We start from the raw sequence: 124,154 nt of genomic DNA on the forward strand, positions 1-124,154 counted from the left end.
ATTTTGTTTGTTTTTATACTTTCCTTCTCCAGGTTTTGCCATTGTCATGGTCAACAGACATGCTATGTGATGGATACGGCAAGAAAAATGGAAGAGTATGATTGCCAAGAACTTATCTGAAGCATTGGAGTTACATAATCTTGTCAACTCCTGTCATATATTTCTGCATAGTGCATTCTTTGATGATCCATGTAGTCAATCAGCCAGTACCAGGCAGCAATATCATGTTTTAAACCTTTTTGTTTTTTATCCGACTTTGAGCTAATAATCTACTAGATAAACTAAACCAATTGAACAGATCGCTGTATTGTAATCATAATGGTAAATCAAACTTAATGTTGATCAAAGATGATTGGTTGTATTCCAGGCACTTGCATATTGGTATGGCCTACATTGTGTATGGCATGTGGAGGAAAATATGATATTACAGTTCAGTGGTGTATCTCGCCTGCACCCCTAGATTTTCTGAAAAGCCATGCAAAGTCAGTCTATTTTGGGCTCATTCAGCTGCATAGCCCTGGGTGCACTCTGAGCCCCTGGGTAGTCGCTTTCTGGATGCACCCCTGCAGTTAAATGCTTGAACAAATAGTTTATGCCAATTATCTTTGATGAAACTATCATATGAAATATAGCAAAATATCACTAAAATCTGATTTTAGAAAGGATCAGATTTGAAAACTTCTTCAGCTTGGTTAGGTTTAAACTATATCAGATTATGAAAAATATTTTTTTTTATAATAATGAATACAATATTTAATATTTACATTTGTCCACAAGACCACAAGTTTATGTATTTGTAAGTGACGAATAGAGTGGTGATGTGCATGACCTATCATATGATCTATGTGCTGTGTATGTTTGACGGGCAACCACAGACTAGTACTACCACAGAGTACGTACCACCAGTCAAAGTCCCCATGTATTGCATGCGGTGAGTTCTCGCATATTCATGAGGGCCGATTGTTCGATCGTGCCGTGTCTAACAATCACGCCAGCGCTATGTGTCTTCGCGTATATGCGAAGCGTTGCATGCTTTCGCGATAGACCATGAAAATACGCGGTAATTGCGTAGCAGTCTTGCATGTCGCATTTCATGGAACAATCGGCCCTCATTATCAGGTGATGTGGAGACTTTGACTGGTGGTACGCTGTAGTACTACAGACTTTACAGGCATCACCGGTTAATGAGGTCCGATCTTTCCATCTGCTAAAACTGCAACGTACATACCACATATTTTGACAGCATTTTGTGTAAATGTAAAGACATGCAACATTGCATAATGTATGTGAAGGTACGCAATGCTGGCGTGATTGTTGGCCACATATGATAGAACGATTGGTCCTCATGAATATGGGAGAATTAACAGCATACAAAGCACAGGGACTTTGGCTGTTTGCGAATAGTGTATGCAATAAACCAACCGGAACAGTATAACAATAGAAATGGCAGCATCGTTGGAGGACAGGTCTAAGATAGCTTACGATGACAGAGAGACAGGTCTCTAGATCAACTCCACAACCATCCATACCTATCACCTGTTTTATTGTATTATGATGCGAATTGCCCCCTGTTACCTTTATGGAGGACAGAATTTTATTTAATTGAGGATGACTCTGTCATGAGTGACATCACATTGAATACCCTCAATAGTCTGTTGCAGTCTGTACGGGAAATACTTCTTAACATTTGAAAGAAGTGTCCCCCATCGGAAAGACAAAGATATGCTGTCATGAGCACCACCATGTTGGGCTAACTGATGCTATTTTCTATTTTTAGCCACGAGAGGTACAGATGTGTACTGTAACAAAACTAGCTCATATTGATATTAATGCTAACATGTTCAACTGAAATCTAAAATGTAAACAAGTAAAACTTGACAGGAGTAGCCAGTGGTGTGTCCTAGTGTGGGGCCGGTTTCTGGATATACCAATGATAGCCCAATTAATAAGGTCAGATTGATGTTATAGCTATATTGTATGTAATGTTGATAATAGTGTGGTGGTACCTGCGAAGGGAGGCATTCCCCTCCAAAAAGAAAACAACCCAAAACAAATAAGCTTTAGCTTAACACCTTAACCCCCTTGGTTGCACACCCAAGTCACAACCAGAAATAGGAAATCTGTGGTTTTGAACAAAAATTTATTCCCCACCCTTCAAAAAAAAAGAAGAAGAAATACTGGTGCCGCTACTGGTTGATAAGAATCAAAAAAGAGTATTAAGAAATTAGAACAATTTAAATTGATATTGAATAATGAAGAAAATTCTTCAATACATTCAGCTGCTATTTGCAGTATGTTACATGTTTTTGTGTAGGATTATGTTCCAGTGGTTCCAGTTACTGATATTCTAAAGTTCTACCCGGTCACGAGAGCACAGGATCAGAATGTACTGTCGTCATCAGGGAGAACTTGATGTACAATGTACATATTGACCCTTCAAACGTATAAAGTACATTTAGTGTAATTTACCAGTTTTATAACACTTCTGAAAGTGTTGGAGTAGGCCTTTAGATGTAGTGCTGCATTATTTTAAAGCTATATGCCTATTTTATCACTTCACTAACTTGCCTAATACAGTTGTATACATGTACATACATTTACTCAAAGTGAATGTGACTTTTTATTATTATTTTATCTCCATAGATATTCTGTTATCTTACTTTTTTGTTACTTCACTGTAAAATGTATACCATATAATACTTGATTTAGATTCAACAAATAATTGGTGTAGTACAATGGCATTAAAAATATACATTGCGATAATGAATTGAAATGAATGTTAACAGTGTATTGTTGATGTTTATCTCTGCTTCAGTTTAGAGTTAACAGTACAATGTAGTTGTTGAAAACAGCACAATGTCAGTCTTGAACGAAAGTCAACTGATAACCAATCGTATCTGCTAAGGCAATGGTTTCTACAAACTCTGTTGGAAGATGTGTTGCCGATCTGCAGTTATTCCGAAATATACAAAATACGAAATAAGAATGTCGAAAATCGGTCAGCATGGCATTTTGGTTTCCACGGTCCTTTGCAATACTACCGTACTATCCGTTATGTTTCTTCCATGGAATCGCAATCGCATTAGAGTATACAGAAACAAGATTTCTTATTTCGTTTAAAACTGAACATGCATCGCAGCATGGTTCCCATCGTTCCCAATGAAGTGATTTTCATGATGGTCAATCCTGGGCACAATCATGACAAGCTTTTAGGGCCTTTATACTTATATGGTACTACACCCTAGTAGTCCGGTTGCCAAACGCAATTTTGCCTCAGAAGCTTGTTTTGGTGTCCATAGTTTTGTTTTTGACCCCTGCGGAGGTGACCTTTGACCTTTCTGCTTATAACTCAAGGGAGTGTCACAGATAGGTAAAAGTATACTTTTTCTGGATCACCATGACAAGAGGAATAATTTGGAGAACTTTTCAACAGGATTGGAGCAATTTGAATTTTGACCCCTGTATGAAGTTTGACCTGCCATATCTCTAAATGCCCAATGCTGACAGAGGTCCAGTAAACTTTATTTTTGAAGTTGGTGGTCTTGAGAAGCAATATCCATCAAAAACAAAACTATGGACAAAACAACATCATACCCACTCGCAGCCACCCCGTAGTGTGTGTGTGTCCTTCCTACACTGTTGAATTTATTACTCCATGGCCGAGGATGGAGCGTTTGGTATTTAACCAATGAAGTGAGCGATTTTCCCACGCAACAAAAAAACGCTCTACCTCATTGGCCAATCTCTATCGCTTAGTGATTAAACATAAATTCTTCTTTCGGTGTTATGATTGCAGACCAAGATCTGCTCCTGTTTTTAATCTCTTGATTTTTGGTTTCTGAACAAAACAAACTAAAACTTGAAACGAGGGACAAATATTTTGCAGCCTACCTCTTCCATAGTTTGTCAGACATGACTCCTTTGACATAGTCTCTGATGATTAAACTTTATATAAAGATTTCTCCAATGAACTTCCTCGCATTCTATTTCCCAAATTAATTGTACCCTCATTGACAGCCGGTTTTTCACAAAACGGCAGATAGTTTTTCACAGAACCATTCTGCACACACGACAGGTTGAAATTGGAGCTTTGATCATTTTATCCATCTTTTATAGACGAATTATTCTTAAAATATCGCAGAAAATCAGTTTATGTATTTTGAAAATTTGCCAAGAGGCATGTTAGCTGTTTGTCAGTATTAATTCAAGTAAATAAATTTGTCCAATTTCACATCACTAAAAAATATGGATGGATTATCAAAAACCCTTGTTTTGCCTCGATAGGTACACCGTGTCCAGAAAAAAAAATGGGTAAATTAATTTGGACATAAGTTGAGAATATAAGCATCAGAATCAAAACATTTATAAAGTAGCATCATTGCTCATCTTAATCTATCTTATACGCTAGTGGTTACAAAGAAATGAGCGATTCCTACATAACGCCAGTGGGGTAGATTTCTTTTTGACATTGGCGGGGATGGGGTTGGAAACAAATTCTTGAGGCATAGTGATCCAGCACCTTTTGTTTTGGTGACAAAATATTTTTTAGTACAAATGGGTGCAAGCTGCAAAGTGCACCAAAGGTTTTGCCATATTGAAGCTAAAGTAGTGGTCAGAAAACCACATACAGCCATCAACATTAGAGGGATGATTGTATGGACACCCGCCTATAATAGGCAACACCCGAAACTAATGTTGTTTTCCAGCACTTGGATGCCCAATAATATTAGGAACATTTTAAACAAATGTTGTTTTTCCAGCACATTGATGCCCAATAATAGGCAACACCCGAAACTAATGTTGTTTTTCCAGCATCTCGATGCCCAATAATGAGGAACATCTTAAACAAATGTATTTTCCAGCACATTGATGCCCAATGATAAGCAGTGCAGCACCCGAAACTAATGTTGTTTTTCCAGCACTTGGATACCAACAATGAGCAACACCAGATACAAAATTGTTTTTCCAGCACCTGAATGCCCAATAATAAGCAACACCCAAAAGTAATGATGTCTTTCCAGCACCTGGATTCCCAATAATAAGCACTCCCGAAAATAATGTTGTTTTTCCAGCACCTGGATAAGGAACATCTTGGACAAAATGTTGTTTTTCCAGCACTTTGATGCCCAATAATAAGCAACACCCGAAAGTAATGTTGTATTTCCAGCACTAGATGCCCAATGATAAGCAACACTCGAAAGTAATAAGCCTTTTTGAAATATGGCGGGCAGAAAAGGAGAGGGCGTACTTTGAAGTGAGTAATAATTTGTATGCTTTTCAGCTGACAAAAGATTACTCACTTCAAAGTACCCCCTTTCCTTTAGTGCCCTCCATATTTCAAAGACTTACGATGTTTTTCCAATAATATTAAAGGAACATCTTTAACAAATGTTGTTTCTCTAGCACTTTGATGGGCAGTGATAAGCAACACCCGAAACTAATGTTGTTTTTCCACCACCTGGATGTTTCATAATAAGCACTCCCGAAAATAATGTTGTTTTCCAGCACCTGGATTCCAATAATAAGCAACTCCCGAAAATAATGGTAATTATTATGCTTAGTTCTCTGTGTTCATAGGACGTAATTTTTTTAAATTTGCCCCTGGATACCCAAATAAGGAACATCTTAAAGCAACACCCGAAAGTAATGTTGTTTTTCCAGCACATTGATGCCCAATAATAAGCAACACCCGAAATTAATATTATTTTTCCAGCACCTGGATGCCCAATAATAAGCAACAGCCGAAAGTAATACAGTGGAAACTCGTTAATACAAGCTCTGATAATACAAAAAACCAAGCTTGATTTTCAGGTCCCTGGCACTGAATCCATATGTAATATGTGATGGATAAGACAAAATCCTGATAAGACAAACTAACTTTTGTGGCCCCACAAATTTCGTATTAAAGAGTTTCCACTGTGTTGTTTTCCAGCACCTGGATGCCCAATAATAAGCAACACCCGAAACTAATGTTGTTTTTCCAGTACATGGATGCCCAATAATAGGAACATCTTAAACAAATGCTATTTTTGCAGCACTTTGATGTGCAATGATAAGCATCACCCGAAACTAATGTTGTTTTTCCAGCACCTGGATGTCCAATAATAAGCAACACCCGAAAGTAATATTGTATTTCCAGCACCTGGATGCCCAATAATAAGCAACACCCGAAAGTAATGTTATTTTTCCAGCACCTGGATGCCCAATAATAAGCAACACCCGAACGTAATGTTGTTTTCCAGCACCTGGATGCCCAATAATAATCAACACCCGAAAGTAATGTTATTTTTCCAGAACCTTTATGCCCAATAATAAGCAACGCCCGAAAGTAATGTTATTTTTCCAGCACCTGGATGCCCAATAATAAGCAACACCCGAACGTAATGTTGTTTTCCAGCACCTGGATGCCCAATAATAATCAACACCCGAAAGTAATGTTATTTTTCCAGAACCTTTATGCCCAATAATAAGCAACACCCGAAAGTAATGTTGTTTTCCAGCACCTGGATACCCAATAATAAGCAACACCCGAACGTAATGTTGTTTTCCTGCACCTGGATGCCCAATAATAATCAACACCCGAAAGTAATGTCATTTTTCCAGAACCTTTATGCCCAATAATAAGCAATACCCGAAAGTAATGTTGTATTTCCAGCACCTGGATAAGGAACATCTTAGACAAATGTTGTTTTCCAGCACTTTGATGCCCGATAATAAGCAACACTCGAAAGTAATAAGCCTTTTTGAAATATGGCGGGTACAAAAGGAGAGTGCTTACTTTGAAGTGAGTAATCTTTTGTATGCTTTTCAGCTGACAAAACTCACTTCAAAGTACCCCCTTTCCTTATGTGCCCGCCATATTTCAAAAAGGTGATAAGCAACAGCCGAAACTAATATTGTTTTTCCATCACCTGGATGTCCAATAATAAGCAACTCCCGAAAGTAATGATAATTATTATACTTAGTTCTCTGGGTTAATTTTATCTTTCCCCAGAGTAGGCCAGTGCGTTTATTTGCACTGGCCTAATCTGGGGAAAGATTAATATTTGTTCTCCCGAAAGTATAATGTTTTACTAGCGCCTGGATACCCAAATAAGGAACATCTAAAAGCAACACCCGATTGCAATGTTGTTTTTCCATCACCTGGATGCCCGATAATAAGCAACACCCGAAAGTAATATTGTTTTTCCAGCACCTGGATGCCCAATAATAAGAAACACCCGAAAGTAACTGATGGAAGTCCTCCGACGAGATGGACGAAATATTAGTAAGTAATAACTTACTGGTTTTGGCAAGCAAAATTACTAATTTGACCCGAAAGTAATGTTGTTTTTCCAGCACCTGAATGCCCGAGAATAAGCAACACCCGAAAGTAATGTTATTTTTCCAGAACTTGTATACCGAAAATTGTTTTTCCAGCACTGGGATGCCCAATAATTAGCAACACCCGAAAGTAATGTTGTTTTTCCAGCACCTGGGTACCCAATAATAAGCAACGCCCAAAAGAAATGTTGTTTTTTCAGCATCTGGATGCCCAATAATAAGCAACACCCGAAAGTAATGTTGTATTTCAAGCACTTGGATACCAACAATGAGCAACACCAGACACAAAATTGTGTTTTCCAGTACTTGGATGCCCAATAATAAGCACAAAACCCGAAAGTAATGTTGCTTTTTCCTGCACCTGGATGCCCAATAATAAGCAACACCCGAAAGTAAAGTTGTATTTCCAGCACCTGGATAAGGAATATCGTAAACAAATGAGGTTTTCCCAGTACTTTGATGCCCAATAATAAGCAACACCTGAATTAATGTTGTTTTCCAGCACCTGGATACCGACAATGAGCAACACCAGATACAAAATTATTTTTCCAACACCTGGATGCCCAATAATAAGCAACACCCGCAGTAATGTTGATTTTTCAGCACCTGGATGCCCAATAATAAGCAACACCCGCAGTAATGTTGATTTTTCAGCACCTGGATGCCCAATAATAAGCAACACCCGAAAGTAATGTTGTTTTTTCCATCACCTGGATGCCCAATAATAAGCAACACCCGCAGTAATGTTGATTTTCCAGCACCTGGGTGACCAATAATAAACAACACCCGAAACTAATGTTGCTTTTTCAGCAGCTGGATGCCCAATAATAGTAGGGGGGGTAGGAGCAACAAATTATTCATGACAATGCGTGAGATTTTACTCATTTACCAGCTTTTTGCGTGAGATTATACTACCTTGGCGTGAGAAAGTGACCCAATGCGTGAGACTCACGGCCAATGCGTGAGAGTTGACAGCCCTGATAATAAGCAACACGTAAAAGTAATGTTGTTTTACAGCACTTGGATACCAACAATGAGCAAAACCAGATACACAATTATTTTTCCAGCACCTGGATGCCCAATAATAAGCAACACCCTAAAGGAATGTTGATTTTCCAGCACCTGGGTCAGGTGCCCAATAATAAGCAACACCCGAAAGTCACTTTTCCAGCACCTGGATAGTAAGCGACACTCGATAACCTTGTATTTCCAGCACCTGGATGCCCAATAAGTGATACACCCGAAACTAATTTTGTTTTTCCAGCGCTTGGATGCACAATAATAAGCAACACCCGAAAGTAATGTTGTTTTACCAACACATTGATGCCCAATGATAAGCAACACCCGAAACTAATGTTGTGTTTCTAACACCTGGATGCCCAAATAATAAGAAACATCTTAAAGAAATGTTGTTTTTCCAGTACTTTGATGCCCAATAATAAGCAACACTCGAAACTAATGTTGTGTTTCCAGTACCTAGATGCCCAACAATAGGCAACACTCAAAAGTGATGTTGTTTTTCCAGCACCTGGTTGCCCAATATTATTTTTGTTGTTGTTTCATGGATTTCATATTTATTATTGGGCATCCAGGTGCTAGAAAATCAACATTACTTTCGGGTGTTGCTTATTATTGGGCATCCAGGTGCTGAAAAATCAACATTACTTTCGGGTGTTCCTTATTATTGGGCATCCAGGTGCTAGAAAAACAACATTAGTTTCGGGTGTTGCTTATTATTGGGCATTCAGGTGCTGAAAAACAACATTTTTGTTTAAGATTTAGCTTATTATTGGACATCCAAGTGCTCGAAAAACAACATTAATTTCGGGTGCATCATTTATTATTGATCACCCAGGTGTTGGAAAAACAACACTAGTAACAGGTGTCGCTTATTATTGGGTATACTGGGCTGGAAAAACAACATTGGTGGTTCTGCCTCATATACTGGGGAACCTAAACAGGTGGTTTTGTTACATTTTGATGTGCAGCATGGATTTCAAAACACTTGTCTCTTGAGTATTCCTTCACTTAGAAGATTCGATCAGGTTTTAAATTGAGGCTAATTGAGCACTTGTATGCCGAATAATGAGCAACACTCGAAAGTAATGTTGTTTTTCCAGCACCTGGATGCCGAATAATGAGCAACACTCGAAAGTAATGTTGTTTTTCCAGTACCTGGATGCCCAATAATAAGCAACACCCGAAAGTAATGTAGTTTTTCCAGCACCTGACGGCCCAATTCGTATTATTGGGCATCCAGGTGCTGGAAAAAGCAATATTTTTGATTAAGATTTTACCTATTATCATTATTGGGCATTCAGCTGCTGGAAAGACAGCATTTTTTTAACTGTGGCAATATGAGTCAAATTTTAATATTTGGTCAATTGCATTTTCAGGTTGTTTTTTCAATAAAGATTAATATTTGTTCTCCCGAAAATAATGTTTTACTAGCGCCTGGATACCCAATAATAAGCAACTTCCGAAAGTAATATTGTTTTTTTTTAGCACCTGGGTACCCAATAATAAGCAACACCCGAAAGTAATGTTGTTTTTCCATCACCTGGATGTCCAATAAAAAGCACTTCCGTAAGTAATATTGTTTTTCCAGCACCGGGATGCCCAATAATAAGCAACTCCCGAAAGTAATGTTGTTTTTCCATCACCTGGATGCCCAATAATAAGCAACTCCCGAAAGTAATGTTGTTTTTCCAGCACCTAGGTACCAAATAATAAGCAACACCCGAAAGTAATGTTGTTTTTTCAGCACCTGGATGTCCAATAATAAGCACTTCCGAAAGTAATGTTGTTTTTCCAGCACCTGGATGCCCAATAATAAGGAACTCCCGAAAGTAATGATAATTATTATGCTTAGTTCTCTGGGTTAATTTTGATCTTTCCCCAGAGTAGGCCAGTGCGTTTATGGGCACTGGCCTAATCTGGGGAAAGATTAATATTTGTTCTGCCGAAAGTAATGTTTTACTAGCGCCTGGATACCCAAATAAGGAACATCTTAAAGCAACACCCGAAAGTAATGTTGGTTTTCCAGCACCTGGATGCCCAATAATAAGCAACACCCGAAAGTAATGTTGTTTTTCCAGCACCTGGATGCCCAATAATAAGCAACACCCGAAAGTAATGTTGTTTTTCCAGCACCTGGATGCCCAATAATAAGCAATACCCGAAAGTAATGTTGTTTTTCCAGCACCTGGATGCCCAATAATAAGCAACACCCGAAAGTAATGTTGTTTTTCCAGCACCTGGATGCCCAATATTAAGCAACTCCCGAAAGTGATGCTCTTTTTCCAGCACCTGGATGCCCAATAATAAGCAACACCCGAAAGTAATGTTATTTTTCCAGCACTTATATACCGAAAATAGTTTTTCCAGCACCTGGATGCCCATAGACTACTTTGTAGGCCACTTGCCCATTGTGCATACTCTGGATATTGTATTTAAGCTTAAAACTCTGATTTAATTAATGTGTGCACAATTGATAGATTTTCACAACTGATCTTTTCAGTCACCGTACTCCCTCTGTTTGTTAGCTTCCCAAGTGGACTACTACTTCGGATTGCGGTCTAAATGCTTAACACGGCTGTCTATGAATGAGATTGTCGGATTTCTGGCCTGCTAAAATTGGCCATAATGTAATGCATCTGGCTTGTGATTGGTCGCCGGTCCTGGATGCCCAATAATAAGCAACACCCGATGTTGTTTTTCCATCAGGTGCTGGAAAAACAACATTTTCTTTCGTGTGTTACTTATTATTGGGCATCCAGGTGCTGGAAATGCAACATTTGTTTCAGAGTTTTTCTGCTTCTGGTGGTTACTGCATAATCTCCTCAATCGTGGGATGTATAATGCAGGCAGATGTTCTTTATTATTGGGCATCCAGGTGCTAGAAACTCAACATTACTTTCGGGTGTTGCTTATTATTGGGCATCCAGGTGCTGGAAAAACAACATTTTTGTTTAAGATTTAGCTTATTATTGGACATCCAAGTGCTCGAAAAAATTACATTAGTTTCAGGTGCATCCAGGTGCTAAAAAACCAATAGTCACAGGTGTTGCTTATTATTTGTCATGCTGGTGCTGGAAAGGCAACATTTGTTGGAAATGTTGCCAATTATTGGGCACTACCAGGGTGATACTTATTATTTGGCATCAATGTGCTGGAAAACAACATTCTTGTTTAAGGTTTTGCTTGTTATTGGGCATCCAAGTGCTGGGAAAACAACATTAATTTCGGGTACATCACTTATTATTGAGCACCCAGGTGTTGGAAAAACAACACTAGTAACAGGTGTCGCTTATTATTGGGCATACAGGGGCTGGAAAAACAACATTGGTGGTTCTGCGTCATATACTGGGGAACCTAAAAAGGTGGTTTTGTTACATTTTGATGTGCAGCATGGATTTCAAAACACTGTCTCTTGAGTATTTCTTCACTTAGAAGATTCGATCAGGTTTTAAATTGAGGCTAATTGAGCACTTGTATGCCGAATAATGAGCAACACCCGAAAGTAATGTTGTTTAATAAGCAACACCCGAAAGTGACGTTGTTTTTCCAGCACCTGGATGCCCAATGCTTATTATTATTGGGCATCCAGGTGCTGGAAAAAGCAATATTTTTGATTAAGATTTTACCTATTATTGGGCATTCAGGTGCTGGAAAGGCAGCATTTGTTTAACTGTGGCAATATGAGTCAAATTTTAATATTTGGCCAATTACATTTTCAGGTTGTGTTAAAAAACAACTTGTACAAAAATCTCTCAAAGCACTGAAAAGAGCTGTAGCACGGTGAAGCATGTATTATAATTTTTTTTTGGGGGGGGGGGGTCTCCATTACTGAATGCATATGTACCAAACTGAAGTTCTTCAAGAGGTATGAAATGTGGTCTTGCACATACCTACTCTGTCAATATCATCGAGGGCTTCTCCTGACTCGGCCGCCAATTGCAGTAAATATTATTAACAGCAACATTGCTTTTCCCTATATATTACATGTACCATAAATTTGTTTTAATCAGCATGGACTGTGGAAAGTAAGAATAAATAAACAAATGACACAAAAAAGTCAACTCAGTAATCATTATTATTATTTTAACCAAATTAGCTGCTTATTACATGTGCACACTTGTTAATAAATGTACCTTTTTTAATACTACATTAGAGCACCATTACAAAATTATCATGAGTATTTGAGTACAGTATACAATATAAGAATATAATACAAAATTGATACAGTTAATGATGCAGTACTTAGTATATCTCCTAAACCAATTACAGAATTAAGGGGGTACTACACCCCTGGCCAATTTTGTGCCTATTTTTGCATTTTTCTCAAAAATTATAGCGCATTGGTGACAAGTACGATATGTACATTATAGGGGCAAGGACTACAACTACTGCACTGAAAATTCAGCAACTCAAGGCAAGTAATTTATGATTTTTAACTTTTGATCTCAACACAAGATTAGACATACCTCAAATTTTCGGTCGTAACTTCGACCTTCATCGGGAGACTGGCAACCCAAGTTTGGGATCAATGACCTTTTGGACACTCAAGGCAAGTAGTTATTGATTTATTGATCAACTATTGGTTTTCCCTCATTTTTGACTGTAACTCCACAACTGTTGTCTGTGCTGAAATAAAATTTCCAGTGCAGTAATTGTAGTCCTTGCCCCTATAATATACATATCTTATTTGTCACCAATGCGCTATAATTTTTGAGAAAAATGCAAAAATAGGCACAAAATTGGGCAGGGGTGTAGTACCCCTTAAGTGTAAAAATGTTCTGCAAAAGCACCCATTGGTGGTGAAGCTGGGAGGGGGCATGTCCCCCTAAAGATCTTTCAAGAAGAAAAAAATAAAACAAAAATTCTCCATCTACCAGGAACAAATTGACCATAAGTGCCATGTGCATCTTCTTTTTTAGCCCAATAAAATTTTATTTAATCATCTTTATGAACCCCAAGATCAACTGAGATCCATACCGATCTCTGGTCTCAGGCAAGGGTAAACACAATTACTAACAGCAAATGCATATAAACAATGAGGAAATACATCATGGCGGATAGAAAAAGTTATCTGACTTCTTGGACATTCCACTTTGGCTCATGTCTCGAGTTGAAGATTGAATATGATGACATGAGAACAGACTTAGTAATTTGGTCTTTCAAAACCTTAAGTTTTTTGGGGTGTTAAGTTGTTTTGACAAATGAGTCTGCCTATTTTTGTTGTCGGTGTTGATCAAGCCTCTAGAGCCGAGTTTGATGGCAATTAACTAGCAATCATACCCGGTGTCGTTAATGTCGGACACCAGGGAAGTGTACCGATCATGTTTCATACACTCTTAGATAGCGCAAACCAATCAGAGCAATCGTTAGAAAAATCCAAACCATGCATTGATTGTGTATATTGTGCACTCCGCGTACTACACGCAGTGCTTGCACACACATTCGCGTCCCGTAGGCTTGATTCATTTTTGGGCGGGTTGATGCTTTAATACTTGGTTCTTTTTTCCAATATTTTTAGTGATAATTTTGTTTAGAAAACTGCAAAAATCATGTGTTTTTTCTTCTCGTGTATGAAATAAGTTAATGAATTCGTATTACTTGTTACTTGAGAAATTAGACAAAATAATGCACTTGCGCTGATGTTAATGCGTCCAATGCACTCCCCCCTTTGGGGCTTGTGCATTAGACGTATCAACATAAGCGCACATGCATTATTATTTTGTCTAATTTATCTCCCAACAAGTAATACGCGTTCATTAACCTATAATTGATAGAATTGGCTTTACCTTTGTTCAGCTCAAACAGCACCGACAGTCAGGTAAATTTTTTATGCGCTAGATAAACACCAAAATTCACCTTCATTTGGTGCTAGAATAGTCTGGAATTGAAAACATTTTGCATGCAATTGTCACAGTAAACACTGGCCAAAGAAATATACTCATCCCCCCTATATTTCCAGCTCTGCCGCCATTGAAACTATCACACTGTATATGGAATCATCACATATATGTCACTAAGATTTTGGCATGTTTATATAAACAGGCATAGATATTCTAACAACTAATACATTATAAATGAAGAAATTAAGTTAAAATAATAAGAGCTATTCATATTGTGTAAGTAATGTAAAAGAAAACTACCAGTCAAACAAGTCTGGATTGTTTCTTCAGTTTTTAATACTGAAGTAACAAATAATACTAAAATAATATACATGTACAATGGAAACTTGTTAAAACAACATGCTTTTCAAGCCCCAAGCATCTATTTTATACATAATACACCTGATAACTTTAAAATCATGTTAACACAAACTAAAATCTGAGGCTCCAACAATTGTGTTGTACTGTACTATAATATATCTTAATACCTCATTGCCCATTATTCAAAATACCACAATCTGATAGAGTCCACATGCGGGCACATTATTTGCAATAATGTGTCATGATTACATCTGAAATGCATGACACATCAAAGTATTCAAACCCCTGGATAATGGACTGTTCACATCCCACTGAATACTTTGCGTAATAGTAATTGTAAAATCTTCTGAGCACAATGCAATCAACTATGCTTTCATTTCATTTCAAAGTTGCCAGTTGATTCACCTTTTAAAAAATTACAGCAAATAGTTATTAGTATTTTTTTGCCAGGAAATCACTCAAGAAAGTTCATTTTACAAAACTTTTGACAGGTCACCATAGATATGCCCAACTTGATGTACTTAACTTACATATTTGGGCAAAAAACGTTTCTTTTCTAAAAAATAAACTCGCAAACAAAGAAATTTGTGCAACTTCCAAATTTATGTGTGCTAACTGAAGAGTTTAGTAAATGTACACCAATAGTAGCATTTCAAAAGAGAATTTGTAAATTGATAGACGCAAAGATTCTTTTAACATATTTGAGTGAATCAAACTTGATTCTGATAAACTTTTGTTTTCACAGCAAAGATTGGGTGAGAATCAACTGTTTGAGTTTGATTGTGCACTATATCAATATGGCAAACCTCCAATCCAATGCGATTTTATATTCTTGCTGGTTTAGTTGCAGCAAGTTTTGAAACCAACTAAATTCTTTAAACCAATACACAAGCACTGGTATGAAGTAGCGTCAAATGGAGTATGTTCACATCTGCACATGACAGAGTGCACCAACTCATCACCATGACTTAGTCCGACGAATAGGACCTGTTTTTTTCTCAGTTACCAACTACATGTATAGTACTCATCACTGCTCATGCAGGTTCTAATTGCTCAAGAAAGATTGATCGCGAAAGTCCACTAACCGCCCCACCCAAACCGGCGCGGTCACTGGACTTTCGCAATTCGTCTTTCTTGCGCCATATGAGATAGTGGTCATTCATAGTCTCAGCTGAACATAGTCTGGTAAATAAGAATTTAAAGAAAAAAAATGTCCTTCTCGTCGGACTACCATGTCTATTATATAGAGCAGTGTCTTAGCTAGCCACCCATCTGCCCATGATTTTAGACCAGGAGTTTGCTCCAGGGACGGGCAAAAATAATGCCTTTGACAGATGCTACATAGTAATTGTTAAGAAAGGCTGTGGACCTTTTTAGTAGACCAGATTTGCGAAACAAGGCCATAGCAACACATATTTGAATTCTTAGAACCCCCAATGGACTGTAGAAGTCTGGTAAATGGTTTAAAAGTCAAATTAGGAGAGGCAATTTTATTCAAATTACCGGCAAACCTCAATCTCTAGCTAAGACACTGCTAGGTCGTCAGTGTGACATCATTTTTCAATATAATTACCTTTGAGTATAAATGAAATCACATGATGACCTAGAGATGAGTATACAGATTTACATTGTACACACATGACAATGCAACCCTATTGATTCATCATCTTTTACCACAAGACGCTGACACACTGATAGCCTCTATATATTGACCCTCACTTTACACTAGTTCAATGCCATGTTCACCATGAAAACATCACATTATCTTTTTTTTTTTTTTCAATTTGCAGCTTTTTGAACTGCATCAATTTTCATTCAAAATCCTTTCTATCTGGAACAATCTGAATTCTACATGTATGTAACATGTATACATTGTACAACAATGTGTAGAATTTCATATTTTTAACATGTTTTAAAGAGAGATTGGATAACTACTCATCATCAAATTCTGTCCAGCACTTGCTTGGCTCCAATTCATTTGTTCATTCAATTTCATCAAAAAGTAGAATTCAACATTGTTAGTCATGGAATTTAGAAGCTAAACTACTATACTAAAAGTTTCAAAATGATCTAAAATTATATTTTCTACAAATATTAATTTCCCAAATATTTAATTACCTAAATGTAAGACAACCACATAATTTGACTTTATGAACTCAAGACTCTGCAATGTTTGTGTGTAACTAGATGCAAAGTTTGTTTCGCTTATACATGTAATAGGCGGAAATTATTCGGCTTTTGTTACTGCCTGTGTTAATTAAGTACTAACTCACGCTCCTGCAAATCCACTAACCCGTGCGCCAGTCACGCATTATGCAATGCACAACTAGAGTAAGCACTGCGCCCAATTGAGTGCATGCCATTCTATATCAGAGCTGCCAACATTTGAATCTTGAAAAAAGGGAGATTTCCTGTTGCAATCAGGGAGATTTGTCAAAATGTGTACATCTTAATGGGTGAAACCATTTCCTTTTCAGGGAGATGACCAAAATTAAGGGTTCTGAAGGGTTAAAAGTAGGGAGTCTCCTGCAAAAAGAGGGAGAGTTGGCAGCTCTGCTATATCAATACATGGTGTAAAGTCTTATTTTTTTCCACCTTATATAAGCTGAACAAACTTATAGAACCTCTGGATGCATGTTTGCAGATCTGTGAAATGCTAATTATGTGCTACTTATGCAAACCTTTGTAAAGTTCATGCAAGTTTGGGCCTTAACTGAAAATTGCCAGAACACAATTTTGGTGCCCATGTTTGACAATCCAATCGGGGGATTTTCCATACAATTATGCATGGCGCTATTATACAAAGTTGGGGATTTTCCATACAATTATGCATGGCGCTATTATACAAAGTTGGGGATTTTCCATACAATTATGCATGGTGCTATTACAGAGTTGGGGATTGTCCATACAATTATACAATTATGCATACATCGCTATTACAGAGTCTTGAGTTCTCCTTGATCAATTCTGCGGATATATCACATTGCATCCAATTGTTAAGAGATGCAATAATAATATCAAATGTACATAAGATGCTACCACTACAATAATACAGCAAGAATGTATAAAATGTATGTACATGTACAAAGATCATCATAAAAAGAAGAGAAGATACCAGAATAAATCCACTTCAGGGAAAAAATGCAAATTAAAAAAAATGAAGGAGTTTTTAAAATAACCAAAATAAAATGTATGTCATAATCATGTAGGGGGAAAAACTAACATTTGGAACTTTCAAGTCCTGTGTTTTTAGGCAGTGCTATAAATAAGGCGGGCCTTCTGGTCAAATGCCTGCAAAAATCTCCACAGGCCAGCTAAAACACTACCTTACGGGCTTGTAAAAATTCTGACACCCGAGTCAGTAAGACATGATATTCTTAAAAATATTGAGCTGGCAAATACCGACTTCATTAACCTAAGAGATGGGCATTACTGTGCGGTACAATTTTCACTTGTACCATAACCACTCGGCTATGTAAACCACCCTCCCCCAGATGAGCAAATTTCACTCCAAAAATGTGCGAGCTAAGCATTGATATGGTTTTAAAAAGAACTTACCCAAAATTACTACTATGCACTTATACCCGAGAGCATCCGTGTTTCCAGAATGTTTCGAAAAAATTGGAGGTAGGCTTATTGCCGAAGGTTGGCTCATACCTGTGTGATTAGAGTACTTTCAAGAAACCACAAGGCATAAACACAAATGCAATATTAATATAGCACATATTCTGCACCCATGCTAAGAGTGGAGGTCTCCTGAAAAGCATTACTTACAATGTATTAAGGGAGGGCGAGTTAGCGCAGCAGTAATTCCCTCGCTTTGTAATTCCCTCGCTTTGCACCACTGAGGTCCCGGGTTCAAGCCCGGCGCGCCCAAGGACTCATGTGCACTTGGTTTATCCCGATTCCATGCTCGCTCTCGCAGGTTTTCTCCGGGATCTCCGGTTTCCTCCTGTATTGCAAAAATCGGTGATTAGTTAATTGGTTATCAAAAACTTCATTCACCCAATGGAATTAGGGGAGCTGCACAGATAATTGGTGGATGTTACAATCTAAATGCGGATAGGTGTGCGCCGTTCGGCAGCAACCTAGTTGATGCAATCTGATTGTGATGATTCACCATTGCAGCGAAATTACAGCGCTTTGAGTCCTCTAAGATCTGGAGAAAGGCGCTTTATAAATCCAAAATTTATTTTAAAATTTATTTATTTATTAAGCGTGAAATAACTGCAGTGCATAATTTCATGTACAGGTAAATATAATTGGGAGTGACATTTCACAACTGAACTTTACAAAATTGATGACTTCTCTTACTTCACCTTTCCACTACAAGTACAACAGTTCAGTTTTTAGAGTCAATATAAACATGGTACAAAAATGTTTTCAATTATTTACATTTAGCAAGCTTATCCTTAATTAGCTTGCTAGCATTCTTATCAAGATATTCTCTGACAAGAATAGTGTGTAAAACAGTTATATCATCTGCTGAAGTCATTGCCTTTAACTCTTTACTGTTGACTTCATCACTGGAGATTTTAGCGCCCTCACCCCCTGTCAACACCCTCTCGGCTACTTCTTTATTGGTCAGCCTGAGCAATGCGTCAATAAGTTTCTTCTCCACCTGTCGTTCTAGACTCTTCCTCTTTTTCTTCAGGTTCTCTTTCTTCCGTCTTTTCTGTCGTCTTTCCTCGGCAGCTTCTACCGATTCTGTTGTGAATCTTCTGCAAATGTTCTGTAAAGTGTCGGTAACCTTGCTCGTGAAAGAATCAACGTTAGTTTTCAAATTTTCAATCTTCTCTACCATTTCATCCAGGAAGTCAATTTCTCCAGCAACTGGTCCATCCTCGTCATCAAACAGCAAGCTCCTACGTGTCACCATATCAGATTTTGTTGTTTCAATGCGCAGTGACATTTTCTCAAGTTCTTTGGCTGTTTTCTCGCACCTTCTCACATCGTCACTCTTGCAATTGACTGGGACGGAAGAGTACCTTATGACATTCTGAGCTATTCCAGAATTTCTATTTGCTACTAGATTGTGCACTCTTGTATCAAGCGTAGTCACAATATTGTAAATTTCCCAGCGCCACTTCTGCTGTTGTGACAGGTATTTCTGGAATTCCTCTTTAGTGCTTAATCTGGCAAAATCATCTTTATACACAACTTTAGCAACGTCATTGTTAAATCGCAATCTGTCTGTATATGCATTTTCAATCAGGTACTCTTTGGGACAATCTGATTCCATGGGTGCGGAGGTTCGAACAGATTTAGTTTTAGCTTTTTTGGTGGGCCGTGCTGGTACTGTTGCAGGTGATTCAACTTTGAATTCTGTGATAGTTTCTTCCAACGGTTTTGGCAGTGTCCTTTTTCTCTTACTTCGACGAATGTTTTCTGCAAGCTTGCCCGCCAAAGACCTGTTAGGGTTGGGTAAGGTATCAGGTGTAGGTGTGGAACTAGAATTGGGCGAGGATTCAGGTGTGGCACTAGTAGCGGGCTCTGGCTCAGTTTCATGTGCAGCACTAGTAGCGGGCTCTGTTTCATGTGCAGCACTAGAAGTGGGCTCGGTTTCATGACCAGTACCAGGCTCAGTTTTAAGATCAGCGCTAGTAGCGGGCTCAGTTTCATGACCAGCGATAGTAGCGGGCTCAGTTTCATGAGCAGCACTAGTAGCAAGCACAGTTTCATGAGCAGCACTAGAAGCGGGCTCAGTTTCATGACCAGCACTAGTAGCGGGCTCAGTTTCATGACCAGCGCTAGTAGCAGGCTCAGTTTCATGACCAGCGCTAGTAGCGGGCTCAGTTTCATGACCAGGAGTTAATGAGGGCATGGTTTCAGGTGCAGCAGTTGAAGAGGGCACTATTTCAGGTGGAGCACTGCTGATAGTGGGCATAGTTTCTGGTGGAGCACTAGTGGGCAAATGTTCAGGTACAGAACTAGAAGCTGGCAATGTTTCAGCACTGGGCACAGGAATGGGGCCAGGAACAGAAACAGGTAAAGCATTAGGATCAGGAAAACGTGCAGCGTGTGGCAATCCATTAGGGTTTGGATAATCATTAGGGTTATGTAAAACATTCTGAGTGGTTACTGCTGGATTTGGTCGAACATCTTGGATGGGAAACACATTAGGGCTACGATACGTGCTCTGAGAGGGGAGAGATTAGGGTTGGGTTGGTTGGGATACAATCTAGGGTTGGGTGGTATAGAATATGGACTAGAGTTGGGTGGCATGGAAGGGTTGATTGGCATTATGGTTGGGTTGTTCGGCATCATGGTTGGGTTGAATGTATTAGGGTTTGGCAAAGAGCTAGCTGCAGGGTTAGAATAAATGTTAAGATTAGGGTTGGGGTTTAGGTTAGGATGTGGGTAAGACATGGTATTGGCGGCAAGGTGATGAGATTGTGGCTGATGCTGCTGTGAACTTGGGCCTGGTACGTAATTCATGGCTTGGTTGCTTAAATGGGATATTAATACCACTGGTTCAGTCACAGTTGATGTAGATTGTCAGCAATCTATAATGGAGGTGAAAGGAAAAAAAAAATGCTGTCAAAATATGGATGTGGCATTACACTGCATAAAATAGGCCTTCTCTTATGAAATACATACATCCCCTATTGAAGACATGTCCTTAATCTCACACACACACAGGGAGAGTGAATTTCAAATGGTGTTACCTGATTGGGTGACTCAATTTTAAATCTACACCCTCTGTGCCCAGTTGGCTATGTGAGCTTCATTATTAGGCAGGTTGAAATTTGAACCTACATGTAGTTTTAAGCAGGATTATCTTATCTGCCCACAAAGGCACAGGTCTCTTTTATTATATGCAACAGCAAACCTGTTGAAAAAGGTAATGATGAAATAACCCCGAAAATAACTTGATCATGGGAAAAAATCTCGACCTTCCCTAGCGACGACTGTGTATTCTTTCAGTCCGACATCCTGGCTTTTTCTAGTATCGAGCCCAAACTGCACATGGCTCACAGTTTGTTATGAATGATAGAAACCGGTTGATAAGGCGGCTACATAGCGACATTGTTCACTCCAACTTGGGGAGTGTTAAGAAATACTTTGGTGGTGGGGGGGGGGGGTGGAAAATATGTAGGGGATAATTATAACCTGATTATCTGAAGATGCTAGGATCACGAAATACTCCTTTCATTTTAAAATATATCAATAATTAATTTTAAAATAATTAATGTATTCATTTATCAAATTACTAATTTAATTGATTAATTTTATAATGTGTGATTTGCTCCACAGCAACGCCCTCAATTATTTTTTTTAATTCTTGCACCTTTGTAATGGCCATTGGTGTACATAAATGCCCTGTGAAAGACTAAGCCTGAAGTGCTTTAATTACAGTAAAATTTAACATAAAACCGGGTATCTCCGGTTTTATTCTGAGCTCACTGATCAAGTGCTGGATCAACACATCGTGTGCGTGTGTTACGGTGTGTATCATTGAATCACTGCATCAGTGACGTACCGTATAATCTGTATGCATATGGTCATTTTCACGGTAAAGGGTGTAACTTTGGATTTTTAACATTTTAATCCGTAGTGTTCTAATAAAGCCACAGAATTCCATAATTTTTGGCCACATAAGTCATCTAGTTAGCAGCTACCTTGGGTAGCATAATCAGCTTTGGGAGTTACTGCGTTCAGTTTTAGCAGGCTTAAATGTACTTAATATTGCCATTTTGAAAAACTATAAAAAACAGTAACATTTTTGTAAAACCCTGTGTTTTCTTCAGTTAGTTCATGGATAATTTTTCTTATCCTGAAAGTACAGTCATATGTTCAGTAAACACTGCCACATTAGATTTAATTGTGAACGGCCCTGTATTTTTGAGAACCGGACTTCGATATTTGTCGTTTCGAGGCTTCATTTTCCGTTAACAATTGTTAACAAACTTTGTGGGTGTAGCTTTGGTTCATAATTCTTGGTTATTTCTTCACTTCTTCTTGATTTATAACAGTTGTTATCTTAACTTGAAATGGGTAACAAAAATTAGCCGATTTGCAAGCTTTTAAAATTTTTATAAAATCTTGACTTCAAATAGCCGTTTTTCCGTTAACTTTTTGAAGCCTCCGAAACAAACTGTTCAGCAAGCTTGTGCAAATATAAATAAAAGAGCTCATCCAATCTATTTATCAAAATGTAGCAAAGTAGATCCTCAAGTCACATGTTTTTAAATCGTGGAGATATATATCACCGTTTGAAAATGGGACCCAATACAAACTTTCCGTTAACAATTGAAGCCTCCGAAACAAATGAAGCCTCCGAAACAACAGTAAACTTAATTATCATCTATGCATATCTAAATTGGTGTGTTTCATACTGATATCTGCATTGTAATTATTACTTGATATGTGCAGAATGTCATAAATTTTAAAAAAAATTGACATTATGGTTAATGTTTGAAAAATATACTGATACCTTAAAAAGCCTGTTTCGGAGGCTTCACATGCAAAAACACCATACTTAACAAATGGGTGAAAAAATTAATGTGTGATAAATCTACAATATCTGCCGCATAGAATCATTGATTCAATACACACAAGAAAATAACAGCTTAGATGATCCCAACACTGTTGTTTTCAAAAAACTACTTCTGCAATGTTTAACAATTGTTAACATGAAGCCTCCGAAACAAAAAAAAATGACTTGCTGTGATAATTTAATTTTTGTCACAACTGAAATTCAATACTTAGAAGCAAAGCATGAAAATTGGTAATTGTGATATTTTTACCTATTTTTTATGTCAACTTGTAGTACTTAGCTAAATATTTTACTTTTATGATCACCTGTGTTGTTAACTGAAGCCTCCGAAACACAAATCGCTTGAATTGCCAATTCTAAAAAATAACTCCAATTTCTGTGAAACTTGGATGGGAGGTTCCTTTCATCAAGTAGTATTTGTACATGAAGTTAGACATTCAAATTATTTTAGGAACCCAATTAAAACTTAAAAAATATGTTTAAGGTTTGGAAATTTCCATTGTAAATGACACTTGATGTTAAAAATTTTCAAAACTGCAATTACAAACATAGCAAAACATGGTATAAAATTTAACTTATATCTGTTGACTTACTTTGGAATGGAATTTCACATGTATTCCAGCTTTCATGTCAAAATTTTCTGAGGTTATGTAAAATACATTTTTCTTAGATTTTAACCAAAATGTTATGCAAATGTCAATTTTTTATTAGAAATCAAAAGGTTTAAGCCTTGAAACATTATTTTACTTGAATTTAAGTTGCTTCTATGCATGATTTCAGTAAACAGAAACATATTTAAGTGGTTTGAAATTTTGACCCTAAAAATCAAAAGTTACACCCTTTACCGTGAAAATGACCATATATGTCTTACGTCTTGATTGTTTATCTCATCAGCTGTGTGTAGCCAATAATCATGATAATAGTAGGCCTACAATCAACAAGATCATACACGCAATGTAAGCGATGTCCGTCTGTGTGCGCTATTTGTCTTACCCCTTCTTTGCCAATATTCATGATAATATTACGAACGGCGAGCTGCTACACACATTGCAGGCGCTGGAATGATATAGCAATTTTCTTTGTTTTACCTCATTTGTTTGGCTCAAAATTAAAAGGGGACAATGCAATCAGTAGCTACATTGTATCAATGAAAACTAACATCTAAATAGGAATCCGTTCTAAAGCGATCTTTAAGTAAATCACACATTATTGCTTTAAATTTTATAATTTAATTAATTATTAAATAAGTTGAAGCTTCAACGTTGAAATCAGGTTGAAATTAGGTTGATAACAGGCTGTTGATATCGGGTTGAAATGAAACGCCAGGTTGAAATATCAACATTGATTCAACGTTGACAAGAGGTTAAGGCTAATGAAAGTTGATTCTTAATTTCCCGTCACCTGCCCGTATCACCTTTTCAATTGGCCAAAACTTTCATTATTTCATAAAAAAAGTCAATTATCTGAAAATTGAAATGGAAATAATCAAAATTGAAACTCCCAAAATGTCTGACTGCCCTGCTGATCATAATCAGCAGTTTTTCTTAGTGTAGTAAATAAGGCCTACAAAAAACTGTTTGATTGGCGTAACATAAAAATAAATTGGGGTAGATCAGTCGGCAATTTTTTTATTTATTTGTTTTTACACACATTTTAAGCTGTAAATTGCATATGATAGAGGCTTTTGAACATTTTTGTCTCTTTTTTTAAAAATTTAATTAAAAAAAAAAATTTTATAAGAAAAAAAAGTCTAGGGTCGGGCCTATTTTTAAGGTTGGTCGGGTTACACCAATCAAACTCTTTTTATTTAGGCCTAATGGAAATTGAAGGATTACCTCATCATGTTTCTAGAGAGTACAAAAATTGCAATTTCTTTTCATTTTAAAAACAATTTTACTACACCCCTGTGGTAAATTTGTGACTATTTTTGCATTTTTCTCAAAAATTAATAACACATTGGTAACAAAAGTTATGTATATTATAATTTATAATGGGCAAGGAATCCAATTACTACACTGAAATTTCAGTGAATCAATACAAGCGGTTCAGTAAATATGAGAGGAAATGAGGTACATCCTAGCGGTACCTCATTTTCTATCACAAGTATCGAACCGCTTGTCTTGGGTCACTGAAATTCCAGTGTAGTAATTGAATTCCTGCCCCTATAATATACATAACTTTTGTTACCAGGGTGTTATTAGTTTTTGAGAAAAATGCAAAATATTCACAAATTTATTGAGGGGTGTAGTACCCCCTTAAGGGATCTGGAATTAGCGTTTTAAACGTTTCGACAGTATTTTTTGTGGGACATGAGAGCACATCAAGACATATCGAATTGCATTTGGAATACACAGAATGTCTTTCTGATATCAAATAATTTTCATTTTTTGAAATTCACGATAGGCCTATAATACAAATTTTATGACAAATTATTAAAATTTGATATTTTCACATTTTTGATATATAACAGTCCTCAAGTAAATTTTATAAATCTAATGATATATTCTTAAAGTGTATCAATTGAAAATTTTGACCTTTCATATTGAAGATATGGACAGTAAGGTCAAAAATTCATTCATAAAACCATGCCGGGTTAATTGCAACGATTCTGATCGGCCGAATAAGACCACATGTTTGTGACGTGTTGGGTTCATGAATATTTAATGAGCAGCGCGCTCCTGTCTGACACCAAAAGTCCGATGCTATGCACTTTGCATGCTTAGTGGTGCCTGGCGTGCTAACTGGCTCCTTTTTTTCTAACTTCGTTACAGCGTGAATGGGGTAGTTAGCTCGTGGGATGGGCTTACTCAAACAACAAACTTTCGACACGAATATTGTCCCGTCTGCCTCGTGTTTTTTCAAACCCCATTGCATCATTAAGCTTGTAGGTTTTCCATGTCTTATACTGGACCCATTTGTTCTTTTTGTCCGCCATGAATCCATGATGAGTAGTATAAACTGATATTTCTATCGGCAAACCTCGGTACAATTTTATCATAGCGCTACACTCACCGCTGACAGATCGCACATGTGTAGGTCATGTGCAGCCTTGTTCAGCTTCTAAATAATTATACAGTTCAGTTGAATGCATAAACATTACCTCATTTACTACGGTGGGCAATGGCATGTCACGGCTTTGTTGTGACATGAACAGCACGTTATCATATTCCGGTAGCGTGACCTCACAAGAAAGGTCAGCTAATTTACATATTAAATTGTCGAAAACGGCCAATCAGCGAGTAGAAAAGATATTGTTTGGGTCGTCACTTTTGTAAAGGCCAGGACATCGATTTATTTTATGCAAATCACTTTCGGGAACCGCTGCAACTTTGGAAACTCCTTCAGGTGACAAGGTGCGCTATAAATGGCACTCGGTAAAGTGATTTAAGGTGGGCTCTATGCGCGCGATCGCACTCGCGTGCCTTAAAATGCATTGACTGCGGTAAACAGGAAACTAATAATCAAGTGCTAAGGGCCTAATGACCTAAGCATTAATACCTGTTTTGAGATGTTCTTTCATCAACAATATAGGTAAATTTACTAATAGCCATATAAATGAAAGATTTAACAATAACAGTCTCGTAACTAAGGGGGCAGGGAGGCAATGTGGCCTGGGTGCCACCCTTTAATAGGGGCCGCCAAATTGACCAATTCAGCATCGATTCTGTGCCCCTCAGTCCAAGCGATGAAAGTCAAAAATCTTCGCACACATTTCAGCACCACATCAATTGATACAACATTTTATTTTTTTTAAGACCAATATTCAACTTCTAGTAACCAAAATTAATTAGTGGTAGCCTGGTAGGCCTTATTTGTCTTAAAATTTTGCGCACTCTGCGCGCAATTGTGTCAAGAATTGGGGGGGGGCAGTTGTAGTAACTACAAATTTCGAACGTTTGAGGACTTGTTCTCAAGTTGTAAAAGGTGCCATAGGGTGTCTTCAGTGTTAATTATTTTCATTATAAATGTCGCAAAATATTAATATTGACAATAATTAACGACATGTTTCACCTCTCCATATATTGTCATTGCTCACCTGTGTTTTCATATCATATTTTGTGGTGAAAAATGATTACAAATGAAATGTGTAATTTGCAATCATTTTTGGAGCAACGATTTCTTCGTACCGACGGCTAAGCATGTAAGTGTGTATGTTAATGCACATTAAGCACATACAAACACATACACAGCACCTGTTGGAACTCCCGGTCGGAGCCGGGAGTTTCAATTATTGGAAGGGGGGGCATTATGTATCCTTAGCCCTGGGCGCCATAACTGGTCAACCCCTAGCTACGCCACTGCCTGCATCTAAGATATTCTTGGGTGGATAATCCTCTATAATCCAATGGCTGCCATATTAATAATAGGACGCAATAGGCATTGATAGGACGCAATGCTGTCTTCATGTTTAAACCGCTTGTGATCATAGACTGTAAAATGGTCTATCATATGCATGATGTAGTCCTGCCAGCAAGACTTCATTCTTTATCTTAAACATAATGACATCAACGGACCTACGAGTTACAGTTACTGGAACTAATTAATGCATGATCATGATGATGTTGTGATCAACATGCAAATTGAACACATTAAAAAAACGTCAAATAGAAAATGACAGCCATCATAATAAGCACACTTACCACTGACAGTACTATATCGGTGTTTAAATAAATTCAACTATCGCAAAAAGAGGCCCTATCCTCTTAATTTTTCAAGCAAAACTGGAAGATCACGTAAGCAGCACTGTCTGAGACACCTGTCGAGTCGACTCGCGTCCCTACCTACTTTGACCTTCATGACCTTACTTCCGGGGTATTGCTAGTCTCTTACAAAGCCAATTAGTGAGTACTCTGGGCAAGGATCACTACACGCATGAGCTGAATCTGTAACTTCTGAGGGGGCTCCATTTTCTTCGGAAGCGGGGCAGAGGGAGCTGGGGTACATGGAAGGTCCAATGTAAAATAACTTTCGAAACTATTTTCGATTGAAAATCCAAGTTTTTTTGCCGATTACCAAGTTTTTCAATCAAAAAATTCAATCAAAAATCAAGTTTTTCACCGAAAAACTTGTTTTTTTCAAACAAAATTCAAGTTTTTCACTTTCAAAAACGAAGTTTTTCCCGGGAGTTTTTCAGCGGCGACAATCCTAGACTGCTTTGCATTCCCTTTTAACCCATACCATTTCATGCATAAAACACAACACATCCCCAGCATATACCATAGAAAGCCCCAGTGACTGCCCTCCCCAGAGGACAGGGTTCGGGTGGATTTTCTATGGTCAGAGGGATATTTAGAGCCAGAGGCCGCGGGATGATAAATTTAAAGGGTCTACTACATAAGCTACAGTAGGCCTAGACTACGACAATCCAAGTTTTTCGAACCCGTTTGGAAAACCAAGTTTTTCGATTTGAAAAGTTTTTCGGTGATAAACTTCAATCGAAAATCCAAGTTTTTCAAATCCGTTTGAAAAAACAGTTTTGTGAAAAACCAAGTCTTTTGGTGATAAACCAAGATTTTCAATAATTGATTGATTTTCAATTTTTGATGCCTATTCTATAAACCAAGTATTTTGCTGTCGAAAATCCAAATTTTTCGTTCAAATACAAGTTTTTCAATTGAAAATCTTGGTTTATCGTCGAAGTTAGTTTTTCAACTGATGTGCATGGTTTATAAATACAAATTCGAAAAACTTGTATTTTCGATCGAAAAACAAGTTTTTCATTGAAAAACTTTTTTGATTGAAAATCCAAGTTTTTCGATTGAAAATCTTGTTTTTTTGGTGAAAAACTTGGATTTTCAATTGAGAAACTTGAATTCCTTTATAAAAGGCGATGTCTGTCATTTTCATTTTGGATCCTTGGTTCTCAACTCTCAAGTGCTAAGATAAGGGGGCTCAGGGCGGGTAGGTCAGGGGGTGTCATGGTTGGTCAAGAGGTGAAGTGGGGGGGTGGTGCGGGGTTGCGACCGTACCTCCCCATATTTGTAAAAGTATACAAAAAGTCACAAAATTTAAGAATCAGGGATTTTACGTTTTTTGGTCAAAAAAGGTGCCGTCCAAATTTGTGGGAAAAGTCCACTTTTCACAAAATCGCCCCCATTGGAAAAAAAGTCGTAGTTTTACAGTTATAAGAAAACCCATAAAACGTATTGATCAAATTCCCTTATAAAGAGAATTGTTTGTCATTTTGATTTTGGATCCTTGGTTCTCAAGTGCCACAAATCCACGATAGGCATAAGCATGGAAGAAAGAGATCTTATCTCTTTCTTCCATGGCATAAGGGAGGGTCAAAGGGTGTCATGGTCGATGGTACATGGTCGGCGCAGTGTTGGGGAGTGTGTCAACTGTCAAGGGAAAGACGGATGTCAAGGGGTGTCATGGTGGGTTGTGGGATGTGAGAAATGGGGTACAGCTAAAATAGTTATAAGAAAAATCATAAGTCAAGCCATTTCTCCCATGATTAAGCAATAAAATATACGCCACTTTATACGTGAAAATAAAAGAATCATGGTGAGTCATTTTAGGGGTCATATCATGGTGGGTCAGATTAGGCCTAACCTTGATGATCCATGGTCTGTTTGGTGTCAAATGAATGAGACAAAAATAGGAATACAATAAAACAAACCTGGGGGTCGTACACCGGAAATTTTGGGTTTTCTGTCCATAAACTTTGGAAGATACATTTTTATGACAGACAAATAATTCCCGGAAATAATTGCGCAACAGGATTGGGATATGTTTCGACTTTTGACCCCTGTTTGATCTTATTGACCCTTACCTAGTAGGGGTTGTGCAATAATTATGAGCCCTAGTAGGAGGGTAAAATGGGGGGGCAAGAAATTTTGGCGAGCCAAAGGGGACAAGCAATTTGTGGCAAGCTGCAGGGGCCACGCCATTTGGAAATTTTACCCTCTCCCCCGGGTTCGGACTCATAATTATTGCACAGCCCCTACAATTATCAGGACTTTGAAGAGGGCAGTCCAAGGAAATTTTGTTAAGTATCCTTCAAGCAAGACTTTCAAACATTTGTCACAACGATCTGAATATTAGTAGCTATTAGTAGGCCTACGTCGAAACGCTCGTAAAGTCGGCCCCTGGTCAATTTTGTTTTCTTCCGTCTTAATAGAAAATATATATATCATAAGCTTTACAATGATATACGGTATCATTTGACTTCAAACAATATCCAGAAGCGGAGTTATGGCTTTATAAACTTTGCTCCTTCAGTAAATAAAGGGTATTATTTTGGTGCTAAATTACTTCTCTTTTTCCACATCGCTGGTATCAAATTGTCATAATTGGCAGTCACTTCAAATCATCCCCAAGTCAACGAGGTTCAGGAATGTCCTCTCATAACCCACCACTTGAACTGAGGATTTGGCAAAAGCAAACAAAGACTAGAGCTAGTATTTACTATATACATAAGTATAAGCTATTATATTATCCTCTTCAACAATAGGATTAAAGATTGGCGTTTGACTCACACTAAAATGAAACATGTAGGACAAACATTATAGGTAAATATGAACCTTTATGCTTATTTTGCACTGTAACTCGAAATACAATTTGCCTACTTTCGGGGCGTTTTTTTTCTTCATAAGAGTAGTTGGTCACACGAGACCGGCGCGGTATACGGGAATTGAATGATGACCCCCATAGGATTCTAACAAACCAACCTTTTTAGCTTCCTTTTATGGTCCGGCCCCGATTATATTCAAGTCTAAAGGTCAGTGGTCAAATTTCAGTTGCTCAAATCTGGTTAACATGCACACCAAATTATTCCTTTCATTGCTAGGATTCAGAAAAAGTATAATTTGACCTACCTGCGACATACCGTTCTTGAGTTATAAGCAAAGGTCAAATCTTGGGGTTGGTCAATTTTTTGGCCACACAGGGCCAAAAATTAAAAATGCTCCGATTTCAACACAAATGGCCTTAACGTGAATTGCTCATTATGTAAAAGCAAGTCAAATAAGGAATAAAATGCTTCGTTCATGATGCAGTCATGTCTACAGTAGAATTCAATTCGACCTTTGCAGGACTTAACCCCCATTAAAAGCTATTAAACCAAGATAACACTCATTGAAAGCAGCTCAACTGATTAAATCATATCTTCTCTGGTTTAATACACACATCATATGTTTCTGCTTTTACACGTACAATGGAGCAATGGCTGGGATTATAGTTTCAGTTGGGTGAACGATTATAAAGCGAGCGCTAGAGAACAATTCTGTGTGGGCTTTTGTTTACGAAATGAGACAAAACTCTGCTTATTGTTAACCAGCGTTCTTGAAAATGAGAAACATGGTGGTTTGCAGACTTAACACGGTTTGGAAATAATTTCTTCATATTTTTTGGTGTTATCTGTCGTTTACATATCATTCCTAAAACACCAAAGTACGAATATTTCCAAACATCTAAATTAGCTAAAAATTTAGGACATGTTACAAATATTGTCTAGAATTTTAGAAGAGTACTTTTAATATTGGCCGGTTATTTTTCACACAGCGACGTTAACTAGGCAATGTACTATTACCTATAACATTAACTAAAACACCAAAGTACGAATATTTCCAAACATCTAAATTAGCTAAAAATTTAGGACATGTTACAAAACTATATTTTCTAGAACTTTAGAAGAGTACTTTTAATATTGGCCGGTTATTTTTCACACAGCGACGTTAACTAGGCATATCCCCATTCTTTTAACGTAGGCTATTTGTAGAGGTCACGCGTCAATGGGAAAGAGCACTGTGTATTATGTATAGGAAAACGGACAGTAACTGCAGTATGTATTGACAAAATTGGCCAATAAAGGTCAATCCCCATTATACAGCCTATTGACCACAACCTATGTTGTGATGTTTCCTGGGTAAAGAAACATCCTACATGGTTCAGGCCTACAACTACTCCTTTTTGACTTAGTTGGGCCTATATGACAAGCAAAAGTTGAGACCAATTTCGTTGAAATCGGAGCGTTTTTAATTTTTGGCCCCTGTGTGGTAAAAAAAACTGCCCCCAAGATTTGACCTTTTTGCTTTATACTCTGGTCGGTAGGTCAAACTGTACTTTTTCTGAACTTGAGAGATTTGAGCAACTTTGAAATTTGACCACTATGTGAATATGGCCATAGTGCCGGGATTATTTGTTAATAAATGTGTTATAGGACCATAAAAGGAAGCTAAAAAATGGTTTGGTAGAGTCCGGGGGGGGGGGGGGGGGGTCATCATTAAATCAGGGAAGTAATTCCCGTAGTACAAAACTTGCCCTATGTTGTTGACAGCAATTATTGCATAGTCTCCAGCGCAATCTCTGTTGCACGAATTGAATAAGGTCATTTGAGGTCGCGTGCCTGAGGATCGCGGCACACAGGGACTTTCCACGTAAGTGTAGGTAATGAAAGTTGAGGCGGAAAGGAATAAGAAATTTCTCTTTCATGCTTGACAATCAGTCTACATGACTTAGTTGGAGTTGCAATCATGGCTGATAAGACAGCTCCTTCGACCGCGCTCCGACTTGAATGGGTATATGGCTACAGAGGACATCAGTGCCGGAACAATTTGTACTACACGGCAACCAAAGAAGTGGTCTATTTCGTTGCAGGGGTGGGAGTGGTGTACAACGTGAAGAATCATGCACAGAAGTTTTTCCTGGGACATGATGATGATATTGTCAGGTAAGTTTTCGTACAAAGTGAACTATGGTTAATATTTGTCTTGTATGTAACATTGTTGATGGAACTAGGTACTTTTTTAATATACAATTTGGAAAAATTCATTGGAATTTTTCAACTGTCTAGATGTATTTATTTATTCGTGTTTTATACCGTATGTTTTTATGTCATGTTCATGATGATGTTGTTATAGTCTTAAGGGGGTACTACACCCCTGCCCAATTTTGTGCCTATTTTTGCATTTTTCTCAAAAATTATAGCGCATTGGTAACAAGTAAGATATGTATATTATAGGGGCAAGGACTACAACTACTGCACTGGAAATTTTATTTCAGCACAGACAACAGTTGTGGAGTTACAGTCAAAAATGAGGAAAACCAATATTTGATCAATAAATCAATAACTACTTGCCTTGAGTTGCTGAATTTCCAGTGCAGTAGTTGCAGTCCTTGCCCCTATATTATACATATCTTACTTATCACCAATGCACTATAATTTTTGAGAAAAATGCAAAAATAGGCCCAAAATTGGCCAGGGGTGTAGTACCCCCTTAACAATAACAACAAGCTGAATTGGTATTGCTAGTATAATCAATGTCATTGTCACTAATCTGGTTCTGTTGCAGTTGGTATTACTCGAGAACTCTAGCTTCGAATTTGCACACAATAGTTACGGTACGCATTTGATGCTAGAGTGCGTTGGTATTGTTTTTTCGGTCGGACAGTGGTTCAATTTTTTCCACCGGAGCCTGGGGTTATTTTGTTAATTTTGAGCATTGGATGAAAGTTATTTCGATGAGTCAACTATCTTTTGAGCAAGATTTGCCTATTTTGGACAGTCTAAAATTTTGCTGAAGTGTAAATTACTGTAATTTTACTTTTTAGCAACATTTTTGCTGCAATTGCCTGTCGTGATCGGCTGTGTTTACTTCTGAACTTCCATTGCTTTATACGGTGTCATGCTTCAGCGAATCCGACTAGATTTTGAATGCAATGGTCTCTAGCCTAGAATGTGAAGCTATCGGTGAGCAAATTCTTGTCTAGACTTCTCGAGCAATATTGGTAATCCTGCAAGCTAGACAATGAATCCTACATACATGAATCGAATCCATATGGGTTCCTATACGCTGGCGAAGTTATGTAATTAATCGGATTAACTACCATAGCACTACAAGCAGGTTGCACTCATCACCTGTCTTCAATCATATAATAGATTGAATACAATACCGCTCTTTTCAAAGAGACTAATCTTACAGGTGCAAGTGATTAGCATTTCTTTGACATCTATGGTTCAATGCGTACCGCATGAACGTAGTAGTGCATGGCGATATAATCAAAAATTGTTTGTACCTATTGCTATGGTAGTTAATCCGATTATTACGTAACTTCGCCAGCGTATAGTGCCGTACTATTTACGCTGACTTTCGTATTCGGCGAGGAGGATAATTTCGACCTCCTCATTTGTTTATAAACAGAGAGGTAGACAAAAGGCCTGTCAAAACTGTTCCGCTTGTCCAAATACTCAAGTATCAAAAGGATGGTCCACAACAGAGTGATTCACACAACATGAATAGGGGATTAAAAAACTGTGAAGTAGGACCATGTACATGTACACCCATCGAATGTGTGTCATCAGCCCTCGGACACACACACACACAGGCATAGAGTTCTGCAGTAGCATGTTTTGTTGACATTTTTATACTGTTTACATCCGGGGTTTACATCATTTGACAGAACTATGACAACTCAAATACAAAGGATATCAGTTGGCAATCTTAATGTTATGCAATCAAGTTTACAACACTGTCAGTCTTACAATGAGCAGAAAGTCACTGAGTCATGCCATTCAAGTACCAATATTGATTACCTCAGTGGCCTGCTGCAAATGACCAGTTATAACCTGTGTGATTTTCATGTTATTTTGTAATAACAAAACCTTGTTTTCCTTGATTATGGTATGAAATTGAGCGTTTAGGAAAATCACTAACCGTTTAAACGTAAATTTTTTATTTTTTTTTTCAAAGTTTTCGGCGACTTTACAGAACAACTGGACCTACTGTATTATCTGTAATAAACGCGCCGGAGGCGTTACATTTTTCCTTTATTGGAAATGAATCGAAAAAAGTGAAAAAAACAACTTTAAAATCGGGTTAAATTTCCCGATGGTGCTCCTGTAGAAAGGAGGTATTTACAAGTACCTAATAATGGGATTAATGGCGGCGCCCATAGAGCAGCGTCGTAATTGATATTTTCGTGGTAAATACAACAAATTTACACAGGTAAATGCATCATCAAGCAATAATTAGGGAATGAAATGGATGGAAGTTTGAGTCGTAGTATGTTTTGTCCATGCAATTGAATTTAGCGATCATCAATGACATGACGGATGCAAGTTTTAAGCTTACTCAGTCAAAGTCAAACAATATGGCATGGTTGGAATTTGGAAATGTTTGCATTGAAAAATTGGAGGGGTCGTTTATGAGAGGGGGAGTGTTTATTACAGACAATACGGTAGGTCCAGTGGTTCTCCAAAGTCGCCGAAAACTTTAAAAAAAATATTAAAAAAAATAAAAAATTTTACATATGTTTACACGGTTAACCAACCGGATTGTGGTCCGTTTAAACGGTTAGACAAATAACCGTTAATTTACACCCCTAATACATACATTTAAATCAACGTAGCCCAAGATTTGAAAGTTGCAGTAAATTCTATTGATTTTGTATTCAGTATAATGGAAGGAAATCTGTGTAATGATATCTGAGTGTTTTTGCATTGTAAAAATTTGTATGTAAGTGCAACTTCCAAATCTGGACCTCACTACATGTACATTAAATTGACCGGTGTTTTATTTTTTTCTCGGCTACTGTATCAAATGAGGTGTCAAAATGCGCAGAAATAAATTCTGCTTCTAACACATTTTACAGATTTGTAATACAATAGCCCCCTTTTGAATAATGACCATTAGTTACTTTTTTTTTTTTTGTTTATTACAAACTGCTGTGCTGCCTTGCCTTTTCAGTGAAAATCCAAGGCAATTATCAACTTGCCCTTAAAAAGTTGCCGTGCCCCTTCAGATCCTTAATTCGAGGGCTGCACGTACATCTTGGATATGTCAAACTACATTTTCTGAATCCTTATGAATAAAGGAATGCATATTGGTATACTTTTGGACATAATTAAAGCAAGTTTGTAGCTTGACCCACAGACCCTCTATTTCTAGGGTCTGTGCTTGACCCCTGTACAAAGTTAAATGACCTTTAGCAGAGTTATTGCCTGGATATGCACTTCTAGCATAATTCAGAGTCTATGCTTCTAGGGTCTGTGCTTTTTGGTATGGCCTAATGGTACCTATACTCAACAAGTGTAAAGACCAGGATCTGTATAGTGGTGAAGAGTAACTTTGGGGACATTTATTTTCATGCACACAGGATGACAGGATAAGCCTCAGGGAATGGACTAACATGAAATATTATAATGTGCTTTTATTCTACTTGTCTGAAAATTTCAAGTGAGTGACTTTACTTCAGAGATGAGAACAAGTATTTTGTGGAAAAGTTGAACATCCAATTTCTCCTTCGCTAAGTGAGCAATTTTATGGTCTCATTGAAAGGCCTCCTATAGTTTGAACTGCTCAGCATCACGATCCTGAATTATGGAATGAAGAAAAATAAAGTCCCTGGAACACGATTCCATCCAAATAGGAAAATATACCTGGAACATGATTCCCAATTAACTTTTGCCAGGGATGTACAGTTTTGTACACATACATGTTGTACAATGTAATTTACATGGGCATACAAACGGCCTACAACAAATCATAAATTATGGACAATAGTAGTGTTGGCTGATCCAACCCAAGATCGGATCTGCCGATCTCCGATCTGAAAATTAGCAGATCGGGCCGATCCGATCCCGATACAGATTCCTTAAATGTTATTCTACAACCAGTACAAGTTCATTCAAGTCGGGCCCCAGTAATGTTAACGGTCAAAGCTTAATTCCCCAAACCTGTAGCTATGTAATATGATGACCGTTTTTAGAGGTTTTTCATGTCAATATCAACCCAAATAAAATACCATTTTACACCCCAAGTCCCAGCGTTACTCACTCAGTGCCTCCGATTGTCGGAAGTTTAATCATTAATCCATTTCTCTTGATTGTTTTATTCTTCTTTCTTCTCCGCGAATCAACTTTGCTAACCAAGTTAGGCGAATCACTGCGCGAATTGATTCGATGACCCTGCAGCTAAATCAGCTCCATCGATATTATAATAATTTATGCATATGACGTATTGGGAATACCGCGAATTCCCATCCTGATTGGTTGTGCAGAGTTGTTTACAAAAAGAATTCACGTGTTCGGAGATTAAGAGATGAAATCGTCCGTGTGAGGAGGAATAGCGAGAATGTGCGCAATTCTAAAAATAACATGCCCTCAAATTCACCTTGGGAAACCCGACATTGAAGGGCGCAGGGACTTCACGTGTCGAGTGTTAAAGTGTTTACAAATTTTTCCCAGGGACGCACTGTACAGTCGGGAGTGTTGTGAGTGGATAATATTATAAAATACAGTATGAAACGACATGATTCTTGCGGTGGTAACAACGTTCTTTGGAAATATATTGGCATTAAATAGTAGTAATGTTACATAAGAAAGTAATGGTAAGCTTAAAGAATTGTTGTGTACTTTTATTACTGTCAAGTTCAGAGATCGGTAAGCTAGATCAGCAGCTGATAGCTCATCTGCCGATTCAGATTCAAGGCCGATGCAGTCCATATCGGCACCGATCTCCGATTCACAGATCGGTATCGGCCAACATTAGACAATAGTATTTTTAAAGTACATGTACATGTATGAATATGTACATGGATGTATTTGCACATTATGACACAGTTGAATTTCATGACACAATTGAATTTCCCCTTTAAAATAAAATGAATGATTGTTCAAGACACACATGCAAGGCCTTTGATCTTCATGATACACTCATGGACTAAATGATTGAAATTTTTCATGCATTTCTAAAAACATTGAACGGTGGGAAATGCATCCATATAGAAATCTATGGATAAATGGTGGGAATACATGTGGCACATTTTTTTCTTTCCAAGGAAATGCCTACAATGTATCATGTAAATCATTTAAATGTTACATGTACGTTCGGTCGGTTGGCATGACGTCACTCCTCCTGATAGATCGCTCCATCGCATTGGTTGTTTTTGCCTGGATTTGGCTGTTCCATCTCGCGCCCTCTGACATGAAGGGGAAGCTTCATGTTTTAAATGGGGAAAATCACAAAACATGCCATAAAATGAATACCTCTTGGTGAAACAATTCCAAAAACTTTATTTCTGATCAGGGATAAAATGAATACAGGGTGGTGAAACAATTCCAAAAACTTTATTTCTGATCAGGGAAAACAACTTTCAATAATTACAAAAGAAAAGGCAAATTGGTATTTATGTGGAGAAAATTGACTGCAACTGAAAGGCCATGTACAAACCAATAGGGATTTCGCGAGGGTGTCCCCTTAAACAGATGTGAGGAATTGGTCAAGTGTAATAGATGGGACAACCCCAATGAAGAGAATGTAAAATGTAGAACAATCAGATCAGAGCATCCAGCCTCCAGGCTGCTGCAAAAAAGTAGTATGCTATAAAAAGTTCTTCAATTCTAACCCCAGACAGTGCCTTTTTACTAAGTTACTTGACCGATTGCTTGTCTACAGCTCCTCTAAGTAGAGTGATTTATAGCTCCCCTCTTGATGACTCACTAACTCTCACTATGCCCGATGATAACGCAATATCTTATTTATGATCTTTAGAAGCAAGTATGAGTGAGTGACCATCTTCACAGCATCAGATGTATCTCAAGTATAAACGATTCAATTCAGGTCTGGAGCTCTTTTTGTTCTCCTGTTCACTCATTAACTTTTTTCGTAAATTCAGAGATTTTTTACACACACCAAAAAATTAAGAGGTAAGGGTAAATTTTTTTATTTTTTGATATGCTTTTGAGTCTAGGAATCATACGAAGTTTTTACTGACTTGTTCCTTATTAAATTCTGCATAAAATAAGTGTAACCTGAAGCTTCTATGCTCTTCCAGTGAATGATATCATGGTTTAAAGTTCCAATTTATGTCTGATACAGCAATTTTGTGTGTAACTTTTGTCACATTTATCTTCATGTTGAATATTTCCTTTGCACAAACTATGCAATATATCATGGAAAAAGCTGCTGAATTCTGCAAAATTGGCCAACAATGCTGTTTTTCCGAGCAACAATACAAAATAGAGCCATTTAACTGCCAAAATCATAAAATACAGACAACACTAGAAATGTCTCAGTTCAAGATTGCCAATGTTTATTTTCACCCCTAAATATTTTTACAAACTTTTGTGATGTCCACTAAACAGTGGTCAAACCTTGAATCTTGAACCTTGTCATATATATGAGTGTTTTTGTTTTTCAACTTTTCCCGTTTTCTTTGAGAAAATAAGCATTATATTGTGACGTCACCTCTGTGTTTTGACTTGAGTGTGAAATTTAAGTTAACTTATTACACACTTTTTAAAATACAGAAATTCTAGAGTGTGTCAGTATGTCACCCATAAAATTATGAAGTTCATTGCATTCAGACTCAGTTTTGATGTGGATGACACACCCTACCCAAGAATGTCCGTAAAATAATATAGAAGTTGACTAAATGACAATAGAATACCTGAGTGGAAGAAGGGCCCAACTCCATCAAAACTGTTTTTGAGATATTAAGAACAAACTTAATAGTTGGAAAAGTTTTATAGACAGAATGTTTTCATCTTCAGGGGACCTTTAATACATGAACATAAAACAGTACATTCAAAACATACATTCGAAATTATATATGATATTTCCATGGCAACGGTACAGGTCTTAATACGAGCTGGAGTTGGGCCCTTCTTCCACTAATATATATGGCAAGTGCCAGTTCCGTAAGCAGATGTGTTATAGATAGCTACAGAAATTTGATAATGATCCTTTAATTGCACAAATAGAAGCATGTAATATGTTAGCAAGAAAGTTTATTGTAGTGAAAAGCAGATTTCATAGATGAACAAAATTCCTCTTTAACCCAATATTTGTGAAAGAAGGGCCCTACTCCATGGAGTTGGGCCTTTCTTCCATGAGAAGTTGAGAATTCAATGATTAAGTGTACGTGGAAGACTATTTAGAGAGTGGATTTTGGCTCATAGATTTCACACACAAGGAAGAACAGTATGCTGGCAATAAAATGCTGGGTCTAACTCATTTTTGTAAAAAAAAATGTAGTTGGGCCCTTCTTCCACTCGGGTATTCAACACACCTGGCATCTATTCACCCATTGCATCGTTCCGCCATATGCGAGGAGAGCCGCTATCTGCATGAATGGGAATTGAACCAGTCATGTAACATTGTGTAAAGTTACGTAATTACCGTAACCACTCGGGTATAAGCCCACCCCCCTAGATGGCAGATTTCACTTCAAAAATGGGGATGGGCTTATAACCGGGGAAGGGCTAGTGCTGGAATTTTAAAATAAGAACAATTATCCCTCATCTGTATATGCCCAATGTACCAGTAATTTCTATCTTTTATGTCAATTTCTTAAAATTGTAAGTGTGGAATGTTAGTTATCAACTGATATGTTTTTAATTTGTTCTTAAATATGAGAGCAAAGCATTGACTTGGCCAAAATTGAGTACTGGGCTTATACCTGAGTGCACCCTTATTCCCAGAATGTTTTGAAAAATAGGGGTTGGGCTTATAGCCGAAGGTGGGCTTATACCCGGGTGGTTACGGTACATACATTGTATTACTTCCTTTTATGTTTATTGCCAGTTCGAGGCTCTCCCTGCATATGGCGGAACCGTGCAATATAGGTGAATAGGCCACTTACAGAACACAGGTAATTTCCATGTTTAAGGTAGATAAAAGAATCCTATCATTTAATGACATACCACCTTCCTGAAAACATGATGTATGTTTGGAAGTGGAATTGGAGCAAGTATAATTTTGACCCCTATATGATCCTATTGGGGCATTTGGGGAGACCTTTGAGCATCATGGGGTCAAAATACTGTTAGCTATAAAGCAGGCAGACAACAGATTGAAATTCAGCATTCCAAAATTTACTAAAATAATCTGAGTTGTGGTACTGGTAGCCAATTTTTCTTCAAAAAATACATCTTGAATTTGAGTAAAATAGAAGTACAATAAACATATTGTCCATTTCCTATTGTTGGCTTCTTTCACATATTTCAATGATTGCATCAAACAGTTGATTTCTTTTCATGGTTTTCTCCAGCAGATTGTATGTTGAAATACTATACCTGAATGCAGTTGTTGAAAGTAGGTTACAATGTATGTGGTGCATAGGTACATGGTATAACATTACATTGTGTAGACTTTAAAGTATAGTGTCAAAAATGGCAATTTAACCTAAATCACATCAAATTCAAAGTGAATGTACATTTTAATCCTACACATTATAAGACCAATTGTGATCAATTTATTATACATGTATATTCTTCCAATCTGTATAGTCTTTTTATGTGTGGGGGGGGGGGGGCATTCGCCAAGCATTCAAAGTGAGGACAAGATATAGTTTCCCACATTCAAAGTGAGGACATTTTGGCATAGCGAGGACAAAATCACAGTTTTCACTTTGTGAATAGGTGCACTGGATGACACTCTTTCTGTAGGGTATAGGGGAGGTATGGGCGATTTCCTCTCTTTGTATGTGCTATTCAGAGATGTCCTCGCTGTGAAAAAATGTCCTCACTTTGAATATGTGAAACTCACTCTAGTCCTTGCTTTGAATGCCGGGACAGACACACTTTTATACTTATAAACATGCTTATACACACGTCTTCTCTTTGAATGCCCGCGCAAGTAGGGGGTGGGGAGGGGTGTGTGTGACATATCTGATGTTTGGGTACACACCCGTGTAAAGTTACCATAGAAATCTAAGAATTTGTACATGTACCAAGTTGGGATTTGTTGATTTTTTTCTTGACCGGTACAAAACTAGCTTATGTGTCGATTTTTTCTTGTGTGTCTAGGCACAGAAGAAAGATCTTGCAGGGGGGTATAGAGCTCATTTTTGAAGGTATTGAAAAAGGCACACAAGCAACAACCAGTGGCAACAACAAAAAAGACACAAGTATACCTTCATGAATATGGGTGTCTGTCTGTCCTTATTCTTGGAACTGACAGGTCGCAGGGCCCTCAAACTTGGTGGGTAGGTTCCCCTTGGTCTGAGCCAGTGCAAGTTTGCATTTGTTAGTTGATTACTACCCTGGGGACCCCATCCGGGACCCTATTCCGGGGTATTCTCTCTTACTCCCCACAGGTTGTCATGTCAAATCACCATAGGTTGTCGCATGTTCATGAAATTTGGTGGAAATGATCAGCGATGCAAGACAAAAAATGTCAAGGTCATTTTGGGGTCATCCGAGGTCATCCGAGGTCAAATTACTAAAAAAAGTCGTATAGGCATGAAACTTGGTGGGTACAATCAACATTTGGAGTCAAATTTTTGGAAGGTCATTTCAAAGGTCATCCAAGGTCACCCAGGGGTCATCTGAGGTCAAATTACTAAATAATATAGTATGGCCATGAAACTTGGTGGGTAGCCCTACAGTCAACATTTAAAGCCAAATTTTTGGAAGGTCATTTCAGGGTCACAAGGAGTCATCTGAGGTCAAATTAGTAAAACTGTCGGATGGGCATGAAACTTGGTGAGTACAGTCAGTCAGTCACCATTTAGAACCAAATTTTGAGAAGGTCATTTAGGGGTTACCAGAGGTCATCTGGGGTCAAATTAGTAAAAACTGTTTCCAGCTTTGAATATTTCCAACAGGTATGAGGCATATTTTAATGTAAAATTGTAGTGTACAATGTTGGCATTAGTCCAAGAGAAATCCAACTAAGCATGCTAAGTGAAATGCCTTCTGCAACATAGCAGATCACATTCCAGAACCCCAATCCATCCCACTGACATCTAGACCAATTGAAAATTAAAGGAATATATAATATCTGAATCTGATGATATTGTGTGCTGATAAATTTCTATGAGAATGCTTCGAATTTACTAACCACAAAATAAAATCAATTCAATAGCAAAACAAAATAAGCAACAAAAAAAAGCACCCTCCCCCCAAAAAACAGAACAAAAAGCAAACAAAAATGTTTCCACCAAAAGCAAAAGATATTTCTTCTAGAATTAAACTTGTGGATATTTTTGGCTGGTGTACATGTATACAGGAGGGAGCAACACCACCAGCCAGTCGGCGGCCACTCCTTTAAAAAAAATACACAAAGGTCCACTTTTTTTGTTATTTTTTTCAATAAAAAGGTCCAGAAGTGATAGGAAAAAGGTCCACTTTTAGGTGATAAGGGGTTCAAAATAAAAGTAAAAAAATGCAATATCTATGGGGTTTAGATCCACTTTTTACAAAAAGTCTGTGAAGGGCACTTTTCATTTGATGAAAAGTCCACTTTTTGGAAGTCTTGCACCTTCATAAAATATATGGTTCTCCATTATTACATATATTCAAATTGACACCTTTGGTTGTTTTGATTAAAGTACTGTACTACAGACATGGTTCCTTTGAATTGGAAGGAAAGTAGAAAATGTTGCAGCACTGATAGAATTTCTCAGTGGGCAGCCGTACAACAGGTCGCATGTCATGATGTATGTATGTATTAATAACTTGACTCAGTGAAAAGTACTTCTGTCTGAAGAATAGACCAAGACTGATTGAAAGTTTCCTACCTGTGACGTACATACGACTGACAAACAAAGATGACAAGGAGCTGGCTAGATAGGGAGGGGGCTGTGAGACATTGATGTAGGATGTGGCCAGTATGGGCAATAGGAGGTGTACTAGACAATGCTGTCACTCAGGCAGTCAATTTGCCCATAGGGCTAACAAAGTGGTTGAATATCTGTGGTACGTACAACCTACCCACTCTTTGTTTCAGTTTTTAATCTTAACTTGAATGTTGGAATGTGTCTGTATAAATGCACCCTACTTTCATCCCTAAAATATGGTATTCCCATTAGAGTGGTGGGGGGAGGGGAGGGTACACGATACAAATTATGACCACTAGGCGGTTACCCGTATTTGGCGGTTTTCGGCTGTCGCGATTACCTGGCTGATGGTGACTGTACTCGCCAAGTTTTATGCCCACAGGACAGTTTTTACTAATTTGACCTCAGATGACCACTTGTGACCTCAAAATGACCTTGAGGAACGTGCGACCCCTAGTCTCCGAGGAAATAGGCGGAAAACAGTTTTTACTAATTTGACCTCAGATGACCCCTGGGTGACCTTGACCCACTAATCAATACAAATTTGTTCTGTCAAGATGCACCTACCCACCAAGTTTCATGCCCATATGACAGTTTTTACTAATTTGACCCCTAGATGACCTCTGGTGACCTTGACCCACTAACCAATACAAACTTGTTCTGTCCCGGGTCAAGACGCACCCACCCGTCAAGTTTGAGGAACGTGCGACCCCCAGTCTCCGAGGAAATAGGCGGAAAACAGTTTTTACCAATTTGACCTCAGATGACCCCTGGGTGACCTTGACCCACTAATCAATACAAACTTGTTCTGTCTTAGGTCAAGATGTACCTACCCACCAAGTTTCATGCCCATATGACAGTTTTTACTAATTTGACCCCTGGATGACCTTGGGTGACCTTGACCCACTAACCAATATAAACTCGTTCTTCCTCATACCAAGCTGCACCCACCCACAAAGTTTGAGGAACGTGCGACCCCTAGTCTCCGAGAAAAGACAGACAAACAGATGTACAAACAAACAGACAGATTCTGGTGAATCTTACTATATACTGAGAATGTGCTGCAAATGTGATGCGTCCTCCGACCCCCCCCCCCCTCCCCAGGGCATAATTTAGTGACAAAGTTTTATTTGTATAGCAATAATTAGGTATAGCAATGGCATATGTTTGTGTGATTGCATAGCAATTTGGCTAGATTGTGTAGCAAAATGCGATGCGATACCGGTTATATTATGCCCTGCCCCTCCCTAAATGTTAATGCTTCCACCACCACTGGTATTTAATAGAAGCAACCCTGTGCATTTAATGGCTGAAAAGGCTTTATGAGTGAATATTGAACAGCCTCTAAAAATGTATTGAACCAATATTATTAGTAATACTGCTCCAATTTTCGAAATGACAAATTGGTCAATACAAAGAAAATAGATTTAATACAAGCGAAAGAGAATAGATATTTAAAACACATTTTCTTCTTTTCATCAATCTGTTGAAGCAGTATTTTTTTCTCTCTACTTTATCACAACTTTTTTAGGGCGCCCGCTACGGCGGCGCCCCTATATTGGCTTGACTTTGCTAAATGCTTCAAATTTCAGCCTTTCTAGATTTAATCTGCATCTGTTATGTTTAAAAAGTATGTGCTTAGAATAAATAATACAACTAACTTGGTTTTGATTTTGATTTTATTACTGTTTACTAATATGCATTGAATGCAAGTAAAGTACTTCTATATACAGCGGAAATTAACGCTTGAAATACGAAATTAATAATTTTGCAGTTAGTCTTGTAAAATAGTTTTCAAGAGATGGCGCTATTACAAAACGAGAGTACGATCCAGGTGAAGAGCTGCATGATTTACTAGAATAAACAGAGACGGCATAACCGCGCACTCGTATGACACGTATTTTGTCCAATAAAAGAGAGAGAGAGAAGACTGGTTTCCTCAGTAAATAGCATGGTGTCCGACTTCTTGATCCAAAAAGCTGCTATGTCGATCAAAGAACTAGGAATTACATCGATAAACATGGTTTCTTATTTAGAAAAACAAAACAGGGATGGTCTCATATCCCTGGAAAATCTAGTGCGGTAGTTACAATTGACAAAATTTGCAAAAATCCTTAAAATCCTGTGCGTATGCTTCCCTTTTTTTTTTTACAAAATTAATGGGTTAATAAAAACACTCAATACACCATGATCTTTGTATCGCTTAAACAAGTTCAAATGTTCTTAAAACCTGATATCCGCGGTGACTTTCCGTTAAATCAATAACCAGGCATGCAATATTGTCAGGTATTACCACCGACCACTATATCATATGTCCTCTTGAAAAACAATCCTTAAGAATAAAATATGCAAACCTATATTCAGAATAATAAAATAATTCTGCTCCAACAACTCCCCCCTCCCAACATGATTTCCTAACAATAGTAACCAAAATGGTAACCAGATCTTTATTCCTTTTTATTTGAAACCAATCCTCTTACATCTCATGCAGTACTCTGAAATGGTAACCAGATCTTTATTCCTTTTTATTTGAAACCAATCCTCTTACATCCCATGCAGTACGATTTTACACCTCTCTCACCGTAATAGATATGCTTTACATTTCCTAATCTTTCTTTGCGTACTATGCTAATGTTCCATTATTGTTTTATAGAAGAAAATTATCCCCGAACGGTTCCGCACATCACATCAAAGCTCCCATTGGGCGCCCTATTCCTTTTTTAAAGGATTTTTTTTATTTTCAGATCTTTTGTTTCTATTGTCAATAGTTTTTTTGTTTCAGCTCTTTGGGATATACCAAGTCATGCTAAATAGAATTAGGCCATTGGAACAATTTCAATTTGGTTTGCAATAAAAAAGAAAAGAAAAATGATAGCAAAAGTTATTTTCAGAACCACAAGGTCAACATCATAATTATGCAGTGACTAGATAAGATAATGTTTCCTTAACTAAGCCTTAATTACTGGATAAAGTGACTCTTCTTGTGGATAGGAGAATATCCACCAAGAAATTGCAATCAAATGCCAAAATACCAGCAGGTGGTTTCTGAATTAGCTCACTTACAAAATTCCTGGAACTTGCTCCAATGATTCTAGGACACATAATAATGTAGGAAGATAAAAGTGCATTTTTGTTAAGTGCAGTGAAATACGATTTGCACTTGAGAGTGACAAAAGTTGCAAAACTATGGATTAAATGTAACAAATGCTAAGAGGGAAATGTGGTTTGAACTTTGAACTTGGCAGTTGTACATAATTAGCCAATAAGGAGGGAAATACAGCACAGATCCTGGAAAAGAAATTGTTTCCAGGATCTCTGTGTGAAGCCGGGTTTGTAGCAACCCTAAGAGTAACAGCCTATAGGGATAGATCTCCATATGAGTATAGATAGTGGAAATAAGCATGTAAGTTGGCTGGCCATATTAAAGCAGTAATTGACGCTACCTCCATTCACGCAGCAGGATATAAGCGCTATTGTTTTACCTGACCATATTCAGGTCATAGGAAATTCCATAACCTCTTTCAGAAAAGTTCATTTTTTCCCTGTTTTTGGTTATGTGTGCAATTCTCAGTTTTAGAAACACTCAGTGAGCTACTTTTTGGTTGTGACGTCAACTGGTCTAATAGTCAATTTCCTTAAATTAAATTATAAATGCCCTAAAATTTGTGATATTTGTCAAGATTCTCATACCCTAGACATAATCCTGGGATCTGAAAGGTTATCAAAATTGTTTCCATTATTTTTGACATTTTGAATATTTAACATGCGCACTACTATGAGCTCTTACGGATTCTGATAACATACATCGTCAGCCTGCTACGCTAATTGCCTACATCATTTTTTGTTATTTTGAGAACAAAATGTGGTTCAGGCATGCATTTAAACATTTATTCACCAATCTTTGCACAAGAACAAATGATAATGATACAAATGAAAGGAAATAATCCTAAATAATTAGGGTGATTATATTTGCTTGAATCACATTTTGTTCTTTATTCTCAAAAATGACTTGGGCAATTTGCGTAGCAGGCTACCGACAGATAACATGCAGATACCATTTCATTTCATTTCATTTCACTCACTCATTTAAACTTCCCTCACAAACAAACTCACTATTGCTATTTAATTATGTTCAGAATTTCTGGCAAACTAACGCTAATGTATCGATCGTCATTTAAAACATTTTGCAGGCACAACTAAAGTTTAAACCAACCATGAACAGATCCAGAGTCATCCAAGTCTGATATAGCCGATTTAAATACTGGTAGCTGAAAGCAGTAGTTTTGTTATTGATTTCACACAAGTGATATTAAATGGCCCATACCTTCCTACTTCCTTGCATATTTCTGACAAATTTGACTTTCTTCCAACTCTTTCAGTGCTCAATCAATCTAATCTGGCTAGAAAGAAGAAAGCGATATTGGCATTAAATTCCTATGTATTGTGGGGCCGTTTTGGCAAGTTTTGGTGTAGCTGAAATCTGACCTGTTGGGATTATTTTTTGTGCTTACAAAATATTGATTCAAATGTGCTACTGAAATTTAAAAAACAAAATAAATATTGAGAATAAAATTTAAAAAAAAATTTATTTAGTAAAACATTTAAAAAATATTGTTAAGCACAAAAACAATTTTCCTGATAGGGCAGAGTTCAGCTGTATCACAAGTTGCCTTAAATAGTCCCACAATAAATTGGGATTTTGTAATGCTGATATCGCTTATCGCGTAGGACTTGTGGTCTTGGTCTTTATTCCAAACAGCTCTTCTAAACCCTTCTAGGAACTTCAGGGAAAGCTTTTTAAAACTATTTAACTCATTTCTAAAGACAAGCATCGCATCACTCTGTACTTGCCCGATATGGTTTTACCTCCCTGCTTGTGAGTAGCGTTTGCAACCATCAATATGTATACACCGCAAGCCATGCAAGTCATCAGCAATCAATTAAGATCCCAGACATCAAGGAAATCTTCAATCGTATTAACAATTGACAATCTAAATCTTGCATTAACACTCTATTTGCCTACGCTACAACTTCAATTTTAAACATATGGCAATTACAAGATATCAGAGTAGAGGCACTGTCATAGCACTGTCAATTTTGCAAATGATTATGTGAGTGTAATATATGCTTTGGGGGGACATTGCCAAATTATGAGGTTTTTTGTTCTTTCATGCTGGTGGATTTCCAGGTCATTGGACTTGATCATTAGAAAAGATACTGACTAGGTCGTGGAATAATGTCTCATCAAAGATTTTTAATTCTTTTTTAATGACGATTTTTACAGATTTGTTAAAAAAAAATCAATGTTTTTCACTTAAAATTAATATTTTATAGAAAGACTAGTCTTAAATTAATTATCTAATAAGTATCCAGCAGTCAAAATTGACAAATGTCCCTAATGGAAGAAGCATTTAATAATATTTGAGGGGACTTTTAAAAACAGAAGGTTAAAAAAATAAAGAATACGACCGACCGACCCAACTTTCCAATTTTTCCCACTTGAGGGCAACACAACAATATTTTTTTTGCCTTGTGTATATTCATTTAAAAAACATGTTTGCAGGAAGGTTGAAATAATTATTTAAAAAACAAAACAATAACCACCAAAGGGACAACAACAAACAAACAAAAATGCTCATTGTGAAATATGAAAACAAGTCATCATAATAATGAAGTTGAAAAGCAATTTTCTTAGTTTGCAAAGTTAGTAAAGGACAGCAAAGGACATTTATAATGAACTTTTGAAAGTGTGTTCCCAGTGGTCATACAAAATGTTTAGGATTAATGTTTCTTTCTAAGATACTTTTTGTACATTCCATCTATATTGATATGCATAAGTGACTGGGGACAAATTACACAGAAAATGCAACCATCAAATTCATCTCAACCCTGAATGACCTATTCACATAACGTGCAGAACATTTCAAAGTGATTCTGTCAAAGAACATTAATTATCATTTCATAAAATGTGCAAAAATACCTGTGAAAGGTGTAATGCTGTAAAAAATATATTCTGGAAATATTTCCACAGTATGGTAGACAGGTATGTGGGTATGTCCCGGGTGGGTGGGTGGGGATAGTGTAAGGGGCATAGTACCAGGTCAAATTTGTTCAATTCAGAATGCATCCTAAAGCAGAGCTATTTTCTAACCCTAACCCCAACTCTATTTGATTCTCTCATCTGAACTCTAACCCTGCCTCATCTTTGAATTTGGCAATTAAAGCATACCCATTTCTACCATGCATTTTAATTTTATTTGCACATTTTTGTATAATTCATGTGTATATTTTTATAGCCTAATACTAGATGGTAATATTAGTTTATTTAATATTTCATATTGATAAACAAATTTCTTGATTGTCCCAAATTTGCATGTACATGCAGACCACTACTCTAACTGGTGACAAAGCTTAACGTTTGCAGTGCATTTAAAAAGGAAATATATAAGTGCAGTACTTTGGTAGATATTATGCTGAAAGGCAGGTAGGTCAGACAGTAGAATCAGCCTATATAAGGCAATATTTCGAGATAACATCACACAGCTTTATGGGCAGATTTAGGTTTGCGGCAAAAGGAAGTAAAAAAATTATTCATTTTAGATGACAATCTGCAAAGTTAAGTCAGTAATTGTTTGCAAATGAAAATGGCAAAGGTTAAGAGACACAAGACTGAGGACATAGGCTTGAGATGATTTGCTATCCCGAGGCCTACAATTTTTGTTTAATACTTTATTATTATTCAGTCTATAATGCAAAGAAATTACAGAAATATCTGATATAATTCTAACATTATTGACAATTCCTCAAACTAATACACACCCAGTCCATCTCACCCCATGTACACCCCACATACACCTACCCTGACAGATTGCCTTGCACACACAACCCAGTGGACAAAATTGGTTGCAATTTGGTTGTATTGACGTCAAAACAACAAAGTCATTGGTTGACCAATGAAAGTTTGAAAAATGTTATAGTGACATCAATAACATCATACTAATGCGTCCATGCCGATGTCAACAATGTTGTGGTAATGTTGTTATAACGTTAAAATGATGTTGAACGTTTCGGATTTTGAAAATTATGAGAATCAAAATGGGAATTCACATCAAAACAAATTTCCAACCCTGCCCCAGATGGAGGTACTTCAACCATGCTTTCAATCCAGCACCCAGCATTTTCAAGGGGCTTTTCCTTTCGATACAATCTAGCCTTATTCCCAGTGGCTGTTCCACATTTGAGTTTTAAGTAAGGATTTCCATGGTGTTAAAAATGTGTCTGATTTGTTCATTTATGACAGTTTTTACTAAGTGTGAACATGTCTCTCAATTTGACTTGTCATTGCCAATAGAGCTTTATCTATATCCTTTACTCTGTCGTACACTTACAATTTGAGTTAATACTGTTGTGTGTGTAGAAATTCAGCGAATTCTTAGTACATGGGATTATTGACTTGCTCATGTGTAATGATTTCACCGAATTGTTTGATGTTTTATGAATTAAACTTTTGACTTCAGACTTTGTAACTTTACCCATGGCCAGTATGTTACCCCTGGCCAGTGGGTGTCACTGACTAGCCTTTATTTGTGACTTGTGCAACAGAACTTAACTGATATCAGTGAGTAACTGATACAACAGTATACCTGCATAATTTTGGGCTAAAATATTTTCCTGGTATTCTTTTACATGTTGACCCAGTTTAGAGTGGAGTTGTTTAAAAAGACCAATTTCCTTTTTCATGACCTTAGTATTTGACATTCATTGTGCAAACATGAAAGAAGCAGTGACAATTGAATTTGCTTGGGTTGCATAAAAAGACACAAAACATGAAAAAACCCAGGCACTCTTGGATCTGTGAACAGGTATAAAAGTTTGTATGGAGTGTAAAATAACAAACCCACGTGTACGCCAGGGAATGCAGCATGACTCAATGGGTAATGCCTGTCTAAGGAACAAAAGGTTTGAATGGGATTAGGGACACCTAGTACTATTTTACAAGTTTGCGTAGTATGGTGTATTATTGGGAAAAAATAATATTGCACAATTTTACCACTGTCAAGGTTCTGTATTACAGGTGGGTAATGGGGTGTAAGTCAAGGCTGGTAATTGTTGTTTGGTGTTGGAACAGAAAAGAGCAAGAATTGGTTTAGGTGGGAACATGGATTAAACCCGATGGTGGCTGAGTGGTTAAGGCGTTATGCTGTTGGCCAGGAGAATATGATCAGCGAGCTCCATTCTCTTTCTTTCCCAAAATGTCGGGAGTCCTGCAATTATGTTCACTTACTTTGCAGAATATAATTGTAGAATTTCTTTTCACCCCCATACACTGCAAACCATGTACAGGTATATGTGTGCGAAGTCTTGTGGTTCGGAAATCACATAAAGCTGTTGGTCCTGTATACAGGAAGAGTCATCCATGCGCACACTACTGAACCAAACAGCAGAAAACATCAATGCACAAAGCATCTGCACATGATGTGATTGCATCATCATGCAAACAGTCATATGGGCACAGAAAGGTCGGCCAAGTAAGACCCCCGTGGCAAGGTATGGCCGTGGGTGTGTCTGGCACCCGAGGACTCCCTTGTTCAAAACCGCACTCTCTTCTTCTTTCTTTCTTCCTTCCGTCTCTCCTTCATGCTTGCCAAAATAGGCCTGGGGCATCAGGGTTAAGTGTCAGCTATTTGAAAAGAGAAGGGGGTACCATCCCCGGTTCTGATAACTGCAATTAATCCTAGGTTCTAGGATCGTGAATTGGTCAACTCTGCACGTAAAGCCTGTGCGATATTGAGATACAGCACATTTATAGGAAGGAGAAGAGAAAAAAAGGAAATTGAGGAAGAAATTGAAGGAAAAGCGAGGTAGAGCGAGTGGCGCAGTGGTAGTTCCCTCGCCTTGTACCACTGAGGTCCCGGGTTCAAGCCCCGGCTGTGCCCAAGGACTGTATGTGCATTTGGTTTATCCTGATTCCATGCTCGCTCTCGCAGGTTATCCAGTTTCTTCCTGCTTTAAAAAATCGGTGATTAGTTGTTCGGTTTTCAAAAACTTCCTTCACCCAATGGAATTTGGGGAGCTGCACAGATAATTGGTGGATGTTACAATCTAAGTGCAGATAGGTCTGCGCCAGGTTCGGCTGCAACTGGCCTGATTGTGATGTCAATTCACCATGGCAGCGAAATTACAGCGCTTTGAATCCTTCAAGATCTAGCTGGAAAAAGGCTCTATAGACCTAAATCCAATATTTATTTATTTAAAAGGAAAATACCGAAATGTAGAAGAAAGGTCTAGTATTATATATTCACTGGAATACATAAATATCTCAAAAAATGTTATTACCCCCCTTTAAATAATGGCCTTTATTAAAAAACGGGCTATTGTATTACAAATCTGTAAAATGCATTGGAAGCATAATTCATTTCTGCACATTTGTGTGGGGCTTATATACAGTTATGAAATCATGAATTGATGATACACTGTTAAATGTAAGTCACTGCTGCATCTTAATAAGGGGGTAATATTGAGGTGGGAGAAGGTTGTAGTTCATTTGACAACGCAGTAAAAGACATTTTAAAAGTAATTCTAATAACTAAGTATATGTAGTAGTACATGTAGGTATGATCTGCATAATTCTTGTTAAATTTTGGACCCCCCCTAATATTTCCGGGAAGTAGACCTAAAATGGCGAGCTATCCCTGTACTGGTAGGTACTCCTTGGATCCCAACTCTTTAAATGTGCAGAGCTACCTGAAATGCATGAGAGGGTGGAACTAACATTACTCATATCAATGATATGTGCAAATTTATTTATCATTAAAAAAGAAAATCAAATCCTATAATCTATCTGTAATCCAAAGTTCAAGTTCACTGAATATGTTTGGCCACCTTCATTGGTACGCACTGATCTTCATTGTCATCAATATCTACATGGTGATCTATTTGACACTTAACAAAATTTTTACAATTACACATGAAGTTGTGAAATTAAACTTGTTTTTGTAAATACCTTTTATTTTGTATTGTATGTTGGTAAAGAAGTCCACTGTTATGAACGTGAGCATCAGTGGGACCCACCTTCATAAGATTGAGTCATCAATAGTTTCTTTTCATGTTCATAGAACCAGTGCCAATATATGCTTGGTTACACATTATTGGGAATTCTCACGTCCCTACCAGGTTCCAGCATGGTGTATTTGTGCACATGTCTTCTTCAGAACTATAAATGCACTGGAATTTTAACAGTGCCAGCAAGGGAAAGACTTTCAAATGATTGAGTGATTGGAATGATCATTTGATTCATCACAAATGTATTTTTGATTAGATCATAGACCCTGGAAATAGAATTTCCAGGGTCTATGATTAGATGCAATGGTAATAAACTCCCAAGATTTCTAAAAGTTTGCGGACCAAAATCTATGTGAATAGGTAATTCAGTATCTAAATGCATAATTTTTCACATATTGGAAGTATGTGTATGTATTGGGGGGAGGGGGGTATTAAGTGCACATTTTTGATGATCAATTTAAATAGATCCATTTATGTATTTAGACAGAGTGTCTGTATTTAGAGGGTTATATAAATATCCCTACCTAGGGGATGGGATGGCCAATGGAGTTACCAATAGAATTAAATCAAATGGGAGCAAACCGCCGCAACATAAGCAGATGTAATACCTCTGGGTCCCCCTCACCCATATTAACCCAGGGTTCAATCAAATGAATTTTACTATTACTGAAGCTTACTCTTATTAAGCCTTCAGGAATCAGTGTGCACCCTATGGAACTTGACGTGACAACATTTTGTCCAAAATGAAACTAAAGTTGGTTGCATAAAAGGGAAAAATCCACAGACTGTACACACCATTCGCAACCAGTCAAAGTCCTTGTGTTTTGTATGCTGTGAATTCTCGCATATTCATGAGGGCTGATTGTTCGATTGTGCGACACCAGCGTTGTATACGAGCTTTGCGTGTCTTGGCGTTTGCGCAAAAGAATGTAAAAATATGCAGTACGTGCGTAGCAGTTTCGCCTGTCACATTTCATGAAACAATCTGCCCTCATTATCGGGTGATGCTGAGACTTTGACTGTTTGGTGTTTGTTATCTCTTTCGTCCGTGGAAAAATCATACTGGTACAATCGACTAGGAACACCAAAGTTTGTATTTCACATATTAAGTGGGGTTCCCCAGGTTTATCGCTCATCTTTTCCTGGACAAAGTACAGCATGAGCGATATGCGACTCCATCTACATTGTATCGTAAGGGATGCCAATTTTCAGGCAATTGCCTGATTTTATGCTTTTTGTTAGTCCCAATTTTCATACTTTTATTTATTTTCAGCTAGTTTTGAGGCCTTATTCATGTAGCATAAAATTATGCATTTTTTCAGGGTTTTCCTGCAAAGTCACTTCAGGCCACAAGGAAGACAAAGTGTGCCAATTTTTTCCAGGATTACAGATTGAAGATTACCATCACCCACTCTCTAAATTGTTGCGTTTTCCACACGGAATAGTGTTAATCATGTTAATATTATGTTAGATCTTTGTTCATGACATAAAAACTCAAGTATGTAATGCATCAACCTGTAGGCCTACAGATCACACTGATAATTTATTTATCAATAGGCAACACCCTGCACATTGAATTCAGCAATAATGTATTGATGATAATGACTCAACTCTGCAAATTAATGCCATCTGTTTCTAACAATAAACCTAAATATTTTGAATTTGTTGTTGAATGCCTAAAATTACACAATATTTTGTACCAAAACATAGTTTGTAACGTTAAAAAGTGAGCTGTTGTAAACTGCTTACCCCTAATTTCAATGTTTTAGGGGCCTGACAAATATAGTTTGTCTGAATTTAGGGGCCTGACAAACATAGTTTGTCTGAATTTAACAGGCTATAATGACAAAGAAAGAAAAAATTCAAGTAAATTTTGAACTATTTTAATTCTGAAAGTTTTGGTGAGGGTTCATTTTGCAAATTCGATTTTCATCTTCAATTTAGTCCGCTATCCAGTATGACTTTAGATTTGGTATCCTTTTCATTTATTCAGTTTCAAGGTGTAGTGACGCACGTTCATAATATCTATGTTGCATTACAAAGTACTGTAAACTTATGATTCATTATCATCTCAATATCAAATAAAATATCGGAATATATATTATGTGTAACATCAGCTGCATACACACCCACAGTAATTAAAACCCAATACAAAGAGTCACCCCAATAAAGAAATCAATGAAAAGTATGTAATGATATCATTGTTACGCTAAATTATCAACTTTACATGAAGCATGTCAGTACTTCCCACGTGCACATGGGACTGAGAGGTAAACTTGAATGAAATACTATCAAACACCCACCGGTCCTAGCCAGCCCACGTGCATGTGATGGTTGTAGTACATAGTAAGGAAGGTGCCCTGATCAACTTTCATAGCAAGATGGTGAATCATACACATTTCTCTTGTTCTCCATGGTATTGTGTGTTTTGTACAGGGAATTGGCACCTATTGATTTTTTTTTCAAGCCCCCACCCCCATTTCTCCATATTTGTTTTGCATATAAAATGTAGGCCTACTTAAGTCCTGTATACTCACATTGTGGTGAGTAAAGACGGGACAATGTCAATAGTGAGGCATATAGAATGGTATCCCTTTAAACTGTACCTGTTCATGTAGACCGTTTAGGCCCCTAACAGTCAATTTTGAGTTTCCCGTCACATAATTTCTGAAAACAAGTGAGGTAACTTTTTCATTATTCATTATTTGTCTGCCTTTCATTATATGACCAAGACACATGTAAAATGTGTTGTTATTTGCCGCTCACTCACTTAAAGATGGATGTTTAGCCCAAATGAGATTCAAAAGTACAAAGAGTCTGCAAGGTTGACAGCAAAATGTATGTTTTGATTTTGATTTTTCCACAAAACATAAAGGGATATTCATAATTTTTTTTGCAAATATAACCAGTTTTCATTGATATTTTTTGGAAAATCACAATAATGAATAAACAACAACAACAACAAAACCACATTTTTATAGCGCCTTACGCATACACCTCAAGGCGCTGAACAAAAGTAAGACAAAACCAATACATTACTAAAAACCCCTTAATACCTTTAAATCATACAGATTACACAAAAAATATATATGAAATACATACTGGCATTAATTAAAAGTACACAAGATAATATGAATTCAAGTGAGGGTCTGAAAATGAAGTGAAGGCGGGTGACAGGAAACTCAAAATCGAGTATCCTTGGCCTTACATCACTAAACTGAAATGTTTTCTATTTTGCAAACCGGATCTACTTAGTGTATCCATATTGCTGTATTGCGTTTTGAAGTTAAGTAGGTTTATTTATGTATGGAACAAATTAGCAATACTTCTGCCATTTAAATTTAAAAATAGATACATAGTGCTGGAAAGGGGATGGTTCAACTATTCCACATATGGTCAGTTATTATGGTCAAGTATTATAGCTGTAATTTGAAATAATTGTTTTCTGATGACAATTGCATCATCTAGATGCAGAATAAAAGTGAAGATTACCAGTGTACATGGCCATTAAAAATTAAAATTAGTATTATTACTGCAGATTTTAGACTTTTGACGCCAGAAGCACTTCGGTATAAATTTGTTGGGAGTTGCAAATTGTACAAATAATACAGGATGTACGTGAAATGTCAGTAATCCAGTAAACTTTTAAGACGGTCACTCTTGTGAAAATTTGTAAAGTAAAAAAATGCATGTTAAATTTTTGAGTGATTTATTTTACTCAAAGCAAATCAAACCTTAAGCTTATAGTACAGAGTGTCCCACTGTCCGGGTTAGAAAAAGTTGGAAATTTGGGAACATCATTCCTGGGCGATCTTTGGGGATATTCCTTCAAATTATCAAAATCCACATTTTTCCAGTCCATATAATTTAGTTATAATATTGATAGGACTCTATATGGTTTTAACTATACTATGTAAGAGTCAATACGGACATAGTAAAGAATTAATTATATCTGCGAATCCTCTCCTGGTTATTAATAGAACTGACCATTTTAACCATAAAAACAAGCGACTCTATCCTCATATTAATGAAGGCATATTTTATGTTCCACGAATTGAAATTGATGAGGCCACAAGATGTTTTATCAGTGCTCAGGCTTAAAACCGAATACATATTCTTTATTCATTATGAAAAAACAAAACAGTTGGGATTTGATTTTATGCCTTATTCCAGCTAAAAGCTGAATCACATTGTGGATTTAGCACTGAGAAATTAATGCCTTTGAGAGTATCACTTGCTAGGAGAGAGGAGATATTAAAAATGAATCCATTACTTAGTTATTTAGTATTTGCATAATTTAATGCTCCATCCAGATATAAATTTGGCTTAAATGCCAAATATGATGCTATTTGACGCAGTAAAGTAGACACCTTACTTTGAAAGTCTTGCATCCAAAATGCCACCTGAGAATTGCATGCAAATAATGAAATCGGGTTGGTTTAGAAAGCAATATGTGTAGTATGTGTTCAGTAAAATAAGAGATGCAGTTTTAATCATGATTATTGGACAGAAATGTTTTTTTAGCAAGGAATTCTAATATTTTGTATAAAATCTATCAAGTTAGTACAATCTTTAGAATAGAAAAAGCTGATGTGAGACACCAGTTATCCCGGTTTGATACAGGTCGCTGAACTGACTAATTGAATGGTAATAGGTAAACTATAGTACTGCACAAAATAATTATACTACATGTACACATTCTGCATCATGTGCAAGTATATGCCAAAATGATATAAATTTAGTTGAAATTTAGAAATCAAATATATTGTGTCATAAATGTCACTTGCCCATGCACTCTGAATTACCTTTGATAGAACAGGTGTCTTCGTGTTTCTTTGTTGTTTATTGTTGTTTATTGAGTCAGAGGAATCTTTATATTTTTGTATGACTTTCAGTCAAGCAGGTGAACTTTAAGTCAAAACTGGCAAACAAACAAAGTAATTACTTGGTCCACTGCAACCTTTTATGGAACCAAAGAAAGATACATATACATAGATCAGTTGTAGTTCTTAGAAATGTAAAAAATGTAAAATATCTATGTTCAATAGTTGGGTTGTCACACATTCACCGATGTTGTTTGTTTCTATTCTATTTGACAGTTTGGCATTACATCCAGAGAAGACACTAGTAGCAACAGGTCAGGTTGGCAAAGATCCCTACATATGTATCTGGGACTCCTTTAATGTACAGACAGTATCTATACTCAAAGATGGACATTCACATGGTATTGGTGTGCTGGCATTCAATAAGGATGGCACCGTAAGTTACATAACCTTGTTATTCTAAAATTGAAGAAAATAGCAGACATGTTAATTTTTGTCATTGATTACCATTTTAAAGCAACATGTATCTAACGAGAGAAAAGCTGGTGATTTAGGGATCGGATAGCGATGTTTGCACAGTATTTTTATAGGACCTGAGAGCACATTAGACACACTAAATTTTAGGTCTTTTGGGAAAAAATGTATATCTTCAATATGAAAGGTCAACATATTCAAATGATGGTAGGCTTTTCCTCCCAGCTACATACACTGAAAGTACATATCATTAGACTTATATAGTTAACTTTGAGGACTGTTAAATTTTAAAAATATCAATTTTAATAATTTGCCATAAAATGTAGGCCCAATATTATATCGCAAATTAAAAAAAAATCATAAATTATTTGATATCATTATCAAAAGGACATTCCTCGTATTCACAATGCAATTTGGTGTATCTGACGTGTTCACAGGTCCCTCAAAAATACTGTGCAAACATTGCTATTAGGGCCCTTAAGGAATAGGTTTTTGTTTACCTTTAACTTAATGAACAAATAAAAAAGAAGCCTGTAATCAGAAATTAGTTTCCCCCTGGACTTTCTAACTTGCAGTCTAGGTATGGCACCCCTTCCCCTGTCAGTGCACCTTTTGCTGATATTATCTGGTACAAAAATGTCATATGCAATTATGCATATATGTCAAATCACATTAAACCTATGAGCATTGTAAAATAATGGCTGGCATTTGCTCACAATGCTTATAATTATGTAATTGTGAATTACAATATTGTTTTGGAAAATGTCCATTTTGACTGACATAAATAATAAGTGCCCAATAGAGAAATGACTATTGTTATTGAGTTGGATAATTTTCATAGCACATAATAATCATCATGGTTTCCAAAATTGATTGGCTCTTTTTTCCCCCCATTAATTGCTTTTGTTTTTCAGCGTTTGGTGTCTGTTGGCTTGGATCCTCAGAATATCATCAATGTTTGGGATTGGAAGAGAGGTAAAATTCTGTCCACTGTCACAGGACATACACAAAGGGTAAGCAATTCAAAGAAGGTGTACAAAACTGTGTTATGGCCTACTAGCACTTGATTTGAAATTTTGTCTGTAATCAATAATATTTATTAATAAAAATATTATAATTTGAATTACCATAGATACACATTACAAAAATAATGTTCATACAAGTGAATCAGTAAATGGTAATTCAGGAAAGGAAAATAGACTAGAAAGTCCTTTCCTTCCGTGTTACAAGAACAAACATTTGAAAACACATTTAATAACAGCAAGGTAAAAAAAATGTGGACATGCAGATGCTAAATTGCATGTTATAAAATGAGGCACAATGAAAGTATGTTTCACTCCATTAAGGTGGAATCCCCCCGGTTTGGGTGATCTGGAATCAAAAGCTTGTATAGGTAAACTTAGTGAATGAAACTTCCCATAACTAGGTGGCATGTATACCTTGAATGTATACCTTCAAATCCAATACTTAGATTGTTGGTCATATCACCCGTTGCCATAGGTAACGGCTGCCATATGGTTTGGTGAATTTCAAAGGTAGAGGCCTTTGGTACATGATATCTCAAAAAGTATTTTAGCAATAGAAATGAAATTTTGGGAATGTGTTCTTCATAGGCAGGACTCGAATCTGAACTAGAATTATGATAATCATGTGATGTCTTGGGGTCTACCGGGAGGTCAAAGGTCAAATTCAAAATTTAATAATTATTGTTGTATGCTATTTTGATGTTGCCATAGCAACAACATAGTTCCCAAGCTTGGAATTAAAAACTTCTAGTCTAATTTATAGCCCTGCATATCAGCAACACTCAGTTCAAATTTGAAGTCCATACCTCAAATACTTTTTGAGATATTGTGTTCCGTGTGGACATGCGTTTGCGAAAAAAAGTTTTCAAGATATCAGCAATTTAGTGAATTTTAGTCTAGAAACACTGTTTTTAGGATTTTTAACACTGTTTTACTTTAATTTTGATTTGGAAAAGACACACTTGAATTATCACAAATAATAATGAAGATTTGAGGTCAAAATCTTGATTATTTTTTGAGATATGAATTTTTAAATGGAAAAACGTTAAATATCGCAGCTTGAGAAAACAATAAAATACATAAGAATTAATTTAAAAAAAATTGCCTCACGAAGTTACATTTTTGAATATAACTTTTGAATGGAAGCTCCGATTGTTGCCAAACAAAAAGCAAAAGAAAGGTATTTCTTTCCTTAATTCCAATTTGTAAAGTTAATTTTTTTTACCACAACCGGGGGGATTCCACCTTAAGGTGGTTATGGAGGCATTATAAAAGTACTCTAAGCATGTTTTAAACAGATTAATTGAGTAGAGCAAAGTACACTGATCAATATGCTTTTTGTTTGGAGTCAATCGGACATACGGTTGTCAAAATATATCAATTTATATTTTCTTTGTATCTTATTGTTTTGATCAATAATCAATAAAGTTAATGAGCTAAAATGACTGGATAAGCTCATTAACATATAATTTTTGCCAATATTTTGCTAAAAATCCATGCATAATTGTTCAGGGTACTTTAATTTTGCATACTTTTGCCTGAAACTTGGTCAAAGTGTTTCTAATATGTTCTAATGTATTATATAGTGAAGCCACCCCCTAATTTGCATATTTGCATAATTAATTAGCATTTATGCAAATTAGCTCATTAATTATGCAAATATGCAAATTAGAGGGGGGCTTCACTATATAATACATTAGGACATATTAGAAACACTTTGACCAAGTTTCAGGGCAAAATTATGTAAAATAAAAGTACCCTGAACATTTATGCATTGATTTTTAGCAGAATATTGGCTAAAATTACATATTCATGAGCCTTTGCAGTCATTTTACCTCATTAACTACATTGATTATTGACAAAAACAATAGGATACAAAGAAAATATAAATTGATGTATTATGGAAACCGTATGTCCGATTTGCTCCAAACAAAAGGCATATTGATTAGTGTACTTTACCCTACTCAATTACTCTGTTTAAAACATGCTCAAAGCATTTTCTAATTTCTAGAAAATGCATCCAATACCACCTTAAAGGGCCGTATTGACCACCCCAACTACACACACCAGGGAGGTGTTCATAATTGGATAATATACGATCTAGTATAAGGAATTTGACAACTTGTAAACAGGTTTGAATCTTAGAAATAGAAAAGAGGTCAATAGGGTCAAATTTTATGGGTACTATTGGTGACAGATATGGTGCTTGGCTGGCCTGGTCACCAATTACGGCTCTTTAAGTCTGATTAATAATAACCTACTATTGTGTTAAGGCGAGTGGGATGAAATAGCCATATTTTCCAGTTTTAGACATTTAAATTCTTAATATAAATACCTTTCCATCACATTTTTATCTTTTCATAGGTCAGGCCATTCTTGAGTTATTACCAATAATATATATCATATGAATACAAAAAAGAGAACCTTGGGATCACCTTAATTAGAATCCATACCATTCCTCTCATGTGTCAGCTTTATTTGTTTTAATATTTGATTGCAAAGACTGCTAGGTCTTACTCCCCTCCGACCCACCTTAAAGATGCATGTATATTATTTGCAATTGTTTTAGTACAGATTCAGTCTCTCTTCCTCATCTCATAATATGTAACCAAAGAATTTTTTAAAGGCATAGTTGCTCTAACTCTATGGGCATAGTAAACAATTGAAAGTGATTTGTTGTGAGATAAGAAAATCACATCACAGCTTGTACAATTACTAGTATTTATATCCCCTAGAATAATATTTGCAATGTCACAAACAGAAAGTATATACATATATATTATTTACAGATATTTACAGATATCCATATAAGATTATTGACTTTTGAAAGTTGCAATTTCCTTATATTATTTGGACTTTTGTGGATTCTAAACATAATTTTGTTTGAAAATTTGCTTTACAGTTATTACCTGATATTTATATTCACTTAGAAAATGTTACAAACAGAAAGTATTATATTTACAGATGAAATGTTATTTGACTTTATAGCAATTTCTCTCTATTTTTGGACTGAATGGATACATAACATATGCATTTGTTTTAAAATTTGCTTTACATTTATGACCCCATGACTGCAAAAAGAGTATGATAGGTGCCTCATGAAAACTACACTCTTTTTGCAGTGTGAAGTATTGACTTGCAGGTTGCCTGCAAGGAATCCTTTCAAAATGTTCTTTTGCATGTTGTTTTAAGAAGGGAAGTAGTAAGAATGGGATATGTAGGCTACATGTCAATGTTGCAAATGGCAGCTCTTGCAATTGAACAATGATATGTATTTGAATTCTCTATTCTCAAAACTATACCCAATACCCAAGTGACATCTCTATAGATCAAGGAGAAAAGGATGTGTATAATGTTAGGGATTCAAGTGTTGAAATACAGGTGAACCTGTTTTGTCGTTAATGGAATAGGGAAAGCACAAAATGAAGTGACAAAGTATTTTGTGGTGAAAAGCCAGATAATTATTCACCATTGTCGTAATCTTACACCTACTTGACTTTACATTAGATGAGGTTCTGACAGCGATTCTATCTGTCTGTCTAGCTTATTAAAAACCAAGTATTGTTGGTACAAGAATCTCTAGAGGCCTTGTAACGGCAAGGAAAATAGACCTCGCCTTGAGGTTATGTGGATCGTGTCTAGGAATGCTTTAATAATATTCGACCGATACCTGTGAATTCTTTTTTTTTTTACTTGGTGGTTCATGGTTAAAGTTAAGTATAGCTTGGTTGGTAGATGATGTTAATTCCCTGGGTTATTTGGCATTGGTCCACTTCATGTGTTGAGAATATTGGTTTTTCAGGGCACACAACACTTAAAATTATCCCATGTGGGAATATCACTAAATAATTAAATTCTAATCTACCAAAGAATCAAGTCTTTCAGGAAGAGCTTTGGATGAAATACATGTACATGTAGGTCAGCTTATGGTAGTGTTAATGTACATTGCAAGAATAACTTGGTTGATGTGAAAAGCATTTTTTTTTGCTGAACCATGAAATGGTATCAGCCTATATGAGTGTATCTTACTTACTTCGTTACTTTCAGACTGACTAACCATGTGGTCTAAAATGGGCATATCTCGAAATGCCAATACGGTATGACCCCGCAAGTGGTGTCAAATGAAAGAGAAAAAAATAAAGAATATAATAAAAATATTTTCCCACCTGGGGGTGGCACTCATAATAAGCCCTGGGTCAATATTCTTATGGGTTCTTTTTATATCTCAAAATGCCAAGAAGGTATGTACCCCGAGTGGTGTCAAATGAAAGAGAACAACAAAGTAAAGAATATAATAAAAATAATTTCCCCACCTGGGGTCACACTCATCATAAGACCAGGGTCAATATTCCTATTTTGGGTCCTTTTCATATCTCGAAATGCCAAGGCGTGACCCCCTGAGTGGTGTCAAATGATAGACAAAAAAGTAAAGAATATAATTAAAATAATTTCCCAAATGGGGGTGACACTCCTCAAAAGACCTGGGGCAATAATTGTGGGTTCTTTTCATATATCTTGAACTGCCAAGAAAGTATGACCCCCTGAGTGGTGTCAAATCAAAGAGAAAAAAAGTACAGAATAATGAATATAATAAAAATAATTTCCCCACTGGGGGTGACACTTCCTTATAAGACTTAGGTCAATATTCCTATTTTGGGTCCTTTTCACATACCTTCCAAGAAGGTATGAACGCCCAGGTGACAAATGGTATACCACAATATACTGCCAAAGCCCCATGGATCAGCTTTGGTGCGGTAACCGCTCTAGTTTCAAAATATTTATGCCTTGATATGAGAGTAGAACCAAAAATGTCCAAAAACTTGTGCAGAAAAAAAAAGGTTTATGAAGAAGTGTTGATCTATTTGGTTTAAATGTGTATTATGATAATGATTTGTTTGGAGTTTGGTAGTTTGCAGCAATTAACCTATAATTCTGGCTTTAATCTATTAGGAAACTGAGAAGGACACATGTTTTGGAAACCGGGAAAGAAAACAGATATTCACCCTTTTCAGGGTTATCCCTTAATATGACCTATACTACATTCAACCTGATTAGTGCCCTTCCCCTAATAAGCACTCCTATAGAATATTTCAGATGACACTTGTCTATGGGCTTCTCTTTTCAATGTTTCTTTGCAACTAGATTTTATCAAATGCCTGAATAAAATTACTTCCTAAACCTTCCTGTTTAGGATTATGATGATTTTGACTTCAGATTTTTTGAATTTTTATGCATGCAAACTTTAAACTTTCATTTCATTTCTTGATTTAATAAGTGCCCCTGAAAATGACTGACTTAAACGCCCAGGTTTGTAGAAAATGTGATACCCTATGATGCACATTAGCAATCTCCCTCCCACCTCAAAGGGAAAGAAATTCTATCAACCCCCATCCCCCATGACATGCATTTACAATCTCTTACCTAAAAATGAAGAAAATCATAGTCTTACAACTGTTTATTTAAATGTGGCATCCAGATTTCTGTAAAAAAATAAACCTGTATATATTTTGTTTTTCTGTAGATTTTTGATTGTCAGTTCAACCCCTTCAAAGAAAACTGCCTTGTGAGCTGCGGTGTAAAACACATCAAATTTTGGGGATTATGCGGCAATTCCATGACTGCCAAGAAGGGGATTTTTGGCAAGGCAGGGGAAATACAGACTATATTGTGCCTTTCTTTTGCACCAAATGATGTGACATACTCTGGAACACTAAGTGGTGATGTTTATGTATGGAGTGGGAACAACTTGCAAAGAGTCATACAAAATGCACATGGGGTAAGTAATCATTGAACAGATTAATTTGAAACAAAAACACTTAGAAAGAAGTGTGAAAGTAAGACATTTTGTTGCTCTTCCTGTGAATCCACAATAATGAATTCCAATTAAGAGGCAGAGGTGATGTACAAGTGGATGAAGAGTGCTTGGCCCTATTTATCTAATTTGCCGATCACTCAATTGAGACGTGGTCAAACCAAGGAATGTTGTCCACATATCTATCTACTACCCAAATGTAGGTGTCCATGCTGTCAATATTGATATAAAATTGGATCGATTGAGCCCACATATTGGTCTCGCAATGAGTTTTAATAATATTGGACTCTACTTCGTCTAGTCCAAAATTTTAAAACTCATAGCGAGACAAATAAATATTGGGCGTAAAGCATCCAATTTTATCATTGTTATGTTTTGGATACAATATTTTCTCACACTTGGATTTATCAAAGCATAATGATGGATAGAAGAGGTTTCTGCTGTGAATGTGTCTTGACAACTATTTAGTAAGACGCAGTGATTTAAGTAGTAGCTTTTACAATAACTTTGGGCCCTACTGCAATTATGACAAGAATGTTATTAAATAGCAATCAACGAGGGTTACAGGAAAACATTGAAGTTAAATTTGATATGTAATTGCAGCACTTGATGGGTGCATTAGAGAATGATAATGTTTGAAGCATCAGAAAAGGGAAAAGCAATGAACAAGAAAAATACTTATCCCGAAGAGAGAAAACATTATTTTGTTATTAAGCACTTAAAAATAGGAATTAATGAGAAAGGAATATATGTATACTGTACAAGTGCTGGTATCAGATTTCTGCATTGAGATGGAGAAGAGGAAAATAATATGTGGACTGCCATGAAAATTTGAAGTGTGTCAGTTGAATTCAATATTTTTTGTTTCACTAAAGTTGTCAGTTTTTTGGCTATTTTTGCTTCAGAATCACAGTTATGATCATGATCATCTTTGAATGAAATAAAAAAGTAAATAATTAAGGAGTTCCTTTAACAGTTGTTCATATACCTATTTTTTTTGTAAACAGCTAAAATTCTCTGAAAGGAAAAGAGAGAAATGGCACATGATATGGTACCACTTAGTCAAGGTTATTATATTTTTTTAAAAACAATGTTACCTTTCAGGCTGGTATCTTTACCATGGACATGTCAGATGAAGGTTATTCTACCGGAAGTAGAGATGGATGCGTGCGTCTTTGGGATACCACATTTGCTCCAGTCGTCAGAATAAACTTAGCAGACAGCGATGTAGGTTACAGAGGTATGTTATTATGGACTAAAATGTGTGGATTTAGTTAATTCTGGGATATATGTACATGTGAACCTTAGAGATCAGCTGTGTTAGAAACAAATGGCATAGCGTGATTGGTTTGATTGTTTTGAGTCGTGTGTAGTTTACTCTACAGTCCTACGATTGTGGGATGCACTTGTTGCTTTCAAATGTACATGTTGTGTCCGAGAATCAAATACATGAACAGTTAGTGTGAAAATGGGTCAAGAAAGGATAATTTCATGACATTACTCAAATCCTCAATATCTGTCTTCTACAAAGCTGGTTTGATATGACCTACATACCGTATTTCCCATTTACCGTATAGTCGCCCCTCAAATAAATGCCCCAAGCACTTTTTTCAACCAAGATGTTTCAAAAATGCCGATATTTCCATGCTATCTTGTGTAGTCAGCTTACCAAGTTGTACACATGTCAATAAATCAGGCGGAAACCGGGAAGTGAACCAGAAGTCAGTGTTTCTAGTTCATATTAGTCAATTCAGCATGAGTTTTAAGCTTACCTAATGATTTTAATGGGAATTATGGATCTAAAATGACCACTAATAAAATAAATGCTTCCAAGGAAATATGGTAATTCTGTCTGTGTAGAGTTTGCTAGCAAACTATTGGCCAGATATAGGAGTTTTGCTCCTTAATTTATTTTGGGGGGGGGGGGGAAGTATACAGAAGGTGTTTATAATCATGGTGAATTCAGGTTTACATTCTAACCATATGTTTATTGATTCTCAGGTCTTTCAATACGAAGTGCTCACCGACGAGGCGACCGTGTCCTCGTTGGTACACAGGACAGTGAAATCATAGAGGTGTTTATCAGGGAACCAGATAAACCAAGAATCCTAGTACAAGGCCATGCAGAAGGAGAGCTGTGGGCTCTTACTGTACACCCCAAGAAACCTATCTTTGCCACAGGGAGTGATGATCAAACAGTCAGGTATGAAAGCTGTTCATTGGAGTCATGCACCATATTTGTTCCATTAAAGGAAACAGCCCGACGATTTTTTAAAAGGACATTGTACAGCGTGTCCCAAAAGTAACTTAACATTGTGAATTGGCCATATCTCAAATATTTCCTACTTCATACCAAAATGGAGAACATATTCATATAGATTGATCTTTTAGAATTATTCTGATACCAAAAACAGCATTATTGATGACCCTTTGACCTTACTGTGCGATTGTACATATGTGTGTATCAAACCCACAAAAGCAAGCTCATGTGTTCTTTGTTCAAGAACATGAATGATGTACTTCCCTGAACAATAGAGTTGGTTCACTCACGCGCACGCTACATTTATGTATGAACATTCATGGATTACATGGCTTAGCGTAAGCGTGACTGCTGTTTTAGATTATAATTAGGATAATATTGACAATATTAAACTTTACTTTAAAACAGTTGAAGTGAAGATGAATTTCCTATAGATCAACGGATTCAGGTCGTATGGTTCTCTGCCGAGACAAAGTCGGACAAACTCACTGAAGCAATGTTTAAGGAACAGTTTAATGTAAATTATGCACTACCCAGCCGAAATACAATCCAGCAACTAGTGCTGAAATTCCTATCAACGATCTGTTCATGATCTACTTCGGGCAGGACGTGGAAGAACAGAAAGATCGGCTACAAACATTGATGTCATACGAAGGCGGTGGCGAAAAGCCCAAGGCGATCAGTACGTCGACTTTCAATGGAGAACAACGTACCGCGTACAACTGTTCATCGAATCCTCAGAAAAGATCTTAAGTAGTTTCTATAAAAAAAACCAGAAAAAACAGAAAGTGAAGATTACGCATTGAAAACAACCAAACAAACAATCAAACAAACACAGCCAAATTAAACAAAACAGCTTTTAAAATGATAACACGTTATATCGTGTTCACGTCTCAAATGACGAGACTTATTTTGCGTTTATAAAAGTGGGTTTGACGGTACGATAGATATCCATTAATTTCATGCCAAAGGGTTATGACCACATAGGCATGTTTGGTATCATAACATTTCTAAAAGAATTATCTATATACTGTGCAATTTCTGTAACAACACTATTAACCTAACGCAAGTTATGGCAAATTCACAATGTTAAGGGACTTTTGGGACACCCGGTAGTACTTGCCTTTCTAGTTACATTGACAATATTGTTAGAATCGAACACTTTTGCTAATTAGTGTAATTAATTAATTAAAGTCATCAGTGGAAGTCACCATGTTTTGATACATGGGCTGTAGTGACGTTACATTGCACATATTGGGCGAGCGCTTAGGTTGTGTGATAAGCGATATTGGCAACACGGAAATCAGTGCGAAATGGAACAAGAAAATTGAAAACAACGTACATGTGCAGCCATGACTGTTTCAAAATAACCCGCCAAATTCATGCAGGTAACTCTGAGGTCATACATTGAATTGGTTTGAATGAGGAATATTACGGGAACCAGCTCCGTTTGTTAGAAGTCGCACATGAGTGAAGTGGATAACCACCATAGGAAAAACTAGCATTGCCCACTCTGCTGTATCGATAGATAGTTCCATCTTTGATACATGTGTGGTTGAATCCTGCACATAATGATGGAGGATCATTATGTAGGATCATGTGTAGTAAAGTCGCTTATAGGAGCATGGGCGGTAAATTGAACGAATATGGTAATTACTGATGACCATGGTTGATGTCACAGACTTTGTTCCTAGGACAAAGTTTTGTTGAAAACATATTTGGAAAGTCCCAACTGCAAAAATGGAGAACTATAAATTGGGAGATTCTCAGTTTGAAATTAATAAACTGGGAAATTCCCTGTTTCAATTTTTAAAAAGGAGAAAAATTATACCACACCAGAAAAGGGCTCTATTTTGATGCAAGGGTTGCCAATAATAATACATGTACCACCAAAATGTTTTTGAAACAAAGGGTTGATTCCCTAAAAAAGTGCAATCTATATAGCCCAGTGAAGAGCAGTAATTTCATACATTGTATGTTGGATTAGCTTGTAAGAAGCAATGTTTGTTCAAGATCATCGTCTATACTACCAATCATTGAGATGAAACCGTGCATGTCGCAATAATAGTTCAGCTGACACTAAGTTGTCATTGTTGGTATCAGACAGGGTCTATGGGTTAATTCATAATAATACAATATCACCTGAAGAGGAAAATTCATGTACAACCTGTTGCTTTAGGTAGTAAGGCATGCAGCATTGTGAACTTACATTGTCAGAAAATGGTAGATTATTACTCAAAGTAGAAATGTGTTTTTTCCCTCATTTTTTCAATGACAACCCGTAAAAAGAAGCACTTGGATTGAAAAATCTAACAAATGCAGAAACCCAAGGTACTAAAATCATAATCAAGATATGAAGATGAGAGTGATGATTGGAGTATGTCACATGATCAAACCAGGCCAAATGGGACAATTAAAAAAACTCTTGAGTTATCATCAACTTGTATAGCCAATGTACTATTTCTGAAATCTGTACATGCATAGCATACTTGATTTTCTTATATATTTTGATGTTAATTTGTTTAAACCTCTGCGGTTGGATCATATCGAGCCACATATATCAATGATAACCTCTATAAAGCGTACCAAAGAATAGAACATCGTTTGGCATTGCAGTGTTTGATACACAGCAAAAGTGTATAAAAACAAATAATTTTAGCCATATTTATTCAATAAAATGCAATATTTCAAGAATTGTAAGACCTGTTTACCCAAGCATGGACAGCTTAAATCCTGTTTGAAATTTATTGTGATTTCTGACAAAAATTATTCAAAATAGATGAAATGATTAATGTCCCCTTAATTACTTTATAATCACATTTTTCTTTGTAACCAAACAAGAAAATGGTCCATTTGGTTTTCACAATACAGCTGGGATAAGACTCAATTCAGGAAAAAAATGATTGTCTTTCTATTCGTAATGACAAGAAGTGAAAGAAACTTGTTGTGACAGTGTTTCATTGAATCTGATTGGATTACAAATTGAACAATCCTACCTGAATGTGGCTGGGTTTGCCAAGTTTTATGAAATTGTGTTTTGTTATACTTATTATCAATCTAAATATTGTGGGGACCTAAATACCCACTTACAATGCATTGCAAGTGCTTTAACCTGGGCATTTTACCCATTTGAAGTCCCTTAAACTTGTTGATTTTACCTTTTGAGATTTTTGAGTGTATGCACTTGTATTGTATTGGCTACCAAGGTTTTGAAAGTAACTTTGATCATGAACTTGTAAATTGTTGCCTGGAAAATCTGTCTAATTAATATGTTTTCAAATAGATAATATACATTTTCCTCATTTATTAAACAAAGACTGCTGTTAACATTATACTTTGTTAAAAATAATATATCTTTTATTCAAAGTTTAGACTAGATTGTAATGAGTAATTAAAAGAGGGTGGTCAAATTGTAATATATGATGTGTTCTACCTCACATTGAGGCACATCACCCAAACATCTTTATTCCAAGTTCCGAGTTAAATACTTCCAATGGTTTGGATTCTATAGGCGGCGGATGACATGATCGAGCCGGCAACTTGTGAAACCGCCCGGCCGTATGGCATTTTCCAATATAGTCGCTTCGTTTTGTGGGGTTCATTATCGAACCCCAATGGTTTTAGCTTGTATTTATATTATTTATCAACATAGGCCTATTTGTTTGTGATATTTCAAGCGTTTTAAAATTTCAAAATAATCCCATTCAATTACACGGTTGACGATGAAAATTTACTGAATTTAGAGAATGCAATTCGCCACCACCTGGGATTCTAGAAGCAAAAAATTAATGTGTATCACAGTGGTCTACTTCCAGAGTATTGTACCTCCAAACTATGTACCATGTTTTTGTTCATTCTGTCAGAAAAATATGAGCTTACACCTGATATCAAAATCTGCAATTTTGATGGGGTAAAGTGGGGACTGAGACTGTCAATCTGGTCACCCACCTTTAAAGGTGGAGTATTTATTTTGTTGCTTATAATGCTTTCTTGGTTCATTAGTTCCTTTTTATGAAGTGTTATTTGTAGTCTGTAATTTCATCCAGGGAGGTTCATCCCACTCATGAAATGTAATTTCATATACAGGAAGCTGTAATATGATGTGATCAATATATGATGGGTGTGTGTGTTGTCAACATAATATAGGATGTATGGATGTTTCACATCTAAACAAACAATATTTTTTTGTGATTTTGTAAGTTATTAGAATGCCCGATGGGTGTGGATAATTTGGAACAGGGCAGTGGGTGTGATCCTGTGTAAGAATGTTGTTGGTATATTTGATAATTTCAATTATAATAAACATTTTTTCTTTTATAGTCTGTATACCTTTCTCGAGTCAGTAAATTAGAATTGTTTTTTATTGTATCTCTAAATGTAATGATGAGAAGTATAGAAAAGTATACATTTTCAGAAAGGAAATGATACAAGGAATCCAACTAGCATAACAGATTCCTCCAAAAATGAACAGTTTTTGAGAAAATCTCAAAATTTGATTTTACTTTACTGACTCCATTTCTAAGATGGAGATGGTGAAGGCTAGGAATGACGGATTTTGTTGGTTTCCAAATTAAAGAAAAAGGGGGAAAAGGATTGAAATGACAATCCATCTCAATCCATTATCAATCAATCCATTTAACAGACATTGCTTAATTAACAATAGAAGAGTCACACCCAAATTTTTAAAAAAATGATGGGAGGATGGGGAAAGAGGCATTTTAACCCATATTTTCCTTTTCACTGTCACACATTTTGTACATATACAAACAAGCACAAAGCACAAGTTTTGTAGTGACATATTAAATTTGGCCTGGTTTTGATCACTGTGACAATAGGTCATTAAACTTTGAAACATTAATTCCAATTGTTTATCAAACTAATGGCTTCCATAGTGGTCTGTTTGTTGTTCTAAAGATTGCTTAGAAAAAAGTATACTTTGTAATCTTTTAGTTGTTAAAAATAGGTTAATATAGAGTTTGGAAGACTATTTACAGATTGTGATCAAAATTGACAGATTTGTCATTGCACAATTTTGTATATTCAGAACTATAGTCTGTCTTGTCAAGTTGAGAGTAACGTCATGTTAGATATTGCAGTGGCAAATTTGAATTGTGCATGCTTACTTAATGCTGTGGGGGCGTAAACCAGGCATAAGAATTTTCAGTTTTAAAACTCAATTTAGTTTTTTTTTTAGTCAAAATTTTCACAACTTTATTTAATTTCAGCCTGTTTTTGGTACTTTTTGCCCAATTTCACATGCATTTTCAGGTTTTTTTTTAGGAAAGTGCAGTCTCATGCCTGGTATAAACAAGCATAGAATAGCAATTTGTCTGCATGCTGGCGACGCAACCATGTAAATGCACTGATTGAGAAATCCAACATGGTGTTACTCTCAACTTGAGAAGAGACACAGTATATAGAACAAGTCACTGTATAGTGGGTGTGACCATGTTATAAGGATGTTATTGGTATGTTTGGAAGTTTCAGATCTTAACAATTTTTTTAAAATTTTATAATTGAAATAGGAAAGGAGATATAAAGGGTGTGGACCACTAATATCTAGATGGGTGGTCACACTGTTTGAATATGTTCCTGTTTGGTGGTGTCAGATTGAAACAAATAAAGTTACACAACATGATTGAAATACAGTTTAGTAAAGTGATTGCTGGACTCCTTACAGAATGTAGCAATGTCAGACTTATATTGCCACATTATTCTGGTGGGTGTGTGGTCATATAAGGATGTAAGCTTGTGTAGTTTCAGATCCAAACAGAGACAGAATGCTGCCATGATATAATTATAGTTATGGAATGCATAGATTCCTTTATGTGTGTTGATCCTTGGTTGTATGTGAACTTGACGATGTTAGTGTATGTCCTATAGTTTCAAGAGGCATTGGTGTTTTAATTAATTAATTAATTAATTTTATTTATTTATTACACTTTATCACTGGCACAGAATTACAAAAATATAATATTGCACAGCACATAAGTTACATCAAAAATTACACAATATCTTAAAAGGAACAAATTAAAAAAAGGTCTAGTGAATGGCTGGAGCGAACAGGTGCTATGCACCTCTAAGACTGCCCCACCAAATCCAAAAAGAAGGAATGGGAAAAATAAATTAGAAGGAGAAAAAAATGCAGGTTAAGTTATGTTTGCCTGCAATTTGGACAATTACAAGTAATATTTTCACCTCACCATGTAAAAGCCGTACAAGAACAAGACTTGGGTACATTTTACAGAAACAGTTCTTTGTCGAAGATAAGAATAGAATATCTGAAGCCCGCCTCCTTTTTTTAATGTGAAAAAGAACCCAGAATTTGTACATATCATATATATTTACAGAAACCAAGTGATAGTCAATCTTCCTCCATCAAATTAAAAGGAAAACTAGTGCTATACTAAGAGCAGAGGAATTTAAAGATATGTGACCTAATTGACGGCCTCACCCCCACCCTTTTCCATCAAAATGCAGATGTTGGTAGTAGGTGAAAGCTCATATTTTTTCATAACCGAAGCCTACAATATGTTTCGTTCCTTTAGGTGGTAGTATGAACAAAAACATGGTAGTTTGGTTAACACATTTTTGCTGTAGAATCCAAACCGCTGGAGCAATGTGACTTTATTACTTGGAATAAGAATGTGGGTGATGGGCCTCAATGCGAGGTGGAAAACATCATGTGCTACAATCAGACCACCCACCTTTACCTTGATTGTTGTGACTGATGATAAATCCATTGGAAACTTGGTAATTGAAATGTATTAAGAAGAATAAAAAGAATTGAATGAAGGGAGTAATCATATGTTCATCCCAAGATTATCATTATTATTTTGTTTTTCTGACAGAATATGGAGCATGGAGGATAATACGTTGATGTCTCGAACTGAGGTTGATCAGAATATCCGATCTGTAGCATTCAATAATGATGGTACACATCTTGCTGTTGGCATGGCTGATGGTTCATTCATAGTATTCAAATCCAAGTAAGTAACATTATATAATTGGTTGCACAGTTGAATCTGAGCAGGTTGTTTTCTTCTTATTATGCTATTAAATTTAATCAAAATCAAACGCAATGATGTGTGGCATGTTAAATTGGCCCATATGTGTAAAACGTATAAGACAACACATAGGCCTACCACTTTACATTTTTACATTTCTAAAATATTTTTTCCATATATTTCACAAATGTTAGAGGGGACATAGGATCTACTACTTAAAAGTAGTAGATCCTATGTCATCAATACGGCTCTATTCCGTTTGATGTGTAATACTATGTGTTATCCAATACCACATCTTTTACATTCTATGGGAAATAATGTTTAAACAGAAAGTCCGGTTTAACTAGCCAGGTTATAGACATTCCAGACATATCAGGAATTGTGATTTTGCAGAGAATGTGTCCTTTCAAAGTCCTATTGGTTTGTACAATTTCCTGTTCCTGCCTGACTTCAGCATTGACCTTAACCTGTTACCTTAAACATTTGGATCTTCTCAGTCCTGAGGAGAGTACCATGTATTACAACTGTTATTGTTGTGATCTGGATCTTCAACAGATCTGGATCTGTTGAACAAAACAAATTAAATGTAGTTGAGCATTGTGTATTGTCTGTACCAGGATTAAAAAATATGTTCAGTGTTTATCACTCATATCACTTTCACTGTAGATGTTATTTATGAAAGACAAGGTAAAAGAAGAGAAGGAAAAGAAAAAAGGAAATCCCTTCTAGCCCTTATACCTTTGTAGCAATTTAAAATAGTGGCAGCCACTGTTAACCATAATCCTAAGCGTAACCATCATCTCTTAATTCTAACCCTAACCTCACCCCTAACCATAAAACTCAGCTCTGATTCTAATCAATTGGAGTGACAGTTATTCCAAACTTGTGCCAAGTATTCATATAATTGTTGCTCCTTTGGAACCAACAAAGAATTATATATCATTGCGCATGGGTACCCATTCCATGCAACCTGATTTAGTATTCAACATCATGTTTGAAATCTACATGTATGTGTTAACCATTTAAGTGAACATGCCTAGTCTTAAGCCATTTAGCACTTTGCTTGTTTGAAATTATCATTTTCAAACCCAAATCCATTACAATTTTCTATTACAGTGTAGTTGCCTGAAATTCTGATGCTTAAACCATATTCCATTATAGTATTTTGTTTCTTTGAAATCTGATGTTAAATTTTCTTCTGTTTTATCCAGAGACCTCTCAGAAATAATCCACATAAAGGAGAGAAAAGAAGTCCTGCATGAAATGAAGTACTCCCCTGATGGTGCCTACTTGGCAGTCGGTTCCAACGACAACTACGTTGACATCTACGCAGCAGCGCAGCGCTACAAGAAAGTCGGACAGTGTTCAGGAAGTAGCAGTTTCATCACCCATTTAGATTGGTCAGAGGATAGCAAGTATTTACACACAAATAGTGGAGCTGCTGAGAGATTATTCTACAAGATGCCAAGTGAGTGGGTTTCTATTATAGATCAAATCTTAGAGTCAAGTAAATTGATATTTCTCTAACCCGTGCAGGCATTTGGGAAAGTTCTGTAAGCCCAAACTAAATTCGAAGACTCGATTATACCTCTTATATAAACATGTAAAAAAAAGTAACTAACCCCCCTTAAATAATGGCCATTATTCAAAAAGGGGCTATTGTATTACAAATCTGTAAAATGCGTTGGAAGCATAATTTATTTCTACGCATTTTGACCCCTCATTTGATACGATAGCCCAGAAAACAATAAAACACCGGTCAATTTAATGTAGTAAGGTCCAGAATCAGATTTGAAAGTTGCACTTACATATAAGCTTACATACAATACAAAAACACTTAGATATCATTACATAGATTTCCTTCCATTATACTGAATACAAAATCAATACAATTTACTGCAACTTTCAAATCTTGGGTTACATTGATTTAAACGTACGCTGTGACGTCAATATTTAGTCATTGCTACAAAGAGGTGTCAAAATGTGCAGAAATAAATTCTGCTTCCAACACATTTTACAGATTTGTAATACAATCGCCCGTTCTTGAATAATGGTCATTCATTATTTAAGGGGGGTCAGTTACTTTTTATGAGATGTTTATAAGAACTACATGAAGAACATATTTGGATGATTTGGGTCTTAGGGTCCATATCCTTTGCATTCTTGGATCATACTGTATCTCGCTTTTGTACCTCTTGTATGAAGTAAGTGTTTTCAACCTGAAAAAAGTTTCAATTCAGAAGGAAGATAAGTCAACTTTTCCACAAAGGTAGCAACATTACACACAACATCTTATGTAGCCTATTTGTTTACTTGGAAGAGTAAAATTTACCTCCAAATGACAACATTTCCCATGAAGATGCTTATAGAGTACCTGCTTTTTCCAGCTCTGTTTGCCACTTTTAAAGATACATGGAGAGCTAACATGATTACTATCAGATATCAAGCTGGGATGAAATGAATAATTCAACACATTTTTCTACCTTGCATCTTGAAAAAAAAATTAACAAAAGTTTGAATTTGCCAAAAAAAAAGCTGGAAGTGAAACATAATTTTTAGTAGATTTTCAAAAGCTGTGAAATAATTATGCATTATATAATATGAAAATCTATCAATGTTTTTTACGGCCTTCATAATACCATAAATTTGGATTTTAATGACCAAGAAATCATCATGCCTATAATTGTTGACGCATTCATTCATAGAAATAAGCAAAGTAGGTGTTGTCTAGACGATTGAATACACACCAGCCAATAGGGTGGGTGACCTATTTACTTAGGGAAGTCTTCAAGTTGTTCTGCCATTTGAATGATATTTGTATATTTAATGGATTTCAATCAGTTGCCTCAATCTCGTTAGGGAAGTTGTTCATTATATGGGTCGTAGAGCTGATGAATAGGCCAGTGTAACCTTTAACATTCAATGTCATCATACATTTGTATGTTGAAATGTTGCTTCTGTAGTAGTTAGGTTATTTTGCCATTTAAGTCACATTTATATATTAAATGGCCTGTGTCTATCGCTTTCCTTCATCTCATTGTGGAAGTTGTTAATTTTATGGGTCATAATTCTGATGTTTTGAATTAAAAAACAAGTTTCTGATTTTATTAGGTGTAGATTGATAAATGTGTTGAAGCCAAGTTATTTCAATATTTTAGTAAAAAATGTTATGAGGCATGATTGCTGATGACACCATGGAGAATGATGATTATGAAAACAGTGAAATTGAGATCAAAAGATAAATAACAGGGCATTTTCTATAGTCATAGAGACTTCAGAATTATGGTGATGCAAATTGATGCAATGTTTGCAAATTTCTGCTACTATATATGGTGATTCAAATATATTTTATAGTATTTCAAATCGGTGCATTTGCATTGTTGCGTCACCAGCGCACTGACAAATTGCTCTTCTATGTGTGTGTGTATACTCCTATGAGATTAAGTTAGCACCTGCAATTCGAATGTGCCACTGCAAAATCCAACATGACATTACTCTCAACTGACAGACTATACCATGGACATGTGGTCAATGTACATGCATGACCCCTAATTGAGCTGTCCTGAAGCAGTCTGTCTCTCAAGTGATCCAATGGAACTATCAATTTCAGGGAAAAATGAGACAGTGGACCACCCATTGCCCACTGTGGACCACCCATTGCCCACTGAGTATTGAAAGTCTAAAAGAAGTCCAAGTTAATCATAATGAAAGCTTGGAATATTTTATGTTGACAGTTGGATGTTGAAACTCTCAATTTGAATACTCATAGCCAGTGAGAAAATGATTTATTGGGTTTCTATTGGGCTTTGCCATGATCAAAATCATGTGAATTAGATCCTCTTCCTACATCTCTAATTAAGGACAACATTGATATATTTGTGCCGTACATAACTCACATTGTCAACAAATTGCTCCTTACAGGAATTTTTCCACAAAGTCTAAAAACTGCTTATGTTCGTCCTCAAAAAACCTACTTTGGATAAAGAACTCTTCAAAAACCACAGACCTATATCCAATCTCAACTGCACATGGGTTGACAGATCATATGCAATTTCAGCTCCACGGAATGAACTGCCTATATATATTAAAACTGCTAAAAATGTAACTGTGTTTAAAAAGTTGTTAAAAATTCATCTTATGTCAGAGACATTCTGTAATTCTTAAGTTATTTTCCTTAAGTTACTTCTAGTTTTCTTTGTCTAGTTTGTTCTTTGTTCTGTTTTTGTTTTAGTGCCTTGAGCGCTCTTAATTGGCACTATTATTATTATTATTATTACTTGCATAGTACACAATTAATCACTGACAATTTTATTCCTGTTTCTCTAGATGGCAAACGAGTGACAGCATCAGAGGAAATCAAGCAGATAAGATGGTCAACGTGGACAGGTGTCTTGGGATCAGAAGCCAATGGTATATGGCCCAAGTATGCCGATACCAATGACGTCAATGCTGTAGATGCATACTATGGGGGAGAGGTTATGGTCACAGGAGATGACTTTGGGCTTGTCAAACTCTTCAGGTTCCCATCTCTCAAAAGAGGTGAGTAGAAGTAAGAAACAACAAAGATGGACAAAAGTGTTGGGGCACTTTGAATATCGGTGCCCTCTCTTAATAATTGCACGCCATAGCATCCTTGAATCCTGCAGTTTTTATCATGTGGGGAAGGTATGAGGGTTAATAAAGTAGTGTTTCAAAATGTTAAAAATTATAGAAATATGATCAAAGTTTTCTGTACATTTGCCTCCAGTTGATCAACACTTGCAGATGAAGTATGCCTGCATCAGTAGTATTAGTGTAAATTAAGGTTCCATGGATACATTTCTAACAGTTTTGTTATGTTCTGAAGCTTGTAACCAAGGGATTCGGGAAACCAAGGCATTTAAATCAAACCTTATTATAGAAAAATTATTTAATTTGTGTACATCGTGGAACATTCAATGACGCTTGTTACTCCGCATACAACGCTACTCTACGCATCCATATTAGCGAGGCTATCTGCGTACAACTGCTTACTACGCACAGCCACGCAAAGAGTATGTTCCACGATGTACACCGTAAGTTAAATAATTTTTCTATAGTGCATACTTGGATGTTTTATAGTTGGTAATTTATAATATGCGTAATTACTCAGTACTGTGCTTCATTTCTAGGTGGCACTTACATGTGATGTACACATGTAAGATTAAAAAATAAACCTTGAGTCTGATTGATACTTAGTATGTATTTCACCCTAAAATTGAAAATTATGTATTATTTAACCCTCATTTCATGACATTGGTATCATTCTCCTTTAGGTGCCAAATTCAGGAAGTATGTTGGTCATTCAGCTCATGTAACAAACGTGAGATTCTCTCATGATAAGACACGGGTGATCTCCACTGGTGGTGGTGACCATGCTATTTTCATGTGGAGGTATAACCCGGAGGGAATACCTGTGGAAGAGACGGATGATTCAGGACATGATACAGGTAGGTAGACATTGTCTGCTAAACTTTGGTTCACCTCTAGTTGGGTAGTGAGTAGTGACATAGGTGAATATTTCGCTGGTCGCAGAATCGAATATTGTACATCGTGCAGAGCATACACACATGCATACAAGGGCAGTTTATGGGCGCAACTGCAAAATTAGACTGCAATAAGCATTTAAGTCACTGAACTTGATGAGAGTGAACTGACGTATGGACAGATTTGCTTGGAGGACTTCTTGCTTTCTAGTCAAAGTTTTTATTATTTTCAACCTTACTATCTTTAACTTTCATCTATTATTTTCTTTTTCTTTTCATTTTCTGTTTATTTGCTCTCCCCCTCTTGCCACACAAAACACAAGATATAATTCAAGCAGTTTAACCCAAACTGCTTTTTATATTCCTTTTCACATATTTTTTGAAATTGAAATGTTCAGGATACTAACTGTATCTTTATGAGTAAATTGCTTTATATCTCACAGTCATTTGGTACATTAAAGTTTGTCTCCTTTCTCCAACAGGCTACTTAGACTCAAACAGTGAGGACAGTGACTCCGATCTGTCTGATGCTGCAGAGTTAGACTCCGACATTGAGAGGGAAAAGGAGAAAGACTATGATAGGGCAGTGTACAAAGACGACTTAAATCAACTGAAACGAATAAAGAAACAACAGAAGAACTCAGGCACAGTTGATGGGCAGAAGAGAAATCAAGCACCTTCAGAAGGCATTAGATTAGAATTCATACATGGGTAAGAAACTTATATTCATTTCAGTATTTATTTATACACAGTCTGTTACTTCTTCTCCTACATTGGTACCTATTAGATGCTGACCTGTGTTGTACATAACCTTCAGTGTTGGGACAACTGTCATCTATAGTCCATTTGGATTACATGTGTGATCAAAGGTGGTGCATCTGTAGCATGCGATGCACCAAGAAGTTACTGTGCTTTATAGATACAACGCCTTTGATTGTACATGTATCACACATGGACACTACTCAAGACTATATCCACCATACTTAGGTCTGCAACAAATAATCAGGAATTGTTCCAGTCAGAGTAGCAGAAGGCCCACTTCTGTGCAATATTTCTCCTTTTTGTTCAATCTTTGAGTACTAAATATAGAAACTGGCACACATACATCGTAATTAATTTTACAAGTGCAACATCGCTAAGCACTATACAAGAATTAATACAAGGATTGTGATATAAATATGCAGTGTTATGAGGCCCATCTAAAGCCTAGTTGTCTATTGGTTATCTAAGAGATGACACTTGGTAATTAATGAGGACTCTAAATGCACTCTGGGGGTACACACAGGGAGATCTTCAAATTCCAGTTTTTTCCAGGTTTTTGTCACAAAATGATGTGTGTGGCAGACACTTTGCATCGAGAACTGCGCACCCCGAGAACCATGAAATTCTTTTTTCTTTTTTTTTCTAACTTACAAATTCCATGCTTGTGTACATTTTGCTGACAGATACCGAGGCTATGACTGTCGGAACAACTTATTCTACACTCAGTCTGGTGAGGTGGTGTACCATGTAGCAGCTGTAGGGGTTTTATACAATAGAGAAACACACTCGCAGAGGTTTTATTTAGAACATAGTGATGATATTTTATGTCTATGCATCCATCCACTCAAAGACATTGTAGCAACTGGACAGGTGAGTTGATTAACAAAGTCAATTTGTAATGATGAAAAAAGAACTTTTAGGTGGGAAAAAGTCAAAATCTATGTTACCTGATTCACTGCTGGAAAATGTCTAACAAGGCACTCTATACTCGTAAAAACACTCATTCAAATATCATCATACCTCAATATAATAATGATGAATGTTTATTTTCCCCTTATTTTGTTGCTCTTTTTTGTTCCTAATGAACATTATTTGAACAAAAAATGTGAAAACCAGAAGGTGTCAGTTGGCTCAGGGATGCATGAATATGTTATCAAATTGTTTTTAATGAACTAAATTTATTTAGATACATAACTGTGTCATCATATTGTGTTGTGTTTAGCTTGGAAGAGACCCAGCAATCCATGTATGGGATGCAGAGTCATGTAAATCACTAGCTGTACTCAAAGGTCATCATCAGAGAGGCGTTTGTGCTGTTGACTTCTCAGGTAAGTCTGAATGGCGTATAGTAGCAAGTGTGATCTTAAAATGGAATAGGCACTATGCACAAGTTATTGTGCAGTCAGTCATTCACTGGCCCAGTTGGTGACAAAATACATAAAAGTTTTTTTTATACTTATAGATTTCAAAAATTGAGAATCAACTTTGATTCACACAAAATTTTGTGCAAGAGTGCTTGAGAATTGATGATTTATAACCTGCTCCCATAAAATGAACATAAAGTCACCAGGGTACTTTGTAGTCCATTTGGCTTCCTTGACAGAGTGATGCCAGTCCTTTATCGGAGTTACTTCAGATGTGTACAAATGTACCGCCCTTGATTGTGCATGTAAACATGTTAGTACTTTGTATCAAGGCACGATTTAATACTACACACACTTAAGCACGCACTAACGTCACTCTCTTGAGGAAGCCCCAAATGGACTAAAGATACAGTCCATTAAACATGGCAGAATTAGCAAGATTGTTGAAGACAAAAACAGAGCAATCCTAACATATGTAAAATTTGAGTCTAGAATGTATCAGTAAATAGTCAACTAAATGCTCATTTTATGAAAGCATGTCACATTTGTAGATATACGCCACAATTCAAATTTTAGAGACATAAATTTATTACTTTCTGCCGTACATATAATTAAAATCTTTTGTCTTCTGCAGGTGATGGCAAAAAATTAGCTAGTGTAGGTTTAGATGACAATCACTGCATCGTGGTATGGGATTGGAAGAGGGGAGAGAAGCTAGCGAGTACAAGAGGCCATAAGGACAAGATCTTTGTCATCAAATGGAATCCACACAATCATGATAAATTAGTCACTGTTGGAATGAAGCATATCAAATTCTGGAATCAAGCAGGTATGTTGTCTCTTATTTCTAAAAGATGATATCAAGCAAATGAGTTAAATGCCTTGAAAATTGATTTTAGAAACAGCTAAAATAAGCATGCAAGTTCTTTTTGTTTTGCTATTATCTAAGACACATGAAAGCTGTTCATGTTTAATGTGTGTGGTTCTTTGCTCTATTTAGTCATTGTTTCCAAAGATGTGAAGTCTTAAAAAATTATAAGATAAAATATTCAATTTTTTTATTAATTTTACCTCTTAGCTGATTATTATTACAGGAACAAATCTCAACATATTTTAGCAAGTTAAAACAGTCTGTTGCAATGTTTTTCAAGAGAAATGTATCATGTAATAGTATTTTATTTCACAAAACTTTCACTTCATGTTCTGTTTAATTGCATAGGTGGTGGGTTCACATCCAAGCGTGGAACATTTGGTAATGTGGGTAAACCAGACACAATGATGTGTGTGGCATTTGGTAGCGATCCCCTTGTAACCTACTCAGGAGGGTCAAGTGGCAATGTGTACATCTGGCAAGATCTGAAGCTATCCAAGACCATCAAAGCCCATGATGGACCATGTTTTGCTATGCATTCCCTGGACAAGGTGAGTACTACAGGGACATGGATATGACCAGATGTGACCATCCATCTCAAACCGCTCGTAAAGTCAGCAAATTGTATTTCGAGTTGCAAAATGTAAATACAGATTGTATTCATATTTACCTAATGTTTGTCCTACATGTTTCTCATTTTAGTGTCAGTCAAACGCCAATCTTTAATCCTATTGTTGAAGAGGATAATAAGCTTATAGTATAAGTTATACTTATGTATAGAGTTAGTAAATAGCTCTAGTCTTTGTTTGCTTTGGCCAAATCCTGTTCAAGTGGTGGGTTAACTAACAATCAACAATGAGAGGACATTCCTGAACCTTGTTGACTTGGGGATGATTTGAAGTGACCACCAATTATGACAATTTGATATGTAATACCAGCGATGTGGAAAAAGAGAAATAATGTAAGACCAAAATAATGTACCCTTTTACTGAAGATGCAAAGTTTAACAAGCTATAACTCCGCTTCTGGATAGTTAAAGTCAAATGATATATCATTGTAAAGCTTATGATATATATTTTCTAAACACGGAAGAAAACAAAATTGACCAGGGGCCGACTTTACGAGCGTTTTGACGTGGACGGTCACAAATATGGGGATTCTTTTTATATTGCTGTATCATTTTCAGCAACATGAAAGTATCATATCCCAAGAACAATACAGAGCTGTTAATTTAACTATTTCAACAGCTTTCCGGCATACTATTAACAGAAAATGTGTTGGGAAATATTTCAGTAAATACTACATCTCCAAAGCCTAACAGTGAGTGCAAATAATCATATCATGCTACACGCTCATCAAACACACTGTCGCCAGTGTGAAAGTGATTGTGTTGTCTTTGTCTACCGCATGTAACTTCTTTCACAACTAATTTTCAAAGCTTTCTGATCAGCTACTGAAAAGGTATATATGTACAACTTGTGTAAGGTAAAACCATGGCTAAAACAAGCAGCAAAGCTAGAAGGCTTGGATGAACACCACTTCATTTGAATTGATAAAATCTGATTTATAAAAGTTAGTGACAAATTCAAGTGAGACTTTAATTACCCATTGTGTTGATATTTGCAGGGGTTTGTGACAGGTGGCAAGGATGGTATAGTGTGTCTATGGGATGAGACCTTTGAGAGGTGTCTCAAGCAGTATGCTATCAAGAAAGGCAGTCTAGCTCAGGGATCAATAGGCTCCTTGATACAAGACCTACCTGCCTTAAGATCAGTGGTGTTAGGACATGGCCATATACTGGTCGGAACTAAAACTGGTGAAGTACTAGAGCTTGAGAAGACTGGGCCTATTAGAATACTTGCTCAGGTAGGTAATTACCTTAGATGATTAAATGAGGCCTTAGTATTGTAAAAGATAGGAATCTGGAAAAGGGATGACAGTTACCAACCAGGAAAATTTTGCACAACAATCTCAGCTTTGTGTTTACATTATGGTACCATGTGCATTTGCAAAACAATATGATTAGCTATCCATTACTGTTTTTTCTGCAAACCATTTTATGCTCTGTCCTGCCTAAATCCAGCTTGAAGTATTGAAGTATAGGAATTGCTGTAAGATTTGATTATTGTAAACATGTGTCACCTGCTGGAAATTGATAAAGTTTTAAAATGTTCCAATAAGTAACAGACAAAGTGTGGACAGGACGACATACACTTATGCAGTACCTGATTAGCTGTACTACTATTCTTAAACATCAAGTCCCATAATTACATGCACAAAAGAAGAATGAACAATCAACTGGTACTTATATCAAATTACTCTGTACTGACACAATACCACCTGAGAAATCAACTTTTCACTGACAGTTATTATCATCAAACCAAAATCTACAGTATTATTTAAAACAATATTTTTACTTATTCTCATTTCAGGGACACATGGAGAGTGAAATATGGGGACTGTGTTGCCATCCAACCAAAGATATATGTGCTACAGTGAGCGATGATGCCACATTAAGAGTATGGGACTTAAGCAATGATCACAGAATGATCAACTGTAGGCAACTCAAAATTGGTGCTAGGTGCTGTGACTTCAAATCAGATGGCAAGGCAATTGCTGTAGGGTTTAAAGATGGTAAGAATGTGTGCAATTACTTACCCCTATTGTAGCCCCATTCAATACATGTGTAATGAATGAAATGACATCCCATGTGTAAATGGTGGTATTCTATATTCAATCTAACCTCTTTTATCCGGCCATGGTGGGACCAAGCATTGGCTGGATAAGGGAAAATCCAGATAAGTGAATTATGTGTTATTCTGTGTTGAATGGTCAAAGCGCTAAATATGGGACAAACAAAAGAATACTCATGTTTGACAATAACACTGAACGATGGTATTTTAGTTATGTATGCAATGTAGATGACCTTTTAAATGCTGCAGAGCATGTAATTAAGGTGGTAAAGTATTTAAAACTTGTCTTCCTGTGCAGATTATGCAACCGGATAAGGGAGGTTGGACTGTACAAATAATACTGGTCATGGGTAGTAGTGAATAGTGCCAAGATAATTATGGCAATATTTGGTCATGGATGTGTGCCCCAACTGTCCTACATTAGACATAATGTCAGATTTATTTATGACAGAATGCTGATTGATGGTCAAGTGGCTGCGATATCTGACCAGTCCACTAGTTGTGCGGTTGATTTCTGTTTTATAGTATTATACCAATTTTGTTTGACTGGGGTTTGTATCATTTGTAATATAATAATATTATAGTTGTAAGATTGAACCTATCCTGTGAACACCGATGTCAGAATATTTTAGGAATGTTTGTTTATTTAATCTCTCTGAATTGTGCAGGAAGCTTCACAGTAGTAGATGCAGACACATTAAATGACATGGCAACATTCCATCATAGAAAAGAAGAAATCTCAGACATCAAATTTTCACCTGGTAAGTATTGAAACCCAAGAACATATTTCATGAAGACAGTCCATGTATTATAAGTTCCATCATGAATAATTTGTTGTTGCAAATTAATTATAATAATTTGAAGATCTTTAAAACATTTTTCAATATGGATGGAAACTAACATTTTAGAAGATTAAAAACATATCTTTGGGACAAGTTGATAATGCACAAATTATGAATAGATTGCCAAATACAGAACCATTGCATTGGCATTGCATTCACTTTAACGGAATCATTATAAAATCCTGACAGCAACAGTGCTTATACTGGCTTCCAGAAAGTATGGCACTCTTTTGCTCTGATTGACATGAGCGCCCTGCTAATGAGCAAGATACACTGAGCTTAGTATGTAGGTTAGTTGTTAGGATTGTCAGACGATTAAATCAGCCAATCAGAACCCCACTTCTATTTTTACGCTGTGCACGCTCACTCTCAAAATGTAATCAAGTGACATTCAAATGAACCAGGACCAGGGCTGCCATAGACTTTCTAGAGCTTACAACTCCCTACTGCGTCAGTGCCAGACACTTCCGACGGTTTCTGACCAGTAGCAAGCATCATTCAACAGTCCATCAACCGAGTGAACAAGGAATAGTGATACATTCTGAATGCTCTCAGGTGAGCAAAAATAAGCTTTGAGTAATTGTTTAACTTTCTTCATCAAGTGACATTCTTCTCTGCCAGAGACTAGTTGAGAACTACTTTGTTGGATGTACGCCACAATTTGATGTCAATAATCTTCTGCATCACAATCTGTGGGGTTGAATGTGAGATACAATGGGCTAATCCAGTTGAAATTCAGGTAACCCTATTCATACTCCCTGTGTGGGAGATTAAGGTCATGTCTTCCATAGGGGATGTATGGATTTCAACTGAAATAGCCCAATATTGTATCATTGTCATAAACTACACTGCAAAAGTCATACGATCCAATGACATCCTGAGGTGGAACACTGTAGAGTGTAAGAAGAATAGGGCGGGCAATGGATCCCTGAGGAACACCATAGACCAAGGGTAGTACATCGGATAAAACATCTTGGATGATCACAGATTACATTTGGGCACTTTCTGGCAATCCCTTTACTACCATAGTAAGCAGTAAGAGAATGGAATGAAGATGCTTGATTAGGCACAAAAAAAAATTTGTTGTGTTGCCCTCAACCGCCCTACCCTAAATCCTGAAAAATCAGGGTCGGCATTTTTTTTTTTTTTTTTTTTTGATGATTTTTACAGATTTGTTCAAAAAATCAATGTTTTTCACTTGAAATTAATATTTTATTGAAAGACTTGTCTTTAATTGATGTCTAACAGGTATCCAGAAGTCAAAATTGACAAATGTCCCCTAATTGAAGAAGCATTATTTAATATTTGAGGGGATTTTGAAAAAAATGAAGGTTTGGAAAAAAGAAATCCGACCGTCCGCCCCAACTTTCCCATTTTCCCACTTGAGGGCAACACAGCAATATTTTTTTTTTGGCCTTAACGGTATCAAAGGCTACAGAAAAATCAAGCAGCACAAGGAGAGTCTCTTTTTGCTTGACGAGGACACCTAAGACGTAAGTTTGGGCACACCATTGACATCTCAGGTATTTACAACACCACAGAGCATCAGCTCAAGTACCTAATAGACATAGATATGTATTTACTATTATATCTTTTTCCCCAGAGCCTGGCAAGTATTTAGCAGTAGCATCCCATGACAGATATGTAGACATCTATAATGTTTTGAATTCAAAACGAGTAGGAACATGCAAAGGATCATCTAGTTATATCACACACACAGATTGGGACAATCGAGGTGAGATGGGTGTATCATTATGTTATAACTCTTAATGATTAGGAACTTACAATTTGTTTTTACAGAACCTGGCAAGTATTTAGCAGTAGCTTCTCATGACAACTATGTAGACATCTATAATGTATTGAATTCAAAAAGAGTAGGAACATGCAAAGGATCGTCTAGTTATATCACACACACAGATTGGGATAATAAAGGTGAGATAAGTGTGATTGAATTATAGTAGAGAGCACCCCAGCACTGGCTGCACCACTTCACTTCAGTTTGCTGTGTCAACATTTGTGTGTTTTCAGTCTGTATTTTGTACCTTTTGATCATATTCTTGCTGTATATTGTGATGTTCCAGTTTCTTATCTTGTCAGTCATTTTGATGTATTTCATCCATCACTGTTTATGCTGTCTATATCACCATCAACTCACTGCACCAAAATCTGCTAGCTGACAGGTGTTGATTACCTCTGTGCTAATTACCCAGACATTAAATTGCATCGGACTTTAACCAAATAAACATCAATCACCTTTGTAGGGTTATGATCTGTTCCAAATTGCTGATTTCAGTACTCTGGTGGAGGCCATACTTGACTTTCTGATCACCAGTGGACAGTGGTAAACTGACAGATTACTATGTCCATGCGTGATCTCCCCACTTGGCTGTAGTGAACATCTGTGCATCTTATGGAAATTAAACATGCACAGAAGCACTGGTAAGAACACTTGTAAAGCAATGATCACACATCCTCTGTCTGAGGCAGGAATCAACACATTTGTATCATGGATTCAAGGTATTGAAGGGAAGTGTAGGAGAGCAGTACAACTCAGGATGAAAAGCATGTGTTTTTATGCTATACCTGTTTTTGATATTAATGTGTTTACCTGAAAAGAAAAGAAGCATGCATGGTAATGATAAGACCTGGATTACCCCTCATATCAAACAAAAGTCTGGTTCTCTCCCTCCTTCTCTCTCTAGCCTATTTCACTCTATTGCAGAAGGAAGTCCTCTTCATCAATCTTCCATTGTTACTTTACCCAGAGCTTTTCTCTCCATATAATGCTACCATATCCTCTGATATCATCCATCCACTTCTCACTTTGTCTGCCTCTTCCTCTCCAATCTATTCATCTATCATCTTGTCATAGTGCCAGATGACCTGCCATCTCCATTTTGTGGATTTCATTTTTTGTATGATATCGTGCACATCTGTTGTGTTCCTCAAATCCTGATTTCTGACCATATCCTTTCTTGTAACACAAATGAAGACTCTCTCCATGCTCTCTCTGTGACTTGCAGCTTCTTTTCTAACCATTTAGTTGTTGTCCAAGTCTCCAATCCATAGTTCAGCACTGGAATTGAAGAGCTGGGTTGAAGAGCTTGGTTTTTCTGTGTCAGCAGCAGGTCTTTGTCATTAAGTATGAAGCTGTGTCTACCAAATTTTACCCATGCCAGCTAGATACTTTATTTAGTTCGCTATTTCATTTCCAAGGAATCTTTTAGCCCAAGTATATGTAACTGTCCACCTTTTGGTAATCCCATGAGCTGTGATTGTGTAGTTGTTTCCTTTGTTGAGTACAACATGACTTATGTCTTGATGTTCATGTTAAGGACTGCTTTTCTACTTTCATTGCTTAGTCTGGTTAGAGAGCTTCAAAAAGATTTTGATTCTGGTAATGATCCAATTATGGTTTGAATTGCGCAATGAGGTTAAGCCTGAGGTTAAGAAGGCCTATCACATATCAAGAATCAGGGATATGTAAAAAGCAGAACCAAGGAAGCGGCAAAATAAAATCAAGAAGGTAATAAAGTCTAATTGAGTTGAAGTCAAGTTAGATGTTGCAGGTGTAGGTGATGAGGATGATAAGGGCAAGGCAAATGCTATTAACCGCATGTTTGCCAGCGTCTTAGCATGTATTCCACCTCTCCGTTATGCTCAGCTTCCTGTTTATTTGCTTTCCCAAGATCATCCTCATTGCCTTTACCCTTTGGAGAAAAGAAGGAGACTGGACAAGATTACTGCAATTTAAAAATCATAAGGGAATTTGCCTATGAATTGAGCATGTCATTTACCGATATACTTAATTCATCTTTTGAAAATGAAATCGATTCAGATATGACGGATCTGATCTGTTCATCTGTAGACAAAAATGTATAAGTTGTAACGCCTGAACACAAATTGACCAGGAATAGGCAAAGACTTTTGTGGATGTTACACACATATTGGGATAATAAAAGTAAAATTATGCAGAAAGATATGTTCAATGTTATATATGATGAATTGAATGTAAGTAAAGCTAGGAAGTATGCAAAGGTCTATCAAGAAACATTGCAAAAATTAACAAAATGAAATCAAGAACAGGCTCAGCTATTACTTTAGTTATGAATAAAATAATTTTTCCATTCCTGTTGTGATGTCATTAGGAACAAATGTTTGTGTATTTTTTATTTTTTATTTTTCAGGCAAGTTACTAATGCTCAACTCTGGAGCTAAAGAGCAACTGTTCTTTGAAGCACCTCGTGGAAAAAGACAAGCACTGCGCAACCGAGAAATAGAGAGCTTAAACTGGGCATCATGGACGTGTGTACTAGGTCATACATGTACAGGTATCTGGCCCTCAAAGAGCGATGTGACGGATGTGAATGCTACATGTTTGTCTCATGATAAGAGGATATTGGCAACGGGTGATGACTTTGGGTTTGTCAAGTTATTCCAGTGGCCTGTACAGGTATGTTAGTTTTGAATGTATGTTAGTTTTGAATGTCGTAGGTGTATCAATGCTGCTTGTGTAAATAAATTGTCAAAAATTTGCAGGTTGGTAGGTACAAAGGAAACTTTCAAAAAATATTTGCTGTACTGTTCCGTACTTAAGATCCAGATTTTGCACTGTTTGATCTGATTATTATCATGATGAATTCTAAACAATGTTTGAGTTTTGAGAAATGGATAGAGGACCTCAAATATGTGAAATCCATACACCCCATATGGAAGTAATGTAGATATCAAACAGGGTTACCTGAATGTGCAACTCCATTTGAAATCTACACCCACTGTGTGTGATATTAAGGCCATGTCTTTCATAGGAGTTGTATGGATTTCGACTGGAATTGTACATTGCCCAAATAGGAAGCAATTTAACATGATTATTATAAGCCTCTTTCTATCAGCACTATTGATAATATCACCTGTAAAGAAATACAGACTACTCCAAATTTAAAGGAAACAATGTACAGTAGTACTTGTGTTTTGGAGAATGTTCAAAACCTAAATTGCTTATATCTCACTGACTTCTGTAAGCTGAATATACCAAAGCCAAAAGAAAAAACAAACAAAAATAACTGCTGTACATATATACAATGTTGGTATTTAAAGTTACGGTAAAATAACCCACAAATTGTCTGTGTCTTTGTATCAGGGTAAGAACGCCAAATTCAAGAAGTACGTAGGGCACAGCGCTCATGTGACCAATGTGAGGTGGACCCATGACGACAGGAGGCTGGTGTCTACAGGAGGAGCAGATACATCAATGATGGTTTGGTTCCATGATGCACCAGGAGGTAGAGATAACACACATGGCTTGAGTGATGACTCAGATACAGACTCAGAGGAAGAAGGTGGGTACAGTACACAGTTAGGGCTCAGTGCAACAAAGCCTTATCTCCATTAGCTCCACGGGGTAATGTTAATCATAATCATGATTGCATGTATATGCAACATTACCCAGGGGAGCTAAAGGAAATGAGGCTTTCTTGCACTGAGCCCTCAACATGAGAACTTTAATAGGCAGATTGGGAGAGAAATATAACAAAATTTAATATGTATACACCATTAACAACGGACACACCACAAATAATATGGGTTGTGAATAGGAATTATCTATTAAAGTAGAACATGCCATCATTCAGATTAAGTAGATTATGAGAAACTGATTTTCATTGAGCCTATACATGTATTTTTAACCAGTTTACCTCATAACCTGTAATATTACAGGGTATGAGACTTGAGGTGTTTGCGGAGTCTGTAATATTAGCAGAGCTGCCAAGTAGTAACAATTTGCAGTACTTTGTACTGAATTTGCTAACAAATACTGAAAACAAAACCATGCTAAATATTACTGTTAAGACATGAAAATACTGATTATGTATTGAATATATTTAAATACAGGAAAGTGTTTTAGAAGATTGACAGCTCTGTATTACAGGTTAAGAACATCTTTTTCCTTTGAGCTTTATCGTATAAAAACAGGACTTAAGGCCCTATGTATAGTTTGTGGGTGCACATATTTTCCCACCGTTGCATATTCTGTGCAAGATTCAACTGCATTTTGCTGGACTTTATTTACAATCCCAAATTAAGATTATAGGATGCATACTTGCATTTTACACACACTAATCAACAAAACATGTCCAAAAGATTAAATTATATCCTGGCTCTTTCACTGGTTAAGTGTTCCAACTTTTATTTGTGGAATCAATGGTTAATCATGCATCAGGTTTAAGAATTATCTGTCAAACAAAGATAAGAATTTACTGCTTTGAATACCAGAAAACATGGGTTGGTTTCTATGTAATAATACAGATTAGCTTTCAACCACAGTTCTCAGTGATCAAGAAATTTTAATTTGTAGACATTACACAAAGTTGCATTTAACAGAAATTTCATTGTCACACACACATGGATGATACACTAAAAAAGATGTATGGGTCATAATCATGGAATGGTTGTTTGGGATCTGCATCATAGCATCTTTGCTGGAGTTTAACATCTCATTTGGTGATGCATGAAGAGTTCAGATCCAAAAGCCAATAATTGCCCTTTTCAAACTCTATTGAGTTCTGGCCACCAACATATGCCCAATAATGATTGCTTTAATTTAATCTGACATCCTACTTTAAATATTCCAAGATATATTTTTGAAGTATGACCAAAATTATAGCCAAAATAATAAATTCTCGATCATGAGAGCCAACTTGGGAGCGCACAGTTATTTGCGCCGAGCGTACTACGCAAAGACCGGCGTTTGCGGCGCAAACACAGCTTTTGAGAATTGACCAATCACACGGTCGTTGCTAGGCAAGGTCAAGGTTTGGTCATGCAGGTTGCGCGATCGTGTTATTCTATGAAAAATACGCTGACGCAGAAGGTACATCCTCTCACGACCGAGAATTTATTATTTTGGCTATAGCACATATTTTCTTATTATTTTATCAATTATATCTCAGAATTGAGAAAAATGGATTATTAGTTTTTGCATCTGAACTCATCATAACATCTACTACAAGGTGGTTTTCATTTCATTTCAATCACTACCTTATTTTGACTTACAAATTGTATTATTGTCATTCTCACTTTTTTGATACGCTTTTAACAATTAACCAGATGGTAAGATATCTTGACACGGCACAGTAACTCATCTTCATTGCTGTTCTATAATCAATGTCATATCATCATATGAAAAAAGGAAAGCATGTATTTATTTTTGCATGAATAATAGCTGCTATGTCATATGTAGCATGATGCATGTGAAGAACTTATAAAATTTGACAAGAATTATAGTGTAACCGACATTTTATTACCAATTTTAAACAAATGTAGTTGATTTATAGCAATGACACACTCTTTTTGAACATACCTTAACATAAATTCCTAAACTTAATGCATTGTATTTTTTGGTTTTTAAGATATAAACTCTATAGAAACACCAAGTGAGGACAAACAGGTCCTTGAAACTGACTTTTTTTTCAAACTTACTTTTTTGTTTGGTTTGTAATTGTTTCCTAACAATATCTTACGTTATTTTAAAGAACAAAAAATGCGTGCATAAAAAATACTGACATTTAACTACTTACAATCTCTTGCATACTTAATTATTATTTTGTTAATATAAAATCCATTTTATGTATATCATTTATCATGCAACTTCCATGTCACAGATATCAGCCTATTATAAGCTTCATTTCACAAAGACTTGCTTGCTAATGCATTTTCAGTGTCCAGACCCATTAAAAGGTCCTCATCAAACCCTGCCTAAGTTTGCGTGGGTTTGAGGACAAAGAATAGGTGTACATTATTTGATACCTGTCTTGGCTGAAATTGAGCTCCATTGCATGTACTCATCATTCTGCTGTATATATAATTGCCACATGATATTGCATGCACATCATTTACATTCACTGTAAATATCAACTGCTCGGGAACACAGCAAGGTTAACTGAATGGACTGCTTGGTGAACAAAAAGTGTTTATAAATGTTTGTTTTCTTCATCTGAGACATAATTAAAAAGACCAGTTTGCATCTGACATCACTGTCAATTAAACTCCCCACAGCCCTTGTTATGATTGGTTAGAAGTGCATTTTTTATTCATTTGGTGCCTTCATTGGAGAAAAGGAATTGCAGAAAATAGTGAAAAATTCTGTACTTTTACAAGGCCAAAAGTACTTATTCTAAGCATTGTTGACATGGTGCTTTCAGGAAAGAAAGTATCCTATTAATAAGACCTAACTTTTGAAGCGGTTTGTATGTTTGAAGGTGCAAAATTAACCATACGGTATGCTGTTTTCCGCTGAGTTCAGTTATTTCAGTCATGACAACTCATAAACAACCGTTTCTGAGTCTGATTGAGATATGGCATCAGACGTGAACTAGTCTTTTTAATTATGTCTCAGATTATAAAGTAAACAAACATACTCTAGGCAGCCCATGTAGGTAGCCTTTTTTTTCTCCAAACAGTCAATATGATTCACTGAACCTTGTTTTGTCCAGTTTCCTGAAGTAAAACCTGAATGATTAGGTATCAAAAGTTGAATTCCATTTGATTTGTTCCAGGCTATGATAGTGATGTACAAAGAGAGAAGGACATGGACTATGGTTCCAAGACGTATACCAACCCCATCAGAGAAACCAAAGGTGTCAAACCTCATCTACAAGAGCAAGATGATGATGATGAAATGTAAGATATCTTTAGTTTCAGTGACAATGAATTAGGTGTGGATTATCATTCAATATCTTTACCATCAGCCATCAGCTGTTGATTAAAAAGTTCTTTCAAAAGATTGTCAATTTATATAAATGCATTTTTCCAGTTTTTGCTGGAATGATGTTTTTTTTAGCAAAATGCTACATTAAAATATCATAGATTTCTTTGAAAAAACATGATTTTTTTCAAAGAAATCTTATGATATTTTCATTTAGCATCTCTAGTGCAATTAATATTGCACTAGCAACACTATGAATTTTGATTGCGGCTTTTGGTGGCTCCCGATTGCATTTATCATATTTATACATACATTGAATATGCACATAGAGTGCCGGGTACCAGGTCAACCTTAACCAACCTGGGCTAGCTTTGTGTCATTGATGTCTAAAGAATTTTAAGTATAGATCGGCAACAGAGAAGGCATTGAAGACTCGCATGAAAAATGGGTCAGCCAGAAAAAAGACATAGCAGCTCTCAGTCATTTTCAAAAGGGAGGCAATGTGGGCAGATGCATTGACTTCTGATAGTACTGGCAAGTTTTGCGTTTTGCGGAATGAAATTTTTTGTGCGCAAAATTAAGCTTATTTCCACCTAAAAAAAGCCCAAGCAAACCTGATCTTTTACTTATATTTTCTTCAATACCTTTATTTACTTGCCTTTAGACCTATAGTACTCTAAAAATTCAACCAAAATAACTGTTTTTGCGCTCCGATCTTCAGAGGGGCCATTTTGTTTGTCTATATTCTACTTCATCATTTTCAGAAAGTTGGAATTGGTGAATTTTAGGGATTTATTTAGAAAACAAAAAACACCGGAATTTGACCTTATCGAAAAGAAAACTTCCCACTCAATACTTGGTAAACTAATCATCACTGTATTTTTTGCAGACTACAACCTTATTTAACTTAAAATGTTTTTAATAACATTTCACTGCATCGCACCAAACATTACTATTATTATTAGTCAACATAATGAAACATTGTATGTAACTTGGTGTAGATTATTCATCCAGTAGTTTGAAGCATTATTTTGAAATTCAATCTAATACTGGAACTGAAATTTTGCAACTCACTTTGCTATGTTGCGTCCGAAACCATCAGACTTCATCAGGCATCTGATTGATGATGGTGTGATGTCAGATGGTGAGGAATGTCTTGTTATGGAAGCAGAGTCCCTTTTGAGCAGCCTGCCGTTAATAAGAAAGGGGGACTCTGCTTCTACTTATCACAAACATGGGACCCGATATTGCTGACATTCCTCACCATCTGACGTCACACCATTATCAATCAAATTCCTGATGAAGTCCAGTGGTTTCGGACACAATGTAGCAAAGTGAGTTGCAAAATTTCAGTTCCAGTATTAGATTTAATTTCAAGATAATATTGCACATAATTACATTCACATATCATGTTATGATCATACTTGTGCAATGTGCATCATGATAGGATCAAGTCAAAGCAAGTTGGCACACAAACCTCAGAGCCCATCCAGGATTTAAGTTTGACGTGGTGTAGGCCAATTAGGCTTCCATACTTTCTGCTCTTTCCTCCATTTTTTTCTTTTTCTTTTTCTTTTATTTTCTCTTTAGCTGATGAATCCTATTCATACACTTTACATTTAAATATATACATTTATTTATCATAAGTACATTACTTTCCCATGCACATAAAAGGTCAGGCGTAAGAGAGGTGTCATATTTGCGATATGGAGCTTCAATGTGAGTTCTTTACCTTTAGTTAACAAATCAAAATGGCGTCTTTCATCATAATTGACCTTTTCGGTAAATCCCATAACCCTTTGCGAGTACACCTGAGAACTCGTCATTTGACGTCACGCCGACTTGCAATGCGCAGTAACGATGTTCGATAAACGATGTGCGCATCGGCGCGGAGCGGCGTGACGCAGAATGACGAGTTCTTAGGTGTACTCGCAAAGGCTTATGGGATTTACCGAAAAGGTCAATTGCGGCAATTGCCATTTTGTATGCAGTTTAATAAGTTGACTAAATCATGAATTTTTGAACTGATATAGACAACATGTATGCATGAATATCATTATAATTATATTGCTAATAAACAATTATACAGTTTCTTTGTTTTATCACAAACATTCAGTATGACATTTTGATCAATAACAATTTCAATTTGTTTTACTAATAGTTTTCATTTTTCATTTCATTACATAGTAACTATCAAATTGTATCAAATTTCTAACAAGTAAATACTTTTCCTCTTTTCCTGAAAAATAAATAAACAAATACAACACTACAATTCTATTTGCTTTTCTGTCGTAAATGCTTAAGTGCTACCATCAGCTGTAACATCCATACAGCAAGCAGATAATTTACCACTTACTAAAATCAGACTTCTAGCCATATTCTTGTGCTGTCTTATAACATCCATACTGCAAGCAGATTATATACCACTTAACTTACTAAAATCAGACTTCTTCCCACATTCCTGTTTGGTCTTATCTAGATGACCTTGTTGTGCTATAGCTGCAATTTAAACTGCGCTTCACAAACTGCGCTTCACAAAAGCGCCTGGATATAAGTTGTGTGTTGTAAATCCATGGATGGTTTCATTTCATTTCATTTCATCTCTTTTCATCTCATCTCATCTCATCTCATCTCATCTCATCTCATCTCATCTCATCTCATCTCTTGTTATAAATGTGCAACTCTGATGCCTTCCGATAGGAATGCGAGGAACATCATTCGAACCTAATACCTATACGCTCTTCTCCAGCGTGCCTCTGTGGCTGAGTTTGCTAGAGCATTGTGCTAGTATTACGAATGTTGCCATTTCAAATCTGGCCAGAAGCACTGTTTTTTTTTCTTTTCCATGTTTATGTGTGCAGGCTGCTCTGGGGAAAGATTAAAAATTGTCCATCCTATCAACCAGAGATTTAAGTATAATAACTTTCATCTTTTGCAGTGTTGGAGGAAAGGCTTTATCATGCAAGATCAAGGCCATGGCTTTGACAATTCTGTAGATTAAAATCAGACTTCATCTCTCCTCATTTTTGAATTGGGTATTGAACCGTGAGAGTAATTCGTCCTTCAGAGGGAAGTCAAACCATCATTCCTGTGTACAGAGAGCCATACCTGAACCGCGGGTGTTGGATGCAATGCTCGTTCCGCTGTATTTGGTCACAAAATTCATCTAGTTTTATCCATTTAAAAAAAAATCAAAACCAGTGGCATCTCTTGATTGAAGCACAAAATGTTGTGACCCTTGATGCCATAGCTAAAAACAGTATGCTCTCGTGTACCAGCAGGGGAATGACTGCTTTAAAGCTATTGTGTAGACAGATGAGTATTAGATATTCTAGAAAAGAAATTTCATGTACGAGGGGGTATCCAAAAGTTTTTGACGTCACCCAGAAGGAAAAGAGCTATATTGATGAAATTTTGTCAGTGTAATCACTGGTCCTTATGTACATTATGGTCCAAAATGGTCTCATAAGTATGTTTAATTTTTTTACAGGTGGCGCTAGATGGGAAGTAGGCGCATAACCTTTTCATGATAAGATCCTCCACTTTCTTGAGTTTTTTTTTTTTGTGTCGCATCATCCGTACATGATTGACGTCCACTTCTTGGCTCATCTGTGAGGGACATGTGGCCAGTTTGGAAATTCCTTTTTCAAAAAGCAATAGTGTCATATGATGGGCAATCATCACCGTAGATAACTTTCATTTCATCATAGATTTTCTGAGCATTGTAGGCCTAACCCTCCAAATGCAGGAACTTAATCACGCTGCGTGCCTCAATTTTCACCATTTTGCAGGTTATGCGCCTACTGCCCATCTAGCGCCACCTGTAAAGAAAGTAAACATACTTAGGAGACCATTTTTGGACCATAATGTACATAAGGACCAGTGATTACACTGAGAAAATTTCATAAATATAGCTCTTTTCCTTCTGGGTGATGTCAAAAACTTTTGGATACCCCCTCGTATACTTGTTATTTGGGCTACAGCTCTCCATATCCTGTCCTGTATGCATCATAGTTGCCAGTTGAGATGCTTCTAGTCCAGTTTTCTGCTTGAGCACATTAAAATCTGACTTCCGTAATGGATATTTATGAGTGATGTAAAACAATATAGGTCACCCCTTGATTATATTTCAATTGGGCTATTCCATGAAATCCATACACCCTGTATGGAAGACATAACCTTAATCTCCCACACAGGGAGTGTGAATTCCAATGGGTAACCTGAATGGATGATGCCATTTGAAATCTACACTCCCTGTATGGAAGAGTAAGGTCATGTCTACTGGAATAGCCCATTATGAAAACCTAAAGATGTTTGTAATCTGTATCATTCTTTTTAACACTAATAACAGAGATGGTTGCTAATCATTTTAGACTATAAGCTGGAATTCATATTATGTCATTGTTTCATTGTAGGCCAAGTGTAAGCAGAGGAGCATCAAGACCACCAAAAGTAAAGAAGAAAGATACAGACCTAGGCAAAAAGAAAAGACCATCAAAAGTACAGGTAAGACAAACTTTCTTCATAATTAGTATAAATGAAACAGTATCATAATCAAGGTTAGGAAGCAAGAGTTGCTAACTTATGTTTTATGGAAAATAATCACAAAGACAGATTTTTTTCTAATGGAAAAAGTTAACACAAGGAAAACCGTTTAAAACACCTACCTTGGATAGACACCTTGAAATCAACTTTTCTGGTAAAATATGACAGGTTAGCAAATTGCTGTCTTAAATTTTGAAACATATATACTGTTTTTACATGAAAATAAGCAAGTTCATACTGATGTTGTTGATTTTTTATTCTTAATCTTTTCTTTTCAGAATTTAACATTAGAATATATCCATGGGTACAGGGGGTTTGACTGTAGAAATAACCTACATTACATCAATGATGGTGAAGATATCGTATACCATGCAGCAGGTGCTGGCATTGTACAGAACTTAGCAACAAGTAAGTTCACTGTAAAAATTACATGATAGAGGGGGATTTCTGTAGAAATGATGTACTTTGTAGCAATGATACCATGCAGCAGGGGCAGGAGTAATGTTTTTAAAAGACTTGCAAGAGTGATGCGAGTTGTAAAATATGTACCATACAAGGTTCTCACTAATAGTGAACAATGGCCATGCTTTTATACTTTACTTGCCCTTATCTACTGATTGTGAGGAATAATAGCAAACATATACATGGAAACATATACATGGAGAATATGTGTCCACAAGCATATTGAAATAGAAGTGGACACTATGGCTTTCAATAGCTAATGCAAATGAAATGTGTTCACAACTGCACATGTTGCAGGTGATACTGTAAGACTAAAAGCAAAATGTGAATCTATTAAACTTATTGTTATCCTTTTGTTTCAGGCACTCAGAGTTTTTACCTAGAGCACACAGATGACATTATCTGCCTCACTGTAAACCAGCATCCCAAATATAAGAACATTATAGCCACCGGTCAGATAGGGTCTACACCAGCTGTCATGGTGTGGGATGCAGCTAGTAAAGAAACAAAATCTATCATCAGGGGATTCCACACAAAGGGAGTGTGTTCAGTGAATTTCAGTGCTACAGGAAAATTATTACTTACAGTAGGGATCGATGATAACCATTCCATTGCTGTGTGGAGGTGGCAAGATGGTAGGTAGAAAACATAAACTGATCTATAGAATTGCAGATTCATATGGATTGGTAATAAAATGAATGTAAATTAAATTAAACTTAATTGGATCCTGTGTGGGACAACCTGATCAAACCCAGCGGCACCAGGGGCAGGACTTTTCCGACTTCTGTGACGTCATCCAGTCTGATGTCACATGATCAGGTTGGTCTCTAGCCGTTTCCAAGAAATACATCGGAGCCAACAACATCGGCTGACGACGAGGAAGTTCCTTGAAAGCGCTCCCGGTAAGCGAAAATAAACAAGTAGTGTTGAAGTTTAATTTAATTTACTTTCATAAACTGATCTCTTTTGCACTTTCTTTTTCTTTCTAACTGTATCCATATCTCTCCTTTCTCTGCCCATCCCTCTCCCGCCATCTCTCTCCCTCTTCTCTCCTCTCCTCTCCGCTCCTCTTTTATTCCACCTCTCCCACTCTCACTCTTTGTCTCTCTTTCTCGTTTTCTCTATCTCTCTATTTGTCTTTCACTCCTCTTATTCTCCCATCCCTCTTATCTCTTTCGCCCTTTCATTCTCTCCTCCTCTTCCACTCTTCCTCTGTCCTGCTCCCCTCTATATCTGTAAATCAATTATATCTCTAGCTCTTAGGCTTATTCAGCTATATCCTTATATCTCTCCTATGTCTCTATTGCTCACTCCTTTCTTTTCATCTCTCATTGTCAATCAAATCTACTTGCATTAATCATATAGCAGGTTGGGAATATGTGTAAAGATTGATGGCTCTTACGTTCTGTAGATTTACAAATTGTAATACCATTTCACATACTCACAGGCACAAGGATAGCACAAGGCATCGGGCACACAAAGCGTATCTTCTTGGCTGAATTCAGACCGGATTCAGACAGCAGCTTTGTGACAGTCGGTGTGAAGCATGTAATGTTCTGGACAATTGCGGGTAGTCAGATCCTTGGCAAGAGAGGCTTGCTGAATACAGCAGGACAAAACACTCAAGATGCCAAGATGCAAACTATGCTGTCAATAGCATTTGGTGCGGTAAGTGATTGTATCAGTAGCATTAATTATCTTGACTTGTCTACTTATCATTCACCTCTAAGGTGGGGCAGTGTTCTTTGGTGTAGAAATCTGAAATTAGCAAAATAAAAGAATGAACATGGAATTTATTTGCATATTGTTGTAATGAAATCTTTGTATTTGTGATTAACTTTCAGAATGATGTAACATTCACTGGTTCAATGAGTGGAGATGTGTATGTGTGGAAGAACCACACATTAGCAAGAGTGGTCCAAAGAGCACATCAAGATGCTGTGTTCACACTCTACACAACTCTCAAAGATGGGCTCATCGTATCCGGAGGAAAAGAAAGGCCGTAAGTTACATTTCAATTTGAATCTGAATAAGACTTTTTCAACAGTATTTGTCTCATAGCAGGTGGAAATATATTTTGAATGTTTTTTTAATTGCTCTACAAGATTGATGTATTGTCAGTATGCAGTGCCATTTTGAAAGGAGAAAATAATGTGCAACAGAATGCTAATCATTTCTTCTAAGAATGACATCCCAATTTGCACTCCACTTTGAAAGTTTCAATGTAGCATGCAAGTTGCATTGCAACACAGCTGAATATGAGACCAGGTTGCTAGTGAAATGTTAGTAGCTAATCCTAAATATTCACCTCAAACCTGGTTGGATAATAAGCACAAATAATGTACTATTATTGAAAATATACTACTGAAAAAATATGGAATCTTTAAGTAGTTTAGTGTTAAGTAAATGAAGTGTTTGTCAGTGCTAACCCATACAACATTTTCTTTACACATTAATGTACCTTATTGATCGGATTCATCAGGATCGTTCAAAGGCAAATTAAATAAATAAGATCTGGTACAGTTCCAATAGAAATGAAAATACTCACTAGATATATTTCAGTTCCTATCAGGAACATTGTTCACTCTGCAATGACTGTAGGATCTGTACTAGAACTTATTTATTTAATATGTATGGACCTTGTTTCTGCAGAAACAGGTTGGACATGTTTCAAACCTTTTATGTAACAGCTGAAAATTGATTAAATTATGGCATCAACTTTTGTTTAATTCCAGGAGCAAAGATGGAGGGGCAGTGAAATTATGGGACCAAGAGATGAAGAGATGTCGTGCATTCCAACTAGATTCAGGGAACAGTATTGATGTAGTCAAATCAGTATGTAGATCAAAGGTTAGTAATCTTGTATTTGCATCTTAAGAACTGTTCAAGGACAGTAGAGAAAATAAACCCGCCTGTAGAACTTGATAATAATTTAAAGAATGTTTGAGCTTTTCTTGGAAGGATTAGCGCTTCACCACCATTAAGATTCACAGATGAACTAATTGTTCCATGTTCCTATGATAATGTGACAAAGTCAATATTGGACTTCTTTGCTAAGGACTCTGTGTCCCTTTGCTCTATGAGGAGTAATCCTCCATTCAGGTTTGTCCTTTGAGATCGTTCCCAGATAGGAATGATATAGGTGGCCTGATATTGGGTTCAGCCTTATCAATAACAACATCTCCAAACATTCAGGACCAGGTTCAAGCAAACTGTTCTAGCCAAATATGCTGTCCTGTATTGAGAGAAAAGAAATAACAAATAAAAGAAAAGACCAGGGTAGATGGCTATTCACTCCCAAGAAATCAAATAAACAAATTGGTCCTTGATTAGAAAATTAAGAAATTGAAGATTCTTATTCCATTTATTTTGAAACCCTTGATGTGATCTTTTAGTGTGATTTTTCTGCTGTAATCAGCTTTCTTCATCAGAAATCTCTTCATGGTCCAAGGTGGTATTGAGATTAACATTAGCTTAGATTTGGATGTAGACAAATAATTTTAGTTTATGCCTAGTATGTAGGTGAAGTTATAATTGATCACCTGAACTTTGACCTTTCCTAATCAGGGCAAGATCCTTGTGGGAACCAAAGACAGTGAGATATTTGAGGTGAGCGAGAAAGACAGCCATTCTACCACCTTGGTACAGGGCCATGGAGAAGGAGAGATGTGGGGACTGGCTTGTCATCCTACCAAAGAACAATTTGCTTCAGCTAGTGATGATACCACAGTACGCATATGGAATGTTGAAACAAAGGTAAGATACCTTGTAGTTCTTGTAAAGATCTTTTTAAATGTTGTGGACCATTGTTGCTAACTGGAAAATATAAGGAAATGTATTTAGATTGATGTGAGTTCATTTTATCAATAACCTTAAGTGGTATTTATAAGGATTAGAAATAAAGATGAGTTTTTTAGGAAGATAAAAAATTATTGTGTTTTTTTTAAATGACCATCAACAATATACCATGCTCATTTTTTTGTAATTTGTTTTTTATCCTTCAAATATTTTTGATGTTGATCCCACTATGCACTGCAGAAACTTTTTTATTACTTGCTTGACAAATGCTATCTTTCATACTCCTTTAAATTTGTGTAGAGGTCAGGAACAAAGCGATCTAATAAAACGGTAAGAAAATTAACAATAACATGCAGTGATTCCCCTCATGATTGAAGTGCAGTGTCTGTTTGTATCCTGTCATATTTGTTGTTCCACAGTGGTGGCGGTTCAGAACATTACATATTCAAAATATATCCCAAAGTCCCAGTGCATGTTTGTATCCTAGGATTTGTTGTTATTGTTTTGTTATGTGACAATTGTGGAAACAAAGAGTTCATCATATTGAAATCATTGTTTGTAACAGTTTCCTCTGAAATCTCCCAAATAAAGTTTGCTAGACCCAGAAATGTATGTAATAGTTTAAAATGGTTGTTTGAAAAAATGAACCAAAATCCATTTTCTATTTGGTATGCATGTAGATCTGTATTTTTTAAAATCCTGAAAAGAATTCTCTTGCTTGCATGAATTGGTGTTTGACATTTTGGTTTTGTATCATAATTTGATATGGGAAAAAAACATTTCATCCAAAATTCCTCGAAAGGGTGCATGCCATATCAAAAGACTGCATATTTAAATTTGTATACCTTCATTTGGCTATTCTAGTTGAAATCCATACACCACCTATGGAAGACATGACATTAATCTTTTACATAGGGAGTGTGAATTTCAAATGGGGTTACCTCAGTGGGTAACTCCTTAACCCCATTTGATTTCTACACCCTGTGTGTGGGAGATTAAGGTAATTTCTTCCAGGGGGGGGGGGTATATGGATTTTCAACTGGAATAGCTAATTTCTTTGTAGAATCCATATAGGGTAGTAAATGATAGGAATATTTCCATGCATTATATAGGATATTGTATCAATCAAAGTCATGAGGTGTTATTCACATTACTAATTTCATTTACAAAGGAAGTTTTGTTTTATCAGTCAAAAAATATGATTCTACATTATTTGATTTTAAGTCACTTAATGTAGCATCCATTTATTTCATGTGGTTTGACTTGAATCAAATACTTTCATGCAAAGATTCCTATAACACCATTAAGGTCCTTGTTCCACCCTGTGATGCTGCCATTTGTTCCACATTGAGCATTTTCTCTTTTATATTGGCCAACAAGGAACTAAAGGAAGTCACCTCACTTTTCTCTCTCCACCCACAAAATGCAGGAAATGTGAAATGCTTGTTCTGTGATGTGGTAGCAAACCACACAGTGAATACAAACAAGCATTATTGACAGAGAATTGTACATACCCTTTTACCTTACATCATGTATGCATGTACACCTTATCTTTCAGTCAAAGTCCTTGTTTCCATGGTATCCCTTAAGTCTTTTTAAAATGATGGCTACTCCCATTTGTGTGTATTGTACCAGACAGCATCTGATTACAGTGATCATGCGAAGTTTTATTTGTTTTATCTGTGGGTAATCATTTATAGGTATGATAGGTATTCATTTATGTTCTCTGGATCAACTTTCTTTACATCCCATACATGTAGTGATCATCTTATGTAATAACCTTTAATTGCAGTGTGAAACTAAACCCCTATTAAGCTCATTAAGGGATTTTCAAACCATGATTTTGGTACTTAGATAATAGATCATACAACACTTGATAGTAGCATGTCAGTCTGTGATAGCCAATCTGGGGTCACAGCATTATAGGTAGTCTGACATTTGGGTCCATTGAAACTATTCTGCATGTAACTTGATCATCTATCATTGTTATGAACTTTCAACTTAACTCACACATGAAAAATAAGTTTGAACTATCAGTACGATTGATATCAGAGTCCTCTGTCTCAAAAAAAATTGTTTGAACCCTTCAAAGGCTCCATTGGGAAATGTTAGAGTGCACAATATGTTCATCACCACCATTATGTAATCTCAACATTGATCAGTGGTGAAAGGGAGGGGTATATGGAAGATGAAAATCGAGGCAACGCTATTATTATTGTTTAGTTTCCATTGACTCAAATAGTACGCACTTTATGGTAAGAAGAACATGCAAATAAGGGTTAGTGCTTAATGAAAATAATTGTCCTAAAATTATATAAACATCACAAATCAGCTTTCAAATACTCATTGAGATTATATTACAATATTTTAATGTAAACTATTCTTGTTTTAAACAGAGCATGATCAACAAAGCAGTGATAGGCAGTCCAGCCCGGTCTTGTGCTTACAGTCCTGATGGAGAGATGCTAGCAGTTGGTATGAAGAATGGGGAATTTCTGCTGCTCACATTAGCTACTATGGCAGTATGGGGAAAGAAGAGAGACAGAAACAAGGCTATCCAGGATATCAGGTAAACATCAATTGAAAGTAGAACTTAATAGACCTTTTCAGCAGTTGTTTGGAAATCTTCAAATAATAGTTCAGAAAGATGTTGCATGTGGTAAACAAAAACACTCAACCAATTGTACACTGGCAACAGTGTGTAGCATGGTATGTACACCGAATGCGCATTCAAATGCCAGAAATATTTCGGTTCAAATATATGTTGTGCATGATTGGCACTCTCCATAAAAATCATCCTGAAAAGGTATATGAAATGCCTTTGTCTAAAATCTAAGTGAAAAAGAGAAGTGGAGAAGTGAAAAAAAGGAAGAGAAAACAAAAGAAAGGAAAACAGTAGCAGTGTGTGAAAATGTTTACTCCTTAGACCTGTTAACAAGGGTTTACTGCTCAATGTTAGTGTTTCTTTACTGATGTGCTGGGCCCTGCTTTGCTGGGTACAACCCTGCATGTTTTATCATTTTGATGTACTTTTTTTTCATTGCAGGTTTAGTCCTGATAGCAAATACTTAGCGGTAGCATCGGATGATGGCTGTGTAGATTTCTATGATATCACCCAGGGACCAACATTAGCAAGGACAGGATTCTGTAAAGGCATCAATAGCTTTGTATTTCAGATTGATTTCTCCGCTGATAGCAAATACATCCAGGTAGGTCCAGGTTATTATTGAGAGATTCAAATTGTGCTATATACCTGCTTTCACTTCTTCTCACCTCAAAGTTTGGTTATTCACAGGGTTGCCAGACCCGTGATTTGGTAGCCCAATTGGGCGACTTTTGAAGATTTCCCCTGTGACTTTTGACCATTTTCTGTCCCACAGAAACTAATAATTAAGAGAAAATATTGTGTATAGATTGGTGGTAAGAGTAATGTCACTTTGCACATGCAGTACACCTGTGGTCAAAGAAGAAACTAATCTGTCTTCCCACCATTGTTTAGCAATATATGTATGGATACAGCTCTGACTGAATTATAATCTGTTTGGCTTCCTCTAGGGAGTGAAGTCAGTACCTTGTCGGAGTTACTTTGAGTGTGTACAGATGCACTGCCTTTGGCCTTGTGTGCAACTGATGCACAATTTAATAATGCATGCATTGCCGTCACTCTCTTGAAGGAGCCAAATTGATCATATACACTGTATAGTGTTAATTGTATGGTTTTGATGTATTTGTTCCAGGTTGGAACTGGGTGTTATCAGAGACTAGTGTATAATGTACCAGGAGGCCAAAGAGTCACAGAAAATGCTAGCATTGGCAGAATAACATGGGCCACATGGACAAGGTAAGAAATAAATTTTAAAAAATGACTTAACTTTTTGTGTGGTCTGAGTCTGGGATGTGCCTGTGCCCTTGCATCCTTGTCGATATGGGTGAAGCAATGTTGACCAGTCAATGAATCGGCACAGATTGCATAGTGATCAATCTCGGACAGATAAGCGTGTATTAATGCATAATATGCACCCCATGCTTGTAGCCTATGCAACAGAAAGTTATTTGGTATATGGAATAAGATGTTTGATGATAGTTTGTAACTGAAATGGGGAACAAATCTAGGAGTTTATAACAAGTAATCAATAACTTTTGTACTTGCATTATTTACGTACAAAATATTCTTATTTAAGATGTCCGTACTGTAACTCAAGATTTGTATTTGTACTAATGTTTCCTTAATGTTCTTTACAGTGTCATTGGTGCAGAAGTTGTTGGTATTTGGCCTAGGAAGTCTGATAAAGGAGATGTAAATACTGCAGTTGTCACAGGAAATGGCAATGCCTTAGCAACAGGAGATGACTTTGGCTTTGTCAAACTATTTCCATTCCCATGTACAGAGAAATATGTAAGTAACATCATGTAATAGTTTTACCCCCTCATAATGGTTGTACTATACCAGCATTTCCACTGATTACGGGTACACACCACTAAATGCTCCCCATTGACTTTATGTACAAACATCATTTTCCGCAAGTTGAAGGTCGGATAGAGACAGCCAGTGCAAAGAAAACTTATGGAGTCCTGTGATTTTGCGCAGAAAATTGCCGACTAGATCACTCTATAGGCCATACAGCTTATGTCAGCTTGAAAATAGCTTGTACATTTTGAAAGTGTAGCCAAATCTTCATAAAAGTCGGATCTTGCTCATTTTTCATAGACAATCTAATACCCAGGCCTAAATGAGACTTAAATATGAATGTTATGCCACTTTACCACTTTTGAAACACTGGTTTTTCCAAAATGCTCATGATTTACTATTGGAATTGACTGTAGAGTGCAACTGCTTGCAATTCTGAAGCTGGTATGTCATCTGTATATCACTTGTCTAGTAAAAAGAATGGATGTAGACAAAAAGAAAGGTCAGCAATTGACCTGGTAAGATATGACAGACAGTGCTGAGCTATAGTGTCAATTATTGATGGGGTATTCTGTTATGTATTAGAAGCTTTGTTTTACTGAATATGCAAAGTACCCAATTTGATAAAAAAAACTTCATGGTTGTAGGTTAACTGCTATAATTCTTTGTGTGAGTATTGATGATGCAGTGCAGAGCATACACTATAATCAAATTAAGTATTTCTTGCCCAAACTGGAACACTGTGAACGCTAGTGGCTCCGCGATAATCACACACGAATATAGCGCGGTACAGAAGAAAGTATACACGCGCCTTGCACTGCGTACACGCTTAGTACACTACATGGACGCAACACGCATGTTCCACTTTGGCCAAGAAATACTTAATTTGATTATAGTTGATGTGCTGTTATTTATATGTAACAAAGTAAATTGTCCAACTCTTGATTTCTTTTCAATATTTGTCTTGCAGGCTGATCACAAGAAATTTGTTGGTCATTCAGCTCATGTAACCAATGTCAAGTTCACATATGATGATAGACACCTTATAAGCGCAGGAGGAGATGATTGCTGGTAAGTGCATTGGTTTATTGGTTGGTTTCTTTCAATGGTAGATGTCCCTGTCAAAGGAATTATGAATGGAAAGCAGTTGTCTAGTTGTAGTCAAAAACCTGTGTAGGACTTCAATGTAAGTGGTGAAAAACTGTCTCTAAACCTTTGTACATTGAATGTTGAGTAGGAAGAACCCCTGACTGTAGTTTGATGTAGTGCACATAGTGTAGGGTCAAAGGGTTATTAAGAGTCATTGAAGACATCTGAATAATGGATCATATTATTATAGTAGTAACCCATATTGAAATGTTAGTTGGTTATCAAACACGCTGACCCAAGTTGTTGTTTTTAATCATGGTGTATGTAGCTTAAAGATCACATATTGTCAATATGGGACAAATCATAATAATACTTTTCATGCATTAGACACCGATCAGTAACATAGTCAAATCTTATTGACTTCTTAAGTTTGGAGCAATATTTCTGATATCTCAGTTGAATACACTAGGCAATTTTTGATTATTTTTCTGGTGAGTGGAATACTGTATTTAAACAAACGTTGTCATTTCTTTTGCAGCCTATTTGTGTGGAAAAGCCATTGATACTGCATGAATGCTGAGTACCAAACATATGCAATAACTTGATAGGATGAGAGAAACCTACCCACCTTGATGAAAAGAAATCAACGAAGTGAAATATTGACGAATAATGATTAGCAACCTACCGACCAAGTTGGTCAAACTTCAGGGTTTTTATATTTATTGTAAACAATGAATTTGTGATTTGTATCAATGGTTGTTGCTCCCCTCTCAAGAGGTTTTATACTGTCTGTTCAAATCCTTCAGCAATTTCCGATGGGAACATTATAACGGGACAGTCACCACCAGGCATACAATGTTCTGCTGCTTTATCAGCCAAATGAGATCCCAGTTGATCATGATGCAATTGATTCAACCAATCAATCAAGTCATAGTTCTGTGTAAACATTATGCACGACTTTGGTAGAAACCTGTTTGGGTTTGGAAGCTTATTTATAAATCAACATGGTCATCAAATTCATAGCAGATTTGGTTAAGAAAATTTCAGTGATTTAGTCTGCATCTTGGATGGTAAACATACAGAGGTGCATTGAATTTATTGTACCATGTGTTAGTTTATTCTTCATGAACAAAATTGTACAAAAATGATGGATATTGCACTTGTGAATCATGGCAATTAAGTGGTATATTTTTTATAGGACCTTGTTTTGTTGTTACCTCTTGTACCGGGCCAGACTTACCACAGGGGCGGCCATATGTGCCCAGAGACCAAGATCGGGGAGGGGAATTTGGGAGAATAAAAAACCAATAATTTTGAAGAAAAGAAAGTAGGAAAATTTAGCAAATGATTGGTTTGGAATGAGAGATAGGTTACTGGGATGGGGTGGGGTGTAACATGTGGATTCTAAATTTTAGCCTGACCAAGGGCCCTAAAATGATAAACCCTGTCCTGCTCCCATATACCATTTTTTTCTGTAACATTTTGCAACTTTTTGTACTCTTAAAAACAACTTGTGTACCTCCTATTTACTCTCAACATTGCCTTGCCAATATTGTGACTTGGAACTTTTCATTCACTTGATCTCTGTTCAATGCACAGATGGAAAAAGATTGGACTTCTAAAGGAGATCAAATGTCCAGATTCAAGATATTGTTGGACACTTTATCTACAAAAAGTCCACCAAACAAATCTGTTCCATATTTGTACCATATAAAACCAAACCAATGTTTGCCTTGTAAGAATTTATGTTAGTAAATTGCTTTTTTGTCATAACACTGTCACCAACAGCTTTAATAAAGACCATTGCTCATATTATAGGACCAAAATACCATAAGGTTAATTATAATTGATTTAAAATTGACAATTTATTTCATTATTTGCCAAGATTGATTTTTTTTATATATATGTAATATAAAAAATTGTATATAATTTGTACAGAAATTTATGTGAAGATTGTTTTTTATTATTATTCCTACTGATATCATTATACATATGAAAACAACACATATCAGATGTAATCCCAGCAAACCCAAAAATGTTGTAACGTCATAAACATGTTTTGTTTTTGGTCAAATATTTTTAATAACATTGAAATGTCTGATTATATGAAAGACATGAAAATATTTTTAAAACATTTGTTTTTTAAAATGTCAAAATGTTGAATTGGAAAATATTTTTTGGCAAACATTAAAAAAAATATTTTGTCAGCACTTACAAATGTTAGGAATGTTTTGCAACAAGTTTTCAAAAATATTTTTGAATGTTATTAAAACATTTAATACCATTTATATAACGTTTTGTGTAAAACATTTTGTGTTTGCTGGGATGGGAGTATACTGTAGAGATATGCGATGTTATGCTGATGGTCAGTAGAAAGAAACGATGGAATAGTAATATATTTGTTATTACAATTATGGATTTATGGCAAGCATTTCATTTGCATTTACCAAATGAATCTTTTGTTTGTAGTATGCTTGTTGCTGTACCAATGTCACAGGGTATGTAGGTTTCATAACCACTGAGGTTTAGGGCATGTTGATGGTTCAGTGGCAGAAAGACTTATCTCCATCAGCTGATATAGGTATGATAATAATGATTGCTTATGAGTGTGATTTGCATGGTATGAGAGAACTCATGCACAGTGTACAGGAGTGTATGTATGAGGGAACTTGATGATGTCGCTAGGCAGGAAAAACCTCCTATGTGATCTCTTAGCAGTTTTGTTTTAAACATGTTCAAGGGCTGCAAGTACATGGGTGTTTTTTCCTGCATATCACATGCAATCATGCATGCAGCAGCTAATTGACATAATCTCTCAGTCATTGAGCCATCAGAAAGGACAGGTTATATCTAGTGAACCGTGGAAAAGCATACAGAATAATCTACCATCTTGCTGAGCAAATCTTGGAACAAGAAGGTGCAGTTTAGTTGCAAGTCCAAAGTTGATTGAAAGTGTCCTCAACAGCCATTATTTCAGATTTATATTTGAAAACAAAATTGTGAACAATTAACCATGAAAATTGTGTTTGTGAGGGCCTATTACAATGCAGATTATTTTCATGAAATTTCCAATAAGATTGCAAAATGAGATCGCTAGGAGTGCTCAATGATTTTTCAAACATACAAGCTTCTTTGGAATGTACTTGGTCATAACGGGTAATTGCGTTAAGAGGAGGTATGGCTATGCTAGTGAAGGTCTTGTGTATGTTAGCATTTGGTAATGTTTTATAGGCTCAATGATCAGAAACAAGCTTGATGTGTTTTATAACTTGACTGTTAAAACATGTATTGTTGGGAGATTCTTATAGAGGTTGTGCATATGACATATCATACCGTAAATATGGCGGACTACTCAAATGCATTCAACAAAAGCATGATTGCAATCTACCGTGACAGTTCGTTTCACACACATAACAAATGCACCATGATCAAATAGTTTGATGATAACATTTGATTGAATGGACTGCACTGCGCCATGATTACGGTGAAGGACACCGGTTCAAATCCTTTGTTTGGAGTCAATCGATAAAGCATGCAGGGCCTCTATACAATATTTTGCAACACCAGTGTGTTATTCCGTTTGAAATCTATGCAACTCTTATGAAAGACATGACCTTGATCTTCCACACAGGGAGAGTGAATTTCAAACAGTTACCTTAATGGGTGACTCCATTTGAAATCTTGACCCCCTGTGTGGAAAATTAAGGTTATGTCTTCCTTAGGCATGTATAGATTAAATTGGAATAAGCCAATATGTCATTATCATAAATTGTTATTTTATGATTCATGTTCAAAAGTTGGATTTTTCACTGAATGATATCAATGTTTTGACATCAACAAATGTATCTTATGGAACTATTCAAAGAAATAATGTCAACAAATTTTGTTCACATTAATGATAGACAGCAACTAGAGCACAACAAATAAAAGTGTTAAACTAGTAGTGTAATATAAAATAATAATTTAATATAAAAATATTAACTAGCACTTTTGGGCTAAAAGCTTGTTCATTGTGCTATAAATGTTTTGTTCTTACATAAAAATAATATATGCTGCTTTGTCCTTATCTTGTATGAGTACATTGAAACTTGTAATATAGTTTATGTTCAGAATGTTGGTTTTCCTTCTTGTCAAGTTTGTATTAAAGTTACTAAGCCAAAAACAGGATCCATGAACAAAAATACTGTAGAAGTAGTAATCCTTGTGCCACATCAATGTTTCTATTTTTCTCGCAAGAATTTAATGGAAGTGTTTGTTTGGCTTACAGTTGGCAAAAACTATTTGGTTTTTTGTTACTGCATGCAACAATAAAGGACACAACTTCGGCTCTAATAAATTCACATAGCGAGCACCAGCCAAGTATTACGCAATGCGCAACTAGCGTAAGTGTTGTGCCCAACTATGTGCACGTCATTCTATACCAATACACGATGCATGTACGCCATTCTATATCAAAACACAATGTTATGAATCTCATTTTTTTCTCCAATTATAAGCTGAACAAACATTAGAATGTGTGCCATTGTAGGCAGCTTCAAATTAACCAGATGAAAAAAAAACCTTGCAAATAGATAAACAACTTGCAGAATTTAAAAAAAAGCCAAATTATGGAAAAAATGCTGCACAATTACTTCTTTTACAGTACATCATTGCCAAAACTACAAGCAGCATTTCAGTCAAATAGTTTCTCTTCTGTGATAGCTACTTTTTTTTAATAGCAGAGTAGAAAATAATTAGGCCTAAATGTGTTTTTGATCACCAAAACAATTCAGATTTTGATGCTTCATTGAAATATATCTGTTGTTTTGATGTTAGTTTTAACAAGCATGTAAACAAATAAATATTAATTGAACAATTATTTCAGTTTCAAAAACTTCAAAATATATAAGATAACATATCTTTTCATTAAAAGGGTGTCTGGCAGTTCTCCATTCAATCCGTTAAGTGTTTATGTCAAGATAATTGAGTGTGTAACATATTCAACAATATTGTTGATATATTATGTTAATTTCAGTGGGCCCAGAATTGACCCTTGAGAAATACTGCATGTATCTCCAGTCTCCCAACTGAGAATATGTATATCAACTTTGAAAATGTGTCAGTTGGATAACATGTTATATCATAATCACTGACAATAAGTAAACAAAACAAACTTGAAATCATATTGTATCTCTTGATTTGCAAGAAATGATTTTGATCAGTTCATTTTCTGTATGCCATTGTAAGTATTAAGAAATTGTGTCTTTCATGAGGGGTTAGTCAAATTAACATTTGTGATGCGTTCTCTTCCATCAAGGCTAAAGACGACAATTATTAAAGATACGGGCAAAAATAGGGAGTAAATATAGCATTGTCAAGCGTCATAGCTTGGCAACCAAATATGCCAGGGATGTAAGGACATTATGCAATAGCACACTTGATTATTTAGCAAGTGAATGATGATAATAAGTTAGATGTTAAATTTGTCAGCTTTGGCCTGATTGTATTAGATCATATCACATTTCTCATTGATTATTTTCTGCTATAAATGACAAAGCCAGAAACTTTCCCATTGTCATAGATGGAAGTGTTCTCTAACCACATCATGGTAAATTGAACTGAACATATGAACAGAATTTATTACTTTTGTGTATTGTGTAAAATGGTAATCGGCAGACAAGACATTTATGTTCTGCATTGATATTCTAGGATCAAATCTTTGTGTTTCTTGAAGGTGTTTGACCCGATTGATAGCTGACACCAAGCTCATATTTTTTGTATAACCCTAGTGAAACTTTACATCTGAAATATATATAGGCTGTGTAGGCCTATGAACAAAAACACAGCAGTGTGGTGGTGTATCACCTCTTAAGTCATGTACTGTTCTATAGGCCATTGTGGTACACATTTTTACTTCTAAAATCCAAACTCCTGGAGCAATTATTTAACTCAAAACTTGTCATGAGAATGTTTCAGTGATGAGGAAGAAAACATGCTACAATCGGATCACCCACCTTTGCCAAACGGAAAAATTGACTCAAACTTGTAAAAATAAAGGGAAAACCATGATTGTGTTTGATCATGAAAACAAACAATATTAAAAGATACTTTTGATACACTTGATATTTTTGTGGATATTTATTACTATCCATAAGTTGTGTTTATAACATTCCAATTCAATCATGATTTGTGATGATTTCAGTATTAGCTCACTTTTATTAAGCTTTTGGTAGTATAGCGCTATTTGTACATCATGAATAACAGAAAAGGGAAAATAAGACAATTATATTAGAGGACCCAGTTTGCAAAACTAGGAAAACATTTATATGTATATGTGGCATTATTTGTTTGTTTTTTAATCCAGAAAATGCTTGTTTCTCCCCAGTAATTCCCCTTAAATTCCCTCTTATTTTCCAGAGTATTTCCCCTTGCTTTATTGAGTTGGTGACTCTGATACATCTTAACCCCTTCCCTTCCGAAGTAATGATTATATTGAACAAATCATTAACAAGGGGAGAGTTCCTACAGTGTGGAAAAATCATACAATTTTAATCAAATTATTTTAATTACAAAAGTCACAGAAAAGACATGGAATTGTGATTTTGGTCATGGAAATTCTAGAGGTCACAGAAATGTCATGGTATTCTCATTATAACATAACTGTTTAACATTCTGGTGTTTTTAGTACAAAAGTGATACCGCTGATTCTAGGAAGGAAATGGCTCTGTGGTAATCTAACCATGTTAGCTGTTGCAAAACATTTGATCCTTTCATTGCTAGATATTTGTTGACCATTATCATCATTCCATATAGTGTGATGAAACTACTTTACAATAGCTATTGTTAATGTACTGTATAGCAGAATATTTGAGCAGTATCAGTTTTCGCTGTTTGAACAGTTGTGCCATTTGTTATAGGTCAGTTTCATAGATTTACACATGAAACCATATCAGGTCATGTTAAATTTTGTGGTTCTGAAATTCTTGGACTTGCAACATTTATTTCTGATCATCTCATTATATTAATTGTGTCTCACATTTGTCTTACACCCTCGTTAGGGTGAAGCATATAGGCTGCTTTATTTCTTCATTCTGAAATTTCCTGGCTATCTGTAAAAGGCTTAGTAAATAATGCTTGTTATGGTATGTTATGTCAGTAAAAACTATATCATTTGTTATTGAAGAGCAAGCTACTCGTTCAGGACATTCTGAAGTAAAACTTACAGTGAAGAGAATATAAACATGGGAAATTGATTTCAGTTTGACAAGCAAATTTTAGTATGTGAATCTCATATGTGTATAATATATGAAATGGCTAATTGAATTAAAACTAATATCGCATCTGCAATTAATTTTTAGACCACAAACAATACATATAAATCATGACAAAAACATATGATGAAACGAAAGCAAAACAAAATCAGTAGTTACGGAAAACCTTCCTCCTTCAATGGACAATATTATAGACACAAATAATGTAATGAAACTGCAATTACACATTTCCCCAGAAACCTTAGTTGTTATTGTTTTTTAATGTTTGCAGCTGTCCAAGCTTTGTAAATATATATTGCTAGTGTGAATTTATATATGTAGCTAGTATTGTCTAAACTGAAATTTGTTTTTGAAAACGGTGCATAATATGTTTGAATATGATAAAATGGTTCAATATTTTGCTTTCTTATAAAGTCAGTGTACTGAATTGTATGTTCATAATCTATACATGTTTGTTCTCTTGAAGAATAAACAAATTGTAGACCGGCCAAATGTCCCTCATTTTGAGGGGCTGCCCCTCATTTGGAGTTTACCAAAGTTAAAAAGAGGGACAGTCTTCTGAAAATTTCAGTGATGGCAAATTTAAATGTAAGAACAGCAGAAAATGATGCAAATTTCACTTAAAATTTTGCTATAGCATTCTCTATTTTGATAAATTTAGACCGGCAAAACCTTTCCTGAATTCTGAAAGTATTGCACACCTGAAGTCTTTGAATTTGTCGGTACCTGGTTTGTGTACATGTACAAGGTTTTGGCCTCAATGTTCCCCTTTCTGACATTGGTAGGTTGGCAGGTCTGAAATTATGAATTTGTGATGTGAAAAAGAATGGCTAGTTTTAAAGGGCAAACTGAAAAAAAAAGCACATTTCCCCTGGAAATTGAGTGATAGTAATAGGTGTAGTGGTAACTTTGACCTTGAAAACATACCAGGACAAAAGTTACCAAACCTGTTAATTTTTTTCTTGGTCTGTTTCATGCTAAATCTAACATAATTTTGGCCCATTTTAGCTGCATATTTCCATGCGCTTTGCATGCATATGTCCAATCCTAGAAAGTAATTTTGGTATTGGGTCAGCAGGATTTAGCATTTCCCCTTTGGATATTTTTCACGGTCACCATTGGATATAGCCTCTTTGTATGTCATACCAGTAAACATAATTTTTCCTGTCACATGTTCAAATTTTCAGAGTAAATACCGCCAACAAAGTTGATTTAAGGGGTTGCATTAATAGCAGTGTATGCAATGTCTGAATTTTGTAAGGAACTTGTTTTATATTTCAAATCTTTATTACAAATTGTGTTGCATCATGTTTACATTCTTGTATAAGTTGTAATGTAATATATTTGTTTGATAAATATTACATTGAATTGCAAATTGTGTTTCAACATATGTTTACATTTCTTGTATAAGTTGTTAGTCTTTGAAATGTTTTGCAAGATGAATTTTGGTTACTTGCTGTTTGTGTTTATATTATGTAACACATTTTGTGTTTTTGTTATGGTTTTACAACTATTTTACAATGATAAATCATGGCCTTCATCATTTATAAAATATACATCATGTTTTGGGAAACATGCATATATCTTTTGGATGTATTGGATGTATATAGTATTGTCTTTTCAACTGGCTCAAATAAACAAAATCATACCATGCTTTACTGGTAAAACCAAATACATTTTGTGATGTTATTTGCTTGCATTATCGTATATAACAGGGAAATTTAAAAATTTCGGAAAAATGGCAACCTGCTAATATAGCACCGGGCATGGTGGTGCAGTGGTATAGGATCTGACTCGCTATTGGAGGATTGCGAGTTCAAGCCCCGGTAGTGCCATCATGTTATGCATGTAGGCAGGGAGCTTTACTCATTTGCCTTGCTATACCCAGAGGTTAAAGGATGGAGCTGTTATGAATATTTTCCAGTGAGCACCGCCCAAAGATTGAACATGCCTTGGTTACTGTATGGCAGCTGACATTTTCTAATGACAGCGGAATAAATGCAAAGCACTTTGATACATGTATAACATGTGAAGCGCGCCATATAAACAATAACTATTTTTGTAGCAAAAGGATGTAAAAATGTTGGCCTGGAAGATTTGAAAATGCCAGGAAATAATTAGAGGTAAGGAGTAAAAATATCAAGTATTATGAATAAGATGGAAAGAATAAATTAATTAAGGGATTTGAAATGGACTGAGAACTGTTTTTACAGCAGTACCAAAGAAACCTCATTGTATGTTAAGAAATTTGTTGCATAGGGGTGGATCCAGAGTGCATGTTTGGTGTTTGCCACCCATATATTGCCACCCTAATATTTGGCCACAGGTAAAGAGATATATTGAGGTTTGAGTAAACAATCAATTACAAATGCACCATTTTGGTGACACATTGCCACCCCAATTGAACTGACAACCTTGTCGCTGAGTAACCAGCATCTTTTGACATCAAAGCATCCACAGTGATATGAATTTTCCAACTAGAAAAATGAAGAAAGAACGAATGGCAATGGCTATGCCTACAAATTCTACAGAATGGTAGTCAGTGCAAACATTTTCTGGAACTGGGCATAATTTACATGGAAGATGAGCAATTCAGCATATTCTAACAAATGTAGAGGTATAATTGCTGAAGCAATCAATCAATTTCCAAAAAAAAAAAAATTTCAAGATATTTTGTATTTTTAATATGAAAATTGATAATTTGTCTTCATGTCATACTCTATTAATGATTTCAAAATGCATTGAATTAGAATGCATTTAATAGAGTATGACATGAAAACAAAGTATCAATTTTCATATTAAAAATACAAAATATCTTAATTTTTTTTTTTTTTTTTTTTTTTTTTTTTTAGGTCAACCATGAATGATCCTAGCATCTAGGTCTAGGTCCAGGGACACTCCAAAACCGGAAAAAAAACTTAAAAAAAAAAAAAAAAAAAAAAAAAAACATTTTTTGTTTGTTGAAATTCAGTATAATCCCACCCCCAATTGTGAAAAATTTTCACATAAAAAACGGGTGGGACTATACTCGGACCAGTACGGTAATAGCCAGGACTAAATAGGTAGGGGTATCCAAATACTGCATTGTTTAGGTTCCTACTTCATTTTCATGACTGTAAAAGGACTTCAAATAGAATAAACAATGATCAAGTAGCAGGTCAACTTCCTATGCAGGCATTAAATTCCAGGAAAGTAAATTCATTAAAATCTCCTTTTATTGACATTTGCTACTTTTAAGCTAGAAATCAATTCAGCATCTATGCAACGCAGGATGCATGTCCCAAATTTTAGTTTTGGAAAGGAAATATTTGAAGCAAAAAAACAAAACAAACCCATTGCTAAATAGTCACATTTCACATTATGTTAAGAAATCGGATGGCAACGTTTGCACAGTATTTTTGTGGGATCAATCACGACCCTCAAAAAGGGCCCCTCGACCAATCATGACCCTCAGAAAGGGCCCACTATCAACAACTATCAAGTTGAGTATTTGACCTTCACCTTGACTATGGGCGATGGTCTTGCACTAATTGATTGTTACTTCACATCTCAAGGGCGCTATCACCTATATTTATATTGGACAAATGCTCAACATAAATAATTATTTCAGAGATAAAAGTGATGAAATCAGTTACTCATAACTCAGGTTCGAAATGCATTATTTTATCAGATTGAGTAACCTGATTTACAGTGTAGTTTATTTAAAGAGTCCAGTCTTGTTACCAAATTATTTAGAGAAATGGAAAGTGATGCAGCAAATAGTGTTGAGATAATGCTTTTTGGTATTTGTGATTTCATGAGTTAACGAAAACAGCGCAAGTGTTGTTCGAGGTCAATAAAATGTGTGTTGAGAGATATTTAGGATATTGTGGTGAGACTTTTTCATGAACTACACTGAGTTCAGATTAAGACTAAAAAGGTACTGAAAGTAAAATCGCCGATTATGAGCATTATGAATATGAGAATTCACAAATGTTGTGAAGCAAAGAAAAAACTTATTTTATTGATGTAAAAGAGAAGGGTGTGCATCGTAGCCCTGTCAACCTTAAAACTTGTCTGATGTTTTATTCTAGTTTCAATAAGGGTATTTGTAAAGTTAAACCGAAAACATGAGAATCTTTGGCAAATGCTTTGAAATCGTTAGTGCTGACTCATTTACAAACACCTGGGTCGTGTATCATTAAGTTAGGCAAATCTAGGTCATGCATCATTAAGTTAGGCAAATCGAGGTCATGCATCATGAAGTTACGCAAATCTAGGTCATGTATCATTAAGTTAGGTCAATCTAGGCCCTGTATCATGAAGTTAAGGCAAACTGCTACCAACACTCAAATTCATAATTTAAGGCTGGTAAAAAGGGCTCTGAACGTCATTCTATGTGATATTAAAATCACCTCCTTTCGTAATGTTGTCGCCTCAAATATACCAGCGCACAGTGTAATTTACCCATTACCAACTTCAAAGTAATGCGCCATATTGCCTTAGCTCCAAAGCTGCAGCACCCATATTTATCCAACAGTCAAATATGTTGTAAAATCACTCATGAACTTTCATGTTCATTTATTTTTCAGATTCAAATTATTGTTAAATTATTCAAATGCTTATATTTACCCCATAACGTATTTGAGATTAAACATTGACTTTGTTGTATATTTTACACCCTGCTACGATTGGTACACTCAGTCAGCAGTACTAGTGTTTATGCATGCAGCGCGTGCATAGCTGAACCACGTTCCCACACATCCCCCACACACAGCGGCCATGCGAAAGATGGATTTTTAATGTCACAAAAAACAAAAGATCCACCAAATTTGCAACAGATCCGCCTCACAAGCTTCAGCGCATTCAACGCTACGAAAATACACAATGTTAATTTGAGATAGAGAGTGACATTCATACACACAAAAATTAAATATTTGCAATTAAAAACTCATGTTTTTGAACGATTCTGAATTTTTTCTATGAAAATGCAGCAATGACGTCATTGGGTTAATGATTTTCCAACTGCTGATTGGTTGATTGCGTCACTGTCTGTGATCTGTGCATGCATGGTACGGTCCATACAGAATGATTTTTCGTATGGGTAAAATACACTGTGCAGCATCATTTAAGAAACCTTGTTTTTATGACACATTTTATAGAGATACCCAATTTTAATGTTTCTTCAAGAGACATCTAAAATTTGATTGTCAGCCCACTCTGTGTAAGGTAGATTTGTAACAACTGCCATTTTCTTAGCCTCATTGGCATTGAAATAAAATGGAGCACCCAAAATGTTATTGCCATTGGTCTTGTTTAAGGAGAAGAAACATTATTTGTTGTTATTTTCATTTTACCATTACTTTAAAGATGTTTATTCTCTATCAGAAACATACAAATTTTTAGGCGGATTTTTTCAAATGTCGAAATGAAGTGCGTGCAAAATGAAGTGGAATATTATAAAATATCCAGTAAGTTGGACATATTGGGATTTAAAAAAACTGGAGTTCGAGTGAGGTTTAAGTAATGTTAGAAAGTTGTTTGAACAGAAAAAAGAATTAAAATAACGCAAAAATCAACCTTATTTAAGTTAAAGTCAGTTTCAGAGCTGATGCCTTTATCGTGCATTGTGTGCTCTCATTCAAAATACATGGTACCTCGTGGACAAATAACGAAATTGGGTATCGCAGCAAAAGGACTTAAACGGTAGTTGTGATTCACTTCATTTTTTCACAGAAGGTGACTAATGAGTGTGACATTTATAGAAACTTTCAATAATGGGAAAGTTCAACGTGGTTCTTATATAAATACTAATTCTTTGCTCTATTGTATTTTTTGACTCGCCCTGTATGTATGTTTTTTATTTATTTTATTTATTGTTTTGTTTTTTGAAAAAAATGCACATCTTTAATACGAAAGGTCAAAATTTTCAAATGATGGATGGCTTTCCCTCCCAGCTACATACACTTTAAATATATATGATTAGATTTATAATTATAGTCAAGAAACGAAACTATATTACAGCTTTACAGAACTGTTTCGTAAAGTCCTGAAACAAGATTTCACTCTTCAGAAATGAAATGTTTTATAACACCTGTTGCGCCAATAGCCGTTCATAACGATGCATGTATAAATGTGTAAGATAAAGCGACTTAACATGTTTTGTCAACATTTAAAAACGCTGTTAGAATGTTTTGCATTAAAAAATGTTTTCTAAATATTATTAAAACATTTTATACCCTTTTATAACCGGAGTTTTAAATGTTTTCTCAAAAACGTTTTGTGTTCTCTGTAGTCCACTTGCCCAAAACTCTGATTTATATTGATTTGTGTGCAACTGATAGATTTTCACATCTGTATCTGATCTTTTCAGTCACCGCACTCCCTCTGTTTGTTAGCTTCCCAAGTGGACTACTGACTTTGCCTTGCGGTTAAGATTTTTAACATGGGACTCTATGGAGAGTTAGGCCAATTTCTGGCCTAACTAAAATTAACCATGATGTAATGCATCTTTAAATGGATCTGCCTTGTGATTGGTCGCCCATATCTCGCTATGGTTTAAAGCTTCCGGGCCCGCGCCGTTACCATTAACTACACCGTACACAACTGTCTGTGGTATTTGCGGCGCTTTTGTGTTGACGCAAAAGTTAATCTCTCATCAAACATCTAGCGCGTCTTGTACTATACCATGCTTAGTACTTGTGGTTAATGGACTGATAAACAAGTATGCTTGACAGTGTGTTTTTAGAGAGCAAAGTCCCGGGGTAAAGTTCTACTTAAAATTCAAAGTCCATAAACGGATTTTCGGGTTCGCTATCAATAAACTGGTAGATTCCAAAATCAGAATTGTTCAGTATTAAAGTGAGCCATTATAA

At 36.1% G+C, this 124,154-nt stretch overlaps 2 protein-coding genes across 7 annotated transcripts; one reads left to right on the forward strand and one right to left on the reverse strand.

Moving 5' to 3' along the window:
- Positions 1–18,423: 18,423 nt before the first annotated feature.
- Positions 18,424–27,831, reverse strand: LOC140152650 (uncharacterized). Its single transcript, XM_072175085.1, has 2 exons — positions 27,684–27,831; positions 18,424–21,049 (listed from the first exon to the last, which is right to left on the reverse strand). The coding sequence occupies exon 2, from the start codon at positions 20,428–20,430 to the stop codon at positions 18,931–18,933; it is 1,500 nt and encodes a 499-aa protein (XP_072031186.1). The 5' UTR covers positions 20,431–21,049; positions 27,684–27,831; the 3' UTR covers positions 18,424–18,930.
- A 4,560-nt stretch (positions 27,832–32,391) lies between these two features.
- Positions 32,392–111,069, forward strand: LOC140152651 (echinoderm microtubule-associated protein-like 6). 6 transcript variants are annotated; one of them, XM_072175087.1, is made up of 37 exons: positions 32,392–32,716; positions 58,710–58,869; positions 59,822–59,920; positions 65,454–65,708; positions 66,849–66,984; positions 67,746–67,947; positions 74,856–74,993; positions 76,223–76,479; positions 79,338–79,550; positions 80,306–80,479; positions 80,998–81,226; positions 81,961–82,147; positions 82,500–82,605; positions 83,276–83,470; positions 83,861–84,063; positions 85,139–85,378; positions 85,945–86,146; positions 86,874–86,966; positions 88,651–88,782; positions 91,235–91,500; positions 92,188–92,386; positions 95,600–95,723; positions 97,423–97,467; positions 100,164–100,254; positions 100,572–100,701; positions 101,118–101,390; positions 102,203–102,423; positions 102,600–102,757; positions 103,491–103,605; positions 104,323–104,511; positions 104,854–104,883; positions 106,950–107,122; positions 107,600–107,762; positions 108,291–108,394; positions 108,796–108,949; positions 109,932–110,032; positions 110,589–111,069. In XM_072175087.1, exons 1-37 carry the CDS (start codon positions 32,520–32,522, stop codon positions 110,611–110,613), a joined length of 5,979 nt encoding a protein of 1,992 aa, XP_072031188.1. In that variant the 5' UTR covers positions 32,392–32,519; the 3' UTR covers positions 110,614–111,069. The 6 variants fall into 6 exon arrangements, with proteins under 6 accessions (XP_072031188.1, XP_072031187.1, XP_072031189.1 ...); XM_072175086.1 differs by lacking the exon at positions 88,651–88,782 and adding an exon at positions 88,848–88,979; XM_072175088.1 differs by lacking the exons at positions 88,651–88,782; positions 104,854–104,883 and adding an exon at positions 88,848–88,979.
- Positions 111,070–124,154: the final 13,085 nt, after the last annotated feature.

This window comes from Amphiura filiformis, chromosome 5 (assembly GCF_039555335.1).
Source record: "Amphiura filiformis chromosome 5, Afil_fr2py, whole genome shotgun sequence".
Taxonomy (NCBI): domain Eukaryota; kingdom Metazoa; phylum Echinodermata; class Ophiuroidea; order Amphilepidida; family Amphiuridae; genus Amphiura; species Amphiura filiformis.

What these genes read in the sequence shown, in the direction of transcription:
- LOC140152650 (XM_072175085.1), bottom strand. Translation starts at nt 20,430, where the DNA reads ATGCCCACTATCAGCAGTGCTCCACCTGAAATAGTGCCCTCTTCAACT.
- LOC140152651 (XM_072175087.1), top strand. Translation starts at nt 32,520, where the DNA reads ATGGCTGATAAGACAGCTCCTTCGACCGCGCTCCGACTTGAATGGGTA. An exon ending in GTTCCCATCTCTCAAAAGAG is followed by an intron (nt 79,551 to 80,305) that starts GTGAGTAGAAGT and finishes ATTCTCCTTTAG; the next exon opens with GTGCCAAATTCAGGAAGTAT. An exon ending in ACATTGTAGCAACTGGACAG is followed by an intron (nt 82,148 to 82,499) that starts GTGAGTTGATTA and finishes TGTTGTGTTTAG; the next exon opens with CTTGGAAGAGACCCAGCAAT.